Source organism: Arachis stenosperma, chromosome 6 (genome assembly GCF_014773155.1).
Source record: "Arachis stenosperma cultivar V10309 chromosome 6, arast.V10309.gnm1.PFL2, whole genome shotgun sequence".
NCBI lineage: Eukaryota > Viridiplantae > Streptophyta > Magnoliopsida > Fabales > Fabaceae > Arachis > Arachis stenosperma.
Genome location: NC_080382.1, coordinates 115,946,318 through 116,090,496, shown reverse-complemented (window position 1 = coordinate 116,090,496; position 144,179 = coordinate 115,946,318). Strand labels below are relative to the sequence as shown.

Below are 144,179 nucleotides of genomic sequence, written 5' to 3'. Positions count from 1 at the left end.
ATTCTCACCTATGAACGTGTGCCTGACAACCACCTCCGTTCTACCTTAGATTGAGTGGATATCTCTTGGATCCCTTAATCGGAATCTTCGTGGTATAAGCTAGAATTGATGGCGGCATTCAAGAGAATCCGGAAGGTCTAAACCTTGTCTGTGGTATTCTGAGTAGGAATCAATGATTGAATGACTGTGACGAGCTTCAAACTCCTGAAGGCTGGGCATTAGTGACAGACGCAAAAGAATCAATGGATTCTATTCCAACCTGATTGAGAACCGACAGATGATTAGCCGTGCTGTGACAGAGCGCGTTGAACATTTTCACTGAGAGGACGGGACTGTAGCCATTGACAACAGTGATGCCTAACATACAACTTGCCATGGAAAGGAGTAAGAAGGATTGGATGAAGACAGTAGGAAAGCAGAGAGACGAAAGGGACAAAGCATCTCCATACGCTTATCTGAAATTCTCACCAATGAATTACATAAGTATCTCTATCTTTATTTTATGCTTTATTCATAAATCATCCATAACCATTTGAATCTGCCTGAATGAGATCTACAAGGTGACCATAGCTTGCTTCATACCAACAATCTCCGTGGGATCGACCCTTACTCGCGTAAGGTTTATTACTTGGACGACCCAGTGCACTTGCTGGTTAGTTGTGCGAAGTTGTGATAAAGAGTTGAGATTGCAATTGAGCGTACCATGTTGATGGCGCCATTGATGATCACAATTTCGTGCACCAAGTTTTTGACGCCGTTGCCGGGGATTGTTTGAGTTTGGATAACTGACGGTTCGTCTTGTTGCTTAGCTTAGGTATTTTTTTTCAGAGTTCTTAAGAATGAATTCTAGTGTTTCAATGTGATATTCTTATCATCACCAAAGCTGATTGATTCTCATCAATTTAGCTCTTGAATGCAATGTCCTGCTGAAGCTTAGCTAGCCATGTCTAATTCCTTTAGACTAAAGCTTTAGACTAACATTGCATGATTCCTGGAATTCTCATTAAGAATTTTGATATCATTATTTTCTTTTCCACTCAATTTTTGAAAAAAACCAAAAAAAAATTACAAAATAATAAAAACCAAAAATATTTTATGTTTCTTGTTGAGTCTAGTGTCTCATTTTAGGGTATGGTGTCAATTGCATATTTCTATTCTTCTTGCATTTTTCGAATTCATTCATGTGTCTTCATTAATCTTCAAGTTGTTCTTGATGATTTCCTTGTTCTGATCTTTAAATTCTCTTGTCTTGAGTGTTTTGTTGTTTCTCATATGCATTCTCAATTTGTTAGTGTCAGTAGTATACAAACTTCCAAGTTTGGTGTCTTGCATGCATTGTCTATTTGATTTTAGTTGCATTTTTATTATTCCTCATTACTAAAAATCCAAAAAAAAATTTTAATTTGTGTCTTTTCAAGTCAATAATACAGAGAATTGAAGATTCAGAACATACAGCAGAGGAATTACACAGAAAAAGCTGGGCATTCAAAACACCCAGTGAGGAAGGAAAACTGGCGTTTAAACGCCAGCCAGGGTGCCTGGCTGGGCGTTTAACGCCCAAAAGGGTAGTGTTTTGGGCGTTAAACGCCAGAATGGATACCATTTTGGGCGTTTAACGCCAGGATGGCACCAGAGGGAAGATTTTGTTTTTAATTCAATGTTTTTTCAAGTTTTCAAAATTTTTCAAAAGCAAATCTTTTTAAATTGTTTTTCAAATCATATCTTCTCAATCACATCTTTTTAAAAACCACATCTTTTAAATCATATCTTTTTAATCACATCTTTTTCAAAATAGTTTTCAATCATATCTTTTTAATTTCTAATTTCAAAATCTTTTTCAAAAATCACTTGATTTTTTTTCCACTCTTAGTTTTCGAAAATCAATTAGTATTTTTTTCAAAATGTTTTTAAAATCTTTTTAATTTATTTTCGAAAATTTCTTCCCCTCTTCTCACATCCTTCTATTTATGGACTAACACTCCTCCTCAATGCACAATTCGAACTCTATCTTTCTTGATAAGTTCGAATTCTTCTACCTCTCCCTTCTATTTTTCTTTTTCTCTGACACCTCAAGGAATCGCTATACTGTGACATAGAGGATTCCATATTTTCTTGTTCTCTTCTCTTTCATATGAGCAGGAACAAAGACAAAAGTATTCTTGTTGAGGCTGACCCTGAACCTGAAAGGACCTTGAAGCGAAAGCTAAGAGAAGCTAAGGCACAACTCTCTGTAGAGGACCTAATAGAAATCTTCAAACAAAAAGAAGACATGGCAGCCGAAAACAACAACAATGCCAACAATGCAAGGAAGGTGCTGGGTGACTTTACTGCACCTACTCCCGACTTCTATGGGAGAAGCATCTCTATCCCTGCCATTGGAGCAAACAACTTTGAGCTTAAGCCTCAATTAGTTTCTCTAATGCAACAGAATTACAAGTTCCATGGACTTCCATTGGAAGATCCTCATCAGTTTTTAGCTGAGTTCTTGCAAATCTGTGACACTGTCAAGACTAATGGGGTTGACCCTGAGGTCTACAGACTTATGCTATTCCCTTTTGCTGTAAGAGACAGAGCTAGGATATGGTTGGACTTACAACCTAAAGAAAGCCTGAACTATTGGGAAAAGCTAGTCAATGCCTTCTTGGAAAAGATCTTTCCACCTCAAAAATTGAGTAAGCTTAGAGTGGAAGTCCAAACCTTCAGACAGAAGGAAGGTGAATCCCTCTATAAAGCTTGGGAAAGATACAAACAATTAATCAGAAAGTGTCCCTCTGACATGCTTTCTGAATGGAGCATCATAGGTATCTTCTATGATGGTCTGTCTGAACTGTCCAAGATATCATTGGACAGCTCTGCTGGAGGATCTCTTCATCTGAAGAAGACGCCTGCGGAAGCTCAAGAACTCATTGAAATGGTTGCAAATAACCAATTCATGTACACTTCTGAAAGGAATCCTGTGAACAATGGGACGAATCAGAAGAAAGGAGTTCTTGAGATTGATACTCTGAATGCCATATTGGCTCAGAACAAAATATTGACTCAGCAAGTCAATATGATCTCTCAAAGTCTGTCTGGAATGCAAGCTGTACCAGGCAGTACTAAGGATGCTTCATCTGAAGAAGAAGCCTATGATCCTGAGAACCCTTCAATGGAAGAGGTAAATTACATGGGAGAACCTTATGGAAATACCTATAATTCTTCATGGAGAAATCATCCAAATTTCTCATGGAAGGATCAACAGAGACCTCAACAAGGTTTCAACAACAATAATGGTGGAAGAAACAGGTTTAGCAATGGCAAGCCTTTTCCATCATCTTCTCAGCAACAGACAGAGAATTCTAAGCAGAGCCACTCTGACTTAGCAACCATGATCTCTGATCTAATCAAAACCACTCAAAGTTTCATGACTGAAACAAGGTCCTCCATTAGGAATTTGGAGGCACAAGTGGGACAGCTGAGCAAGAAAATTACTGAACTCCCTCCTAGTACTCTTCCAAGCAATACAGAAGAGAATCCAAAAGGAGAATGCAAGGCCATTAACATGACCCACATGGCCGAACTTGGAGAGGAGGAAGAGGCAGTGATCACCACTGAGGAATACCTCAATGGACGTCCACTGGCCTCCAATGAGTTCTCCAATGAGGAACCATGGGAATCTGAGGCTCATAATGAGGCCATAGAGATTCCATTGGATTTACTTCTGCCATTCATGAGCTCTGATGAGTATTCTTCCTCTGAAGAGGATGAAGATTTCACTGAAGAGCAAGTTGCCAAGTACCTTGGAGCAATCATGAAGCTAAATGACAAGTTATTTGGTAATGAGACTTGGGAGGATGAACCCCCTTTGCTCACCAAAGAACTGGATGACTTGTCTAGGCAGAAATTACCTCAAAAGAGGCAGGACCCTGGAAAGTTCTCAATACCTTGTACCATAGTCACCATGACCTTTAAGAAGGCTCTGTGTGACTTAGGGTCAAGCATAAACCTCATGCCTCTCTCTGTAATGGAGAAGCTAGGGATCTTTGAGGTACAAGCTGCAAGAATCTCACTAGAGATGGTAGACAATTCAAGAAAACAAGCTTATAGACTTGTAGAGGATGTTTTGGTGAAGGTTGAAGACCATTACATTCCTGCTGATTTCATAGTCCTAGAGACTGGGAAGTGCATAGATGAATCCATCATCCTTGGCAGACCCTTCCTAGCCACAACAAAGGCTGTGATTGATGTTGACAGAGGAGAATTGATCATTCAAGTGAATGAAGAATCCTTTGTGTTCAAGGCTCAAGGATATCCCTCTGTTACCATGAAGAGGAAGCATGAAGAGCTTCTCTCAAAACAGAGTCAAACAAAGCCCCCACAGTCAAACTCTAAGTTTGGTGTTGGGAGGCCACAACCAACTTCTAAGTTTGGTGTTGAACCCCCACATTCAAACTCCAAGTTTGGTGTTGGGAGGTTCCAACATTTCTCTGAGTATCTGTGAGGCTCCATGAGAGCCCACTGTCAAGCTACTGACATTAAAGAAGCGCTTGTTGGGAGGCAACCCAATGTTATATTTATCTAATTTCCTTTGTTATTTTATGTTTTCTATAGGTTGATGATCATGGGAAGTCACAAAATCAATTGAAAAAATAAAAATAGAATGAAAAACAGAAAAAAAAAACAGCACACCCTAGAGGAAAACCTTGCTGGCGTTTAAACGCCAGTAAGGGCAGCAAATGGGAGTTTAACGCCCAGTCTGGCACCATTCTGGGCGTTTAACGCCAGAAAGGGGCACCAGACTGGCGTTTAACGCCAGGAATGGGCATCAAGCTGGCGTTAAACGCCAGAAATAGGCACCAGCCCGGCGTTTAACGCCCGGATTGGCAGAAAGAGCAATTTTGCTCGCCACTTGGTGCAGGGATGAATTATCCTTGACACCTCAGGATCTGTGGACCCCACAGGATCCCCACCTACCCCACCACTCTCTCTTCTTCACCCATTCACCAATCACCTCAACACCTCTTCCCCAAAAACCCCTCACCTATCAAATCTTACCATTCTCTTCACCACTCACATCTATCATTCATAAAACCCCACCTACCTCACCATTCAAATTCAAAACACTTTCCTTCCCAAACCCACCCATACATGACCGAACCCTACCCCTCTTTCCACCCCTATATAAACCCATCTTCACCACCTCATTTTCACACAACCTACACACTACTTCTTCCCCTTGGCCGAAAATCAAAGCCACCTCCATCTCCTCTATTTCTTTTTCTTCTACTCTCTTCTTTCTTTTTTTGCTCGAGGACGAGCAAACCTTCTAAGTTTGGTGTGGTAAAAGCATTACTTTTTATTTTTCCATAACCATTTATGGCACCTAAGGCCGGAGAAACCTCTAGAAAGAGGAAAGGGAAGGCAAAAGCTTCCACCTCCGAGTCATGGGAGATGGAAAGATTCATCTCAAGGGTGCATCAAGACCACTTCTATGAAGTTGTGGCCATGAAGAAGGTGATCCCCGAGGTCCCTTTCAAACTCAAAAAGAGTGAATATCCGGAGATCCGACATGAGATCCGAAGAAGAGGTTGGGAAGTTCTTACCAACCCCATTCAACAAGTCGGAATCTTAATGGTTCAAGAGTTCTATGCCAATGCATGAATCACCAAGAACCATGATCAAAGTGTGAACCCAGACCCAAAGAATTGGCTTACAATGGTTCGGGGGAAATGCTTAGATTTTAGTCCAGAAAATGTAAGGTTGGCATTCAACTTGCCCATGATGCAAGGAGATGAACACCCTTACACTAGAAGGGTCAACTTTGTTCAAAGGTTGAACCAAGTCCTCATAGACATTTGTGAAGAGGGCGCTCAATGGAAGAGAGATTCAAGAGGGAAGCCGGTTCAATTGAGAAGGCATGACCTCAAGCCCGTGGCTAGGGGATGGTTGGAGTTTATCCAACGCTCAATCATTCCCACTAGCAACCGGTCCGAAGTTACTATAGACCGGGCCATCATGATTCATAGCATCATGATTGGAGAGGAAGTAGAAGTTCATGAGGTTATAGCCCAAGAACTTTATAAGGTGGCGGACAAGTCCTCTACCTTGGCAAGGTTAGCACTTTCCTCATCTCATTTGTCACCTCTGTTATTCAGTTGGAATTGACATAGAGGGAGACATCCTCATTGATGAGGACAAGCCCATCACTAAGAAAAGGATGGAGCAAACAAGAGATTCCACTCATCATGAAATCCCTGAGATGCCTCAAGGGATGCATTTTCCTCCACAAAACTATTGGGAGCAAATCAACACCTCCCTAGGAGAATTGAGTTCCAACATGGGACAACTAAGGGTGGAGCACCAAGAACATTCCATCCTCCTCCATGAAATTAGAGAAGATCAAAGAATCATGAGAGAGGAGCAACAAAGGCAAGGAACAGACATTGAGGAGCTCAAACACTCCATAAGATCTTCAAGAGGAAGAACAAGCCGCCATCACTAAGGTGGACCCGTTCTTTAATTTTCTTGTTCCTTATTTTCCTGTTTTTCGAATTTTATGCTTATGTTTAGCTATATTTGTGTCTTATTACATGATCATTAGTGTCTTAGTGTCTATGCCTTAAAGTTATGAATGTCCTATGAATCCATCACCTTTCTTAAATGAAAAATGTTCTTAATTGAAAAAGAGAAGAATTGCATGAATTCTGAATTTTATAACAGATTAATTATTTTGATGTGGTGGCAATACTTTGACTTCTAAATGTATGCTTGAACAGTGCATATGTCCTTTGAATTTGTTGTTCATGAATGTTGGCTCTTGAAAGAATGACGAAAAAGGAGACATGTTACTGAGGATCTAAAAAATCATAAAAATGATTCTTGAAGCAAAAAAAAAGCAGTGAATATTAAAAAAAACGAAAAAAAGAAAAGGGAAAAAGAAAAAGAAAAAAAATTAATAAAGTCGTGATTCAAGGCAAAAAGAGTGTGCTTAAGAACCCTGGACACCTCTAATTGGGGACTCTAGCAAAGCTGAGTCACAATCTGAAAAGGTTCACCCAATTATGTGTCTGTGGCATGTATGTATCTGGTGGTAATACTAGAAGACAGAGTGCTTTGGGCCACGGCCTAGACTTATAAAGTAGCTGTGTTCAAGAATCATCATACTTAACTAGGAGAATCAATAACACTATCTGGATTCTGAGTTCCCATAGAAGCCAATCATTCTGAATTTCAAAGGATAGAGTGAGATGCCAAAACTGTTCAGAGGCAAAAAGCTAAAAGCCCGGCTTATCTAATTAATACTGATCTTCATAGATATTTTTGGAATTCATTGCATATTCTCTTCTCTTTATCTTATTTGATTTTCAGTTGCTTGGGGACAAGCAACAATTTAAGTTTGGTGTTGTGATGAGCGGATAATTTATACGCTTTTTGGCATTGTTTTTAGTATGTTTTTAGTATATTTTAGTTAGTTTTCATTGTATTTTTATTAGTTTTTAGTTAAAATTCACTTTTTTGGACTTTACTATGAGTTTGTGTGTTTTTCTGTGATTTCAGGTATTTTCTGGCTGAAATTGAGGGATCTGAGCAAAAATCTGATTCAGATGCTGAAAAGGACTGCAGATGCTGTTGGATTCTGACCTCCCTGCACTCGAAGCGGATTTTCTGGAGCTACAGAAGCCCAATTGGCGCTCTCTCAATTGCGTTGGAAAGTAGACATCCTGGGCTTTCCAGAAATGTATAATAGTCCATACTTTTCCCGAGATTTGATGGCCCAAACCGGCGTTCCAAATCAGCTCAAAACTGCCCGGCGTTAAACACCGGAACTGGCACAAGAATGGGAGTTAAACGCCCAAACTGGCACAAAAGCTGGCGTTTAACTCCAAGAAAAGTCTCTACATGAAAATGCTTCAATTCTCAGCCCAAGCACACACCAAGTGGGCCCGAAAGTGGATTTTTATGTCATTTACTCATCTTTGTAAACCCTAGGCTACTAGTTCTCTACATATAGGACCTTTTACTATTGTATTCTTATCTTGGTAGCTATCTTTGAGTAGTCTTATGCTATCTTAGATCATGGGGCTGGCCTCACGGCCATGCCTAGACCTTGTTCTTATGCATTTTCAACGGTGGAGTTTCTACACACCATAGATTAAGGTGTGGAGCTCTGCTGTACCTCGAGTATTAATGCAAGTACTATTGTTCTTCTATTCAATTCAGCTTATTCTTGTTCTAAGATATCACTTGTTCCTCAACTTGATGAATGTGATGATCCGTGACACTCATTATCATTCTCACCTATGAACGTGTGCCTGACAACCACCTCCGTTCTACCTTAGATTGAGTGGATATCTCTTGGATCCCTTAATCGGAATCTTCGCGGTATAAGCTAGAATTGATGGCGGCATTTGATGAGCGGATAATTTATACGCTTTTTGGCATTGTTTTTAGGTAGTTTTTAGTAAGTTCAAGCTACTTTTAGGGATGTCTTCCTTAGTTTTTATGTTAAATTCACATTTCTTGACTTTACTATGAGTTTGTATGTTTTTCTGTGATTTCAGGTAAATTCTGACTGAAATTGAGGGATTTGAGCAAAACTCTGAAAAAGGCTGACAAAAGGACTGCTGATGCTGTTGGATTCTGACCTCCCTGCATTCGAAATGGATTTTCTGGAGCTACAGAACTCCAATTGGTGCGCTCTCAACGGCGTTGGAAAGTAGACATCCAGGGCTTTCCAGCAATATATAATAGTCCATACTTTCTTCCAAGAATGACGACGTAACTTGGCGTTGAACGCCAAGTATATGCTGCTGTCTGGAGTTAATTAAACGCCAGAAAAACGTCATGATCCGGAGTTGAACGCCCAAAACACGTCATAACTCGGAGTTCAACTCCAAAAGAAGCCTCAGCTCATGGATTGATCAAGCTCAGCCCAAGCATACACCAAGTGGGCCCCAGAAGTGGATTTATGCATCAATTACTTACTCATGTAAACCCTAGGAGCTAGTTTATTATAAATAGAACATTTAACTATTGTATTAGACGTCTTTGATCATTCGGTCTTGTGACCACATGGGGGCTGGCCATTCGGCCATGCCTGGACCTTTCGCTTATGTATTTTCAACGGTGGAGTTTCTGCACACCATAGATTAAGGGTGTGGAGCTCTGCTGTACCTCAAGTATTAATGAAGTTCTATTTTCTTTTATTCAAATCTCTCTTATTCTTATTCCAAGATATTCATTCGCACCCAAGAACATGATGAATATGATGAGTCAATAACCCTCATTATCATTCTCACTTATGAATGCGCGTGATTGACAACCACTTCCGTTCTACATGCAACAGAGCTTGAATGTGTATCTCTTAGATTCCCCAACAGAATCTTCGTGGTATAAGCTAGATAGATGGCGGCATTTATGAGGATCCGGAAAGTCTCACCTTGTCTGTGGTATTCCGAGTAGGATCCTGGAAATCCGGAAAGTCTAACCTTGTCTGTGGTATTCCGAGTAGGATTCCGGTAATGAATGACTGTGATGTGCTTCAGACTTGCAAGTGCTGGGCGTTAGTGACAAACGCAAAAGAATCAAGGGATTCTATTCCAGTAGGCGCAGGAACCAACCAGTGATTAGCCGTGCTGTGACAGAGTGCGTGAGCGTAGTTTTCACTGCGAGGATGGGATGTAGCCATCAACCATGGGTGATGCCTCCAGACGATTAGCCATGCGAGTGACAGCCGCAGAGGACCATTTTCCCGAGAGGATTGAAAGTAGCCACCGCTGATGGTGAACCCCTATACACAGCTTGCCATGGAAAGGAGTAAGAAGGATTGAGTAGAAGCAGGAGAATAGCAGGCGTCCTTGAGCCATACAGCATCTTCATATACTTAACTGAAATTCCTACCAATGAATTTGCATAAGTCTTCTATCCCTTTTATTATATATCATCTATTTTCTTATTATTAATTTTCGAACCCATAAACAATTTTACTCTGCCTAACTGAGATTTACAAGGTGACCATAGCTTGCTTCATACCAACAATCTCTGTGGATTCGACCCTTACTCACGTAAGGTTTATTACTTGGACGACCCAGTACACTTGCTGGTTAGTTGAACAGAGTTGTGAATTCAGCTGGTGCCCCTTAGAAGCCTTCATCTCAAAATAATTAGAACATGGATCACAATTTCGTCCACCAAGTTTTTGGTGCCGTTGCCGGGGATTGTTCGAGTATGGACAACTGACGGTTCACCTTGTTGCTCAGATTAGGTAATTTTCTTTTCAAAATCTTTTTCAAAATTTTTCTTTTCTTTTTCGTTTTTCTAAAAATATTTTCGAAAAGAAAATATAATAAAAATACAAAAAATCATAAAATCATAAAAACCAAAAATATTTTGTGTTCTTGTTTGAGTCTTGAGTCAATTTTTAAGTTTGGTGTCAATTGCATGCTTGAAAAATTTTTCTTGCATTTTTTCGAAAAATCCATGCATTCATAGTGTTCTTCATGATCTTCAAGTTGTTCTTGATAAGTCCTCTTGTTTGATCTTGATGATTTCTTGTTTTGTGTTGTTTGTTGTTTTTCATGTGCATTTTTGCATTCATATTTTCCATGCATTAAAGATTTCTAAGTTTGGTGTCTTGCATGTTTCCTGTGCATCAAAAATTTTTCAAAATTATGTTCTTGATGTTCACCATGATCTTCAAAGTGTTCTTGGTGTTCATCTTGACATTCATAGCATTCTTGCATGCATTCATTGTTTTGATCTAAAAATTTCATGCATTAAATATTTTTGTTGTTTTTCTCTCTCATAATTAAAAATTCAAAAATCAAAAAAATATCTTTTCCTTATTTCCCTCCAAATTTTCGAAATTTTGGGTTGACTTGGTCAAAAATTTTCAAAATTAGTTGTTTCTTACAAGTCCAAGTCAAAATTTCAATTTTAAAAATCTTATCTTTTCAAAATCTTTTTCAAAAATCATATCTTTTTCATTTTTTTTCTATTTTTTGAAAATTTCAAAAATCTTTTTCAAATTATTTTCAAAATCTTTTTCTTATCTTTATATGTAATTTTCGAAAATTCACCAATAATTAATGTGATTGGTTCAAAAATTTGAAGTTTGTTACTTTCTTGTTAAGAAAGGTTCAATCTTTAAGTTCTAGAATCTTATCTTGTAGTTTCTTGTTAGTGAAGTAAATAATTTCAAAATTTTTGAATCAAATCTTTTTTTTATCTTTTATTTGATCTTTTTCAAAAAATTTTATCTTTTTCAAAATTTGATTTCAAAATATCTTATCTAACTTACTATCTTCTTATCTTTTCCAAATTTGATTTCAAATCTTTTTTCAATCAACTAACTAACTTCTTGTTTGTTTCTTATCTTTTTCAAAACCACTTAACTACTTCTCCCTCTTCTATTTTTGAAAATATCTCTCTCTTTTTCAAAAGTTCTTTTTAATTAATTAATTGTTTCATGTATTAAATTTTAATTACAATTTATCTCTAATTTTCGAAAATCACTAACTCTTTTTTTCAAAATTATTTTCGAATTTTCTCTTCTCTTTTCTTCTTCTATTTGATTATTTAATTACTAACACTTCTCTTCACCTCTCTTCATCCAAAATCCGAATCCCCCTCTCCATTCTTCTACCCCCTTCTTTTTCTACTAACATAAAGGAATCTCTATACTGTGACATAGAGGATTCCTCTCTCTTTTCTTGTTTTCTTCTCTTTCATATGAGCAGGAACAAGGATAAAGGCACTCTTGTTGAAATTGATCCAGAACCTGAAAGGACTCTGAAGAGAAAATTAAGAGAAGCTAAATTAAATTATTCTAAAGGTAACCTTTCAGAAACATTAGAACAAGAGAAGGAGATGGCCGAAAATAATAATAATGCAAGGAGAATGCTTGGTGACTTCACAAAGCCAACGTCCAAGTTTGATGGAAGAAGCATCTCCATTCCTGCCATTGGAGCCAATAACTTTGAGCTTAAGCCTCAACTAGTTGCTTTAATGCAACAAAACTGCAAGTTTTATGGACTTCCATCTGAAGATCCTTATCAGTTTTTAACTGAGTTTTTGCAGATCTGTGAGACTGTAAAGACGAATGGAGTTGATCTTGAAGTCTACAGACTCATGCTTTTCCCTTTTGCTGTAAGAGACAGAGCTAGAGTATGGTTGGATTCACAACCCAAGGATAGCCTGGACTCGTGGGATAAGCTTGTCACTGCATTCTTAGATAATTTCTTTCCTCCTCAAAAGCTGAGCAAGCTGAGAGTGGATGTTCAAACCTTCAAACAAAAAGATGGTGAATCCCTCTATGAAGCTTGGGAAAGATATAAGCAGCTGACCAAAAGATGTCCATCTGACATGTTTTCAGAATGGACCATATTAGATATATTCTATTATGGTCTCTCTGAATTTTCGAAAATGTCATTGGACCATTCTGCAGGTGGATCTATTCACCTAAAGAAAACGCCTGAAGAGGCTCAAGAACTCATTGACATGGTTGCAAACAACCAGTTTATGTACACCTCTGAGAGGAATTCCGTGAATAATGGGGTACCTCAGAAGAAAGGAGTTCTTGAAATTGATGCTCTGAATGCCATATTGGCTCAGAACAAAATGTTGACTCAACAAGTCAACATGATCTCTCAAAATCTGAATGGACTGCAACATGCATCCAACAGTACTAGAGAGGCAGCTTCTGAAGAAGCTTATGATCCTGAGAACCCTACCATGGCAGAGGTTAATTACATGGGTGAACCTTATGGAAACACCTATAACTCATCATGGAGAAATCATCCAAATTTCTCATGGAAGGATCAACAAAAACCTCAACAAGGTTTTAACAATGGTGGACGCAATAGGTTGGGCAATAGCAAGCCATATCCATCATCTTCTCAGCAACAGACAGAGAATTCTGAACAAAACAATTCTAATTTAGCCAATATAGTCTCTGATCTGTCAAAGGCCACTTTTAGTTTCATGAATGAAACAAGATCCTCCATTAGAAATCTGGAGGCACAAGTGGGCCAGCTGAGTAAGAAAGTTATTGAAACTCCTCCCAGTATTCTCCCAAGCAATACAGAAGAGAATCCAAAAGGAGAGTGCAAGGCCATTGACATAGTCAATATGGCCGAATGCACAAGGGAGGAGAAGGACGAATATCCCAGTGAGGAAGACCTCCTGGGGCGTCCCTCAAGCAAGAAGGAAGTTCCTATTAAGGATCCAAAGGAATCTGAGGCTCATATAGAGACCATAGAGATCCCATTGAATCTCCTTCTGCCATTCATGAGCTCTGAAGACTATTCATCCTCTGCAGAGGATGAAGATGTAACTAGAGAGCAAGTTGCTCAATATTTAGGAGCTATCATGAAGCTGAATGCCAAGTTATTTGGTAATGAGACTTGGGAAAGTGAACCTCCCTTGCTCATTAATGAACTGGATACTTGGATTCAGAAAGCTCTACCTCAAAAGAAACAAGATCCTGGCAAGTTTCTAATACCTTGTACCATAGGCACCATGAGCTTTGAAAAAGCTCTATGTGATCTGGGGTCAGGGATAAATCTAATGCCACTCTCTGTAATGGAGAAGCTGGGGATCATTGAGGTACAACCTGCCTTGTTCTCATTACAATTGGCAGACAAGTCAATGAGACAAGCTTATGGAATAGTAGAGGACGTGCTAGTAAAGGTTGAAGGCCTTTACATCCCTGCTGATTTCATAATCCTAGACACTAGGAAGGAAGATGATGAATGCATCATCCTAGGAAGACCTTTCCTAGCCACAGCAGGAGCTGTGATAGATGTCAACAGAGGTGAGTTAGTCCTTCAATTGAATGGGGAATACCTTGTGTTTAAGGCACATGGCCATCCCTCTGTGACAGAAGAGAGTAAGCATGAAGAGCTTCTCTCAGTGCAGGGTCAAGAAGAGCCCCCACAGTCAAACTCTAAGTTTGGTGTTGTGAGGCCACAACCAAACTCTAAGTTTGGTGTTAAGATCCCATATCCAAACTCTAAGTTTGGTGTTGGGACCACACTAAAATTGACCTGATCACCTTGTGGCTCCATGAGAGCCACCGTCAAGCTATTGACATTAAAGAAGCGCTTGTTGGGAGGCAACCCAATTTTATTTATCTAATTTTATTTTATTTTGTTTCTTTGTTATTTTTGTGTTTGATTAGGTACATGATCATGAGGAGTCACGAAAAAAATCAAAAAAATTAAAAACAGAGTCAAAAACAGAAGAAAAAAATTTTTCACCCTGAAGGTAGCGCAGACTGGCGTTCAACGCCAGTAAGGTGCATCTGGCTGGCGTTCAACGCCAGAACAGAGCACCATTCTGGCGCTGAACGCCAGAAACAAGCAACAACCTGGCGTTAAACGCCAGGAACGTGCACAGAGAGGACAAACTGGCGTTGAACGCCAGAAACAAGCATGAAACTGGCGTTCAACGCCAGAAACATGCATTACATGGGCGTTGAACGCCCAGAACATGCACCAATGGGCGTTTGAACGCCAGAATGATGCATAAAGGCATGTTACATGCCTATATGGTGAAGGAATGGTATTTGTTTTCACCTCAGGATCTGTGGACCCCACAGGATCCCCACCTTAGGATCTGTGGACCCCACAGGATCCCCACCTACCATATTCCCACCTTACCTTTTAATCCTAATCACACTCTCCTACTCCAAATCTCATTTCACTCTTCCCCATATCACACTTCCCAAAAACCCTTCACCAATCACCTCAATTCCTCTTCCCAATTACCCCATTCACCATTCACATCAACCTCCTCTTCCCCATAAACCCCACCTACCCTCATAAAATTCAAATTCAATTTCCCACCCATTCCCACCCAAATGGCCGAACTCCCACCCTCCCTCTCCCTATAAATAACCTTCCATTTTTCTTCATTTTCACACAACACAAACCCCTTCTTCTCCCATATAGCCGAACCTACTCTCTCCCTCTCTACTATATTCTCTTCTTCTTCTTCTACTATTCTTTTCTTTCTTGCTCGAGGACGAGCAAATTTTAAGTTTGGTGTGGTAAAAGCATAAGCTTTTTTTTGTTTTCCATTACCAATGGCACCTAAGGCCGGAGTTTCCTCAAGAAAAGGGAAAGGGAAAGCAAAAGCTTCCACCTCCGAGTCATGGGAGATGGAAAGATTCATCTCCAAGAGCCATCAAGACCACTTCTATGATGTTGTGGCAAAGAAGAAAGTGATCCCTGAGGTCCCTTTCAAGCTCAAGAAGAATGAGTATCCGGAGATCCGACATGAAGTTCAAAGAAGAGGTTGGGAAGTCTTAACCAACCCCATGCAACAAGTTGGAATATTAATGGTTCAAGAGTTCTATGCCAATGCATGGATCACTAGGAACCATGACCAAGGTATGAACCCAAGTCCAAAGAATTATCTCACAATGGTTAGGGGGAAATACTTGGATTTCAGTCCGGAAAATGTGAGGTTGGCGTTTCACTTACCCATGATGCAAGGTGATGAACGCCCCTACACAAGAAGGGTCAACTTTAATCAAAGGTTGGACCAAGTCCTAATGGACATATGTGTGGAAGGCGCCCAATGGAGAATAGACTCCAAAGGCAAACCGGTCCAACTAAGAAGACTGGACCTCAAGCCTGTAGCTAGAGGATGGTTGGAGTTCATCCAAAGATCCATCATCCCTACAAGCAACCGATCTGAAGTTACTGTGGATCGGGCCATCATGATCCATAGCATCATGATTGGAGAGGAAGTAGAAGTTCATGAGGTCATCTCCAATGAACTCTACAAAATAGCCGACAAGTCCTCACCCATGGCACGGCTAGCCTTCCCTCACCTTATTTGCCATCTATGTTACTCAGCTGGAGTTATCATAGAGGGAGATGTCTCCATTGAAGAAGACAAGCCCATCACCAAGAAGAGGATGGAGCAAGCAAGAGAAGCTCCTCACGGCCCTCAAGAGATGCATGAGGGAGCTCATCATCAACAATTCCCTGAGATGCCTCAAGGAATGCACTTTCCTCCCAACAACTATTGGGAGCAACTCAACACCTCCTTAGAAGATCTGAGCCATAATGTGGAACAATTAAGGGTGGAACATCATGAGCACTCCATCATTCTCCAAAAAATAAGAGAAGATCAAAGAGTAATGAGGGAGGAGCAACAAAAGCAAGGAAGGGACATAGAAGAGTTGAAGAACATCATTGGTCCTTCAAGAAGAAGACGCCACTAGAGGTGGATTCATTCCTTGTTCTTTATTTCTTTCTGTTTTCGGTTTTTTAGTATTGTGTTTACCTATGTTTTTGTGTCTCTACTTCATGATCATTAGTGTGTAACCATGCCTTAAAGCTATAAATAAAATCCATTAGTCCTTCACCTCTCTTAAATGAAAAATGTTTTAATTCAAAAGAACAAGAAGTACATAAATTTCGAATTTATTATTGAATTTAATTTAATTATATTGATGTGGTGACAATACTTTTTGTTTTCTGAATGAATGATTGAACAGTGCATATGTCTTTTGATATTGTTGTTTAAGAGTGTTAAAATTATTGGCTCTTGAAAGAATGATGAACAAAGAGAAATGTTATTGATGATCTGAAAAATCATGAAATTGATTCTTGAAGCAAGAAAAAGCAGTGAGAAAGAAGAAGCATTCGAAAAAAAAATGGCTAAAAAGAGTATATAGAAAAAGAAGGAGCAGTAGAAAAAGCTAATAGCCCTTAAAACCAAAAGGCAAGGGTAAAAAGGATCCAAGGCTTTGAGCATCAATGGATAGGAGGGCCCAAGGAAATAAAATCCAGGCCTAAGCGGCTAAATCAAGCTGTCCCTAACCATATGCTTGTGTCATGAAGGTCCAAGTGAAAAGCTTGAGACTGAGTGGTTAAAGTCATGATCCAAGGCAAAAGAGTGTGCTTAAGAGCTCTGGACACCACTAACTGGGGACTTTAGCAAAGCTAAGTCACAATCTGAAAAGGTTCACCCAGTTATGTGTCTGTGGCATTTATGTATCCGGTGGTAATACTGGAAAACAAAGTGCTTAGGGCCACGGCCAAGACTCATTAGTAGCTGTGTTCAAGAATCAACATGCTTAACTAAGAAAGTCAATAACACTATCCAAAATTCTAAGTTCCTAGAGAAGCCAATCATTCTAAACTTCAAAGGAAAAAGTGAGATGCCTAAACTGTTCAGAAGCAAAAAGCTACAAGTCCCGCTCATTTAATTATAATTAATATTTCATTGATATTTTGGAATTTATAGTATATTCTCTTCTTTTTATCCTACTTGATTTTTAGTTGCTTGGGGACAAGCAACAATTTAAGTTTGGTGTTGTGATGAGCGGATAATTTATACGCTTTTTGGCATTGTTTTTAGGTAGTTTTTAGTAAGTTCAAGCTACTTTTAGGGATGTCTTCCTTAGTTTTTATGTTAAATTCACATTTCTTGACTTTACTATGAGTTTGTATGTTTTTCTGTGATTTCAGGTAAATTCTGACTGAAATTGAGGAATTTGAGCAAAACTCTGAAAAAGGCTGACAAAAGGACTGCTGATGCTGTTGGATTCTGACCTCCCTGCATTCGAAATGCATTTTCTGGAGCTACAGAACTCCAATTGGTGCGCTCTCAATGGCGTTGGAAAGTAGACATCCAGGGCTTTCCAGCAATATATAATAGTCCATACTTTATTCGAAGAATGATGACGTAACTTGGCGTTGAACGCCAAGTACATGCTGCTGTCTAGAGTTAATTAAACGCCAGAAAAACGTCATGATCCGGAGTTGAACGCCCAAAACACGTCATAACTCGGAGTTCAACTCCAAGAGAAGCCTCAGCTCATGGATTGATCAAGCTCAGCCCAAGCATACACCAAGTGGGCCCCAGAAGTGGATTTATGCATCAATTACTTACTCATGTAAACCCTAGGAGCTAGTTTATTATAAATAGAACATTTAACTATTGTATTAGACGTCTTTGATCATTCGGTCTTGTGACCACATGGGGGCTGGCCATTCGGCCATGCCTGGACCTTTCGCTTATGTATTTTCAACGGTGGAGTTTCTGCACACCATAGATTAAGGGTGTGGAGCTCTGCTGTACCTCAAGTATTAATGAAGTTCTATTTTCTTTTATTCAAATCTCTCTTATTCTTATTCCAAGATATTCATTCGCACCCAAGAACATGATGAATATGATGAGTCAATAACCCTCATTATCATTCTCACTTATGAATGCGCGTGATTGACAACCACTTCCGTTCTACATGCAACAGAGCTTGAATGTGTATCTCTTAGATTCCCCAACAGAATCTTCGTGGTATAAGCTAGATAGATGGCGGCATTTATGAGGATCCGGAAAGTCTCACCTTGTCTGTGGTATTCCGAGTAGGATCCTGAAAATCCGGAAAGTCTAACCTTGTCTGTGGTATTCCGAGTAGGATTCCGGTAATGAATGACTGTGATGTGCTTCAGACTTGCAAGTGCTGGGCGTTAGTGACAAACGCAAAAGAATCAAGGGATTCTCCAGTAGGCGCAGGAACCAACCAGTGATTAGCCGTGCTGTGACAGAGTGCGTGAGCGTAGTTTTCACTGCGAGGATGGGATGTAGCCATCAACCATGGGTGATGCCTCCAGACGATTAGCCATGCGAGTGACAGCCGCAGAGGACCATTTTCCCGAGAGGATTGAAAGTAGCCACCGCTGATGGTGAACCCCTATACACAGCTTGCCATGGAAAGGAGTAAGAAGGATTGAGTAGAAGCAGGAGAATAGCAGGCGTCCTTGAGCCATACAGCATCTTCATATACTTAACTAAAATTCCTACCAATGAATTTGCATAAGTCTTCTATCCCTTTTATTATATATCATCTATTTTCTTATTATTAATTTTCGAACCCATAAACAATTTTACTCTGCCTAACTGAGATTTACAAGGTGACCATAGCTTGCTTCATACCAACAATCTCTGTGGATTCGACCCTTACTCACGTAAGGTTTATTACTTGGACGACCCAGTACACTTGCTGGTTAGTTGAACGGAGTTGTGAATTCAGCTGGTGCCCCTTAGAAGCCTTCATCTCAAAATAATTAGAACATGGATCACAATTTCATCCACCAGCATTCAAGAGAATCCGGAAGGTCTAAACCTTGTCTGTGGTATTCTGAGTAGGATTTAATGATTGAATGACTGTGACGAGCTTCAAACTCCTGAAGGCTGGGCGTTAGTGACAGACGCAAAAGAATCAATAGATTCTATTCCAACCTGATTGAGAACCGACAGATGATTAGCCGTGCTGTGACAGAGCGCGTTGAACATTTTCACTGAGAGGACGGGACTGTAGCCATTGACAACGGTGATGCCCAACATACAGCTTGCCATGGAAAGGAGTAAGAAGGATTGGATGAAGACAGTAGGAAAGCAGAGAGACGGAAGGGACAAAGCATCTCCATACGCTTATCTGAAATTCTCACCAATGAATTACATAAGTATCTCTATCTTTATTTTATGCTTTATTCATAAATCATCCATAACCATTTGAATCTGCCTGAATGAGATCTACAAGGTAACCATAGCTTGCTTCATACCAACAATCTCCGTGGGATCGACCCTTACTCGCGTAAGGTTTATTACTTGGACGACCCAGTGCACTTGCTGGTTAGTTGTGCGAAGTTGTGATAAAGAGTTGAGATTGCAATTGAGCGTACCATGTTAATGGCGCCATTGATGATCACAATTTCGTGCACCACCAACCTAGACATTCCTCTCCATCTCCCTTTTTTGAATTGGAAAGTTGAAAAGAGGAACCATTAACGACGTCTCAAATGATGATAAAAGCTTGATGTCTTTCTATCGCTGTCATAAGTGATGATGAAGATCGGGGTGATGAGGTTAACCCATTGCCGAATAAGCATGATACTATACTTGACTGAACCTCCTTACGCCGGTTCAAATCACATAAGGGCAATAAGAAAGAGCGGAGCCACCCATTAATGGTAATGGAACTCTGCGCAAAGTTTCCTCCTGTGATATGAGTAACTACCCCTTGATCGCTTATAGTACCCCAAACATCTGACTGCATTTTCCAACTGAAATGGAATATGACTACTGAAATTGCATTGTACATCCAGAATAGCCCCAAGAAGACATGATCCCAAGCGGATACTTGGCATGTCCCTCCTCTTCCAGGTCTATCACAAGGGAAACGAAAACCGAGATTTGCTTTATCCGGTATTAATCGTGAGCTATGAGCAAATAGAACACCCTTTAGGAGTATCAATACCGTTATATGAATTGTAAATGCATGAATGTGATGGACCAAAAAATCTACAGTTCCTAATGGAATAGGTAAGAAAGCAACCTTGTCCCCCACTGCCACTAAACCACCACCGCCCCAAGTCAAACTGGTGCTTGTTGTTGCACCAGAAGCCGTTGTGTTTGGTGCTAAAGCGTGGGTATTTTGTATCCATTGAGTAAAGACGGGTTGTAATTGTATAGTGGTATCTGAAAACATATATTGGGGGCGCCTTAAAACGTTCATACTAATTATGATTTTATAACATTGAGGATGATTTTAATGAGAAAAAAAGGTCGAAGATAATTTTGATTTTGACTCGAGAACTTAGGAATAAAAAATATTTAATCCTATTATCTACCATGTATAATTCATTCAATATAATTTATATAAACTATTTTATCATTTTTAAGATTTGAATCTAATACTTTGTAATTAAAAGTTAAAATAGTTATCACTTTAATTAATCTCGTATTTATACATATTTATAGAAAATTATATTGATAATTATGTTTTTTTTTTCCGGTGTACAGATCGATAATTATGTGTCTTTCTTATACACTAGTTTTTAAAAACTTGTTTGGCCCGTTTGGGTTTGGTGAGCCGGTTTTTGAAAACCGGACGAATAAAAAATTAATTATTTTCTAGAAAAACCTCCCACTATTACGTCGTTTTAGTTTAAAAAAACATAAACCCTAATCTGCCAATGGCAAACCGAAGGCCCCAAGCGTCCTAAAGCTCACTCTCTCGGTCTCTCCCAAGAAGCACAGATTATTTACTCACTCTTGCCCAAGGTTCTGAAAACCGGTTCGAATCGGCCGGTCGAACCGTAAATCGATGCTAAAAACTATTCAGATAGATGCCAAAACCGGGGATTTAAAACGGCAAACACGCGCACCACTCCCATCAGGCCATCACCCTTCCTCTCATCATCATTGAGCTCCTCCTTCACTTCCGTCCCGCCGCCATCGCAACTTGGAGCTTTGAAGCCTCTGTCGCAAAGTCGTTATCCTCCATCGTGTGCAGCCATGCTTGAGCTTCGAAACCACCGTCGCCGGCCTCGCCTCCTGCCTCCGTTGCGCAGCCACTGTCTCGCCGACGCCAGTTCTAGCATTTAGTTCTAGGTATTACATTTTTTTAAACTATAATTATTGAATAATTGATGTTACTTGTTAGTTAGTCTGTGAACCTTGTTGTTGTTACTGGCTTGAATAATTGCTGAATAATTGTTGTTAGTTAATCCGTGGACTTGTTACTGAATTGAATAATTGTTGAATAATTTTGACTGTTGAGACTTGAGCAAGGTTGCGAAAACTGGACCGGTCAATGAACCGGTGAGGTCACTGGTTTAATGGTTCACTGGTTCGACCGGGGTTCAACCGGTTTAATTAAATATTAAATAAAATTATTAAAACTTAAAATATCTTAGTATATAAATTCATAATTTCTAACTTAATAAATTTAATATTTTCACATAATAAATTATCCTTACTTAATATTAGAGGTTCACAAACAACTTCAAACATTAAAGTTTATAACTAACAAAAAATAAACGTACATAATGACAACCCTAATATTCTACATTCAAAAGATACAATTACTACAAGTTTTCAACTAATCAAAGATGCACTCATCAAAATCATAATTATCATTAAGTGTTCCAACATCTCCATCATAAACAGGTATCCAAGCCACCATCATCAGAGGTACCACCAAAAGAAGCTGTATTTGAAGAATCAGCAACATTAGGAAATCCATATCAAGTTCCACATCTCCTCCATCTAATAAAATAAAATAGAAAACCAAGAAAAAATTAAAGTTAGAACTATATCAGATATGAGAGGAAATGACAAGTTTTGCTATTTCATAACCTGTAGGATATGAAGGCATAGCATTATCCGTATAGATTAAATTTTCAATGCCTCAATGTGGATCATATTGTCTTCTTCTTCTTCTTGCGATGCATTCTAGATTGAAGGCGTAGATTATAAGTGACATAAACAATGTCACTTAGCCTTTGATGCTCTAATCGGTTCCTCCTCTTTGAATGGATTTGTTCAAAGAGGCTCCAGTTCCTCTCGCAGCCGGATGATGAGATGTTGATGAAGAAGACGAATTGCCATTTTTGCAAGTTAGGAGCACTCCCACCGTGTAGCCTCCACCATTCACCTACCAGAATATGAAATTCAACTATCAATTCTCATTCAATATTTAAAAAACATTCAAAGTAAATTGAACATAGAAATATAAATACTTACCAGGTTCAAGTCTCTTAATTGCTTTCAATGCACTTTCCCTTCCAAAACTTCCTTTTCGATCTCGATACAACTGTATCTCTTGCATTGCGGCAACCGAGTCATCGCAAAGAGTTTCAATATCAAATAAATCAAGCAAAGACCTCAAGATATTTGCCTTCTCAACAAACCCCTCACTATAGAAGTAATCTGGATTCAAAAAGTATGCTGCTGCATGGAGGTCACGCTTCAAATGCTTATCCCACCGCATTTTCAAGATACTTGTATAAGGTGTGTATGCAGATTTCCTATTTCTAAACATTGTCTTGATATTAATTTTGGCTCTTTGCATGCCCGCATACACGATACCCAGAGAAGGTTTCTCATCAGCATCAACAAGCCTCAATAACTTAATTAGAGGACCAACAAGCATAACAGTAGTAAAACAATCCTCCAAAAACTTACTATCCAAGATAATTGAACTAACCATCTTCCCATTGACACTCTTGGATAATTTATGAGAAGTGAAATATTTGTCAATCACCAATGCTTGCAAGTCTTGTTTATGATCATATATACTTTTCAAAGTAATGAAAACAGTAGCAAAACGTGTTACACCTGGTCGAACAATTTCTTTCCACTCTTTTCTTTTTCTAAGCCATGACAAGAAAATCATATGATTGTAAACAAAGACAGTCACTTTTGAAGCACGAGAGGCAAGGTCAGCTATGTGAGGAAGACTTGCTATGTCTTTTAAGATAAGATTGATGCAATGAGCAGCACAAGGAGACCAAAAAATGTTTGGATACTTTTCATGAATGAGTTTTCCAGCAGATACATAATTCGCAGCATTATCAGTAACCACATGCACAATGTTACTAGACCCAACCCACTCAATAACCTCAGCAAACAATTTAAACAAGGTATCGGCAGTTTTTATCATATCAGAAGCATCAACAGACTTAACAAATGACATACCAGCAGGACAATAAACTAGAAAATTAATTAACGTACGCTGCCTTTGATCAGTCCAGCCATCTGCCATCAGTGTACAACCAGTCCTTTTCCACGAGCTCCTATAACCTTCAACAAGTAACTGACACTCCTTCTTAAGATCGGCCAGCAAATGAACTCTCATTTCGTCATACGACGGTCCCTTGAAACCAGGTCCAATTGCAGCAACGCCGTCCAAGGCAGGTTGAAAGTAAGGCGATTGAATTGCATTGAATGGAATCCGTGCATCAATGATCCATCTTGCAAGCCCCAACTTAACCTTGTGTTTAACTTGTTTACTGGCCAAGACACTTTTCAAAGCTGGTTGAGAGCCTAGCGTAGTCCTTTCCTTAAAATAACTTCCAATTGGAGTAGCAGCAATCGCTCTTCTCTTTCCTTTGTCTCCCATTGTTGCAGGAGCCGGAGGTTGTACAGGATTAGGCGCTTCACCCTCTTCTTCCGCTTCTCTTTCACTTTCCACATCATAACACTCAGATGTAAATTTTCTTTTTTCTGCCTTATTTTTTTGTTTTCCTCTAAAAGCCTTTTGAATTGAAGCTCAACATCTTCAGTTACTTTGTTACAGACTTTAATTTGTCCAGGGATTTTTGCAAGATGATATTTCATTCTATATATCCTCCCTCCATTATAAGTATTCAAGCAGAAAATACATGTATATTGAGCCTTGTTATTTTTGTCATACCTCACTGTAAAATACTGCCAAGCTGGATCAGATTTACCTCTAGATGAACCAGTTTGAGAATTTTGAACAGCATTATCTTGTAGCTATGAGTTACTTTGTGATTGTTCCATCTAAAACAATCAGAAACAGAACAGGCAGCATAGAGAATTAAAAACTATTTCCAGATTCCAGCAAACAGAACAGGCAGCATAGAGAATCAAAAACTATTTCCAGCAAACAGAACAGGCAGCATAGAGAATCAAAAACTATTTCTAGATTCCAGCAAACAGAACAGGCAGCATAGATCAACTTCATGCAGCTTGACAGTCACAGAAATCAACTGATTCAGGTAAAATAAAAATGTAAAACCATTTCCATTCAGAAGCAACAAAAAGCAGAAGCAAACAGAATGGTCGAGCATAGAGCAAACAGAAGCATAAAGCATATTCATGAACCAGCAAACAGAATCAGCAAACAGAACAGGCAGCATAGATCAACTTCATGCAGCTTGACAGTCACAGAAATCAACTGATTCAGGTAAAATAAAAATGTAAAACCATTTCCATTCAGAAGCAACAAAAAGTAGAAGCAAACAGAATGGTCGAGCATAGAGCATATTCATGAACCACCAAACAGAATCAGCAAACAGAACAGGTAGCATAGAGAATCAAAAACAAAAATTAAGATCAGCATGTTATCCATGAACCAGCAAACAGAATCAGATGCCCTGTTATTTTTTTTTCAAACAGAACAGGCGAGCTAGAAGGAAGCATGTTCAAAATCAAGAAGACAAGCAAAATCAGTCTTACCGGCGAATGCGAGGCGGGCTCGGCGAGCTCGTCGAGGTTCGGCGACGAGGAGGCGGGCTACGTGGTGGTGGTCGCGGCTGCTGAAGAGCGCTGCTGGGTGGCGAATGAGGAGCGATGCTGGACAGCTGGGTCGCGAATGAGGAGCGCTGCTGTAAGCTGGAGCTTCGTGGGCGGTGGCAATGGTGGCCTTGGTGGATGAGGGGGGAAGAAAGGGGAGGAGGCTGAGAGCTTCGGGGGTTTGGTGGGTGGCTGACCTGATTGATTAGGGTTAGGCTCGTTAAGGTTAACGCGTACGCCAGTTTTTTTTTTTTTTTGTAAATAGCCAAAACAACGTCGTTTGGCTTTTGAATTTCGAAACCACTGAACCGTCAAAAAACCGGACGGTTCTTCCGGTTCGCCGGTTAACCGCCGGTTCGACTGGTTTTTTCACCGGTTTTTTGCCACTCGGTTTTTGAGGTTACCCGGACCGGCCAGGTAACCGGTTCCCAGTTTTTCCGGTTGAACCGGCCGGTCCGGTCCGGTTTTCAGAACCATGGACTTGAGATTACTGGGTTGGAGTGAGTTGCTGTGGGGTACTGTGATATTGTAATTGGATTGATGGTGATTTTTAGGTATGGATGAGAGTCTCAACTAAGAAACACCTAAGGCTATTGGATTGTTGTGATATTGTATTGTTATTGTATTTTTTTCTTTTTGGTTAGTTTTTCAAAAAAGATGTTTAATCTTTGTTAAAATTGTGCTGAAATTTTTCTAAAATTGTGATTAGCTGAAAATCTTGTTAATCTTTATTGAAATTATGCTGAAAATTTTGTTAAAAGTTTGTTAGAATTTCTATTTGTTCATTATGAGTAGAAGGAGGGGTTTAGAATAGTTCTTCTGCAAGGAGAAAGGGATCATTATCTTTTTCTATTGATAACTTCAAATATACATTCAAGTAGTTGACTTATTGGGAGAGAAAAGAGCTATGAGAATGGATCTTACACAACAAGGATTTAAGGTAGAGAATGCAACGGCTAGGCCTTTATGGTCTGCACTTTTTGACTATGCTGTTTTCATTTCTTCTGTCTCACAATAAGTATGCTTTGTTCCATCGAGCATCGGATGATACATTTTAAATTTTTAATATCACTGTCTAATAATAATTGATACTTCTACTTTATATCATACTTAGGTTAAATAGATGGATACTGGAATTTATTGATTTAGGAGGTGAAATGAGGAGACATGTTTGGCATGTTTTGATAAGTTAAATTATAGCTTTACACAAGTTCATAAATGAATATGGACCTTGATTATGACCAATCTTTTGTTATAGAAAAAATAATTTTTTTTATTTTTGTTTTTAATGAAAAAATAGATGAATTGAATTAACTAGATAAGTAGAAGATTGAATATTTATTATTGGTTTGGTTAATTTAATAATTTTTTTTTTATTTTTCGTGATTATCTTAAATTTCATATAATATTATAAATTTTATATGTATATAAATTTTGACCTTTGATATGTTTTTTTATATTTGACTCATGTATTGTATTTAAATGTGATTATGAGATTTTAATTGAAATTATACTTTTAATTTGTATATATTTAAGATTTATATCAGAATATATTTATATTTTTGTATATTTATTTAAAATTTGATATGTTATTTTATTATAATTCAGTTATTTCGGATGAACCACAGTTGAACCGGTTGAATCTCTAAACCGATGAACCAGTAGCTCAAGCGGTTTGATGACCGGTTCGGTTTCAGAACCTCACCTCTCACCGCAGTTCCGTACGGTCACTCGTCACTCCCCTCGCCGGCCGCTAGTGTCTGCTCGCCTCTTCCTTCTCCGTCTGTATTGTCCCGGCTGCCTTATTTCCGCCGTGCCTCGCCTGTCTCTGCCTCCGCTTCCACCTCGTGCCTCGTCTGCCTCTGCTTCCTCCGTCGTCATTGTGTTGGTTCCTCTGCAGGCTCTGTTCTGCTCCTCTTTGAAGCTCTGCAACAGCCCCAAGTTGAAAAATCGTCCGTGACTCTGTTTCTGACTTTCTGCTTCTGCTGTGTGGTGTAGGTGAGCCTTTTTTTTTAGTTGTTCTTATTAATTTTTTATACTGGATTTTTTATGTTTTAATTTATTGATGCTAACTGTATTTGAATGTAAAACTGATTGATTTAATTTGTATTAGGTTTAGATGAATTGTATTTGTATGTAAAACTAATTGATTTAATTTGTTGTTCTCTTTATTCTTTTTCCTTTTTGAGACTTGTATACTAAAGTTGGAGAAACTGAGAGAGATAATAGAGTAGAAGACATTTTCATTAACACTACAAAATTTGGCTCCTAGCTTGATAGTCAAATGATGAAGATTCAATAAAAGAGTCTTTCTTCTGTGTTGTGTGGCACTTTTTAATTTTTTCAGTGGATTAATCACTTTACAACGGTTTGATTTGGAGGTCAGTGGTAATAAATAAGAGTTTATTTTTAAAAAGAGAGAAAATGGAAAGATTTCAAGATGGAATTTTCATTTGAGTTGAAGTTTTTTTTGTTATATTTTTCTTGTTTTGCATTCAGGAAGGGGTCTTCTATGTTCTGTTCTTTAGCGCTTCTGTTTTTCCTTGCATGTTTAGAACAAAGTTGCTAAAAGGTGCAAAAAGAGAGTGACTGTATGGAAAACTAGAAACAAGAAAATATTCAACAATTAATCTGTGAATGTGGAGGAGATGAAAAGGTTGATTTGGTTTTATAAGGAGTCTTGGAAACGAGGAAGGGAAGACAGGATAATTGATCATTGAAGCTGTTTTGTTTTGTGCCAGTAGCCAGTGGATTTTATGTTAGGAGTGATTACTAGTTACTTTGTTTTGTGTTGATTGATCTGCATTTTGTATTTGTATTTTGGTTGTATCTTTTCGTCCTGTTGTTGCTGGTTTTTGTAGTTGTTTTACTCCTGACCACTCTCTTTAGGTTTTTGGATGTGACTTAGGCTTTTCTAGAGTAATGTTCATCTTCATTAAAAAAGAAATTGGAATGCTGCTATATTAGTTTATTTTCCAACGAAATATATTTCCTTGAGAAAAAAAGTCATAATTTCAGCCTTTGCATTATAACTTTAATTTTCAGGGTGTTTTCTTTTTTTTTTTTATTAATCTCTGGATAATTGATTATTTAAGTGAGACCGAATCAACTAGTTTAAGTAGTAATTCAGTAGTTTGATCGATTTAATTATCGGTTCAGTTTTAATAACTATGGCCACAATCACCTGCTGTTAATTATTAGGGAAATGCTACCGTGCTTACAAACGTTTTCAGCATAGTATGCTGATTTTGCGTCGCAATATGAAAGATTGACACGTGGAGGTGGAAATGGTTGTGAGGCAGAGCAAAAGAAGCATCCCATTCTGCAAGAGTAAAAAATTATACGTGGTAGTTAGTTTTATAATTAGTTGATAAGATAATTTAAAAATTAAGAATAAAAAATATTTAAAAATAAATATAAAAATTTTATTAATTATTTAAATTTTAGAATGTATAAAGTTTATAAATTTAAACTAAATAAAATATAAAAAAAATATTTAATTATTCTGTTAGTCTTTATAGTTTCGTAAAACTTTTAATTATGTTTCTATATTTTTTTTCTTTTTAATTAAGTCCCTGCACCAATTTTTTTTTAATTAAATATCTTTTAGCAGTAATTGGCTTAATTTTATAGGGACCCAACTAAAAAACAAATTGATACAGAGACTCAAATAAAAAGAAAAAAAAAGTGTAGGGATCCAATTAAAAAAAATTGGTCCAAGGATTCGATTAAAAAGAAAAAAAGTATAGGAACCTAATTAAATATCGATAAAACATTAATATAATAAAACATGAATTAGATATCGAATCGAGACCATTAGATATCAAACCACATTCAATTTGCTAAAAATCGATAAAACATGAATATAATAAAAGTATAAATTAATAATTTTAAAAAGTAATAAAATTAAAGATAATTTAATAAATTGAATATAAAATTTAAAATTATGCATGAAGATAAAAAAATACTTTGAATATAATGTTTATCTTTGCTTCAAATTAAATACTGTTAAAAAAATAAATGAATACACTTATATAATGTTTATGTTAAGATGGGTAACCAGAGATTAATGGGTTGGACTCGTTGGGTTGGCCCAATCGGCTGAAGGAGAGAGCCCTTTGACTTGGTTCGCCCGTCTAACTTGTGTGCGCGCGAGAGAATAGGGGGTGGTACCTGCAAAGACACTCTGATGCCTAAGTCAGCAAGAGTCTAAGCAAGTTTGGAGAATATTAGAACTTATGGATACCTGAGGGGTGTCAGTGTATTTATATGGTGAACCAATAACTACCGTTGAAATAGTTCCATCTTTTAAAGAGGATAACTGTCCCTTTATCATAGGGAAGTTGAGATATGGCTCCTGAAAGTGGGTTGAGAGATTTTAAAGGTAGTTACTTATGTGAATAAGTATTATTTTGCCAGCTAACCCTTGTTCCCGACTTCCTCAGGGTGGAGCTTATATCGAATCCGACCTCTTGTGAGGAGGTCGATTATGGGGGAGGTCAATCTATGGATTGGGCCTTTTTATCTTATTTGGTTCTAGGCCTTAGTGTTGGGTCAGGGTATGAACAATTTATAAATAATTATTTTATAAATGTTTATTTTAATTTTGTTACACATAATAATAATATAATAAAATTTTTTAGGTTTAATTACTTTGTTGGCCCTATAGTTTCGTGAAATTTTTAATTAGGTCTTTGTATTTTTTTCCTTTTAATCGAGTCCTTGCACCAATTTTTTTTTAATTGGGTCCCTACACTTTTTTTTATTTGGGTCCTTATACCAATTTTTTTTGTCCTATAAAATTAAGCTAATTACTACTAGAAGAGATCTAATTGAAAAAAAAATTGGTATAAAAACCTAATTAAAAATTTTGTAAAACTATAAGGACTAATAAAATAATTAAACTTTTTTAATATTTTATTTCATTTAAATTTATAAATTTTATATATTCTAGAATTTAATTAACTTATAAAATTTTTATATTTATTTTTAAATATTTTTTATTTTTTATTTTTAAATTATTTTATCAACTACTTATAAAACTAACTACCACGCATAATTATTCTTGTAAAACGGGATGCTACTTATGCTTCGTCTCACAACCATTCTCTCCCTCACGTGTCGATCTTCTATATTGCCACGCAAAATCAGCATAATATGGTGAAAACGTTTATAAGTACGGTAGAATTTTCCTAATTATTAATCAATCACCACTTTTTGAAACACAGGGAGAAAAGGGGAAAAAAAAATTCTATTCACTCTCTCATATTGAGTCGCAATGCCTCAAACAGAGGCTGAGAAATCGCGGCGAGAACGGAGGAAAGAATCCCGTTTGGCAAAGAATGCATCCAAACACCAATCATGGCTTCACCACCAGGTACCTTTCTATTCTCATTCCTCTACTCTTCCTTCTTTTTTCTTTTCTAAAAAATAAACCAATATTTATGCCTTGTTTCTCACTTGAACAATGTAACTTTTTTTTCACGATTATTGTTTGTTTATAGAAATGTCGAGCTATCAAAAGAAGTAAAGATGATTCGGATAGGAAAACTAAGACAAACTTTGAGCAACCAATTAGTACTAGTTTTGAGGAAAAAGAGGGTTTAGGGTTTGATTCGGATTCTGAGAAACATGTGACAGCTGAAGAGAATGTTGTATCAGTGGCAATTTGTGGCTCTGATACTAGGAAAATGAAGAAGTTGAAGAAGAGTTCTAAGGGAAGTTCCAAGAAGAAGAGTGGCAAAGAGTTTTTTGGGCTGGATGCTGATATAGCTGCGAAGAAGGATCTTGAGTTGGAAAGGAAGCTTTCCAAGAAGCTTAAGGTGAAGGAAGGAAAATTGAGGGGTTTGGATGATGGGCTGAACATATTGCTCGAAGGAATGTTGCCTGCTATGGATTTATTTGGAGAAGAGGATACTCATGGTGCTAGTGAATTGCCGAAGAAAAGGTTGAAGAAGAGCTTGTTGAGTAAGAAGCGTAAGGAGGAAATACTGCCAAATGAAGGGATGGAAGCAGAGACAATAACTGGAGTATTTGAGCTCATGAGAACTTCTGATCAAGATGGAGCATTAGGTGATGTTGCTGATTGTGGAACTGTTAGGAAGAAGCATAAGAAGAGAAAGTTGTTGAGACAAGAGCAAGAAGATAATGTGGTGGATGATGATGTGTGCATATCGAATACTGTAGAATCCGTGGCAATGGAGGTGACATCAGAGCATGTTTCTGCTGAAGTTCCAGCAAAGAAAGAAAAGGGAAAATATATTGCACCTCACTTGAGAGCTGGTGCTGGAAATGAACCTGAAGAGCATACTCAGATACGAAGACGTATACGAGGTATGGAGGACAGGATTTAGTTTTGACTTCACATGTCTAACTGTATACCATGTATTGATTTTCTTCTAAATTGAGCTCTTTTGTAGGACTTCTTAATAGGCTTTCTGAATCTAATGTTGAATCAATTACCGGAGAATTGTCAGCGATCTTTCAGGTTCACTGCACCATTAGTTGTATTGAAAATGAATGCTTATCTGTCTCATAAACTTTGTTATGTCATTTTGAAATGGGAAACCAAAGAGTTGCAAAGAGAGGGAACTTGGGTAGACACTAGGAAATCTTACCAATTATCTCTTTTTTAAAAAAGAGAAAAAAATCTTACTGCATTTTTAAGATGAAGATTCAATAATTAATCTCGAAGAGCAATACAATGTACTTGTTCTTTTCAAATTTGGAATATTGAAAGGTAAAGGGTCAAAAGACCTTCTGCTAACTCTAGCTTGAAGGTTGAAATTCTGGTAAAAAAAATATTCCTTATAAGTAGAATATGTTGTTGCTGCTTCTGTTGGCTTTTTAAAAAAAAAAAAAACAAAGGTCTTAATGATTTTCTCTATGTAAAGAATGGATGTCCACTGTCAAAGCATCTGAACTGCTCCGTTGTCCCTTGTGTATGCTTCAAATTACACCATATTATACTAATGCACAGTGTAGTTGCTACCCCAATCATTTAACTTGTTTATGTAGTTTTTGTTTGCTTGACAAGTTGTTTCTATGAAATATAACCACGTAAGAAGTTGTACTATTCTATAATCTATACCATAACAGTTTTGATGCAATTCTCTTCCAGTCTGTTGCACGTAGTGTTGCTTCACACATTATGATTGAGGAGGCTTTAGCATCATGCTCAGGTGGGCCACGGGGCAATGAACAGTTAAGCATTTGAGCCTTTCTATTATAGTTACCTTCCCTGTTGAATTGCTATTTGGTGGATTTGTTGTTTCTGTATTTAAAATAATTTGATTGGGAAGCATTGTATTATCGATGAAAAATTTTCAAATAATAATGATGATAATAATAATAAATGAAGATCCTGAACCAAATTCAGTTTTAGCCTTAAATGAAGAGATAAATATTATTAAGCCATTAAATTTACTCAAATTTAGTTATAGCCTTACTGCTAGAGTACCCAGCACAGAAGTGGGAAAAAGGCAGATAATGTTTTTTGTAGAGCTTAGAAGAAATATATGATTGAAAGGAAAAGGTTGTGCACAAATCGGTGTTGGTTTAGGACATTATTTTCATATTTTGAGTTTAGAATCATATATTTTTCTACTTTAAATATTATAATACTAATTCATAATGTCGTGTTCAGTCCTTGAGTATGTCAGATCCCTCCTCTTTGATCTTACATTGAATACTGAACAATGTTGCTTTTAGTTTAATTGACATCCCTCTCCCCTTCTTCCTCTTTTGGTGAAGGTACGCTGCTGTTTTTGCTGCATTTGTTGCAGGGATGGCCTGTTTAGTTGGTGTTGACTTCAGTGCAAAGTTTATGGCATCCTTTGCCAAATGCTTTGAGGTAATGCTTGAAAAAGAAGTCCAACATGCTGATTTTATATATATATATATATATATATATATATATATATATATATATATATATATATATATATATATATATATATTCTTTTTTAGTTTTAGTTTCTTCATCAGATCACCCTTGTTGCTCTCATTGTATTGTGCAGACTGACTGTAGTTTATAATCTTCCCATATTTCATTCCAGGATGAGTACCTTAAAGAGGATAATCTCTCTCTGCGGAATCTTACACTTCTCTTATCCTATTTATGCATATTTGGGGTCTGTTCTAGGTGGGTATACTGCACCAAGCATTTTGAAGTATTAAGTGATTTTTAACTGTACCCTGACAGATATCTTCTTTAATGCTTTAGTGATTTAATATATGACTTTCTAGTCATGTTGAGCAAGCGTTTGACCGAGATAGATGTCTCTATCATATTGGCAGTCCTACAGTGTAAGATTTCTGTTTTTCCCTTGGGTGTTTTTCTAGTTTGTAATGTTCCCCCTCTGCAGTTTGTTTGTTGTTTCGTGGGGAGGTGGGACAATTTGACATTAAGGTTGCGTTTGTTTCTGAGAATAGGACAAGACAAGACACTGAGAACAAGACACAAAGGATAGAGACACAATTTTGTGTTCTTGTATTCTGTATGGTGATAAATTAGAACAAATTATGAAAATCCAATTTATTCTCATTTTTTTAATCCAAAAAATTTGAGATGAAAAATAAAATAATAAAAAATATAATTATGAAAAATTAACAATAATAATGAAAGAAAAAATAAAAATAAATTGTGTCTCTTGTTAGTGTTTCTGTCAGGATGGATACAAAATACATTAATTCAGTGTCTCTGGACCCAATGTCTTTGTCCATGTCTCATCTGTCAAACACGATTTTGTGTCTCTGTGTTCTGCCCTAGTAAACAAACGCAGCCTAAGGGACTGAATGCTATCAATTTTCAGATTTTAAAGTCAAAATTTAAGCTTTTTCACTCTTCAGAAGCATTTTTGACACATTTGACCAACTTTTTATTGTACAAGCCATACATGCATGTTATGAAATATTCCATAGGTGTATTGAGCACTTGGAGTTTTCTTATCTAATTTCTCTCTCTTGTATTTGTTTTAATTTGTTTGTGGTGGTTGACTTGTTGTATCTTTGGTAAATTGCGCTCACATCCTTTAAGATTTATCAAAACTACTTGACCATTCTTCTATTTGACCAGTATACATTCTCGTCCCTTGTATTATGCCAACTGCACGCCTAAACAGTACACTTAGATCCTCTGGTGTTAATGTAATTAACAGATTCTTATACATGTGTGTGTCACCTGTGTACTAATAAGAAAAATACCCTTAAATAACAATGTTAAAAGAACAAGAATCTTTATAGTTATTATTCTATCTTTATGTGTTCTCTATGCATAATGAGATTGTGGGGGGTGTTAAAACTGACCTTTTTTCACCTAGTTTTAACACATTCAGTTTAATGACATAATAGAGGAGAGGTGAGTGTATACTGGTCAAATAGAGGGATGGTATGTGTAATTTTGATAACCTAATGTAATTTTACCATTGTCTGTTTATTCTCTTCGGTCTTTGGGGTTGGTCTTATATTTCCTTATTTTAATCCTTTTATCTCCTTTGCTTATGTGAATTTATAATTGTTACTAATGTACTTCTCTAGATATTTTTATAAAAAATTCCCAATGGATGAACCATATCTAACTTTTATCTTTATTCCATTTGTCTTAATAGGTTGTGGAATGAAAATTAGGGCTGATGATCCAATTTCCATGAAAAATTTTATCATTAGTGTTCAGAAAACGACAAATGACCTGAAGGCTTCCTCCAGAGATAATCATGAAAAGAGAAATAGTAAAAGAGTGAGCATGCTATATTTTATTATCAGAGAAGTTCTCTGGTTTTTCTGCACATAGTTCAGCACTGATTACTTGGTAACACTTGTAGATGGAGTTCATGCTTGAAACCATATGTGACATCAAGAACAACAAGAAAAGACAAAAGGAGGACCCTGCACACCACACTCGGATTAAGAAGTGGTTGCAGAAGGTTGCATTCTTATGTGGCATTATTTATTATTCAATCACCTTTCTCTGTAGATATTACTTGTAAAAGATAATTACTTTTTTGGTGTGGGGGGAACGAATTTATTTTAAGACTTTTATTTTTAAAAGATGTGAAGAAAAGAAAAGTGTTCCTGGTGACTATTCTTTTCTTCATTCCCAGTGACTTCTGTTTCATTTGTGTTATTTCCAGTTAAGAGTGGATGACATTTTACTTAGAGGTCTTAAATGGAGCAAGTTACTTGATCCTGATAAGAAGGGTCAGTGGTGGTTAACTGGGGATTTGGCTTCTGCAACAGATAATGTTGAAGAAGTTGCTAACAGAATAGACAAAGATGTTCTTGAAACACAACGAATGCTTCAGCTTGCTGCTGCACAAAAGATGAACACAGATGCCAGAAGAGCAATCTTCTGTATAGTAATGAGTGGTGAGGACTATATTGATGCATTTGAGAAGCTTCTTCGATTGGAATTACCTGGGAAGCAGGTCAGCCTTTTTTTAATGTTTACTAAACTGTGTTCTTTCAATTATGAGACCCTCCATGTTGACGTATCTATTTTCTTAATGCTACAGGACAGAGATATAATGCGGGTTCTTCTCGAGTGTTGCTTGCAAGAGAAAGTTTTTAACAAGTATTATACGGTGCTGGCGACGAAGTTGTGCGAGCATGACAAAAATCACAAGTTTACCCTGCAGGTAATGTTCCTCTTGTTATAAAACTGGTATGAATGCTAATTTGAAACAGAACTATATATTGCTTTTGTGTATGGAAAATATGACAAGAGGTAGGTGATTATGAGAAACTATTGGACTGTGATCAATAGTTGCACCAATGTGGGTGCTTGCACAGTTGTGACAAAATAGTGCTGAGGAATTCTCAAATGCTTTGGATATCGAATTTGAATTGCATTATTTTGCTTGATTTATGTTATCATAACAGCACTTCATATTAATTTATGACTCATTTTTACCCTACCGTTTTTGCAGTTTTGCATTTGGGACCACTTTAAGGAACTTGATTCAATGCAGCTTATGAGGTCAATGCACCTTGCCAAATTTGTGGCTGAAATGGTTTCCTCTTTCACCCTCTCCCTTGCAGTGTTGAAGACTGTGGAGCTCAGTGATCTCAACCTGTTATCCCCCAGAAGAGTTATGCATTTCCGCATGCTGTTTGAGGCCATCTTCGAGTACCCCGATAGCACTGTCTGGAATGTATTTACACGTGTGGCCGTGGCCCCTGAACTCGAGGGTCTTCGACAAGGCATTGAATTCTTCGGTAAAGAGTACATTGTCAAATCCAACAAAGATCTAAATCAGAAGTTTAAGTTGGTAAAAAGAGCCCTTAATAATGTGGAAGGAGTTTTGATGTGAATGAAGTGTTGAATTATATTCCCAATTTTGTAGTCATGCTAATTTTATTTAAATAATTCTTACATATCTTTCTAAATCGACATGTTCTGGTCTTCCCGGGACCGGAGGTAAAACTATGTAAGAGATTTCGTCAAGCATTATTATTAAAATCCTATTTCTAAGCTTGAAAATTTTCTAAAATGAGATAAATTTATTATTTGAAATTAAGATACTATGCTGATGAGTGCATGTAAAACTATGTTTATGTAACTAAGAAATGAGGTTCCATTTGTGGCGCACCTTCCGAAATAGGTGTGCTTACCGTAAAAATCGGACCGGTCATCGAATCGTTTTAGTCATTGGTTTATTGATTTATTAGTTCAATCGTGGTCTAACCGTTTAATAATAAAATAATAAATAATTTATAAATAAACGCCTAACACATACTTGTAGTCTAATAAAACTTAGTCATTCCATAAGAAAATCACCATCTATAACAATGCAATTCCAATCACTGAATACCAATGTTTTGAAAATCGGACCGGATTGGTCGGTTGAACTGGTTCGACCGTGAACTGGCAGGGCAAATGGTTCGGTTTACTAATAGAACACTATTTTAAAAATCTGATACGAACTGTTGACCGGTTAAGAACCGGCCGGTCAGACCGGACTGAAACCCGGCCGGTTTATAAGAAACGACGCTGTTTCCTTCCTTCGTTGAAAGAAAAGGAATTGCACGCGTTTGTCCCCCCACCCCCATTTCTTTCTCCAACTCTTTCCTTCAGCAAATGCCCTAGCTCCACCAAAGAAAGCAAACCCTAGCCTTCACCAATCTTGTCGCCAATCTTGTCGCCGTCTGTCGGAGTGAGAAACTGCTGCTGCCGCCTCCGTTGCACTCAAGAACTTCCGTCTTCGTGCTATCGGCGTTCGCTACTTCGATCTCACCAACCCCTGTTCGCTCTCCATCCCCTGTTCGCTCTCACGAATCGCCTGGTTGCCGTCGTCCGCGCGCTCAACAGCTCTCCGTCGTCCGTCGAAGGTCAATGCTCACTGCTAGTGGCTTGTTCTTCGTGTATTTTTTATTGTCTGTTCAGAAATCAAACCCTCTTCGTGCTTGTTCTTCGATGGTCAGTGATAGTCGTTTCTAGTGTTTTTGTTTTCAATGCTTGATGATTATTGATTAAGTGATGCGTTGCTGTTTTCTTTTTTTACTTTGTGCTTGAGATTGGATGCTCTGTCAGTGCTTAGTACTTGTTCTTAGTTGATTGGCTTTGCTCACTACTCTGGCTTGTTCTGGCCTGCTCTTGATTGATTAACTCTGTTACTGGCTTATTGATTGATGATAAATTGCTACTGATAAGTTGTTACTGTTTTGTTAGGGATAAATTGTTACTGTTATTGATAAATTGTTAGGGATTACTTGTTACTGTTTTGTTATGTTTGTTGCTTAATGCTAAAATGGAAATCAAATCAAATGCTGTTTGTTGCTGAATGATAATTTTTGTTGCTGAATGATAATTTTTGTTGCTGAATGCTGTTGGTAGTATTAATTTTGTGCTGCTATTAATTTTCTGGCGGTGCTGCTGCTGTTTTTAATTTTGTGAATGATTTATTAATTTCAGTTATGGATGATAGTATTAACCTGCTGTTTTATGCTATTAATTTCAATGAAAAATTTGCCAGAGATGTTGAGGGACTCTTAAGCTTATATGAAGCTTCACATCTTAGGATTCATGGAGAAGACATATTAGATGAAGCTCTTCGATTCACCTTAAATCCATAACTCTTGTGAACGTTATTTTGTTTTATTTTATTTTTGAATTTGATGATATCTTTGATCTTTGTTGCCTATGTTAGTTGGTGTTTGTTGATGGCCTGGAGTTTTGAGCTGTTTGTTAGATGAGTTTAATTGTGATAAATTTTGATAATTGTTATGTTTTGAGAAGGTTTGGTCAGTAATTAGGTTGAGCTCGAGTTTAGATTGTGATAAATTTTAATAATTGTTATGTTTTGAGAAGGTTTGGTTCGGTGATTAGGTTGAGCTTAATTGTAGAAGAGGTCTTGCTGCTCAGTTATAAGATTGTACGGTATTAACTTATTAAATGATTAGAATTGCATTTTGTTTGAACAGTGTTGACCTATTGAATAGTATTCAGCAATGTTCTGAAAACTGGACCAGACCGGCCGGTCCGATCATTTCAACCTCGAACCGGAGACGTAAACCGGAAATTATAAAACCGGATGTGAATCATTGAACCGGGCAGAAACCGGCCGGTTTGGATAAAACATCACAGTTTTGCGCTTTATGGGGAGAAACAAAACGCGCTTCTCCATCTCCTTCCTTATTCCTTCGAGCAGAACACGCCCTGCCTCAACCCGGGGAAAACCCTAGCCGCCACCACCGCCGCAGGGAGAAGCCGTGTTTGCCGCCGTCCGTCGCAGTCAGGGGCTTGTCTCCTCGAGTCTTCGTGCGTCACAGTCAGGGGAGTTCTCCAAGTCTTCGACCTGTTCGCAGTCACCAGTCGCAGGCGCACCGCTTCTTCCTCCAGCTCGGCGGCCGTTGTGTTGTCGCCGTTGTTTGTCGCCATCTGTTGCAGTCAGGGATTTGTCTGAAATGTTTGTTTTACGGTTTTAAATGGCAAAGTGATGCGAAAATTGGGTGTGGAGGTTGTGGGGTTGGGAGCCCTAAGGTTCACTGGATTCCTTAGAGAACAATGCAACAGAATAACATGAGTTTTGAATCAATGTACATTGTTCGAATGCTGAAACAGGTACTAAACTACTAAAACCATTCCTTTTTGTTTTTGCTTGAATTTTAGAAGAAAGAGCAATGTAATGTATTCCTTTTTATGATTCCATAAGACCAAGGTTAAATTAACAATTCAGGTGGAGTTGAGTTTTGTTTATGAGTAATTAAATGCACGAAACAGGAATAGGATTGCTAATTTCTTTTGCGACTTTCATTGTTCTTTTCCCCTTGTTGTGCTGCTGTTGTTGTTATGCTGCTGTTTTGTTATGGCACTGTGATTTTGCGATCACTGATCAGTGTTTTGAATTTGGAATTTCTGTTAAGCGACTTGTTAAGCGACTTGTTAAGCTGCTGTTCTTGTTATGCTGCTGTTTTGTTATGGCACTGTTGTTGTTATGCTGCTGTTTTGTAATGGTTGTTGCTGAATGCTAAAAATGGAAATCAAATCAAATGTTGGTTGTTGCTGAATGAGTAGGGTAGCTACCTGCCAATGCCATATATAAATAAACTGATAAATGATGATGATGGTAGTGGAAGGAGAGTCAAAGTGTATAGGTAGTTGGCTTTATATGTGCTTGATTGCAAGACAATTATCTGAAGCTTTCTATTGATTGCTTCTAAATATAGGTCACTTGTTGCCAACTTAGCAGCTGCTAATTGCTACAAGTCTGAGCATTTGAAAAGACCAGAAAATTGGGCATTAGGTACCCAGTTTATTTGTTTGGACCCCTTTATATCTCTGTATCTGAATAGTTCTGATGACTGACATTTGTTATTGTTCATGTTTTGTGTGTAAACAGTTGAAAAAGCCAAGTATTACTACATTGCTGGCTTTTTCCTAACTTTATCTCCAGATTCCATTCAATTAGTTGTTGAACATGCTGTTGCAAATAACAAGGTATGATATGGATAGAATGTGGTATTTCCTTTTGATTAATGATATAAGCCTCTGAATGTTGTGCTTAAAACTTCTAATTCAAAAATTTCACTTGCCATAGCATGAATTGTAATTTACACCATATCTAAGGACCACCGAATAGATGAGTGAGATTTTATATTGGGAGGATTCTTTTGCGCACTAGTTAGGAGAATTTATCATTGATCATTCCATTTTTTTTTTGTTGTATGCAGGCCTTCACCATGAACCTTTCAGCCCCCTCAACTTGGAAACAACACTAGATCCCGTTTATGGCTTGTTCAGCAAGAAGAATCTGTTGCTAAGAGAGCTCGATCTCTTACAACAGATGAACGCAACTCTGCCTAAGATTAAACCGAAAAGGTCATCTTGCAAGGTTCAGGTGCATGTTCAGTTAGCATAATACCATAGAATGATCAACATTTTCTCACTGAACTAGCTCAACATTCTTTTGAAATTGATAATCATTTATCTCCTGACATTTCTAAATTAGAATCTAAGGTGTTAAATGATCCTATTAACCCTCAAAGTCAAAATTTAATATTTAGATATTTCTTTTTACTATTTAACTTTTGAGTTTGTATTTTGATAAGATCATATGAATTTGGTTAATGATTTTTTGTGTAGTGTTTTAAATTTGGAAGATATTTTAGGATGTTTATTTATAATTTATTTATTATTTTTTTCTAAAACGATTTTTTTGGTTGAACTACCGGTTGAACCGGTTGGATCAATAAACCAATAAACCAGTGACTAAAACGGTTTGATGACTGGTCCGGTTTTTAAAATCTTGGTTATTAGTTTAACGGTGGTCACTCGTTTACATGATTGATTTAATTATAATTAAATAAAAATATAAAATTATAAAAAAATTAAAATAAAAAATTAAAATATATGTTTTCACAGATATATTAATAACAATCAAGTATTAATTTATAGATATAAATCACAACTAATGATGCAAACATATATAATAAACTAGTAATTAGTATAAAACATTTTCTTAATTTAAATGAACAAAAGAACAAAATATAGCATAATAAGTAAATTAATGTTTAACAAACTAATCAAAAACATACTTCAACTAATTTATAAATAAATCCATAAATATGATTATATAAATAGTCTAATATTGTCCGTGTTTGTTAATACTCAATATTAAATCGACTCTTAATATTACAAGTAAATTCTAAGAATAAGACTATGAGTCTCTACCCAGAAAATAATCTCAAAAAAAATCTCAAGTAATGATTTTCAGCAACAAATCCACCTCAGAAAGAGGAAAAGAAAAGAGAAAAAAAGAAAATAATGAATGGTATATAAGATATGGTATAGGAAGAAATTAATAATACTACGTGTACATTAAAATCAATCACTAAAATCAACTATTAGTATAAAATATATATTGGAATATAAATTTAAATTAAAAATAAATTAAATTATATATATTTATATATAAATATATTAATGGCTGATTTTAGTATACAAATAATATTTTTTTAAAAAAATTGATCTACACCATAGAATAAATAAAAATTTTCACAACTTACTCCGGATTTGAAATTTTTTTGAACAACAGGATTTTTTCCGGTTGAAGTATAATATAACTACATTAGTTTTTTAGTTTGGGACAAGAATTTGGGCCGAGCTACGATGCAAACAAGACAATAAAAACAAGTTGGGCCTAGTTATTGGGTTTATGTGTCTACAAGGGTAAGGCACAGCGCAATATATAGCCTAAGATCATTGATAAAAGCAAAGGAAGTCGAATTAGGGTTTTGTGGGAGGAGAAGTAAGCGTTGCAGTTGAGTGAAGAACTCTAGCAATGGCGCCGAAGCAGAGAGCAGCAAGGAAGGTCGGCAGGAACCCTGAACTGGTGCGGGGGATCGGGAAGTACTCTCGGTCTCAGATGTACCACAAGAGGGGTTTGTGGGCCATAAAGGCTAAGAACGGTGGCAAGTTCCCCGTCCATGAACCCAAGCCTAAGCCCCAGGCCCTTGCTCAAAAGCCTCCTAAGTTCTATCCTGCTGAAGATGTCAAGACTCCTCTTGTCAACAAGCACAAACCCAAACCCACCAAACTCAGGTCTGTTCTTTTTTTCTAATTTTCGATATCAAATGTGATAAACAAAATTCTTGATCTGAAATGAGAATTTAGATTGGGATGGTGGCATTCTTGGCTATTTAATTTTACTATTTTTGTACATTGATTGACCTATCTTAGGGTTAGATTATTGATCCAATTGATCTTATATGTTTCATTTTCTTTTTGTCACGTTTTCAGGGCTAGCATTACTCCTGGGACAGTGCTGATTCTTCTTGCTGGAAGATTCAAGGGGAAGAGAGTTGTGTTCCTCAAGCAGCTTCCTTCTGGGCTGCTTCTTGTGTCTGGTAACTCTTGCTCATTATCCTCAATGAAGTTTCTGTTTATGTTATTGTCTCGGACTTATAGTGAAAAATAGTGTTTTAAATCATATTGAACATTGGCTTTCTGTTTATTCGGATTTTGCTTGATAAGCTTTCTTTTTTTTTAATATGTGGGTGATGCTTCATTTCTCCCCTATGTCACTTAATTGAATGCGGGATTATAAGTGCTATCACATTAGTTCTTGAATTAAGTTGTCCATTGCAGTTTCAAGCTTCGGATTTCAACGCATAGACAACGTTTTCTCTTTTGATATTGCTTTCCATTGTGTTGTGTATAACTTGTGTCCGAATAAGCTAGCGGATTAATGAAGTTTTTCTTTCCTCTGGTCTTATGTATCTTGTTTCCTTAGGACCCTTCAAGATTAATGGAGTTCCGTTGAGACGTGTGAATCAGTCGTATGTTATTGCCACATCAACCAAAGTAGATGTGTCTGCTTGTAACGTGGAGAAATTCGATGACAAATACTTTTCAAAGGAAGTCCAGAAAAAGAAAAAGAAGGGAGAAGGCGAGTTCTTTGAGTCCGAGAAAGAGGTTAGTTTGTATAAATTTCTTGTTTTATTTGTCTTTCTGGCACTTGCAGTTTTTATCAGCATTTGCTTATGTGCTATCTTGCTTCAAATGTAGGAGAAGAAGACCCTCCCTCAAGACAAGAAGGATGACCAGAAGACTGTTGATTCTGCTTTGATAAAAGCCATAGAGAGTGTTCCAGACTTGAAGTTTTACCTTGGTGCTAGGTTTTCTTTGAAGCAAGGCCAGAAGCCTCATGAATTAGTCTTCTAGAGGAAGGCAGAGTCTTAGAATTTCTTTTTGATATTCTGTTTTGTGTTAAGACTTGGATCTAATTGTTGTCTTTTGATAATAGACATTTGCGAATGTGTTTTTTTATGTTGTTAGTTATCAACAGATTGGTCCAGTGATTTTGTCTTCAATTTTGCATTTGTGCGAATTCGTTTGATGAATTTTAGGCTTCAAAGTTGGCATAGTAAAAGGAAGCATAGAAGATCTTCTCATTGGTTTTGAAAATTATTCGTTTTCATTTTATAGTATTGGCCTAGTGACAAAGAAAACATAGGACTTGACTTGTTGCAACAATAACGTCCTTAAGTTTAATGGAGTTTTCTTCGGTGGGGAAAGAATAATTTGGACCCTTGAAGGACCAGGTTATAAATTCAAATAATAAAAAATATATGGGTTGGTTCACAAATAAAGCAGAGTAACGGTTGAGAAAATTTGGAGGGAAGATGGGTTGGGGTCACTGGAAAGCTTCCTTTGGAACCCATAGAAGGATTGGTGCACTCTGCATATTTGTTCTACAGTTCTAGCATCTTCTTCCTTTTTTTCCCCAGCTTAAGAGCCAACACGACACATCACAACACAAAAGAGTAACCATTAATCATCCCTGTATACTTGAAGAGGATTCATCTGAAACTATTTTCTTCTCTTCCTCTGAGCTCATCCTTCAACAATGGTGACCGTGATGCAGAAAATAAAGGATATCGAAGATGAGGTACCCTATGCGTTGTCTCTAATGCTTCCTTCCTTCCTTCCATTGTATTCTCAACGGAACTTGGTTGCACGCCTCGATTCGTATCCGTGAAAGTATAACATTTTTGGACTACAAACTAATCCATAAGTTGTTTTCCTCTGCAGTAGTAGGGTTACTAGCGTTTGATTACGAATTACAAAATTTTAAAGCCATATCCTAGGATCCAGTTTTAAGGTGTTATTAATACAAATGATTTATACTTAATATGATTCTTAAGAAGCTCTATGCATTTCTAGAGTTGGAATAGAAGCTGTGCTTAATTGTGATTAATGTTCCTTAATCGGAATTATTCTCGCCAGAAACTCCTATATTCTATTTTCGTTGGAGTTCATATTTCAGTACATATTGCAACTTCGTCTGATTAGTGATTACGTTCAATAATATTTAAGCATCAAGTAAGATGGGATTGTAATAAATTCCTTGTTACTCAGAATAAGTGAAGTTTTTATGTTTAGGCTAAAACTAAAACAACTAATACTGCAGATACCTCTAAGTTGTAATTCTGGTTGAATATGTATAGATTGAGTTTGAGAGATTGACAGCTACAATAAGGTTTCATATTATTTCTGTGCATGTGCTTTGTTTCCTTTACTCCCTGCATATGGTAATCAAGAACTGAGGAACTGTATTGATTGTTCAAAGCAGCAGCTGTATTTCCATTGTAGTTATTATTTCAAGTATGATCATTGTCATTTTTATGCCGCAGATGGAAAGAACGCAAAAGAACAAGGCTACTGCTCATCATTTGGGCTTGCTGAAGGTAAACATGTTTCTGCATTGTGTGCTTCATCGTTAGATGGGATATGGGAAAGAACGTGATCAATTTCATCCAAGCACTGGAATGATGGGGTCATGTTGAATGAGTTGGTAGAATTTTGTAAGAGTAATTGCTCTAGAGATTGCATTTGGACGTGCTTCTGGTTCATGACTCATGACTCAAACCCTTTCCCTGAAATTCAATTGGAAGTTGTATTATTAGGCTAAGCTCATTCTGCTCTTGGAATAGGCCTTCTTGTTTCCACTTTCTAGCTGTTGCTGGATACAAGATTCCTACTGATTTACATATTGATTTATTTATAATTTTGGGTGCATGTAGCTCGTACGCGTATCCGGATTTGGATAAAACATTAAAATATAAGTTGAGAATATTTGAATTGTTTTTTCATCAGCCTTGGGCTCCTATTGTTAACTTGGATACTCTGTTTGAAAGTTTTCTGATATATGATATTGAAGGCTACATGGGTGTTTTCACTTTTGCTTCTATTTGGATTTTGGAATCAACCACCAATAAGATTATTTTTTATTAGAATTATTTTCCTTGTTATCTTTTACTTTTGTATTTCTGTGATTCTATTCTTGCTGCTAGTTGATTTAATATTGTTAAGCATATGGCCACTCTGGTACTAGGCTAAACTGGCAAAGCTGCGGAGGGAACTCCTTACTCCTTCATCAAAAGGTGCTGGAGGTGCTGGTGAAGGTTTTGATGTTACTAAAAGTGGTGATTCAAGAGTTGGTCTTGTGGGTTTCCCTTCAGTTGGCAAATCTACTCTACTGAACAAATTGACTGGGACATTTTCAGAGGTAGGAATGTATTTCTATGAGTCTTATATACTGCCATCTTCACTATTTAATTTATTTATATCGCAGTGTTTCACTTCTATGAGTTCTACGATGTTTTTGAAATATTGCAAGTGATGTTTCTTTTTCTCTTTCTGAAAAATAAAATAAAATTGCATGGGATAGGTGCATGTCATATCTAGGGTAAGGTTGTTGGCCTATGATATTGAGATCAAGGTTTTTTATCTGGAATCAACCCCTCTGCTTACAGGGTAAGGCTGAGTACATCTACCCTTAGGAGATCTTAATCCGTGGGGACCTTCTGGAGTGGCCACCATTTATATCTCGAGTTCATTCTATTTTTTTTTATCATCTGATCTGATTAATTATAAAATGGTATAAATGAGCTGTTACTTATTTTAACTTCTACATTTTGCTATCATTCATGATGTTTGTCAACTATTCTTAAGTAGATTTTAGTATAATATATGTCAACAAAATTTCAATGTTGATTAGCCAAATCACGTCTTTTGTAAGTAATTAACTATGTAATCAAAGGTCCTTGTGAAACTTGTAAAAATTTTTCCGTTGATCTTCTGCTGAATGCTGTGGTGATATCAATGGAAAACATTTGAGTGTCTAGAGAACCTGTGGTTTTATATTTGGTCATATGGCAGAATTGTTTTTCAAAGATTCTTGATTCTTAATGGCAGTATTTAGAGAACTGTGTATAATTGTAAGCTATGTTTTTGTCTTTTTCTCCACTGGCAGAAACTGTCTTCAGCACCATACATGATTGTTACATATTTAGGAAGATTGATTCAGATTTCGCAAACTTCATTCCATCAAGTTTCTGCACGAGCATTGATTCTTGTATTTAAAAATATTTAATACTTAGTAGTTGTTCAACTAATATAAGTATATTCATATAGATTTGCAATTAATAACTAATTAACTATGATCCGCCATGCAACTTGGCACATTCACACTTCGGGAAGCGGCAAAGACACATTTTTATTTTATATATTGCTTGGCAAATGCAGGTTATCAGTACTGCAAGGACTTGCAATTGTATTTTAATTGTTCTTGATGCCATAAAGCCAATAACTCATAAGCGGCTTATAGAAAAAGAGCTGGAGGGATTTGGTATAAGGTAACCAATTGTATTTGAATTGCTCGTGTCATGTATGCAAGTTTCCACTTGTCTTAACCCCCCCCCCCCCCCCCCTTCCCCTGCGGGAAGAAGCTTATTTGCTTTGTTTCTCTTTGATTAACTTGTTTACTGATTGACTGTAGGTTAAATAAAGAGCCACCAAATCTGACTTTTAGGAAGAAAGATAAAGGTGGAATCAACCTCACTTCAACGGTTACCAACACACATTTGGATCTTACACTGTGAAGGCTATATGTAGTGAGTACAAAATTCACAATGCAGATATTACTCTCAGATATGATGCTACTGCCGATGACCTTATAGATATTTTCGAGGGAAGTAGAGTATACATGCCTTGCATCTATGTTGTGAACAAGATTGATCAGATCACACTTGAGGAATTAGAGATATTGGATAAGCTACCTCATAACTGCCCAATCAGGTAATTCTTCATTCAAATCATTGGTCTTGTATGCTAAATATCTCAAACCTTTTTCCCCTAGGAAGCATTTTTTTTTAATGATCGTTATTTCTTCCATTTCCATAGTTGCCTTAACTTATAGATCGTTTATTTATAAAAGTTATATGTTTTTCTGACTATTCTTTAGTGCACACCTGGAGTGGAACCTCGATGGTCTTCTGGAGAAAATTTGGGAATATCTCAATTTAACTCGTATTTATACTAAACCTAAAGGGATGAATCCTGACTAGGAGGACCCGGTAATATTGTCATCTAAAAGAAGAACAGTTGAGGACTTCTGCAATCGCATTCACAAGGATATGCTTAAACAGTTTAAGTAGTAAGCATCCTTTCCCAATCTTGAAGCTTTATTTATTCATGAAGTCTTGTGACTTTTCCATGTATGCGTTAAAAGCTACTACATGTTCTGAATCATGGTCACCTAAATTTGCATCATAAAACAGAACGATGAACATGCCCCCTCTCCCTATCACCACACTCCCATTCCGATCCCCTTGCCTTCATTTTTTTTTCTTTTTCTTTTTTCCTCCTCCCTCGCCTGTATCTTTCATTCACCCAATGCTTATATGTTTGCTGAATGATGCAGTGCTCTGGTCTGGGGTTCAAGTGCGAAGCATAAGCCTCAAAGAGTTGGCAAGGTAACCTACTCAATTTACTCCACTTATTTGCTCCCCCCGCAAAAGTTGTATTTCTACTTTTGTTCTTCCTTATTAGTAAATGTTAATACTAAGTGTAATACGCTGTTACATACCAGGAGCATGAACTTGAAGATGAAGACGTGGTTCAGATTATCAAGAAGGTATAAGAAGTTATAAGTGTTGTTGCAAGATCTTCAAGATGATATCTTATAGAAACATAACAGGGGCATGAGTTGGAACTGAGACTTACAAGCAGTGATTGAAGATCTCTTCGTGATTTCCCCGTGGTTAAATCACACTCAAATTACTTTACTTTTTCAGCTGGGAGTTGAGTTGAGTATTTCAAGTCCGGAGATGTAATTAAAAAAGGACAATTTACGTATTTAAATAAAATGTATGAATTCTTTATCCAAATGTGCAAAACAGATAGTTGTTACGTATTTGTGCAAATTTCGTTATTATGTAAACCGTGGGAGCCAACCACAGTTTCTCATTTGTACATAAATCGTGGCTGGTAGGTACGGTTTACGTGTTGGATGAAAATGAGCATAAACCGTGGGAGCCTACCACGGTTTATGATTGCATGTAAATTTTCATAAAACCTTGCTACCAGCAACTGTTTATGAAGGAGTGGGAATTGACATAAACCCTTGTAGCTTATAACGGTTTATGAGGAGTAAACATCTATATATATGTGGGTGAGATTCAAGCTGCATGAGAGAGATCATTATCATAATGGCAAGTGAGGAGGAGAGTGTTTTTGTCCTATTGCTAAATTTTAATTTTTTACTTTAAATAAAAAAATTAAATTTTATAATTTAAGAAAGTAAAAATTAAAAAAATAAAAATTAATCTTTTAAAATTTTTAATTTTTTTAAAAATATTTTTTATCTTTTATTCACCGGATAATAATACACCCGAACTGTTGACTTTTTTTTGTTGCTGGACTTGTTCACAAATTAAGAATAAATTACTTTTAAAATTTTAAAATTTTTTATTTTTTATTTATTAAATATTATTGTTATTTTTTATTTTTTAACTGTTAGAATTAATTTTTTTTAGATTCAATATAAAAAAATGAATTTACAAATTTAAGTAATATCTAGTAAACAATAAATTTGTAAATTCATTTTTTTATATTGAATCTAAAAAAAATTAATTCTAACAATTAAAAAAAAAACAATAATATCTAATAAATAAAAAATAAAAAAATTTTAAATTTTTAAAATTAATTTATTCTTAATTTGTGAACAAGTCCAGCAACAAAAAAAGTCAATAGGCCGGGTATAACATTATCCGGTGAATAAAAAATCAGAAAAATATTTTCAGAAAAATTTAAAATTTTAAAAAATTAAATTTTTTATTTTTTATTTTTTAATTATAAAATTAAATATTTTTATTTAAAATAAAAAAATAAAATAAAATTCAATAATATCTAGTAAACAACAAATTTGTAAATTTTTTTTATATTTAATCTAAAAAAAATTAATTCTAACAGTTAAAAAATAAAAAATTCCAATAATATCTAATAAACAAAAAATAAAAAAATTTTAAAATTTTAAAATTAATTTATTCTTAATTTGTGAACAAGTCCAGCAACAAAAACAAGTCAACAGTCCGGGTGTATTATTATCCAGTGAATAAAAAATAAAAAATATTTTTAGAAAAATTAAAAATTTTAAAAGATTAATTTTTATTTTTTTAATTTTTACTTTCTTAAATTATAAAATTTAATTTTTTTATTTAAATTAGAAAATTAAAATTTAGCAATAGGACAAGAACACTCTCCTCCTCACTTGCCATTATGATAATGATCTCTCTCATGCAGCTTGAATCTCACCCACATATATATAGACGTTTACTCCTCATAAACCGTTGTAAGCTACAAGGGTTTATGTCAATTCCCACTCCTTCATAAACCGTTGCTGGTAGCAAGGTTTTATGAAGATTTACATGCAATCATAAACCGTGGTAGGCTCCCACGGTTTATGCTCATTTTCATCCAACACGTAAACCGTCTCTATTAGCCACGGTTTATGTACAAATGAAAAATCGTGGTTGGCTCCCACGGTTTACATAATAACGAAATTTGCACAAATACGTAATAACTATCTGTTTTGCACATTTGGGTAAAGGATTCATACATTTTATTTAAATACGTAAATTACCCATTAAAAAACTCTAGTTTGTGATGTCTCTTTTTGACTATGCCGATACAAATGGTGGATATTTGGGGCTGCTCTTGTAACATGTTAATTGTTTAGATAGATGATTCAGGTGGATATGTTGGTATGTTTTTTGCCGGACATTCTGAACAAGATACAGACAAACTTTATCCATGTCAAATAGTACGACTGATATTGATATAGCTTTTGGAAAGAAAACTAGTACTTTAGCTCGTAATAATATTAAAAGAATTATAATTTTTTAAAAATTTCGTCAATTTAGTTCGGCCTTGGGATTTTTTTTAAATAAATAAAATAAATATTTTATTTACCGAAATAGATAATTTGTAGTATTTTTATTAAAATGTATTTTTTTTATCTTATTTTATTTAATACTACAGTGTAAATGAGATACGAAAATAATTATAATTAGAATGAGACCCGCGCGATGCGTGGGACAGTAAATTAATGATAGTATATAATAAATATTAAAAATTGTTATGTTTTGTAGAAATAAATTAAATATGTATAAATTGAAGTTAAATTTAAAAGGTGTTTTATTTTAAATAATTTGTAATATAAAAGATTTGGATGTTGGAGTTGTACAAAGTGGCATTTTTATTTGGTGGTTTAATTTTTGCATTTGTTTTAGTTGATGGACTTAGTCATCTTATGTGGCATTCATCCTTTTTTTTTGTTAGTTGTTAGAGTTGCTGCTTTCTTCTTTTTGTCGTAAGTTCTTGTGAAGACATGTTCTTTATAAATTGTTGAGTTTGATACACTTTCTATTGTGTTATTTGGTTCTATCTTTGTATGTATGTTCTTCTTCCGAAGATGTGTCTTGAATTTGTATGATTTTCTTTCTCCTTAATCTCTTGATGGGGTGGTGCTTCAATGTCATTATTTTTCTGAAACATCATTAGATTTGAAACAGTTGTACCCAATAAGTTTTTTGCATCGCCATCAAATAGTACAAAAGTTGTTGTAACACTTTAATCTGAAATCTTTAATTAAATTCTGAACCTAAAATAAGTATTGGGTTAGCAACTAATAATTTGATAGATGAGATTATGAAAAGTATATAGAGTTACCTTATTGTTGAATATTGTGGTGTTTGATTACATGTGCCACAAATGTAGTTGTTTCTTTTTTTATATGTTTTTTTCTGACACTTTTTACATTTAACATAGTTCCATTTTAATTTGTCATCAATTTCGTTTATAGTTGCTAAAATTGTGAAGATCTTTTCCTATTCCAATATTTAATTTATGTTATCATTAGGTATATGGTATTTGAGTAAGTATGAATGTATGATGCATGTTTGTGATTTTTTTGTCATACCTGATCATTATATTCTCATTGCATGGCCATTAAATCTTGGATGGTTATTCGATTTCTAATCGTTCTGCTCTGAAAGAATGATGCTCAATTGAGCAAGTTTGAGATGTACAGTTCGAAAATAATTTTTTTTGTGCTAAATTTGATGTTATGTGAAGGAATAGTGACAAGAGACTTATATATGTAGTTTAAATGGTATGGAATTTGAATACTTATAATATAAAATTTATTATGATTAATAATATTATGACATTTGTAATATGGATGTTTATTAGCTTTAGTGAGTTATTTATAAAAATTAATAAATTAATTGTTGCGGTTATAAATTTATTGTATTGTTTATAACGATAAGATATAATAAATATAGGAATATGAATTCAATGTATTTGTAGGTTACAAATTATTGCATTCTATTTTTTAGTTTTTATTTGTATATTTTATTTTTTTGTTAATTTGAAAATAATAGTTGATTTGACAAGAATTGAGTGGTTGATTCTAAAGTTGTGCCAAGTAAGCAATATTACTGACATGGATGTATCTACTTTTATATATTAAGAATAGATGCGTATAGTGTAAATGAGATATTTAAAATAACATGTAACTCTTTGTATTCGTTACCGAACATTTCACTATTTCTTTTCTACTTTTTTCTTTCAAAAATAAACCAAAATATTTAGTAGTAGTAGATATTTGGTTGTGTGTATTTCAGCTGTTATATGAGAAACCATCATAATGAGGTGATATTTGAGTGTAAGAATTTTATTCTGTTACGTACTCGGTGAGCTGAAGAGTCTATATTGAGTAATCTCGGTGGTAGCGAAAAAAAAATCGGAAGGGTGTGATATAGGATGCTAGTACCGATAGAAAACAGAACTTTTCGGTTTTGTCTATTTTGTCTCCATGACGACGAGCATGTGCACCTAATATTTAACATGGCGAAATAAGTGATGGAATTTTCTGGTAATGTCGACAGCGGTGGATCTGAGTAGTCGGACTTTGTGCAGGATAACCCACCTTTCACACCTCCACGAATACATGTGGCTAATCCAGTGGAAGACATGGACGTTGATGGTGAGGACTTATACAATGACTATATTGCAGATAGTAACGAGAGCGGTTCTTCTAAAGATGATAACGAGAAAGACTTTGTAGTGGAATCCAGAGACTCCAGTCGAGCTATCATGTCGGTATCTTCTGTTGCACCGCACTCAATTTCGGCCTTATCATCTGTCCCCAGTCACTATCATACATTAGATCTGTACACAATACAAGAGAAAAATTCATTTTTTAAATTAATTTAAATTATAAGTCAACTAATTTAACAAATAATTACATGCATCTACATTGTAAATTCATTTAAATAAAAACATTTATTTAAGTAATGAAAAATTAAATTATTAAACTCTCTATTTAATTTAATTTAAATAAAGATATCTAAATAAAAAATTCATAACCAAATTATTAGACGTGTATATAAATTTAATGTAAATAAAATTAATTAGTTAAATAATTAATAACAATATTCATTTCTCATCTCATTTATAAGTTAGATTATATAAAAACATTTATTTAAATAACTAACAACAAATACACCATTAACTTAATAATTTAATTTAAGTCTTAACAAATTTAAATTGAAAAATCAATTACTTAAATGTTGACTAAATAGAAACATTCACATCTTATGTAATTAAGTTCACGAAAAAATTTTAATAACTGATAAACCACTATTTTATGGTTTATCTTGTGTTAAATATAATGGATTTTATCAATTTTTTATACACTTATTCATATGAAATGCATGGTTTTATATTTTTCTTCCTAAATTGATGCTATGATTGACAACATGCTTCTTTGGCCTTAAATTCACTATTTTTAATCCTCTCTTATTCCCATTCGATGCCGTGATATGTGTGTTAAGTGTTTTCAGAGATTATAGGATAGGAATGGCTTAAAGGATAGAAAAGAAGCATGCAAAAGATGAAGGAACACAAGAAATTAAAGATTTGTTAAGCAAGCAGCGACGCGCACGCGTGACTAGGAGAATGCACATCGACGCGTACGCGTGGGCTACGCGTACGCGTGACAGGCTGTCACGTGCTACATATCAGAATTCATCGAGGGCAATTTCTGGGCCCCTTTTTGACCCAGATTCAGGCCCGAATGCATGGGTGTAGCTGAGACTTAGACACACTTTCATTCTCACTTAGTTTTAGTTTTAGCTTTGAATTCTAAAGAGAAAACATTACCTCTTCTAGGGTTCTAGCATTTTTCATAGTTTTCGCTTTTGGATTGAATTTAAAGAGAGCTGCTACTACCTTCGGTTGAAGTTGTCACCATTTAGTTTGCTTTTCTATTACCTTACTCTTTTATTTTCCATTAGTTGTTCCAACTCATGTTTGAATTTTCTTAATTTTGAATTTATTAATGCAATGAACCATTTTTATATTTAATCCCATTAGTCAGTTTAATTTTCTTCAAGTCATTTCTCAATACAAATTTTAGTTTTATTAATTTAGTTTTAATTACCATGTCTCTTTTCTACTCCCTTTACATGTTTGTGAAAATGACATTCATGTTAATGGAGTAGAGCTTTCAACTTGGCTTTGGAGTTAATTAATTGGAATCCCTTGAGTTGAAAAACTCAAGTAATTTGAACTTTGAAATTGTTGTCTAACTCCATTTTTACTAACTCTAGCCCTTCCCTAGGAAGGGGCTAGGACTTGTGAATCAGAGTTAGTATACCCAATTAACCTTCCTTTGCAACTACAAGAGGATAACTAATTGGAAGCAACAACTTTTACTTTACTACTTGGAAATTTCAACAAGGATAGAAACTCTAATTAATTTTCTCCTAGCCAAGGTCTTTAATTTCAATCACATAACACCTCCAGTTATTATTTCTTGCTTTAATTTTCAGTTATTTATTTTTCTAATTTCAACATTAAAAATTTCTCAGAAAAATTCCTGATCAATAATTCGCACCTTGTTTCAACTCGTTGGGAAACAACCTGGGAATTCTATTCCCAGTATTTTATCCTGAATTGTGACATCCTTTTTAAATTGATAAGTGGAATTTTCACCGGTTAAGAATTGTACTTGCGACGCTATTTTTATTATAAATTCTTAATCGGCAATTTTTCGCCCGTCAATTTTTGGCGCCGTCGCCGGGGAGTTGCAACAGTGTGCTAAATTATTGATTGGTGTAAATAATATTATTTTATTTAAATAATTACATTTTTCTTTTTATATTTTATTACCATGAGCTATATGTTTCTTTCATTGAATGACACGATCATTACCGGATCCGAGCTTAGCCGCATTTGATTCTGAGATCGAAAGAACTATCTCACGTATTAGGCGAGCTCGGCATCGGTTATTCTTCGAGGGTATTGAAGGGGTTTTACCCAATTCACCAGCCTTGTTTGAAGATGGGTCTAACGAGTCATTCGAGGAAGAAACTAGTTCCTTTTTGGTTAATTTTATTGACGCCTCTTCTGTTGATTTGAGTGCAGGTACTATGGCAGAGCTTAGGAGAATCACGCTGAAGGAAGCGGGAGCTCCAGATTTTACACTGCAACCATATCAAGCGCTTCATCCAAACTTGAGTGCAGAGTTCGAACTAAAGACTGCTCTAATCAATCTACTGCCCAAGTTCCATGGCTTACCTGCTCAAGAGCCTATCAAGCACCTCAGAGATTTTCAGACAGTTTGCTCAACTACTAGATGGCATGATGCTGATGTGACTATCATCTGGCTATACGCCTTCTCATTTTCTCTTGAGGGAAAGACAAATGAGTGGTTCTACACTCAACCGGGAGTTGTAGTTACTAATTAGGATTTTCTCAGAAGGGAATTCCTGGACAAGTTCTTTCTAGCAGAGGTTACAGATAGATTGAGGAAAGAGATTTCCTGTATCATTCAAGGTGAATCAGAGACCCTCTACGAATATTGGGAGCGCTTCAGGAATCTCCTAGACTCATGTCCCCACCACAAGATTGAACAGTTGGTGTTGATTAGCTATTTCAGCCAAGGCATGAAGCCTGGAGACAAGAGCTTATTAAATGCTGCAAGTAATGGCTCTTTGACAAAGTACAAGACGGCGACAGAAGCGTGGCAACTGATCACTGATCTAGTTGAGTCTACCCGAAATGCATATCAAAGGAATCATCACCCCAGGGCTATGCAGAAGCTTCCTCTAGTGGTGAGACCGCTGCCCTCACCAAGACTTTGGGAGAGATGACCAGTATACTAAAGCAGCTCCAACTGAATCAACAACAACCTCTGCCTCTGCCACAGCAGTAGTGTCAACAAATAGTCCCTCAGAGAGTGTGTGGAATATGCGCTTGCTATTCTCACTACACTAATGAATGTCCTCAACTTCAACAAGAAGACAAAACCTTGGCGGCTACCCATAATTTCTATGACCGTCCGAATCAAGGGTACTCTCAACAAGGCGGTAATTTTAACCAAGGTGGTCACTACAATCAAGGTTGGAGAGATAATTCTAACCAAGGATGGTGGGACAATTACAACCAAGGAGGTAGAGACAACGGTGGAAATCAAAGGTGAAATAACAATAACTATCAGCAGAACTGGAATCAACATAATCTTTCATACAGAGCATCTCACCAAAGACAAGCTCAAGCACCTCAATTCAACCAACCACAAGCCCCTTAAATCACCTACCCTTCCCCTTCTTCTAACTAAGATGAAACACTCCATTCCATCCATCAAGGACAAAAAGAGCTTTAGAATTCACTTACCTCTAGCCTTACCAGTCTTACCTCTACTCTACAAGCTCTTATATCCCGAATGGAACCACCATCTACCCCCAACAACCAACCTTCAAGTTCTAGTGCTCTTCCCTTTCAACCTTTACCCAACCTCAAGGGTGGAATCAATGCCATCACTTTGAGGTCCGAAACTAAACTGCAAGAGAGGAGTTCAGAGGAGCCGAGCTCAAAAGAAGATGTTCAAGTTGAAAATGCTGTTGAGGTAGAAAAGGTAGAGAAAGAGAATGAGGTACAAGATGCGGTTGAAGACGAAGCTGCTCAACCAAGGAATGGAGTACCTAAGAAAGATAGTGCTGTGCAAGATGCCATCCCCATCCCTTTCCCACACCTTGCTAGGAGGACTAAGAAGCAAGTTGAACTGGACCCCAAAATGGTAGAAATATTCAAAAAAGTTGAAGTAACTATTCCCATTTTTGATGCTATTCAACAAGTTCCTAAATATGCTAAGTTTCTAAAAGATCTGTTCATGCATAAGGATAAAATTAATGATTTAGAAACTATTTCCGTAGGTAGCTCTATTTCTGCTTTAATGGGTTCTATACCAGAAAAATGTGGGGATCCGGGTCCATGCATGGTTACTTGCATTATAGGGGGTGTACAATTTATTGACTGCATGTGTGATTTAGGTGCATGTGTTAGTATTATGTCATTATCTGTATATGATGCCTTGAGGCTCCCACCCTTGAAAAGGTCGGCATCACGTTTTGTTTTGGTAGATAAAAGCATAATCTCAGTGGTTAGCATCGTGGAGGATGTCCTGGTGAGCATCAAGAGGCTGACATTTTCTATTGATTTTTACATTCTAGAGATGCCCCCTAGTGACTCCAGAAGACCTTCATCCATCTTGCTCGGAAGACCATTTCTGAAGACTTCGAGGTTCAAGCTGGATGCCTTCTCGGGAACCTATTCCTTCGAGATAGATGGCAGAGCAGTGAGCTTCAACCTTGATGAAGCCATGAAGCACCCACCGGAAGATCACTCCATCTTCTAGTGTGACATTATTGATGAGATTGTAGCTGAAGTTCACCAAGAGACAGTGGAAGAAGAAACCACAGAGCAAGGTGTAAGTGTGGGGAAGCCCACTGAGTGTACTAAAGACGCCTTGCCACCTGCAGTGTTCCAGATGATCAAGTGCCCAACCATGAGCTGAAAATGGAGTTGAAGCCCCTTCCACCCCACCTCAAGTACGCTTATCTTGAGGACAATCAAAAGCTCACAGTTATTATTGTGAGGGAAGTCACTTCCCAACAAGAGGAGTAGCTGCTTAGTGTGCTGAGAAAACACAAGAAAGCAATTGGGTGGAGCTTGGTGGATATAGTAGGTATAAGCCCTGAGGTCTGTGAGCACCAGATATTTCTAGAGGAGGGAGCAAGGCCTATCCATCAACTTCAAAGGCGACTGAATCCAACCATTCTAGAAGTGGTGAAGAAGGAAGTGACCAGACTGTTAGAAGCTGACATCATGTATCCAATCTCAGATAGTGAATGGGTCAGCCCCGTACAGGTGGTTCCAAAGAAGTCTGGCGTTACCACGGTAAAGAATGAACATGGGAAACTCATGGTCACCAGAGTATAGAATTCCTAGAGGGTGTGCATTGACTACAGGCATCTGAACCAGGCCACTCGTAAGGATCACTATCTGCTGCCTTTCATCGATCAAATGCTTGATCATCTGTCAGGTAAATCGCACTATTGTTTTCTAGATGGTTATACAGGATATTTTCAAATTCATATAGCTCCTGAAGATCAAGAGAAAACAACTTTTACATGCCCCTTTGGAACGTACGCATATAAGAGAATGCCTTTTGGCTTATGTAATGCACAGGCTACGTTTCAAACATGCATGATGAGTATTTTCTCAGATTTTTTGGAGACTTGTATGGAAGTTTTTATGGATAACTTTAGTGTCTATGGTGATTCATTTGACCTTTCCTTGGGTAGTTTAGCTAGAGTATTAGAACGGTATACTAGTTCAAACCTTGTACTTAATTTTGAAAAATGTCATTTTATGGTGAAACAAGGTATTGTTCTAGGCCATGTTGTTTCTAATACTGGTATATCTGTAGATCCAGCAAAGGTAGATATTATTTCTGGTTTACCTTATCCCTCCTTTGTGAGGGAAATCCGCTCATTTCTTGGTCATGCAGGTTTCTACCGAAGATTTATCAAGGACTTCAGTAAGGTAGCGTTGCCTTTATCCCGGTTGCTACAGAAGGATGTAGAGTTCGAGTTGAGTGAAGATTGCATGGATGCGTTTGATAAGCTGAAGGTTGCTTTGACCTAAGCTCCTATTGTGAGAGAGCCTGACTGGAGTAGGCCGTTCGAGATCATGTGCGACGTGTCAAACTATGGTAGGAGCGGCGCTGGCTCAATGCGAGGGTAAGGACCCTTATATTATTGCTTATGCCTCTAAGACTTTAGACGGTGCTCAGTCTAATTATACTACCACTGAAAAAGAGCTATTGGCTATTGTTTTTGTTCTGGATAAATTCAAAGCATATTTACTTGGAACTAAAGTGGTAGTATATTCAGACCATGCGGCCTTAAGGTATTTGTAAGCTAAGAAAGAGTCCAAACCAAAGTTAATCCGTTGGATATTGCTACTGCAAGAATTTGATTTAGAAATCAGATATAGGAGTGGTTCTCAAAACTTAGTGGCGGACCACTTGAGTCGCCTTGAACATATTAAAAATGATTCCACTCCTATCAATGATGCGTTTCTAATTGACAGCTTGCAAGCAATATCTGAGGTGGTTCCTTGGTATGCACCTGTAGCTAATTATTTGGTTAGTCGTACCTTCCCTCCTAATTTTACTAAGCATCAAAAGGACAAGCTTAAAAGCGAATCCAAATATTATATATGGGATGATCCATATTTATGGAGATGTGGAGTTGACCAGATAATTAGAAGGTGTGTGCCACAATCAGAATTCCAGTCAATTTTAGAGGCCTGCCACTCTTCTGAGAGTGGTGGACACTTTGGTCCATAGAGAACTGCTAGAAAAATTTTAGATTGTGAATTCTGGTGGCCCACACTTTTTAGGGATGCTAGCAACTTTTGTGACTCTTGCTCCCAATGCTAAATGTTTGGGAATATATCCAAGAAGGATGAGATGCCCCAACAACTTATGTTGTTCTGTGAAATTTTTTATGTTTGGGGTATTGACTTCATGGGTCCATTTCTAAATTCCAATGGTTTCTTATACATTTTGTTAGCTGTCGAATATGTTTCTAAATAGGTGGAAGCAATTCCTACCGTACTGATGATGCTAACGTTGTTGTCTCATATTGTTTGAAATAATATTATCTGTCGCTTTGGATCACCACGAGCAATCGTGAGTGATCAAGGCACTCACTTTTGTAACAGGAGAATGATAGGTCTGCTGAAGAAACAAGGCATCATTCACAAGGTGGCGACAGCTTACTATCCCCAGACCAATGGGCAAGCCGAGGTGTCAAATATGGAGATCAAGCACATATTAGAGAAGATCGTGAAGCCTCACAGGAAGGACTGGAGTGCTCGACTGGCAGATGCGCTTTGGGCTTATAGGACTGCATACAAGACACCTATCAGAATGAGTCCATTCTGCCTCATCTACGCAAAGGCTTATCACCTTCCAGTGGAGGTGGAACACAAGGCATACTGGGCGGTGAAGGAATGCAACTTCGGATTGGGGGGAGCCGGCATTGAAAGGAAGCTGCAACTACAGGAATTAGAGTGCCTTTGATTGGAAGTGTATGAGAACTCAAGGCTCTACAAGAAAAACGGTGAAGGTAGTGCATGACAGGAATATCAAGAGAAGAGAGTTTAGAGCTGGGGATCTGGTCCTCCTCTATAACTCAAGGCTAAGACTCATGCCAAGAAAGTTGAGATTAAGGTGGGAAGGACCCTACAGGATGAAAAAGGTTGAGCCTTATGGAGTCTTCCACCTGAGCCATCCTTCAAGCCCCAACTTCTTCAAGGTCAATGGCCACCGGTTGAAACTATATCATGGTGAGAAGATGAAGAGCAACAAGGAGCTGGAGATCTTCCTATCAAAGGATCCGACACAAGCAGAGGACTAAGCTCATCGACCATCCAACTTAAGGACGTTAAAGAAAAGTGCTAGGTGAGAGACAACCCACCATGGTATGATCCTCCCTTTTTATTAGTTTCATTTCATTCATATAAGTATTATTTCTCAGTTTTGTATATTTACTTCTATTTTTATTTAAAAAAAAAAGAAAAGAGCGCACCCACGCGTGAGCGTCGATGACGCGTACGCATCGTATGCAGGTGCGCGAAAAGAAGAAAATAAGCAGAGAGTTACGCTGGAATTGCACAGTAACGGTACTTCACGCATGAGCCAACCCACGCGTATGTGTGGATGACGCGTGTGCGTGGGGAGAAAAACGGCGTCAATGGGTGTCTTGGCCGAGAGTTGTGCTGCCTGGGTGCTGGCACTGTGCGTTTACCATGACCAGTAGTCACGCGTATGCGTGACCGATGCTTACGCGTCGCCTGTAACTTCCATAACACACGTGTACGCGTGACATACTGATGAGCGGATAATTTATACGCTTTTTGGCATTGTTTTTAGTATGTTTTTAGTATGATTTAGTTAGTTTTTAGTATATTTTTATTAGTTTTTAATTAAAATTCACTTTTCTGGACTTTACTATGAGTTTGTGTGTTTTTCTGTGATTTCAGGTATTTTCTGGCTGAAATTGAGGGTCCTGAGCAAAAATCTAATCCAGAGACCAAAAAGGACTGCAGATGCTGTTGGATTCTGACCTCCCTGCACTCGAAGTGGATTTTCTGGAGCTACAGAAGCCCAATTGGCGCGCTCTCAACGGCATTGGAAAGTAGACATCCTGGGCTTTCCAGCAATATATGATAGTCCATACTTTGCCCAAGATTTGATGGCCCAAACCGGCGTAGCAATTCGGCCTCAGAAATTCCAGCGTTAAACGCCGGAACTGGCATAAAACTTGGAGTTAAACGCCCAAACTGGCATGAAAGCTGGCGTTTAACTCCAGAAAAGGTCTCTACACGAAAATGCTTCATTGCTCAGCCCAAGCACACACCAAGTGGGCCCGGAAGTGGATTTTTCTGTCATTTACTCATTTCTGTAAACCTTAGGATACTAGTTTACTATTAATAGGACCTTTTGACATTGTTCCTGAACCTCACGACATTTTTACACGTTTCATTGTATACTTTCCACGGCATGAGTCTCTAAACCCCATGGTTGGGGGTGAGGAGCTCTGCTGTGTCTTGATGGATTAATGCAATTACTACTGTTTCTTATTCAATCATGCTTGCTTCCATTCTAAGATATCACTTGTTCTTAACCCGGATGAATGTGATGATCTGTGACACTCATCATATTCTCAACTATGAACGTGTGCCTGACAACCACCTCCGTTCTACCTTAGATTGAGTAGATATCTCTTGGATTCCTTAACCAGAATCTTCGTGGTATAAGCTAGAACTGATGGCGGCATTCAAGAGAATCCGGAAGGTCTAAACCTTGTCTGTGGTATTCTGAGTAGGATTCAATGACTGAATGACTGTGACGTGCTTCAAACTCCTGAAGGCGGGGCGTTAGTGACAGACGCAAAAGAATCACTGGATTCTATTCCGGCCTGATTGAGAACCGACAGATGGATAGTCGTGCCGTGACAGGGTACGTTGAACATTTCCAATGAGAGGATGAGAGGTAGCCACTGACAACGGTGAAACCCTACATACAGCTTGCCATGGAAGGAGCCTTGCGTGTTTGATGAAGAAGACAATAGGAAAGCAGAGATTCAGAAGATGGAGCATCTCCAAAACCTCAACCTATTCTCTATTACTGCATAACAAGTACTTATTTCGTGTTCTTTTGCTTTCTACAATCAATCTTGATAATTTCTGATATCCTGACTAAGATTTACAAGATAACCATAGCTTGCTTCAAGCCGACAATCTCCGTGGGATCGACCCTTGCTCACGCAAGGTATTACTTGGACGACCCAGTGCACTTGCTGGTTAGTTGTGCGGAATTGCAAAAGTGTGATTGCAATTTCGTGCACCAAGTTTTTGGCGCCGTTGCCGGGGATTGTTCGAGTTTGGACAACTGACGGCTTATCTTGTTGCTTAGATTAGGACTGTTTTATTTTGTTGGTTTAGAGTCTTTTAGTTGAGTCTAGTTTCATATTTTAAGTTTGGTGTCAATTGCATGCTTTTGTTTTTCTTTTGATTTTCGAATTTTGCATGTTCTTAGTCCCTTTTTGATTCATAAAAATTCTAAGTTTGGTGTCCTCTTTGTGTTTTTCCTTTCAAAATTTTCGAAAAAATTAGTATTTGATTTTCTAAAATTTTAAGTTTGGTGTCTTTTTGTTGTTTTTCTCTTTCCTCTTTTCAAAAATCAAATCTTTCTCATAAAAATTTTTTCAATCATATCTTTTAATTGCTGTTTTCAAAACCTTTTTAATTAGCTAATTGATTCAGTTCTCAATTTGTTTTGATCTTATTTTCTTTTTGATTTTCGAAATTTTATTTTATTTGCCTTTTGTTTTATTTTATTTTTTCGGTTAATTCAAAAAAAAAAAACAAAAACAAAATTCATCCATTTGCAATTATTATCATTTCCCTCTTGTCCATTATGGACTTAAGTGGGGTTAATCAGTCCAAAAGGACTCTGGGGTCATATGCTAACCCCATTACAGCTGCATATGGGAGTAGCATCTATACACCTCCCATCAAAGCAAGCAGCTTTGAGCTAAATCCTCAACTCATTATCATAGTGCAGCAAAATTGCCAGTATTCCGGTCTTCCACAGGAAGAACCTACTGAGTTTCTGGCACAGTTCTTACAAATTGCTGACACAGTACATGATAAAGAGGTAGATCAGGATGTCTACAGACTATTACTGTTTCCATTTGCTGTAAAGGATCAAGCTAAAAGGTGGTTGAATAACCAACCTACAGCAAGCATAAAGACATGGAAACAGTTGTCAGACAAATTCCTGAATCATTTTTACCCTCCAAAGAGGATGACACAGCTAAGGCTGGACATCCAAGGCTTTAAACAAGAGGATAATGAATCCCTTTATAATGCCTGGGAGAGGTATAGAGGTATGCTTAGAAAATGCCCCTCTGAAATGTTTTCAGAGTGGGTACAGTTAGACATCTTCTACTATGGGCTTACAGAAAAAGCTCAGATGTCTTTAGACCACTCAGCTGGTGGATCCATACACATGAGGAAGACAATTGAAGAAGCTCAAGAGCTTATAGACACTGTTGCTAGAAACCAATACTTATATTCTAGCAATGAGTTCGTTCCAAAGGAGGAAGTCATGACATTAGTCACTGATCCTAATCCTCAGGAACAGATGAATGAGCTTAATCAACAATTGCTCCTGATGACAGAACAGTTAGCAGAATTTAAAGAAATGCTCCATGATACTAAGGTTGCTAACAAGAGCATAGAACTGCAGTTGAATCAAGCAAAACAGCAAATATCTAAATAGATAACAGAGGAATGTCAAGCAGTTCAACTGAGGAGTGGGAAGACACTGAATACCTCTGTTCAAAAGAGCAAAAAGCCAAACAGGGAAAAATTGACAGATGATAACCAAACCACTGTTCAAAATCCCTCTGAGGACAGTCAGAGCCCAGAGAGGAATGCTATTGGCGTTCAAACGCCAGAAAGGGAAGGAAAGTTGGCATTAAACGGCCATTCCTTGCCCAGTTCTGGCGTTCAAACGCCAGAAAAGGGAGAGAAGTTGGCGTTTAACGCCCAAACTTCACCCATTCCTGGCGTTCATACGCCAAGGGGAGATCAGACACCTGAGAGTGCTGACAGTAATCCCTCTAACAAGGCTTCTTCAACCACTTCTGTAAGGAATAAACCTGCAGCATCTAAGGTTGAGGAATATCAAGCCAAGATGCCTTATCCTCAGAAACTCCGCAAAGCGGAACAGGATAAGCAATTTGCCCGCTTTGCAGACTATCTAAGGACTCTTGAAATAAAGATTCCGTTTGCAGAGGCACTTGAGCAAATACCTTCTTATGCTAAGTTCATGAAAGAAATCTTAAGTCATAAGAAGGATTGGAGAGAAACTGAAAAAGTGTTTCTCACTGAAGAATGCAGTGCAGTCATTCTGAAAAGCTTACCAGAAAAGCTTCAAGATCCTGGAAGCTTTATGATACCATGCACATTAGAGGGCGCTTGCACCAAGACAGCCCTATGTGATCTTGGAGCAAGCATCAATCTAATACCTGCATCCACTATCAGAAAGCTTGGGTTGGCTGGAGAAGTCAAACCAACCAGAATATGCCTCCAACTTGCTGATGGCTCCATTAAACACCCATCAGGCATAATAGAGGACATGATTGTCAAGGTTGGGCCATTTGCTTTTCCAACTGACTTTGTGGTGCTGGAAATGGAGGAGCACAAGAGTGCAACTCTCATTCTAGGAAGACCTTTCCTAGCAACTGGACGAACTCTCATTGATGTACAAAGAGGGGAAGTAACCCTCAGAGTCAATGAGGATGAGTTCAAGTTGAATGCTGTAAAAGCTATGCAGCATCCAGACACACCAGATGACTGCATGGGTGCTGACATTATTGACTCTCTGGTAGAAGAGATCAATATGGCTGAAAGCCTAGAATCAGAGCTTGAGGACATCTTCAAAGATGCTCAACCTGATCAAGAAGAACTAGAGGAAGCAAAGGAATTTTCGAAAATTCCTCAGGAGGAGGATAAACCTCCCAAACCTGAACTCAAACCTCTACCACCATCCCTGAAGTACGCATTTCTGGGAGAGGGTGACACTTTTCCAGTGATTATAAGCTCTGCTTTAAATCCACAGGAAGAGGAAGCACTGATTCAAGTGCTAAGGACACACAAGACAGCTCTTGGGTGGTCCATAAGTGATCTTAAGGGCATTAGCCCAGCTAGATGCATGCACAAGATCCTGTTGGAGGATAATGCCAAACCAGTGGTTCAACCATAGAGGAGGCTAAATCCAGCCATGAAGGAGGTGGTGCAGAAAGAGGTCACTAAATTACTAGAGGCTGGGATTATTTATCCTATTTCTGATAGCCCCTGGGTGAGCCCTGTCCAAGTTGTTCCCAAAAAGGGAGGCATGACAGTGGTTCATAATGAGAAAAATGAACTGGTTCCTACAAGAACAGTCACAGGGTGGCACATGTGTATTGACTACAGAAGGCTCAATACAGCCACCAGAAAGGATCATTTTCCTTTACCATTCATAGACCAAATGCTAGAAAGACTAACTGGTCATGATTACTACTGCTTTTTGGATGGCTATTCAGGCTACAACCAAATTGCAGTAGATCCTCAGGACCAAGAGAAGACAGCATTTACTTGCCCTTCTGGCGTGTTTGCCTACAGAAGGATGCCTTTTGGTCTGTGCAATGCACCTGCAACCTTTCAGAGGTGCATGCTCTCTATCTTCTCAGATATGGTAGAGAAATTTCTGGAAGTCTTCATGGATGACTTCTCAGTATATGGAGACTCATTCAACTCCTGTCTTAACCACCTATCACTTGTCCTGAAAAGGTGCCAAGAGACTAACCTGGTTTTAAACTGGGAGAAATGTCACTTTATGGTGACTGAAGGAATTGTCCTTGGGCATAAAATTTCAAGCAGGGGAATAGAGGTAGATAAGGCAAAGGTAGAGGTAATTGAAAAATTACCACCACTTGCCAATGTTAAGGCAATCAGAAGCTTTCTGGGGCATGCAGGATTCTACAGAAGGTTTATAAAGGATTTTTCGAAAATTGCAAAACCTCTGAGTAATCTGCTAGCTGCTGACACACCATTTGTGTTTGACACACAGTGTCTGCAGGCATTTGAGACCCTGAAAGCTAAACTGGTCACAGCACCAGTCATCTCTGCACCAGATTGGACATTACCATTTGAATTAATGTGTGATGCCAGTGACCATGCCATTGGTGCAGTGTTGGGACAGAGGCATAACAAACTTCTGCATGTCATTTATTATGCTAGCCGTGTTCTAAATGATGCACAGAAGAATTACACAACCACAGAAAAAGAATTACTTGCAGTGGTTTATGCCATTGACAAGTTTAGATCTTATCTAGTAGGATCCAAGGTGGTTGTGTACACTGACCATGCTGCTCTTAAATACTTACTCACAAAGCAGGATTCAAAACCCAGGCTTATCAGATGGGTGTTGCTTCTGCAAGAGTTTGATATAGAAATAAGAGACAGAAAAGGGACAGAGAACCAAGTAGCTGATCATCTGTCCCGAATAGAACCAGTAGATGGGGCGTCCCTCCCTTCTACTGAGATCTCTGAGACTTTCCCAGATGAGCAACTCTTTGCCATTCAGGAAGCTCCATGGTTCGCAGATATTGCAAACTATAAAGCTGTGAGGTTCATACCCAAGGAGTACAGCAGAGTGCAAAGAAAGAAATTAATTTCAGATGCCAAGTACTACCTCTGGGATGAACCATATCTCTTTAAGAGATGTGCTGACGGAGTGATCCGCAGATGTGTACCCAGAGAAGAAGCACAAAGGATCCTATGGCATTGCCATGGATCACAGTATGGAGGGCATTTTGGAAGTGAGCGAACAGCCACTAAAGTCCTCCAATGTGGCTTCTACTGGCCTACTCTCTATAAAGATTTCCGAGAGTTTGTGCGTAACTGTGACAGTTGCCAAAGAGCTGGTAACTTGCCTCACGGATATGCCATGCCTCAACAAGGGATATTAGAGATAGAATTGTTTGATGTATGGGGAATTGACTTCATGGGGCCATTCCCACCATCATACTCAAACACTTACATTCTAGTGGCAGTAGACTATGTATCTAAGTGGGTAGAATCAATTGCTACACCCACTAATGATACCAAGACTGTGCTAAAATTTCTCCAGAAACACATCTTCAGCAGGTTTGGTGTTCCCAGAGTACTAATCAGTGATGGGGGCACTCATTTCTGCAATAAACAGCTATACTCTGCTATGATTAGATATGGAATCAGCCATAAAGTGGCAACTGCGTATCATCCACAGACAAATGGGCAAGCTGAAGTCTCTAACAGAGAGCTAAAAAGAATCCTAGAACGGACTGTGATAGCCCGAAGAAAGGATTGGGCAAAGAGCTTGGATGATGCTCTGTGGGCATACAGAACAGCATTCAAGACTCCTATAGGAACTTCTCCATACCAACTGGTGTATGGGAAGGCCTGTCATTTGCCTGTGGAACTGGAACATAAAGCTTACTGGTGATGAGATTATTTTGGTGGAGACAAGAATCTCTCCCAAAACAACACCAATCTAACCGGCAAGTGCACCGGGTCGCATCAAGTAATAATAACTCACGTGAGTGAGGTCGATCCCACAGGGATTGATGGATCAAGCAACTTTAGTGGGTGATTAGTTTAGTCAAGCTAACATTGGTGAATTGTGTGAAGAGTGACCGACAGAAAGTAAATTGCAAGAATTAAAGGTGCAGAAGCTAAATTGGACAGAAACTTAAATGGACAGAAGCTTAAATGACAAGAAATGTAAATTGCAAGAATCTTAAATTGCAAGAATTATAAATTGCATGAAATTGTAAAGGGGATTGGGAATTGGATTTGCAGAATTTAGACAAGGAAAAGTAAATTGCAACAATTAGAAGATTGGAATATGACTTGATTGAATCGGATCAAAAAAACAGAAACGTAAATAAACATGAAAAGCATTAAACAGAGAATGAAAAATTAGAATTCAGATCTCAGGACCCAAGAGACTAGATAACCAAGTCTAGATCTCAATGCCTTCCTAGATCCAACAAGAGCAATTGCAAAGAAATTAGAGAAATGTAAAGTGCAGAAGGAGTAGATGAAGAAGCAATTAACCGAAACTGAAATTCAGGTGTGCAGTAAATAAAGCAGAGAGATCTTAGGATGAGATTGAAATAGAATTCCTTCAATTCTCCAACCCAAGACTCAAAAACAAATTAAAGAGAGAGCTCTCTACTACTACTCCTAGTGCTCCCTAGTGGAGCCAGCCTCCTTACAAATATGAAAATGATGCCTTATATAGGCTTTACAAAATGGAAATGAAAATGAAATTAAAAACAAATTACAATTAAATGAAATTCCTATTTTATCTATTTCTTGTGCCTTTGAGTGATGATCATGGGCCCTTGCTCTTGAGGGAATTGGGTTGATAGAGGCCTTGGTTGATTGCTCTTGGAGTTTGAGGAGGAACCGAAGTGAACTGGGTTTGAATTTGCAAAAGTTGGAGTAAAAGTTTGAGCCAAAGTTAGGGGTCTAACTTTGGCCCCAACTTTTCATAGCAGCTAGCATCATTTTGCTGCTACTCACGTTGGTGCCAACGTTAGGGGTCTAACTTTGACCCTAACGTTGGCCTTGCCTTGTGTGCTTGTGGCGCCAACTTTGTCCTCTTGTCATGTTGCCAATTTTATGCCCAATATAGACTATCATATATGGTTGGAAAGCTCTAAATGTCAGCTTTCTAACCCACTTGGAATCACTTCAATTGGACATCTACAACTCAAGTTATGATCATTTGAAGAGGGCATGGTTGCTGGCTTTGGTGTGCAGCGTTTGAGGTAAAGTTTGCCTCAAACGTTAGCGAAAACGCCAGTTCTGGAGGCCCAAACGTATTGTCCACCCCATACTATTATACATTGTTGGAAAGCCCTGAATGTCTACTTTCCATTGCCATTGGAAGCGCATCAATTGGAGCTCTACAGCTCGAGTTATACTCCGCTGAAGGTGCAGAGGTCATTTGGCCTCACTGCAGGTTGCCACCATGTTCGTTTATGCACATTGCAGGGCAGTTTTCTCCCTCAATTTTAGTGTCCACCATGCAGTGCCATATATGCTTAGAAAGCTCTTGATTCCTACTTTCCAATGCTTCTTGAATCACCTCATTTGGATCTCTGTAGCTCAAGTTATTCTTGTTGGAAGTATACCCCTTCAAGCTGTTGTGGTGTGTGGCGCCAACGTTAGCCTCCAAGTTAGGGGTCTAACGTTGGCGCAAACGTGAGTAGCCCCTGGGACAAATTTTTCATGCCAACGTTAGCCTCCAAGTTAGGGGGCTAACGTTGGCGCAAACGTGGAGTAGCCCTGGGTGATTTTCCAATTCTCACGTTAGCCTCAAAGTTAGGGGTCTAACTTTGAGGCTAACTTTTCACCCAAAACTTTTTGTCCTCTCTTCCTCCTTGTTTTGAGCCACGCTTTTCTTCCTTTGGGCCATGCTTTTCTTCCTTTGGGCCACGCTTTTCTTCCTTGATTTGGTCATGGGTCACGCTTTTTGAAGCGTGGCCTAAGCCTCCAAAGTGTGCTCCAATTTCAAAGTGTGCCCAAAATTCCTCTTTTCTTCTTTTTAGCTTATTTTGTGCTCTTTTTGCTTCTTTTTCTTCTTATTTCCTACAAAGTTTATCAAATCAAAAGATCAAAGAAATGTACCATTTAAGCACCAAAGAATGCAATATTTAAGCACTAATCATAAATTTCTTGTATGAAAAAGCATAGAAAAACATGACATGGTGACATGTCATCACAACACCAAACTTAAACCTTGCTTGTCCCCAAGCAAGAAAAGAATCATGCAATAAAGATTGACAATCCAAGGCAAGGAGAATAGCAACTCAATGTTCATGGTAAGCTAGTTTTCTACGCATGCTACAATCACAAAAGAAATGTAAATGATTGATGCTTCCATCTAGCTCAATTTATGAAATCTTTCTTTTATATTTCTTCCTTGAAGCAAGCTTTTGATTTTCTTATTAGCTTCTCCTTTTGGGTGCTTTGCCCCATGAGTTGATAACAAAGCTACGACTTCTAAATGCTTTGTTTTCAAGTATTACCACTTGATACATAAGCACCACAAGCATTTGATTAGAGGACTTCATTAAGCTCATTTTTCTTTTCTTTTCTTGACTCTCTAATCATTGATGCTCAGAGCCTTGAGCTTTGAGGGAGTGCTTTTGCACTTTGAGCCTAGCCTTGACTTCTAAGTGTTTTGTTTTCAAGCATTTGGCTTGATACATAAACACCACAAGCACTTAACAAATAAATTGCCATTGGTACTCAGAGCCTTCAGCTTTCTCATTCTTTCCCTTTTTCTTTTCTTGCTTTATTTTGCATTTGCTTTCAAGGTTTTCATGATTTTAAAAGATTTCACAAAATGTCCTAGATGAAAACTTCAATTAAATAAAATCCAATGCAATTAAGCAACAATCAAACATACTAGCTTTCCAATACTTTTATGCACATGCTAAAATCTTCTTTAATGCCTTGTTTGTTTATGATCATGATACTTTGTTGCTTTTGAATTCACAAAACTCAAGTTGGTAATCATAATGACATAGCACCATGTTGCAATTTAGAAATCAAACTATGCCTTTTCATACACACATGCATACAGAGAAGGTAAAGACAATCATGCAGTTTATAGTGCTTGAAACAAATGAGAGGAAAAGGAACTTTACAACCTTGTAGTTCATCTTCTCTATTGTTGTCGTTTTCCTCCCATTCTTCCTCTTTCCCTTGCCAACTCAAAATGCTTGCTCATCCTCAAGCAACAATTAGAACAACGGCTATGGGGCTAAGATGGATCATGAATGTCTTACACAATGAAAAGTTAGTAGTACATGTGTTCTAAGCAAGCAAAATTAAAGATAATAATCAAGGCACAAGAGACAGAGACATTTTGATTGCATAGATAAGAAGGTGTGCACAATACATTGCATAAAAGATAAGTGGCACACCAAACTTAGTGTGACACTTTCACTTGGAATTAATGCAAGTATCTTGTAAGAATTGGAACCAAATTTTGTTGCATAGCAACACCAAACTTAGAATGCAACCATATGTCACTTTATTTGAATTAAAACTAAGCAAGAGAAACTGTTATTTATTGAATACAATCACCAAGCCAAGATTTGCCATGAATAAAGCTCTCTTGGTAATGTATTAACAAACACAGTAACTAAGCAACTAAAATAAAAGCATTTAAAAACTAAAAAAAATGACTAAAGAAAGCAGAATGAAAAAGTGTCAAATTAAAAGAGACAAATAAAACTGCAGAGGCATTATGATTATGCAGACAAGTAGTGTTGCTTGAATAAATTGCATAGAAAATAAGTGGCACACCAAACTTAGAATCTTGGTGTGTCACTTTCATTTTTGATTTGATGCAATCATCCAAAAAGATTGAGAACAATTTGTTGCAGGGCAACACCAAACTTAGATTGTAACCATATGCCATTTTATTGAATTTAAACAAAGTAAAGAAAGAAAACAAAGCATAGAAGAGAAACGTTACCTACTGTTGGAATGTTGTTCTTTACTTTCTTCCTCTTCTTCCAGTTTGTTAAGAGGAATGACTCCAAGAGGGGAGAAGTTTCAGTTATTGTCCCCTGTCTTGGTCTTCTTTCAACAAGCTCCCTTGTGAAATTGGCTTGATTGATCTTGCTTGCTGGATCAGGGGGAGGATTGTTTGCAGTTGACCTTCTCATGAATGTTGTCCTTGGTATCTTGGTCACAATCCTCTTCTTGGTGCTTTTGTCAATTGCCTTCACTTCTTGGATGTCAAGACATGGTTGCTGTGTGATTATTGGAGTGATTTCTTCATTAAGGGCCTCTTGTATTGGTGGTTCCACGAGCCTTTCCTTCATGTGATTTTCTGCTTCACTTGAGTGTGAATTCTCTGAAATGACTTCCTCACTTTCATGCTCCTCCACTCCTTTCCTTGCACCCAACTTTTGTTTTAATAGCTCTATCATGGGGGAGGTTTGTCGATTTTCCCAACATTTCTTCATCTCCTCTTCAAACCTTTCAATCATGGAGTCAAGTGTTGAGGCGTTTTGGTCCAGGGGAGTTTGTGAGAGCTGTGAGTCTTCATGTTCTCTTGTTATCTCAAGTGCAGTTTCAGGTTCAACCACCTCATTCTTCCTTGAAAGTTCACTTGATGCAGTGGCCTCCTTATCTTGCTCTTCCACTTTATCCTTCACATCTGTCAATTGGTCTTTATTTCCCTTGCTTAGTAGTTCTAAGCGTTTATCTGTGTCCTCCAATTGCTTATCTATCTCTTGAGAAAGGATTTCTAGTTCCCTCCAAGATTGTTGACCTTCCTCCACCATCCTGTTAAACATGGACTCACGTTTTGAGAGTCTTTGGCTCGTGGAGGTTTGTGTTGAGGCATATTTAAGTGATGAAGAATTGTCAATTGAGAAACTGGGATGTGAGGGTGGATGCTCTTTCATTCTGTGGCGACACCCCCATCTACCATGAGGATAATAATATGAATTATTTTGTAGTGGTGGTTGGTATCCCATATGATTTTCTTGCTCATCTTGTGTTTCTGAAGCATAGCTCCATGAATTGGAGTGCCCAGAATTTGAAGTTCCTTGGTGATATTCCCAACCACCATTAGAGATTGGTGATGGTGGGTAATATCCCATAAAATTTGTTTGATCATAAGATGAGTTGAACTCCATTTGAATTTTGTAAAACACAACACCAAGGAAAATTGAAATTCATATCTCAGAGATGAATTTCTTAGTGAGGCAATAACTCAAACACCTTGGTTTCAACTTAGAACAGAGAACAAAAATAAAGAAAATGCTTGATCTAGACTTCTCACCCACTTAATCATTGTTGATCTAATCAATCCCCGGCAACGGCGCCAAAAACTTGATGAGATTATTTTGGTGGAGACAAGAATCTCTCCCAAAACAACACCAATCTAACCGGCAAGTGCACCGGGTCGCATCAAGTAATAATAACTCACGGGAGTGAGGTCGATCCCACAGGGATTGATGGATCAAGCAACTTTAGTGGGTGATTAGTTTAGTCAAGCTAACATTGGTGAATTGTGTGAAGAGTGACCGACAGAAAGTAAATTGCAAGAATTAAAGGTGCAGAAGCTAAATTGGACAGAAACTTAAATGGACAGAAGCTTAAATGACAAGAAATGTAAATTGCAAGAATCTTAAATTGCAAGAATTATAAATTGCATGAAATTGTAAAGGGGATTGGGAATTGGATTTGCAGAATTTAGACAAGGAAAAGTAAATTGCAACAATTAGAAGATTGGAATATGACTTGATTGAATCGGATCAAAAAAACAGAAACGTAAATAAACATGAAAAGCATTAAACAGAGAATGAAAAATTAGAATTCAGATCTCAGGACCCAAGAGACTAGATAACCAAGTCTAGATCTCAATGCCTTCCTAGATCCAACAAGAGCAATTGCAAAGAAATTAGAGAAATGTAAAGTGCAGAAGGAGTAGATGAAGAAGCAATTAACCGAAACTGAAATTTAAGTGTGCAGTAAATAAAGCAGAGAGATCTTAGAATGAGATTGAAACAGAATTCCTTCAATTCTCCAACCCAAGATTCAAAAACAAATTAAAGAGAGAGCTCTCTACTACTACTCCTAGTGCTCCCTAGTGGAGCCAGCCTCCTTACAAATATGAAAATGATGCCTTATATAGGCTTTACAAAATGGAAATGAAAATGAAATTAAAAACAAATTACAATTAAATGAAATTCCTATTTTATCTATTTCTTGTGCCTTTGAGTGATGATCATGGGCCCTTGCTCTTGAGGGAATTGGGTTGATAGAGGCCTTGGTTGATTGCTCTTGGAGTTTGAGGAGGAACCGAAGTGAACTGGGTTTGAATTTGAGCTCTACAGCTCGAGTTATACTCCGCTGAAGGTGCAGAGGTCATTTGGCCTCACTGCAGGTTGCCACCATGTTCGTTTATGCACATTGCGGGGCAGTTTTCTCCCTCAATTTTAGTGTCCACCATGCAGTGCCATATATGCTTGGAAAGCTCTTGATTCCTACTTTCCAATGCTTCTTGAATCACCTCATTTGGATCTCTGTAGCTCAAGTTATTCTTGTTGGAAGTATACCCCTTCAAGCTGTTGTGGTGTGTGGCGCCAACGTTAGCCTCCAAGTTAGGGGTCTAACGTTGGCGCAAACGTGAGTAGCCCCTGGGACAAATTTTTCATGCCAACGTTAGCCTCCAAGTTAGGGGGCTAACGTTGGCGCAAACGTGGAGTAGCCCTGGGTGATTTTCCAATTCTCACGTTAGCCTCAAAGTTAGGGGTCTAACTTTGAGGCTAACTTTTCACCCAAAACTTTTTGTCCTCTCTTCCTCCTTGTTTTGAGCCACGCTTTTCTTCCTTTGGGCCATGCTTTTCTTCCTTTGGGCCACGCTTTTCTTCCTTGATTTGGTCATGGGTCACGCTTTTTGAAGCGTGGCCTAAGCCTCCAAAGTGTGCTCCAATTTCAAAGTGTGCCCAAAATTCCTCTTTTCTTCTTTTTAGCTTATTTTGTGCTCTTTTTGCTTCTTTTTCTTCTTATTTCCTACAAAGTTTATCAAATCAAAAGATCAAAGAAATGTACCATTTAAGCACCAAAGAATGCAATATTTAAGCACTAATCATAAATTTCTTGTATGAAAAAGCATAGAAAAACATGACATGGTGACATGTCATCACAACACCAAACTTAAACCTTGCTTGTCCCCAAGCAAGAAAAGAATCATGCAATAAAGATTGACAATCCAAGGCAAGGAGAATAGCAACTCAATGTTCATGGTAAGCTAGTTTTCTACGCATGCTACAATCACAAAAGAAATGTAAATGATTGATGCTTCCATCTAGCTCAATTTATGAAATCTTTCTTTTATATTTCTTCCTTGAAGCAAGCTTTTGATTTTCTTATTAGCTTCTCCTTTTGGGTGCTTTGCCCCATGAGTTGATAACAAAGCTACGACTTCTAAATGCTTTGTTTTCAAGTATTACCACTTGATACATAAGCACCACAAGCATTTGATTAGAGGACTTCATTAAGCTCATTTTTCTTTTCTTTTCTTGACTCTCTAATCATTGATGCTCAGAGCCTTGAGCTTTGAGGGAGTGCTTTTGCACTTTGAGCCTAGCCTTGACTTCTAAGTGTTTTGTTTTCAAGCATTTGGCTTGATACATAAACACCACAAGCACTTAACAAATAAATTGCCATTGGTACTCAGAGCCTTCAGCTTTCTCATTCTTTCCCTTTTTCTTTTCTTGCTTTATTTTGCATTTGCTTTCAAGGTTTTCATGATTTTAAAAGATTTCACAAAATGTCCTAGATGAAAACTTCAATTAAATAAAATCCAATGCAATTAAGCAACAATCAAACATACTAGCTTTCCAATACTTTTATGCACATGCTAAAATCTTCTTTAATGCCTTGTTTGTTTATGATCATGATACTTTGTTGCTTTTGAATTCACAAAACTCAAGTTGGTAATCATAATGACATAGCACCATGTTGCAATTTAGAAATCAAACTATGCCTTTTCATACACACATGCATACAGAGAAGGTAAAGACAATCATGCAGTTTATAGTGCTTGAAACAAATGAGAGGAAAAGGAACTTTACAACCTTGTAGTTCATCTTCTCTATTGTTGTCGTTTTCCTCCCATTCTTCCTCTTTCCCTTGCCAACTCAAAATGCTTGCTCATCCTCAAGCAACAATTAGAACAACGGCTATGGGGCTAAGATGGATCATGAATGTCTTACACAATGAAAAGTTAGTAGTACATGTGTTCTAAGCAAGCAAAATTAAAGATAATAATCAAGGCGCAAGAGACAGAGACAATTTGATTGCATAGATAAGAAGGTGTGCACAATACATTGCATAAAAGATAAGTGGCACACCAAACTTAGTGTGACACTTTCACTTGGAATTAATGCAAGTATCTTGTAAGAATTGGAACCAAATTTTGTTGCATAGCAACACCAAACTTAGAATGCAATCCTATGTCCATTTATTTGAATTAAAACTAAGCAAGAGAGACTGTTATTTGTTGAATACAATCACCAAGCCAAGATTTGCCATGAATAAAGCTCTCTTGGTAATGTATTAACAAACACAGTAACTAAGCAAACTAAAATAAAAGCATTTAAAAACTAAAAAAATGACTAAACAAAGCAGAATGAAAAAGTGTCAAATTAAAAGAGACAAATAAAACTGCAGAGGCATTATGATTATGCAGACAAGTAGTGTTGCTTGAATAAATTGCATAGAAAATAAGTGGCACACCAAACTTAGAATCTTGGTGTGTCACTTTCATTTTTTGATTTGATGCACTCATCCAAAAAGATTGAGAACAATTTGTTGCAGGGCAACACCAAACTTAGATTGTAACCATATGCCATTTTATTGAAATTTAAACAAAGTAAAGAAAGAAAACAAAGCATAGAAGAGAAACGTTACCTACTGTTGGAATGTTGTTCTTTACTTTCTTCCTCTTCTTCCAGTTTGTTAAGAGGAATGACTCCAAGAGGGGAGAAGTTTCAGTTATTGTCCCCTGTCTTGGTCTTCTTTCAACAAGCTCCCTTGTGAAATTGGCTTGATTGATCTTGCTTGCTGGATCAGGGGGAGGATTGTTTGCAGTTGACCTTCTCATGAATGTTGTCCTTGGTATCTTGGTCACAATCCTCTTCTTGGTGCTTTTGTCAATTGCCTTCACTTCTTGGATGTCAAGACATGGTTGCTGTGTGATTATTGGAGTGATTTCTTCATTAAGGGCCTCTTGTATTGGTGGTTCCACGAGCCTTTCCTTCATGTGATTTTCTGCTTCACTTGAGTGTGAATTCTCTGAAATGACTTCCTCACTTTCATGCTCCTCCACTCCTTTCCTTGCACCCAACTTTTGTTTTAATAGCTCTATCATGGGGGAGGTTTGTCGATTTTCCCAACATTTCTTCATCTCCTCTTCAAACCTTTCAATCATGGAGTCAAGTGTTGAGGCGTTTTGGTCCAGGGGAGTTTGTGAGAGCTGTGAGTCTTCATGTTCTCTTGTTATCTCAAGTGCAGTTTCAGGTTCAACCACCTCATTCTTCCTTGAAAGTTCACTTGATGCAGTGGCCTCCTTATCTTGCTCTTCCACTTTATCCTTCACATCTGTCAATTGGTCTTTATTTCCCTTGCTTAGTAGTTCTAAGCGTTTATCTGTGTCCTCCAATTGCTTATCTATCTCTTGAGAAAGGATTTCTAGTTCCCTCCAAGATTGTTGACCTTCCTCCACCATCCTGTTAAACATGGACTCACGTTTTGAGAGTCTTTGGCTCGTGGAGGTTTGTGTTGAGGCATATTTAAGTGATGAAGAATTGTCAATTGAGAAACTGGGATGTGAGGGTGGATGCTCTTTCATTCTGTGGCGACACCCCCATCTACCATGAGGATAATAATATGAATTATTTTGTAGTGGTGGTTGGTATCCCATATGATTTTCTTGCTCATCTTGTGTTTCTGAAGCATAGCTCCATGAATTGGAGTGCCCAGAATTTGAAGTTCCTTGGTGATATTCCCAACCACCATTAGAGATTGGTGATGGTGGGTAATATCCCATAAAATTTGTTTGATCATAAGATGAGTTGAACTCCATTTGAATTTTGTAAAACACAACACCAAGGAAAATTGAAATTCATATCTCAGAGATGAATTTCTTAGTGAGGCAATAACTCAAACACCTTGGTTTCAACTTAGAACAGAGAACAAAAATAAAGAAAATGCTTGATCTAGACTTCTCACCCACTTAATCATTGTTGATCTAATCAATCCCCGGCAACGGCGCCAAAAACTTGATGAGATTATTTTGGTGGAGACAAGAATCTCTCCCAAAACAACACCAATCTAACCGGCAAGTGCACCGGGTCGCATCAAGTAATAATAACTCACGGGAGTGAGGTCGATCCCACAGGGATTGATGGATCAAGCAACTTTAGTGGGTGATTAGTTTAGTCAAGCTAACATTGGTGAATTGTGTGAAGAGTGACCGACAGAAAGTAAATTGCAAGAATTAAAGGTGCAGAAGCTAAATTGGACAGAAACTTAAATGGACAGAAGCTTAAATGACAAGAAATGTAAATTGCAAGAATCTTAAATTGCAAGAATTATAAATTGCATGAAATTGTAAAGGGGATTGGGAATTGGATTTGCAGAATTTAGACAAGGAAAAGTAAATTGCAACAATTAGAAGATTGGAATATGACTTGATTGAATCGGATCAAAAAAAACAGAAACGTAAATAAACATGAAAAGCATTAAACAGAGAATGAAAAATTAGAATTCAGATCTCAGGACCCAAGAGACTAGATAACCAAGTCTAGATCTCAATGCCTTCCTAGATCCAACAAGAGCAATTGCAAAGAAATTAGAGAAATGTAAAGTGCAGAAGGAGTAGATGAAGAAGCAATTAACCGAAACTGAAATTCAGGTGTGCAGTAAATAAAGCAGAGAGATCTTAGAATGAGATTGAAACAGAATTCCTTCAATTCTCCAACCCAAGACTCAAAAACAAATTAAAGAGAGAGCTCTCTACTACTACTCCTAGTGCTCCCTAGTGGAGCCAGCCTCCTTACAAATATGAAAATGATGCCTTATATAGGCTTTACAAAATGGAAATGAAAATGAAATTAAAAACAAATTACAATTAAATGAAATTCCTATTTTATCTATTTTCTTGTGCCTTTGAGTGATGATCATGGGCCCTTGCTCTTGAGGGAATTGGGTTGATAGAGGCCTTGGTTGATTGCTCTTGGAGTTTGAGGAGGAACCGAAGTGAACTGGGTTTGAATTTGAGCTCTACAGCTCGAGTTATACTCCGCTGAAGGTGCAGAGGTCATTTGGCCTCACTGCAGGTTGCCACCATGTTCGTTTATGCACATTGCGGGGCAGTTTTCTCCCTCAATTTTAGTGTCCACCATGCAGTGCCATATATGCTTGGAAAGCTCTTGATTCCTACTTTCCAATGCTTCTTGAATCACCTCATTTGGAGCTCTGTAGCTCAAGTTATTCTTGTTGGAAGTATACCCCTTCAAGCTGTTGTGGTGTGTGGCGCCAACGTTAGCCTCCAAGTTAGGGGTCTAACGTTGGCGCAAACGTGAGTAGCCCCTGGGACAAATTTTTCATGCCAACGTTAGCCTCCAAGTTAGGGGGCTAACGTTGGCGCAAACGTGGAGTAGCCCTGGGTGATTTTCCAATTCTCACGTTAGCCTCAAAGTTAGGGGTCTAACTTTGAGGCTAACTTTTCACCCAAAACTTTTTGTCCTCTCTTCCTCCTTGTTTTGAGCCACGCTTTTCTTCCTTTGGGCCACGCTTTTCTTCCTTTGGGCCACGCTTTTCTTCCTTGATTTGGTCATGGGTCACGCTTTTTGAAGCGTGGCCTAAGCCTCCAAAGTGTGCTCCAATTTCAAAGTGTGCCCAAAATTCCTCTTTTCTTCTTTTTAGCTTATTTTGTGCTCTTTTTGCTTCTTTTTCTTCTTATTTCCTACAAAGTTTATCAAATCAAAAGATCAAAGAAATGTACCATTTAAGCACCAAAGAATGCAATATTTAAGCACTAATCATAAATTTCTTGTATGAAAAAGCATAGAAAAACATGACATGGTGACATGTCATCAACTGGGCAACCAGATTCCTAAACATGGATGCACAGTTAGCTGGAGAAAAGAGATTACTTCAGCTAAATGAGCTAGAAGAGTTCAGACTCAATGCCTTTGAAAATGCAAAAATTTATAAGGAAAAGGCAAAGAAATGGCATGACAAGAAATTGTCAACCAGAGTCTTTGAGCCAGGACAAAAAGTTCTGCTCCTCAACTCCAGGCTCAAATTATTCCCAGGAAAACTCAAATCCCGGTGGAGGGGTCCGTATGTGATCACAGGAGTGTCACCATATGGATATGTTGAGCTTCAAGATATTGATTCTGACAAAAAGTTCATTGTTAATGGACAGAGAATCAAGCATTATCTTGAGAGCAATTTTGAGCAGGAATGCTCAAAACTGAGACTTGAGTGATTCTCAGTAAAGGTCCAGCTAAAGACAGTAAAGAAGCGCTTGCTGGGAGGCAACCCAGTCATTAGGAAGTTATATGATTAGTTCTTACAGAGGCAAGTATCAAAAATGAAGGAATTCACAGAGTTACAGAAGGATTCAGCTCAAAAAGCAGAGAAAATGAGCTTACTGGCGAAAAAACGCCAGTAAGGGACATTTTGGGCGTTAAACGCCAGAATGGGTACCATTCTGGGCGTTTAACGCCAGGAATGGTGCCATTTTGGGCGTTAAACGCCAGAATGGGCACCATTCTGGGCGTTTAACGCCAGGTGTGCAGCATCCTGGGCGTTCAGAAAAACGCCCAGTGATAAAGGATTTCTGGCGTTTAACGCCAACCAGGGCACCTGGCTGGGCGTTAAACGCCCAAAAGGGGCACCAAATGGGCGTTAAACGCCAGAATGGGTGCCATTCTGGGCGTTTAACGCCAGCAAGGTGGGGGGACCACAATTTTGTTTTCAAATCAAATTTTTTCAAACTTTCCTTTTCTCACCCATACTTTTCTACAAAATCACACTTCAATCATTCATCATTCACTTTCAAATCTTCAAAAATCAAAACCATTCTTCAAATTTATTTCAAATCAATTACAAACATTGTTCAAAAATTTCACCCTTCTCTCAATTTCTTTCCAAATCTTCTCAAATCTTCTTTCAAAAGTCTTTTTTTTTTTCGAAAACTCCCATCCCCACCTTATAAATACACGTTTGGCTCCCTCATTCCACCACACCATTCGAATTTTCTCTTCCTCCCCCTCTCTTCTCTCTTTTCTTTTGCTTGAGGACAAGCAAACTCTAAGTTTGGTGTGCTTTTCCGTAATCACTAAGCCAAGATTCATCAAGATCATGGCTCCTAAGGGAAAACAAACCAATTTAAGAGGAAAGAAAGAGACTAATCCAAAGAATCTTTGGAATCAAGAGAAGTTCTTAACTAAAGAACATGAAGACCATTATCACAAAATAATGGGTCTGAGGTCAGTGATCCCGGAAGTTAAATTTGATCTGAAAGAAGATGAATATCCGGGGATCCAAGAGCAAATTCGAAACAGAGGATGGGAAGTTCTAACCAATCCTGAGACAAAGGTTGGAAGGAACATGGTTCAGGAATTCTACTCAAATCTGTGGCTGACAGATAAGCAGAGAATGACTGGAACCGCTTACCATACCTACAGAACTATGGTCAGAGGGAAAGTTATGTACTTTCATCTGGACAAAATAAGAGAAATCTTCAAGTTACCTCAACTGCAAGATGATCCTGACTCCTTTAATAGGAGGATGGCGAGAGTAGATAAAGGGTTGGATCAAATTCTAGAGGACATATGCCTCCCTGGAACTAAGTGGATAACCAATTCAAAGGGTGTCCCAAACCAACTCAAGAGGGGAGACCTCAAGCCAATTGCAAGAGGTTGGCTAGACTTTATTGGGCATTCCATATTGCCCACTAGCAACCGTTCAGAGGTCACCATCAAGAGAGCAGTGATGATTCATTGCATCATGCTTGGAAGAGAAGTGGAGGTTCATCATGTGATTGCTTGTGAGATCTACACAATTGCAAATAAAAATTCCACTGAAGCCAAACTGGCTTACCCAAGCTTAATCTCCTTGCTCTGTAAAGAGGCTGGGGTGAAGATGGGAGTAGATGAATTCATACCCATTGAACATCCAATCACCAAGAAGTCAATGGAAGGACAAGTGCAAGACAACTCTATCAAAAGGAGGGCGCAGGAGTTCCTCCCTGAATTCCCTGAAATTGGCTACTGGGCCAGCCTAGAAGCATCTATCACCAAGTTGCAAGAAACTATGGAGCAACTGAAGGAAGAACAGCAGAATCAGAACTGCATGCTCTGCAAATTGCTGAAGGAACAAGAGAAGCAGGGGCGTGAACTCCAAGAGATGAAACGCCAAAAGCTCTCCTCTCAAGCTGAGGGAGCATCCACTTCTCAAAATCAAGGTTGTTGAGTCCTAACTCTGTGAAAACCTCTATCATTAGGAGCCTATTTTTCGTTTTTGTTCCTGTTTTTCTATTTCTAGTCTCATCTTATATCTATATTTGAGTCTTGTTCTTAATTAATAAAATTTAAAGTTTATGCCTTAAAAGCTATGAATGTCCTATGAATCCATCACCTCTCTTAAATGAAAAATGCTTTAATCACAAAAGAACAAGAAGTACAGGATTTCGAAATTTATCTCTGAAACTAGTTGAATTAGTTTGATGTGGTGACAATACTTTTTGTTTTCTGAATGAATGCTTGAACAGTGCATATGTCTTTTGAATTTGTTGTTTTAAGAATGTTAAAATTGTTGGCTCTTGAAAGAATGAGGAGAAAGAGAACTGTTATTGAGGATCTGAAAAATCATCAAATTGATTCTTGAAGCAAGAAAAAGCAGTGAAAAAAAAAATTTCGAAAAAAAAAGAGAAGAAAAAGAAAGAAATAAAGTTGTGAACCAAGGCAAAAAGAGTGTGCTTAAGAACCCTGGACACCTCTAATTGGGGACTCTAGCAAAGCTGAGTCACAATCTAAAAAGGTTCACCCAATTATGTGTCTGTGGCATGTATGTATCCGGTGGTAATACTGGAAGACAGAGTGCTTTGGGCCACAGCCAAGACTCATACACTAGCTATGTTCAAGAATCATTATACTTAACTAGGAGAATCAATAACACTATCTGAGTTCTGAGTTCTCATAGATGCCAATCATTCTGAACTTCAAAGGATAGAGTGAGATGCCAAAACTGTTCGGAGGCAAAAAGCTACTAGTCCCGCTCATCTAATTGGAACTATGTTTCTTTGATATTTTGGAGTCTATAGTATATTCTCTTCTTTTTATCCTATTTTGATTTTCAGTTGCTTGGGGACAAGCAACAATTTAAGTTTGGTGTTGTGATGAGCGGATAATTTATACGCTTTTTGGCATTGTTTTTAGTATGTTTTTAGTATGATTTAGTTAGTTTTTAGTATATTTTTATTAGTTTTTAATTAAAATTCACTTTTCTGGACTTTACTATGAGTTTGTGTGTTTTTCTATGATTTCAGGTATTTTCTGGCTGAAATTGAGGGTCCTGAGCAAAAATCTAATCCAGAGACCAAAAAGGACTGCAGATGCTGTTGGATTCTGACCTCCCTGCACGCGAAGTGGATTTTCTGGAGCTACAGAAGCCCAATTGGCGCGCTCTCAACGGCATTGGAAAGTAGACATCCTGGGCTTTCCAGCAATATATGATAGTCCATACTTTGCCCAAGATTTGATGGCCCAAACCGGCGTAGCAATTCGGCCTCAGAAATTCCAGCGTTAAACGCCGGAACTGGCATAAAACTTGGAGTTAAACGCCCAAACTGGCATGAAAGCTGGCGTTTAACTCCAGAAAAGGTCTCTACACGAAAATGCTTCATTGCTCAGCCCAAGCACACACCAAGTGGGCCCGGAAGTGGATTTTTCTATCATTTACTCATTTCTGTAAACCTTAGGATACTAGTTTACTATTAATAGGACCTTTTGACATTGTTCCTGAACCTCACGACATTTTTACACGTTTCATTGTATACTTTCCACGGCATGAGTCTCTAAACCCCATGGTTGGGGGTGAGGAGCTCTGCTGTGTCTTGATGGATTAATGCAATTACTACTGTTTCTTATTCAATCATGCTTGCTTCCATTCTAAGATATCACTTGTTCTTAACCCGGATGAATGTGATGATCTGTGACACTCATCATATTCTCAACTATGAACGTGTGCCTGACAACCACCTCCGTTCTACCTTAGATTGAGTAGATATCTCTTGGATTCCTTAACCAGAATCTTCGTGGTATAAGCTAGAACTGATGGCGGCATTCAAGAGAATCCGGAAGGTTTAAACCTTGTCTGTGGTATTCTGAGTAGGATTCAATGACTGAATGACTGTGACGTGCTTCAAACTCCTGAAGGCGGGGCGTTAGTGACAGACGCAAAAGAATCACTGGATTCTATTCCGGCCTGATTGAGAACCGACAGATGGATAGCCGTGCCGTGACAGGGTGCGTTGAACATTTCCAATGAGAGGATGGGAGGTAGCCACTGACAACGGTGAAACCCTACATACAGCTTGCCATGGAAGGAGCCTTGCGTGTTTGATGAAGAAGACAGTAGGAAAGCAGAGATTCAGAAGATGGAGCATCTCCAAAACCTCAACCTATTCTCTATTACTGCATAACAAGTACTTATTTCATGTTCTTTTGCTTTCTACAATCAATCTTGATAATTTTTGATATCCTGACTAAGATTTACAAGATAACCATAGCTTGCTTCAAGCCGACAATCTCCGTGGGATCGACCCTTGCTCACGCAAGGTATTACTTGGACGACCCAGTGCACTTGCTGGTTAGTTGTGCGGAATTGCAAAAGTGTGATTGCAATTTCGTGCACCACATACGCGTACACGTAGATGTGCAACACGGCGTAATTGAGAAATTGAACAGAAAGTTGTGCAGGAGTGAGGCTGGATACGCGCGTTTAGCACGGATCCTGGTCACGCGTACGCATGACTGACGCTTACGCGTCCCTCACCTTTAAGCTCACCCACGCGTACGCGTGGGTGACGCATGCGCGTCGTATGCGCCACGTCACTTATTCAATGTGCAGCCCTTTTCTCCGTTCTCTAAACCTCTTTTTCTTTTCTTTTCTTTTCAAATCCTAATTTTTTCTTCTTCTTCTTCTTACTCTCTTCTTTATTCTTCTTCTTCTCTCTTTCTTAATTTCTTCTTCTTTCATTCTTACTACTCTTCTCTCATTCTCACTCTCAATTACTTCCATATTTTCTTCTTCTTCTTCTTCTTCTTCTTCTTCTTCTTCTTCTTCTTCTTCTTTCCTTCTTCTTCTTTCCTTCTTCTTCTTTCTTTCTTCTACTCCCTATTTTTGCATTCTTATATTGGTGTTTAGAGATTTATTTCGGTGATTCTTTTGCTATGTCTTTACTTGTGGATATTAGGAGGAGTGATTTGACAATTGACATTTTATTCTAGGTCTCATACATGCTTGGATTAATTAACTTACTTTCAACTTTTAAAAGTGCATAACAAGTGTTTGTGAAAAAACTCTTATGGTATTGTGATTTTTTTTTTATTTTATTCTTATACTTTAATGCTTCTTTTTCACAAAACCTTGCAATTCATTGTGTATTGAGTATATTAGTCATTAATTGTCAACATAAATGTGCTCATTATTTTGTTACATGTGACAATTATTTTTGCTATTGATGCTTGAGCTTTGCTTCTCATGCTTGTTTCTTGCATGCTTTTAATCCTCTTGCATCTAGTTGTTATGATATGCCTTCATGATGTTACTTGATGTCCTACTTGCATGTTGTCGCAACCATGTATTTAAGACGCTATCTTCTCCTTTGGCATTGATTATTACTTGGACTTTCCTCCTCCCGGTTATTGCTATTTAAATTTGATATCCCTTTTCTTTCTTCCTTTTTCAGGATGGGCACCAAGAAGGGAAAAGAGAAAGCTTCTGACAAGACACCGGCGCGGAGAGGAACTAAAAGAGCACCGGCTAAGGAACAACCCTCTACAACAGTTAAGCCACCTACTAAGAGGGTGAAGAGGATTATCAGAGTGGATAAGGCGGAAAAGGCATTTCCCACCTGGGACTCTGCACGGTTCACCAACCATTACTGTGAGCAGATGTTCCCCAGCTTGGCGGAACAGAACTACAACAATGAGCACCTCCTAATTTTGCCGACACATTTTGTTGACTTTGTGGAACCTCGCATTGAAAGGAGACACTGGAGATTCTTAAGAAGGCAGTCGCAAGAGGTCAACTTATCTTGGGTAGTTGAATTCTACTCAAACTTTCACTCGCCCACCTTACAGTCTGTCTATGTTCGCCAAAAGCAAGTCCCTGTCTCCGAAGGTGCAATTCAAAGGGTGCTGGATCTTTCACCTAGCCCAGAGGGATTGGATGCTTATCAAGCAGCCCAGCTAGAATGCCAGGCATACCAGTTTGACTGAAAAAGCGTTATTGGCGTCATCGTCCAACCTGGCAGCAACTGGATCTATGGACAACACCGGGCTAAACCCAAGGGCATCTCCGCCTCTGCACTTACCTTCGAGGCCCGGGTGTGGGCTCAAATTCTATCTCATTATGTCCTTCCGAGCACCCACGAGTCAACCTTCACTACTGACATGGCAATCCTAATCTGGTGCATTCTGACAGAGCAACCACTGAACTTGCCTCACCTCATCCATGGAGCATGTACATATAGCGGGTAACTTACCCTTTCCTGCATTAGTCACAGATTTGATCTCTGCAGCGAGAGTTCCCCATCGGACTGGAAATACCAAGACCATGATTCCTAGAGATGATTAGTATGTCCCGAATGAGAAGTACATTAGGCCTCCAACACCTAGTGCAAGCTAGACTGAAGGCCCGGCCCACAACGCTCCGTCTTTCTCCACTCCACCATCATCCACACCGCAGGCACCTTCAACCAATCAGCTGCTCCTTCAGATTCTTGAGAGGTTGGACCGGCAAGACCGGCGGGCTAAGCGAATGAAGCGCCGTAACAAGTGCCGATATCACTACCTGAAGGAGTTGATTGTTGGCACTCACCAACCTAGAGAAGAGACAGACACCCCGGACCCCACATCGCCTCGTAGCATGGAGAGCCATGATGAGCCGGACGATGGAAGCGATGCTCCCAACACCACTCTTTTCATCACTGACGGTACGGAGGACCGTGCTAAACCTTAAGTGTGGGGAGGTCAGAATGACTTCCGAAGGTAACATATCTCTCTCTTTCAACACCAATATTTTATTTTTTATTTTGTTGCATAGAATAACTTGCATGACTAGTAGTAGTTGTTTGCATTTAGGTACTACTTGGTTGACTGATATATTCTTTCTCAAGACACTATTCTATAGTATTTCATTAATTCAAATTAAAAATTTTGTTAAACTTGTTTGAAGATTTTAATTTGGAACATAGTTTAGAGCTAAGAACACACAACCTGTGAGATTTTGAGCTTAATTATATAGTTACACTATTTAACCATAATTTTCTTCTTGTGTGTTTTCTCCTCTATGATTGCAATCTTTGATTTGTTCCATTCCATATGTTCATTGTTTAGTATATATTCATGCATACATGTGATTGAGGCCATCATTTGATATTAGCTCACTTATCCCAAATAGCCTACCATTTCATTTACCTTTGTTTGCCACCTTGAGACTCTTTAACCCCCAATTGTTCTTTATAATACCACATCACTAGCCTTAAGCGGAAAAATAATTAATCACCATATTTGAATCTTTGGTTAGCTTAAGATAGAGATTGTATGTCAACTAAGTGTAGAGAATTGTGGGAACTATGGTTGATGAGAATATATTTTTGCTCTTATTGACAAATATTGGGAATTTAGGTGCTCACTCGTATAAAATTAGAAAACCATATGCATTGATAAATTAAATTTTCTGGCGGTGCTGCTGCTGTTTTTAATTTTGTGAATGATTTATTAATTTCAGTTATGGATGATAGTATTAACCTGCTGTTTTATGCTATTAATTTCAATGAAAAATTTGCCAGAGATGTTGAAGGACTCTTAAGCTTATATGAAGCTTCACATCTTAGGATTCATGGAGAAGACATATTAGATGAAGCTCTTCGATTAACCTTAAATCCATAACTCTTGTGAAGGTTATTTTATTTTATTTTATTTTTCAATTTGATGATATCTTTGATCTTTGTTGCCTATGTTAGTTGGTGTTTGTTGATGGCCTGGAGTTTTGAGCTGTTTGTTAGATGAGTTTAGTTGTGATAAATTTTGATAATTGTTATGTTTTGAGAAGGTTTGGTCAGTAATTAGGTTGAGCTTGAGTTTAGATTGTGATAAATTTTGATAATTGTTATGTTTTGAGAAGGTTTGGTTCGGTGATTAGGTTGAGCTTAATTGTAGAAGAGGTCTTGCTACTCAGTTGTAAGATTGTACAGTATTAACTTATTAAATGATTAGAATTGGATTTTGTTTGTACAGTGTTGACCTATTGAATAGTATTCAGCAATGTTCTGAAAACCGGACCAGACCAGCCGGTCCAATCAGTTCAACCTCGAACCGGAGACATAAACGGTTTGGTCTGATGTCTAAAACCAGAAATTATAAAAGCGGATGTGAACCGTTGAACCGGGCAGAAACCGGTCGGTTTGGATAAAACGTCACAGTTTTGCGCTTTATGGGGAGAAACAAAACGCGCTTCTCCAGCTCCTTCCTTATTCCTTCGAGCAGAACACGCCCTGCCTCAACCCGGGAAAAACCCTAGCCGCCACCACCGCTGCAGGGAGGAGCCGTGTTTGCCGCCGTCCGTCGCAGTCAGGGGCTTGTCTCCTCGAGTGTTCGTGCGTCACAGTCAGGGGAGTTCTCCAAATCTTCAACCTGTTCGCAGTCACCAGTTGCAGGCGCACCGCTTCTTCCTCCAGCTCGGCGGCCGTCGTGTTGTCGCCGTTGTTTGTCGCCATCTGTTGCAGTCAGGGATTTGTCTGAAATGTTTGTTTTACGGTTTTAAATGGCAAAGTGATGCGAAAAGTGGGTGTGGAGGTTGTGGGGTTGGAAGCCCTAAGGTTCACTGGATTCCTTAGAGAACAATGCAACAGAATAACATGAGTTTTGAATCAATGTACATTGTTCGAATGCTGAAACAGGTACTAAACTACTAAAACCATTCCTTTTTGTTTTTGCTTGAATTTTAGAAGAAAGAGCAATGTAATGTATTCCTTTTTATGATTCCATAAGACCAAGGTTAAATTAACAATTCAGGTGGAGTTGAGTTTTGTTTATGAGTAATTAAATGCACGAAATAGGAATAGGATTACTAATTTCTTTTGTGACTTTCATTGTTCTTTTCCCTTTGTTGTGCTGCTGTTGTTGTTATGCTGTTGTTTTGTTATGGCACTGTGATTTTGCGATCACTGATCAGTGTTTTGAATTTGGAATTTCTGATTAGTGACTTGTTAAGCTGCTGTTCTTGTTATGCTGCTGTTTTGTTATGTCACTGTGTGATCACTGATAAGTGTTTGGAATTTGTGATTATTGACTTGTTAATCTGTTGTTGTTGTTATGCTGCTGTTTTGTTATTGCACTGTTGTTGTTATGCTGCTGTTTTGTAATGGTTGTTGCTGAATGCTAAAAATGGAAATCAAATCAAATGTTGGTTGTTGCTGAATGAGTAGGGTAGCTACCTGCCAATACCATATATAAATAAACTGATGAATGATGATGATGGTAGTGGAAGGAGAGTCAAAGTGTATAGGTAGTTGGCTTTATATGTGCTTGATTGCAAGACAATTATCTGAAGCTTTCTATTGATTGCTTCTAAATATAGGTCACTTGTTGCCAACTTAGCAGCTGTTAATTGCTACAAGTCTGAGCATTTGAAAAGACCAGAAAATTGGGCATTAGGTATCCAGTTTATTTGTTTGGACCCCTTTATATCTCTATATCTGAATAGTCCTGATGACTGACATTTGTTATTGTTCATGTTTTGTGTGTAAACAGTTGAAAAAGCCAAGTATTACTACATTGCTGGCTTTTTCCTAACTTTATCTCCAGATTCCATTCAATTAGTTGTTGAACATGCTGTTGCAAATAACAAGGTATGATATGGATAGAATGTGGTATTTCCTTTTGATTAATGATATAAGCCTCTGAATGTTGTGCTTAAAACTTCTAATTCAAAAATTTCATTTGCCATAGCATGAATTGTAATTTACACCATATCTAAGGACCACCGAATAGATGAGTGAGATTTTATATTGGGAGGATTCTTTTGCGCACTAGTTAGGAGAATTTATCATTGACCATTCCATTTTTTTTGTTGTTGCATGCAGGTCTTCACCATGAACCTTTCAGCCCCCTTAACTTGGAAACAACACTAGATCCCGTTTATGGCTTGCTCAGCAAGAAGAATCTGTTGGTAAGAGAGCTCGATCTCTTACAACAGATGAACGCAACTCTGCCTAAGATTAAACCGAAAAGGTCATCTTGCAAGGTTCAAGTTCATGTTCAGTTAGCATAATACCATAGAATGATCAACATTTTCTCACTGAACTAGCTCGACATTCTTTTGAAATTGATAATCCTTTATCTCCTGACATTTCTAAATTAGAATCTAAGGTGTTAAGTGATCCTATTAACCCTCAAAGTCAAAATTTAATATTTAAATATTTTTTTTACTATTTAACTTTTGAATTTGTATTTTGATAAGATCATATGAATTTGGTTGATGATTTTTGTGTAGTGTTTTAAATTTGGAAGATATTTTAGGATGTTTATTTATTATTTTATTCTAAAACGATTTTTTTTGGTTGAACCACCGGTTGAACCTGTTGGATCAATGAACCAATAAACCAGTGACTAGAATGGTTTGATGACCTGTTCGGTTTTCAAAACCTTGGTTATTAGTTTAACGGTGGTCAATCGTTTACCTGATTGATTTAATTATAATTAAATAAAAATATAAAAATATAAAATTATAAAAAAATTAAAATAAAAAATTAAAATATATGTTTTTACATATATATTAATAACAATCAAGTATTAATTTATAGATATAAATCACATAACTAATAATGCAAACATATATAATAAACTAGTAATTAATATAAAAGATTTTCTTAATTTAAATGAACAAAAGAACAAAATATAGCATAATAAGTAAATTAATGTTTAACAAACTAATCAAAAACATACTTCAACTAATTTATAAATAAATCCATAAATATGATTATATAAATAGTCTAATATTGTCCGTGTTTGTTAATACTCAATATTAAATCGACTCTTAATATTACAAGTAAATTCTAAGAATAAGACTATGAGTCTCTACCCAGAAAATAATCTCAAAAAAAATTTCAAGTAATGATTTTCAGCAACAAATTCACCTTAGAAAGAGGAAAAGAAAAGAGAAAAAAAGAAAATAATGAATGGTATATAAGATATGGTATAGGAAGAAATTAATAATACTACGTGTACATTAAAATCAATCACTAAAATCAACTACTAGTATAAAATATATATTGGAATACAAATTTAACTTAAAAATAAATTAAACTATATATATTTATATATAAATATATTAATGACTGATTTTAGTATACAAATAATATTTTTTTAAAAAAATTGATCTACACCATAGAATAAATAAAAATTTTCACAACTTACTCCGGATTTGAAATTTTTTTGAACAACAGGATTTTTTCCGGTTGAAGTATAATATAACTACATTAGTTTTTTAGTTTTGGACAAGAATTTGGGCCGAGCTACGATGCAAACAAGACAATAAAAACAAGTTGGGCCTAGTTATTGGGTTTATGTGTCTACAAGGGTAAGGCACAGCGCAATATATAGCCTAAGATCATTGATAAAAGCAAAGGAAGTAGAATTAGGGTTTTGTGGGAGGAGAAGTAAGCGTTGCAGTTGAGTGAAGAACTCTAGCAATGGCGCCGAAGCAGAGAGCAGCAAGGAAGGTCGGCAGGAACCCTGAACTGGTGCGGGGGATCGGGAAGTACTCTCGGTCTCAGATGTACCACAAGAGGGGTTTGTGGGCCATAAAGGCTAAGAATGGTGGCAAGTTCCCCGTCCATGAACCCAAGCCTAAGCCCCAGGCCCTTGCTCAAAAGCCTCCTAAGTTCTATCCTGCTGAAGATGTCAAGACTCCTCTTGTCAACAAGCACAAACCCAAACCCACCAAACTCAGGTCTGTTCTTTTTTTTCTAATTTTCGATGTCGAATGTGATAAACAAAATTCTTGATCTGAAATGAGAATTTAGATTGGGATGGTGGCATTCTTGGCTATTTAATTTTACTATTTTTATACATTAATTGACCTATCTTAGGGTTAGATTATTGATCCAATTGATCTTATATGTTTCATTTTTTTTGTCGCGTTTTCAGGGCTAGCATTACTCCTGGGACAGTGCTGATTCTTCTTGCTGGAAGATTCAAGGGGAAGAGAGTTGTGTTCCTCAAGCAGCTTCCTTCTGGGCTGCTTCTTGTGTCTGGTAACTCTTGCTCATTATCCTCAATGAAGTTTCTGTTTATGTTATTGTCTCGGACTTATAGTGAAAAATAGTGTTTTAAATCATATTGAACATTGGCTTTCTGTTTATTCGAATTTTGCTTGATAAGCTTTCTTTTTTTTTTAATATGTGGATGATGCTTCATTTCTCCCCTATGTCACTTAATTGAATGCGGGATTATAAGTGCTATCACATTAGTTCTTGAATTAAGTTGTCCATTGCAGTTTCAAGCTTCGGATTTCAACGCATAGACAACGTTTTCTCTTTTGATATTGCTTTCCATTGTGTTGTGTATAACTTGTGTCCGAATAAGCTAGCGGATTAATGAAGTTTTTCTTTCCTCTGGTCTTATGTATCTTGTTTCCTTAGGACCCTTCAAGATTAATGGAGTTCCGTTGAGACGTGTGAATCAGTCGTATGTTATTGCCACATCAACCAAAGTAGATGTGTCTGCTTGTAACGTGGAGAAATTCGATGACAAATACTTTTCAAAGGAAGTCCAGAAAAAGAAAAAGAAGGGAGAAGGCGAGTTCTTTGAGTCCGAGAAAGAGGTTAGTTTGTATAAATTTCTTGTTTTATTTGTCTTTCTGGCACTTGCAGTTTTTATCAGCATTTGCTTATGTGCTATCTTGCTTCAAATGTAGGAGAAGAAGACCCTCCCTCAAGACAAGAAGGATGACCAGAAGACTGTTGATTCTGCTTTGATAAAAGCCATAGAGAGTGTTCCAGACTTGAAGTTTTACCTTGGTGCTAGGTTTTCTTTGAAGCAAGGCCAGAAGCCTCATGAGTTAGTCTTCTAGAGGAAGGCAGAGTCTTAGAATTTCTTTTTGATATTCTGTTTTGTGTTAAGACTTGGATCTAATTGTTGTCTTTTGATAATAGACATTTGCGAATGTGTTTTTTTATGTTGTTAGTTATCAACAGATTGGTCCAGTGATTTTGTCTTCAATTTGCATTTGTGGGAATTCATTTGATGAATTTTAGGCTTCAAAGTTGGCATAGTAAAAGGAAGCATAGAAGATCTTCTCATTGGTTTTGAAAATTATTCTTTTTCATTTTTAAGGTGTTATTAATACAAATGATTTATACTTAATATGATTCTTAAGAAGCTCTATGCATTTCTAGAGTTGGAATAGAAGCTGTGCTTAATTGTGATTAATGTTCCTTAATCGGAATTATTCTCGCCAGAAACTCCTATATTCTATTTTCGTTGGAGTTCATATTTCAGTACATATTGCAACTTCGTCTGATTAGTGATTACGTTCAGTAATATTTAAGCATCAAGTAAGATGGGATTGTAATAAATTCCTTGTTACTCAGAATAAGTGAAGTTTTTATGTTTAGGCTAAAACTAAAACAACTAATACTGCAGATACCTCTAAGTTGTAATTCTGGTTGAATATGTATAGATTGAGTTTGAGAGATTGACAGCTACAATAAGGTTTCATATTATTTCTGTGCATGTGCTTTGTTTCCTTTACTCCCTGCATATGGTAATCAAGAACTGAGGAACTGTATTGATTGTTCAAAGCAGCAGCTGTATTTCCATTGTAGTTATTATTTCAAGTATGATCATTGTCATTTTTATGCCGCAGATGGAAAGAACGCAAAAGAACAAGGCTACTGCTCATCATTTGGGCTTGCTGAAGGTAAACATGTTTCTGCATTGTGTGCTTCATCGTTAGATGGGATATGGGAAAGAACGTGATCAATTTCATCCAAGCACTGGAATGATGGGGTCATGTTAAATGAGTTGGTAGATGGGATATGGGACAGAAAGTGATCAATTTCATCCAAGCACTGGAATGATTGGGTCATGTTGAATGAGTTGGTAGAATTTTGTAAGAATAATTGCTCTAGAGATTGCATTTAGACGTGCTTCTGGTTCATGACTCATGACTCAAACCCTTTCCCTGAAATTCAATTGGAAGTTGTATTATTAGGCTAAGCTCATTCTGCTCTTGGAATAGGCCTTCTTGTTTCCACTTTCTAGCTGTTGCTGGATACAAGATTCCTACTGATTTACATATTGATTTATTTATAATTTTGGGTGCATGTGTAGCTCGTACGCGTATCCGGATTTGGATAAAACATTAAAATATAAGTTGAGAATATTTGAATTGTTTTTTCATCAGCCTTGGGCTCCTATTGTTAACTTGGATACTCTGTTTGAAAGTTTTCTGATATATGATATTGAAGGCTACATGGGTGTTTTCACTTTTTGCTTCTATTTGGATTTTGGAATCAACCACCAATAAGATTATTTTTTATTAGAATTATTTTCCTTGTTATCTTTTACTTTTGTATTTCTGTGATTCTATTCTTGCTGCTAGTTGATTTAATATTGTTAAGCATATGGCCACTCTGGTACTAGGCTAAATTGGCAAAGCTGCGGAGGGAACTCCTTACTCCTTCATCAAAAGGTGCTGGAGGTGCTGGTGAAGGTTTTGATGTTACTAAAAGTGGTGATTCAAGAGTTGGTCTTGTGGGTTTCCCTTCAGTTGGCAAATCTACTCTACTGAACAAATTGACTGGGACATTTTCTGAGGTAGGAATGTATTTCTATGAGTCTTATATACTGCCATCTTCACTATTTAATTTATTTATATTGCAGTGTTTCACTTCTATGAGTTCTACCATGTTTTTGAAATATTGCAAGTGATGTTTCTTTGTCTCTTTCTGAAAAATAAAATAAAATTGCATGGGATAGGTGCATGTCATATCTAGGGTAAGGTTGTTGGCCTATGATATTGAGATCAAGGTTTTTTATCTGGAATCAACCCCTCTGCTTACAGGGTAAGGCTGAGTACATCTACCCTTAGGAGATCTTAATCCGTGGGGACCTTCTGGAGTGGCCCACCATTTATATCTCGAGTTCATTCTATTTTTTTTTTATCATCTGATCTGATTAATTATAAAATGGTATAAATGAGCTGTTACTTATTTTAACTTCTACATTTTGCTATCATTCATGATGTTTGTCAACTATTCTTTGCTTTGGACAGTATAATAGTGGTCATTGGCGTCTATTCACGTGTCAACCAGATGCTCCCTTTTTTATTTTAAAAGACAGCGGGCAGCATTACAATTATGAATTATCTAATATGCTTAATAGCTTATGTGAAAGAGTTTCCTGAAGACTTTTACTTGTTTTGGTTTGTGTAGGTTGCTTCCTACGAGTTTACAACCTTAACTTGCATTCCTGGCGTGATCACGTATCGTTGAGCTAAAATTCAGGTGCCACAATATTAGAAAGCTCAATGTTGATGATGTTTTCATCTTTGCTCTTGATGAAAAATCCCTCATAAGAGGGTTTTCTACTGTTATTGATATCATATGAATGCAACTAGGTTGCGGAGCGATAGTAAATAAAACCATATTTCTTTCTCTTAGGTTTCACTTATAATACTTATCAAGGTCAAGATATTCTACTTGTGGGCTTTAAAACTTGTGTTACTTAAAGCAAAATCTAGTTGCACTTGAACCTCTTGATTAATTAAGATCCCGTATCTTTATGATTGATTTTGTCTGCTTGCAACTTTATCATCCTACATTTTACTATTTTGATAAATTTTTAAGTACTTATTTAATTACATGTGACAGTTGCTGAATCTCCCTAGAATTATTGAGGGTGCTAAAGATGGAAAGGGTAGAGGAAGACAGGTAAAATAAAACTGTTCTAATCGCAAATTTAAGTAGATTTTAGTATAATATATGTCAACAAAATTTCAATGTTGATTAGCCAAATCACGTCTTTTGTAAGCAATTAACTATGTAATCAAAGGTCCTTGTGAAACTTGTAAAAAATTTTCCGTTGATCTTCTGCTGAATGCTGTGGTGATATCAATGAAAAACATTTCAGTGTCTAGAGAACCTGTGGTTTTATATTTGGTCATATGGCAGAATCGTTTTTCAAAGATTCTTGATTCTTAATGGCAGTATTTAGAGAACTGTGTATAATTGTAAGCTATGTTTTTGTCTTTTTCTCCACTGGCAGAAACTGTCTTCAGCACCATACATGATTGTTACATATTTAGGAAGATTGATTCAGATTTCGCAAACTTCATTCCATCAACTTTCTGCACGAGCATTGATTCTTGTATTTAAAAATATTTAATACTTAGTTGTTGTTCAACTAATATAAGTATATTCATATAGATTTGCAATTAATAACTATGATCCCCCATGCAACTTGGCACATTCACACTTCGGGAAGCGGCAAAGACACATTTTTATTTTATATATTGCTTGGCAAATGCAGGTTATCAGTACTGCAAGGACTTGCAATTGTATTTTAATTGTTCTTGATGCCATAAAGCTAATCATTTGGATCTTGACACTGTGAAGGCTATATGTAGTGAGTACAAAATTCACAATGCAGATATTACTCTCAGATATGATGCTACTGCCGATGACCTTATAGATGTTTTCGAGGGAAGTAGAGTATACATGCCTTGCATCTATGTTGTGAACAAGATTGATCAGATCACACTTGAGGAATTTAGAGATATTGGATAAGCTACCTCATTACTGCCCAATCAGGTAATTCTTCATTCAAACATGTGGCACGCATCAGTAACCGTGTAGCAACAAATTGAAACATGGTATCCTATCTAACAACCCATTCATTATATTCAAAAACATTTCTACCATATTCAAAACAATCGGAACAAGAAGAAGAAATTGTGAATGCTGGTAAATTTGACCTGTGAATATGAATTCAAGGCTCTTCTTTCTTGTAGAGCAAGAGAGAGAGAAGAAAGGTTAATGAAGCTCATTCTCATGGGAACAACGGACTTGAATATTGTGATAGCATCTGCCACCGTCATTCCAAGGAGGAAACACCACACAACATGCCTGCAAACTCGGAAGCCATTGCAAACTGCCATGTAGAGCAGATTCTTGTCTGAATCTTTCTCTCTTTTTTTTTTGGGCCGGGTATTAAAAACTGAATCTATTTTTTACGGTTTTTTTGGTGAACAAACTGAATCTATTTTTATTTTGACTCATTAGCGGACTACTTTGTTCAAAAACTATTGCAAATAAATGGGAGGGCCAAAGTGGATAAGGGCCACTGGACCTGGATTTAAGAATTTGCACTTTGAAAAACTTAAGAGAAAAAGAGAGAATTTGGATTTTATATTTTAGTGCCATAGTTATCAGAACCAAAAGCAATAATCAATCCAGTGATGCAGCCGAAGCTTGGTGCTAGTGGCAGGATCTGCCGCCTCGCAAGTAGCTGCACCTGGGTTCAAGTCTTATGAGAGAAAAAATAAACCCTTAAATAAACTCATATAGTGTGTGAGTGTGTAATACATGAGTAATGTCTAGGATTAGGGACTGTCTAATCCATCTGCCAAAAAAAAAAAAATCCAGTGATACGATCGGGTAATTGAGTCATTAGTTTAACCGGTGAGTCGTTGATTTTTCTGGTTGATCCGATCATAATTAAATAAAAATATAAAATAAAAAAAATTAAAACAAAAGTTGAAATGTATGTCTTTACAAACATATTATTAACAATCAAATATCAATTTGTAGATATAAATCACATAATTAGTAATTAGTGATGGACCCAAAAAAAATTTACGCAGTTCAATACAAAAAAATACGACATAATCAAAGAGATCTTAAATTCAAAGCTTATCAAACCTCCCTAGAAAGCCAGGATCTGAAGAATGTGGATAAGTCCAAATATTGCATCTTTCACCAAAAGCATAGGCATACTACTGACAAGTATGTGATAGCCAAAGACCTATTGGAGCACTTAGCTCGGCAAGGTCACTTAGACAAATACATCAGCGGCCACATACAAAAGCGCGCCACATCTTCTACCAACCACACATTTGTAGGGTACTACTCCAGAGATAAAGAGAAGATGACTCATAATCATCCTGACCAACCACGAGGAGTTATTAACTGTATTTCTAGAGATTTCGCAGGTGGAGAAGCAACTAGCTCAGCACAAAAGCGTATATACTGGGCTATGCTCTCGGTATAAGGCAATTCAAATGAAACTCAAACTACTCCATATTTTCCACAAATGACATTCCAAGAATCTTATTTCAATACAAACACAACAAATCCAGATGACCCGGTTATGATTTCCATCTAGCTAGGAGATCTTTTGGTTCACAAAGTGTTACTAGACCTGAGAAGCAGTGCAGACATTCTATTCTATTCAACATTCCAAAAAATAAAACTGAGCAATAACATACTCCAACCTTCCACTGGAGACCTGGTCGGATTCTCAAGTGAACGTTCCCCGGTATTGGGATCTGTGTGGTTACAAACCACACTGGGTAAGCATCCTTTATCTAAAACATCGAACGTATAATATTTAATTGTTGACTGCTTTAGTCCTTATAATTTAATACTCAGTCGACCTTTTTTAAATAAGTTTGGCACTATTGTCTCTACCATTCATCTCTATGTTAAGTTTCATGTGCAGGATGATCTTATCGCACTATTTACAGTGACCATCGTGAAGTTCAACAGTGTTACAACATCAGTCTCAAACTGCCAAACCGAGCTAAAGGAGCCTAAGTGAACAATGTCCATAATCCTGCTGAGCTCCCAACACTTGCAGACCTCGACCCGAGAGCCAAGCTCCTTGAGCGACCAACACTAGTGGAAGAGCTACAAAAAGTATATTTTACTAATAATTCTAACAAATTACTTATGTAGGCATAACTCTTGGCCCGGAGGAAAGAGGCTCAATTCAACAATTCGCATGGACCCCTGCTGATGTACCCAGGATTGATCCCTCAATCATTTCTCACAAGTCGGCACTCAATCCATCTGCTCAACCTGTAGCTCAGAAAAAAACGCAACCTTGGCCTTGAGAAAAAGCAAGCATCCTTAGAAGAAACCAAAAATCTCATCAATACTGGTTTTATACAGGAAATAAGGTTTACATCATGGATGCCTAATGTCATAATGGTGAAAAAACACAACAGTAAATGGTGCATGTGCGTTAATTTCACCGATCTCAACAAATTATGCTCAAAAGATGCTTATCCCTTACCATCTATTGATTCTTTAGTTGATAATGGTTTAGGCTATAAAACATTAAGCTTCATAGACGCATATTCTGGTTACAACCTGATTTTAATGCATCCTTTTGACCAAAATAAAACTGCCTTTATTACTGACTATGGTAACTATTGCTATAAGGTTATGCCTTTTGGACTTAAAAACGCAGGAGCAACATATCAGTGTCTTATGGACAAGGTATTCACTAATCAAATCGGCAAAAACATGGAGGTCTATGTCAATGATATGGTGGCCAAAACAAAGCTCGGCAAAGTTCACGTAGATGACCTTATGGAGATCTTCACTTAAATTAGACGTAACAATATGCGACTCAACCCCAAAAAATGTGCCTTCGGAGTACAAGTAGGCAAATTTCTAGGTTTTTTTCTTACAAACAAAGGAATAGAAGCCAATTCCGAAAAATGCAGAGATGTGCTCGACATGACAAGCCCAAAGACAATAAAAAAAGTCCAACGGTTAACAGGGAGACTTGCTGCCTTATCTAGATTTTTGCCATGCTTAGCATTTAAATCTTCTTGTTTTTTCCAAAGGTTAAAAAAAACCATTTTACATGCAATGACGACTGTGAAAAAGCTTTTTCAGATCTAAAGAATGTTCTTTCAGATCTAAAGAATGTTCTTTCAGGAGGAAGAGTTTTATCTTTACCTCTCAGTTATTGACTGGGCTATAAGTTCTGTTATTGTTAGAGAAAGAGGAAGAACACAGCAACCAATTTATTTCATAAGCAAATCATTACAGAATGCTGAACTTTCCTATTCGAAAATAGAGAAGCTCGCACTTGCTCAAATATTCTCGACCAGATGTCTCCGACCATATTTTCAAAGCCACGTCATCAATGTGAGAACTGACCAACCACTTCGGCAAGTCCTCCAGAAACCAGAACTAGCTAGCCGACATTAGATACCAAAGCCAAGGACCGATCAAGTCGCAGTACTTAGAAAATTTTGTGGCTGAGTTTACAATCCTAACATCAGACGAGCATTCGATGCAATGGACGCTTTCTGTGGATGGATAATCAAATCCTCAAGGATGTGGCACTAGAGTCCTCATCGAAGATAGTAACGGGTTTGTACTTGAACATTCTTTACATCTTTCCTTCAAGGCAAGCAACAACCAGACAAAGTATGAAGCTCTGATTGCCGGTCTACAATTAACAATGAACCTACAAGTCTCAAAACTAAAGGTATATTGCGACTCTCTACTAGTCGTACAACAGGTAAATGACCTATTCCAAGTGAAAGACCCTTTATTGGCAAAATACTTAGCTATTGTTAAGTCTCTAATATCTATTTTTTTAAAATTTAAAATTTATCACATACCTCGAGAAGAAAATCACCGAGCTAATATTTTATCAAAACTTGCAAGCACACAATCACATACTTCTTCACTTCATCAATCTACTTAGCTTAAACCAAGTATTGATTTAACTGAGGTCTTAAGTGTCATTCAGGAAGACGACTGACGGAAGCCTTATATAGAGTACCTCAGGACTGGGAACATTCCTCACAGTGTCAATAATATTGGGAATTCTGACGTCAAGCATCTTTCTTCACCATTTTCAATAACATTCTATATAGACGAGGTTTTTCTCATCCATTATTGAAATGTCTCTCCAGGTCAGAAGCTGACATAGCTATAACAGAGGCACACAAAGGCATTTGTGGAACTCATGTTGGAGCCTGAAGCCCATCCTCTAACATAATTTGTGAAGAATTCTTCTAGCCAACTTTAAATCAAGATTGCATTGACAAAGTCAAAGCTTGATCTAATTGTCAAAAGCACTCCCCGATCATCCATATACCAGCCAAGGAGTTACATCACTCAGAAGTAAGTTGACCTTTCAATCAATGGGGGCTTGATATACTCGGTCCATTCCCATTGGCACTGGGATAGGTAAAATTTTTAATCGTTGCCATTGATTATTTTTCAAAATGGATTGAGGCTCAATCCTTGGCAAAAATCACCTCTCAACAAATGATATTCTTTGTCTGGAAGCATATTATCTGTAGATTTGGTATAACTCGGCACATCATCACTGACAATGGTTGCCAGTTTGCCGATTAAAATCTTACTTTTATTTTGCAGAATTTAAAAATAGCACAACACTTTTTTCCGTGGAACACCCATAAACAAACGGCTTAGCAGAAGCAGCAAATAAGGTCATCTTACATGTCTTAAGGAAAAAATTCGACGATGTCAAAGGACTCTGGACCGAACTAATACCAGAAATCATATGGGAATATAACAGCACCACACATTCAACAAGAAAAGAAACACCCTTCATATTAATGTATGGATCTGAAGCCTGATAGCAGCGTTAATCAAGCTTAATTAACCAAAATCAACTAATTAACCAACTAACAGGGGCTATAATCAACTAACAGCAACTAATCTAACTAAGCTAATTAATCAAAATTAACAAATTAACCAAAATTAATAAAAATAAAAAGAAAAATGGACAAAAACTTGAAAGCAGAGAACTAGAACAGGGCTACTACTTGTTCTGCTTGTGCTGAAACTGCTTGTTTTAGTTCAGTTTCACGAACTTTGTTGTGTTCCTGGGTGGAAAAACAAAATCTGCAATGCAATCAATTGTAAAATCAGACACGACAACCCAAAATTCCTCTAGAAGAAGAACGAGCAGAGGTAATGGTACTAACGATGTGACCCAGTGGCAAGAAGCACGAGTAGAGGCGAATGGAAAGTCCACACCTATGACGGCAAGTCGGCGAGACGGAGACGGTGAAACCAAAGAATGACAACGGCGAATGAGAAGGAGAAGACCGAAGGAGAAGCGTCGAAGGAGAAGACACCACAGTTGAAGGAGAAGCGCGTTTGTGCGTAGTGTGAACTGTGAACTGGTTCACCGAATTAGGGTTTTTCCAAATTTAGATCCTAATTCGGATTTGGATACGGATCTAGATTTAAGTTGGTTAATTGGTTTGGATTAAAAAACTAAACCATAAAATTGATACAATTTGATTTAGATTTCTTTTTAAAAAATTAATTTTTTTTAAAGTGGTTTAGTTTGGAGTGGATTTAAAATTTAAAATTAGGATTTTTTTTTGCCCAACCCTAACTATAATGTACGGATTAAAAATTAATTAAAACTTTTAGATTTGACCACTTTAGTGATTAATAAATCCGACATAAAATAATTACAATTCATAAAATCTGAAGAAAAATATAATACCAAAGCAAAGTGTGAATGATGTAGCAAGTAGCAACATATACGATTATATTTATATACAATAAGACATTAACTTTTTTTATGTAGCAAAACAATGACATATATACTAGCGGAACATTTTCAGTTTAATTTTAATCTAAAAAATTTGATGACACAAAGCCACGAAAAACAAAATCTCAGATGCATAGCATATATGATGAAATTCATATACCACTACGTCATACATATTTCGCAAAAGCAAAATCACTAATTCTTTTATTATTCATCATCATGTAGTGTGTATATATGCAATAACGTATTGACACATACTATCTTGCTTCCACGGTACGGTCATGTTTAGTTAATTTTGCATTCGAACTATTATTATGATTATATATACAATTATCATTCATGGAAAATCATATTTCTCATAACATAACCTACCCTCTGATACCACTAGGGGGCAAACGGGCCGAAACTTATGGGCCGGCCTGCATAACCCGTCAAAAAAGGCAGGGGTTGGGTTGGAAATTTGAAACCGTCAAACTTAAAAAAGTCCACCTAATTCGCATCGATTAATTCGTGGACTTTAGCGGACTTTGGCGAGGCGGATTTTTTCGTCGGCCAAACGTTTTTTTGGTCAGTGTCTTTTTTTATAAATTTCTATAATATTATTGATTTACAAGAGGATGAAGAAGATAATTGAAGATGTTCTAAGTTATATTTTAGATTATTTTTATGTTTGATGATGGATTATGAGCTTGAATATGTTTAAGTATATGTTTTAAAAATGTTTATTTTGCTTGGACAATATTGATTTTATTTTGTTTCAAAAAACTTAGTTTATAATTATGTTTATCACATATTTATAATTATAAAGACTTTAATGTCTATAAATTTAGAAATTGTAATTTTTTTTGTCTTTAGAAATTATAAATTTATTGAAATAGTTGTGAAATTACATATATTGTTTAATATTTAATAATTTATAAAAATAGATTTAGCGGACCTAGCCCGCCAACCCGCCGTTAGGCGGGACGGGAGAGGAATCAGAACCACTTGGAGCGGGCTTTTGGTGGGACAGAACGGACGGTCTTTTCCATTTATCACCGCTATAAATTTAATATAATTTTTCGTGTATATTATAAAACTGCTGTTCATGTTCATGTTACAAAAATCTTGACATTCGTGTTTTTCACAAATAGAACTGGGGGGGAATTTTTTTTGGTTTGCCCAAACGGTATCCCCCAACTCGACAGATTAAGAACTAATCCATTGCGGATCTGACCTCCATTTAAGGGTCTGCCGCTGGCCAATGAGTTGCTGCATGCATAAGGCGGGGTTCAAACTCCCGACACTTACTTAAGCGGACGAGTGAGCTGACCACTCGCCCAACCCAAGTTGGTTAACTGGGGAGAGTTATTAACCATAGTTCATGAGTAAGTGTAAAAATGGGCCCATCACTAATATGGGAGAATTCATGTCTATTTGTGTCTTCTTTTGTTCTTTTTCCAACTCTTAGTGATGAATAGAGAAAAAAGAACTTCATGGCAAAAAGTGAGAAGACTGAATTTTTTTCATTAGAAACTAACTTTTCATCACTTGATTACTTGTATAATAATTAACTTATTTCTGTTCCCAAGGGTGCCCTTCGTTGGGAGGTTAGTTACTAGTTACTAATCATAACTCAGGTGGCGATTAATGTACACATCTACAATTTCCAAATCTTTGTAATATTCATTTCAGACAAGAAGTGGTTGTACCAACTAACAACTTTCTTTTGCTCCAATAACTGTTAGGAGCGGTTGCATGTGCAGAGTTTATCACGGTTGCCTGATTTTTTGCAATGTGCTATTGTATCACTAGGATTGAGGACTCGGACATTAAACTCTATATATAAACTAGTGCACACCGACAAATCAAATACTCGTACGGTCAATAGATTTAGATGCTCTTGGTTATTTGCTTATTTGCAAAAGCAAAACTTGTAAAAATTGCATTAATAAACGTTGGGGGCAGAGCCCGAAGATACAAAAACACCGTGAGAAACATATAATATTGGGGGAAAGGAGGAGAAAGAAAATTAATGGCTCATAGAGCATGCTAAACACCTAAATATTCCACACAGAGTTATTGTTGAAAAAAACAACACAGAAAATTTTCCCTTTTCTTGTATAAAACCCGGAATTCCGGTCTTCCATTTATGGAATTCACTTGGCAAGCTCGTTGCGGATAAGTTTGGCAGCAGCAACCATGTTGGTGAGGGCTGGCTTCACCTCAGTGTACTTACGGGTCTTGAGACCACAGTCAGGGTTGACCCACAAGATGTTCTTCTCCAGCACTGCAAGCATCTTGTTGATCCTGTCGGCAATCTCCTCGGTTGGTGGAATCCTTGGGGAGTGGATGTCATACACACCTGGGCCAATACCGGCACCATACTTAACTCCTTCACGGAACACTGAAAGAAGCTTCTCATCAGAACGAGAGTTCTCAATGGTGATAACATCAGCATCCATGTCAATGATGGAGTGAATAATATCGTTGAAGTTGGAGTAGCACATGTGGGTGTGGATCTGTTTATACCAAAGTATGTGAATATTCATATTCTTGGAAAAACTGAAAAAGTAACAGTGACTCTGTAAATCAAGTTATTTACCTGGGTGGTATCCTGAACACCGACGTTGGTGATTCTGAAGGCGTGGACGGCCCAGTCCAAGTAATGAGCTTGCTCTGACTTCCTCAATGGGAGACCCTCACGCAAAGCAGCCTCATCAATTTGGATAACATTAATGCCAGCCTTCTCAAGGTCTTCGACTTCATCCTTGATGGCCAAAGCAATCTGGTAGGTGGTCTCCGATCTGCATATAGATAGATTCATTCATTCACATTAGAAACCAAGCTATAACGAAATATCGATCTTGTTTTCTTCTTAAAAAAGAGCAACACTACATATAGGGTCTTGACTCTTGAGTTTATAGATTTTTACCTTGGCTGGTCGTTTCTGACAAAGGACCAGTTGAGAATGGTGACTGGGCCAGTAAGCATTCCCTTCATTGGGCGTTTGGTCATGCTCTGAGCAGCGGATGACCAGAAGACTGTCATTGGCTTGGGGCGGCTCACATCACCATAAATGATTGGTGGCTTCACACAGCGAGATCCATAGGATTGCACCCACCCGTTAACAGTGAAGGCAAAACCTGACAACTGCTCTCCAAAGTACTCAACCATATCATTCCTCTGCAATGCAAAGCATCCAAAATTAGTTCATAGTGCAATTTTAGCATAGGTAATCAAATGTTTGCTGGCAATAAATCTGGTAAGATGTCAAGAATGACCTATAAAAAAGAAAGAGATAGAAAAATGTGGGATTACTAGATATGAATACCAATATGATTTACCTCAGGCTCTCCATGGACCAAGACATCAATATCAAGCTCTTCTTGGAGTTCAACAACTTTGCGGATTTCCTCCTTGATTGATGTAACATATTCTTCCTCAGAGATCCTAATGAGAAACAATAGTCAAGTTATATAATGTGGATTACCACAACACAAAGCATATATCAGGAGTATCACTTACTTTCCAGCCTTGAATTCACGGCGCACCCTCCTCAACTCGGGGGTCTGAGGGAAGGATCCAATGGTGGTAGTTGGGAGGATTGGAAGGTTAAGCTTCTTTTGTTGAGCATCCAATCTGGCACTAATGTTAGTGGCACGGCGATGGTCAGAACCCTTCAATGCAGCAGCCTGAGAGAAAAACAATGAAAGCAATGAGTACAATCATAATGATGTATACACCATATCGAATTAAACGTAGTGAGCAATGAACATAATCAATAAAAGGCCAAACACTTACAGCCTTCTGAACAGCTTCATTGGTCACTCTTGGGGATGACTTTCTTGAAGCTTGGGCGGCAGCGTTGGCAGAGAAGAAGGCCTGAACATGAGACCACAAAACAGTTAATGCATTTTCTAAATTGTAATTTTTCCTGGAGTACTACTTTCTCCTTTTCCCCATTTACCATTTTGCCTTTTTAATATAATTAATTCACCATTTAATTCTTTTATTTTATTTCATTTTTTTAATATCATATATGAAAGTACCCAAAAAATATTAATCCATTAGTAGAATTTTGTCAGAATCCATTAACATACTAAATTTCTTACCGTTAAACATTGGAAAATTTAATCAAACTTTGGAAAATCTTGAATGAGATGGAGATTACCTCGTTCTTGTGACCAGCCAATGCATGAGCTAAAGCATTTACTTCAACAACTTTTTGGGCTGCAAAAGCTAGCCATGACTTGATCTCATCATCCAACTTGGTCTCATTAACAAGATCAACAGCAGTGTGAAGAAGTGAGCAGGAGGTGGATACAACAAGCTTATCTGCATACAGTTAGGAAATTAGAAATAATAAATTGCTATATTAGAAGCAAAAGCCTCCCAAAATTTCATATAGAATGTGCATCAATGACCACCTTTGCCGACAATGCCTTCAAGAGCATGCAGTGTGCTGAGAGAACCAGCAAGATCATTAGCCCAAATGTTCCTTCCATCAACAACTCCAGCAAAGAGGTATTTTCCACTGGGGAATCCACCCTTGATCAAATCAATAGTCTGAGTTCCACGGACCAAATCAAATCCATATGCAGTGACACCATTCAGAGATGTAAGGGTCTTGTATGTCTCAGAAGGGATGTCAGCAAAGTAGGTCTCAATAAGAACATTCAAGCCAGAGAGAACAGGTGCAAGTTCTGCATATGCATCAGTAAATGCTTGCAACTTGTGAGCATCAAGGTCCAACACAAGGGTAGGCTCATCAAATTGGATCCATGTAGCTCCAGCTGCCTTAAGGTCAGCAATGACTTCCCTGATTTTACAAATATGAGCAAGTTAGAGATATGGCACACATAATCACAAAAGCAAGCAACAGTCACGGTACAAAAGTTAAAGTTCTTACTTGTAGACAGCGAGGACCTTGGGAAGAAGTGAGAGGAGAGAGAAGGTCTTCTCAACACCCTTGGCAGGCTTGGAGAGCAACAAGTATGAAACTGGGCCAATGAGGACTGGGACAGTTTCAACTCCAAGCTGTGCAAAAGAAAAAAGATACTCAATGACAATGTTTGGCTAAGAATTGTGTCTTGAACATAATGATTCACCCAAGTGGCAGGACAATGTGAGATACAAGAATCAAGAAAAGAACACTCCCTAGCCAGGTACTTGCTTGATAACAATAAATAACATATGGACACAATAATCAAATTGAACCCTGGTGCATGCATAATAATAACATAACAATACTTCTCAACGACAAATGCAAACCGCTTTGATAATAATTTAATGGCACAAAAATAGACACATACCGCCTTGGCCTCCTTGTACTCTTCAACTGCCTTGTGGGAGGCATATGTGAACTTCACTTCGGGGCCCAACTCAGGGACAATGAAGTGGCTGCACCAAAACATGCACAATCGGATAGGTTACCATCACACACACCAAAAAAAAAAAAGAATTACATTAACTGTCAAACCAAAGCAGAATCACCGAGTGCATCACTTACTAGTTGGTGTCGAACCACTTGGTCATCTCCATTGCAGGGACGGTGGCGTTACCCCTGGCCATAGAAAAGTAGGTGTCAAACCCGATCTCACCGCCGGTCCAGCCATAACGGGGAGGGACGGCACCAAGGGTGGCAGTGGCATCCAGAACCTGGTCGTAGTAAGAGAAAGTATTGCTGGGGATGTACTTGATCCCGGCATCTGCCATCTGTTTCCAGATGGATGCCCTGAGATCAGCAGCAACCTTCTTCAAATCCTCGGCGCTGCTCTTGCCATCCCAGAAGGACTCAAGAGCGAACTTGAGCTCTCTCTTGGGGCCCATGCGAGGGTATCCAACAATATGCGAAGCCATTGTTCTGTGTTCCAAAAACCACAACAAATAACAAATCAATTCTCAATGCATCTAAAACTAGACTACTAGAGTATGTTTAAAGTAAGTCATAGCATTTTTACCATGATTTAGATATAGATTTAGCTATAGCATTTCATGAATAATATGTTTTAAGTTCTAATACAAATAGATTTAGATTTTAATTGTTTGAATTATTTATCTGTAAACATAATTTATAACGGAACACTATAAAGTACGTCAAATCCACGAAATTGACTGCTCCTAATAGAACAAATCTTAGTTATTGGTTGTTATTATTGCATGTCATGTTCAAAACGGCTTATAATTAAAATCAACTTCATAAATAAATAAAACGATAAATAACTTGAAAATCAAATCATACTAGCGAATTAAAGCTCCTAAAAATAACACTGATCATAAGAATATTGGTGAGTTCGATTTACTAAACACCTATGTAGTAAAATTCACGTTTAAATATTATTTCTATAAGCTATACGAGAAGCAACTTCAAGTCAAACTAACTAGAGCAAAACACAGTGAGCAACTTCGGAATCTCTACACTAAGAAAGAAGCACGATCTCGTATGAACTAGAAGCAAAATTCACGAAGAAAATACTTCGATCCGTTTCAAACACTTCGAAATCAAGAAATCAAAGTTCCGATTCACTAGATCTAAGTACTAGAGCAAGTAAACAGTCCAGATCTAAAAGCTTAAGCAAACACCGGAATCAGAAGTTATGTTTGACGTAGATCTCTAGTGAGAAGGAAGTGAAAGCGTTGAGAAAGAGAGAGAATAATAGCGGTTACAGAAAATGAGAGCAGCGGTTGCACAGCAGTTAGAGAAGGAAAGTGTAAGAAAAAAGGCAGAAACAGAGTACCGGTAGTGTGAGAGAGTGAGAGTGAGAGAGAGAGAAAGAATGGGTCTCATACCTTTCGGGTAGCGTTAAGATAAGAGACCAGTTCTCTGTGTAGCTTCAACTCTGAAATGAGAGAGCGTGAATTGAAGCAGAGAACAGAGTGCGAGTTTTGTGAGAGCGGGTTTCGCCTTATTTATAGCCACCACCCAGATCTGAGATTCACTTACCCCGTATTTTCTTTTTCTTTTATAAGAAAATGGAAAATTAGTAATATTTATAATTATTTTTTAGTTGTTTTTACTTTTTGGTTTATGAAATTAATTAACGCAATGTGAAGGATTTGGTAATGGATTTTCTTGAATAGAAAATTTAAAGATATTTTTTGTGGTTGGAACACTTATGGGGGGTAATTTACATGCTGTACTCTGCTGGGATCAAAATTGCAGGTGATAGACACGTGGATCAACTAATACGCGGCATCGATATTTTTTTGTTTCCCAGGTAAAAATTAAGAAAATATTAGACCATCCAAAATCAATATCCTACTTAAAAACTTTTTTACCACAAAAATAAATTTATGTTTACTACAAAATATAGGAAAGAATAGTTACTTCTATCGTACTCTTAATACATAAATAATCCAGAAAAAAATAGTACTAGAAAATACTTTTAAGTTTTTCCAAAATTTAATAAGGATAAAACATTTAAATAAATCAAAGTCATTCAAATATTATATAGATGATCCAAAGTAAAAAATCTTACGTAAATATCTCCATATGTATTATTATATAATATGTATTATTATATAATTACAATTACAATAGTAAATCGAAATAATAAATTGAAATGAGGTGATTCAATTTACATAGAAACGTTATTTTCACTATAAATCAAATGGAGCATATTCGAATTAGAAAAATTCATAGTAAGTCGAATCAAACCTATTCGATTTATATGGTGCAAGAATAAAACAAACTATACAAATTTAATTTACATGTAAATCGAATCGACCATTGTTGATTTATTATGCATTGACCTATATGTATAAATTGAATTTGACAAATTCGATTTAGTATGAGACCAACATATATAAATAGAAGGTGAACGTGAAATCCTGATAATAGCGTAAGTCACAATAGTTAGTGAGGATAGTTTTTTAGTTTTGATGCACTATAGAGGATTGATTAAGAAAAAAACGCGTTCCAAAATTAAATTTACTGATAAGTATCCGTTTAGTGTTTTCCTCAAAACTTCAATGAGTTTCATCGAGTTTCGAAATACTATAATCCAAAAACTAGAGATGCAAGGCGTGAAAACGGGTAGCGAAGTTATTCTATAAAATTCCGATTTTCCTGTTGTAAGATGATGTGAAGTGCAATTCCTTCGTCATAGGCAGCGATGAAGATTTGCAAGTTCTGTTCTATTGTCGTCAGCAATTTTTCGAGATGAGGACCCTTGAACTATTGGCCAAGTTTGTGGATGTGGTCTCTAATTTAGGAAGTTCAAACTAGAATCCTCAGCCTTCATCCACGGTAGCCTGCTTTAGTTCGATGCATGTTGGTGCCTCTTCATTTGTGCCCGTGATTGAGCTTGAGGCAGTTTTGGTTGCCTCCCCATCCTTCGCTACTGATCTAAACTGTACTCGTGACGGAGAAATAGATGATACTGGACCCTTCGGTGATGTTGCGATTGCAATGACTGCTACTCCTGAAGTGGTACTGGATTCCCGACAAGGTGGAGCACCAAATGGTGTGGAAGATGTACTGCAGGATGATGATCATGATGATGATGTAGAGTCCGCTACGATTGTCGATGATAACGATGATGACATAGCGAGGAGTACTCCAGCTGGGGATGGTGGAGCGGCTAGTTCAGGAATGCAGTAGTATCCTCCACATTTTTTAATTTTGGACTTGGATGCCATGAGACAGCAGGGGACACCTGGCGTGCCTGTCAGATTTGGGGCCATAGACACATAAGATACAGGAGGACTAGATGAGTTCCAAGCCGGTTAGCAATTTCAGGATAAAGAGGAGGTCGTGCTAAGCGTGAAGACTTGTAGCATTCGACATGGGGTTGAGTATAAAGTATTGGAATCCGATTATCGCAAGTATCATGGGAAGTGTAAGAATTCGGAAACGGGTGCACATGGTTTATTCGTATCAGTCTCCGCCAGCGTAGAGGTATTTGGGAGATAAAACGGTACAATAGACCACATACTTGTCTGGCCACTTCGATATCTAGTGATCACAGGAGGCTTGATTACTATGTGATCTCGGTCTTCATACTGCCTATGATTAGAGTCGTTGCTGCCGTGTAGATCAAGGTACTGCTAAATGCTACAAAGGCCTATTTGGTTTTAGACCAACTTACAGGAGGGTTCGGTTGGCTAAGCAGAAGGTCATAGCTCAGATTTACGGAGACTGAGAAGAGTCATATAATGAGTTGTTGCGATGGGTGCTAGGTTTGCAGATGACGATGTTGGGTAGTGTTACAGTGTTGAGGACGAGTCCTGTGCGAGTGGCTGGGCAAGTTGATGAATCGCATGGATATCCCACCGTGTATCGAGGCCTTCGGACATTGCAAGCTGTTAGTTAGTGTTGACGGGACCCAATTGTTCGGCAAACACAATGGTACACTGCTCGTTGCGATTGCTCATGATGGCAATTCCAATATCATTCCTGTTGCATTCACACTTGTGGAGGGTGAGAATGCAGAATCGTGATAATTCTTCTTATCCCACCTTCGACAACACGTAACGCCTCAACTGAGTATTCTCGTCATATCAGATAGGAACAACAGGATCAAGGCTGCACTAGAGGCTCCTGATGGGGTTGGCTTCCGCCTAATACATGCTGGGCATTTTGTATTCGACACGTGGTGACGAATTTTGCCCTGAGTTTTAAGGGCAAGGATGCTAAGAGATTTCTAGTGAATGCTGCTTATGCAAAAACTGAGGTCGAGTTTGACTACTGGTTTGACATCCTTCGCTCTGAAGACCCTGCAATATGTGACTAGGATAATTAGATTGGCTATGCGAAGTAGATTCAGTATCGAGATGAAAGTTGGAGGTTCGGCCATATGACTACGAACATCTCCGAGTGTGTAAACTCGATACTGAAGGGTGTAAGGAACCTTCTAGTTTGTTCATTGGTGAAGTCCACTTATGGAAGATTAGCAAAGCTATTTGTTCACAAAGAAAGAGAGACAGATGCACAATTAGAAACCGGACATCAGTTTGTCAGCATCTGATGAAGACAATTAAGGCTAATCTGAAGGCCTCAATGTGCTTCACGGTGACTGTGTATGACAGGAATAATTATGAGTTCACTGTGGCTAAGACCATGCCGATAAGGAGATTCTCACTTAGCTTTTACAGAGTGTCCCTTAGGGACCACACCTGTGACTGCGAATATTTCCAGAAAATTGCCAGAAGATCCATGACTGGAGGAGTTATAGTGGACCTACCAACTTAACCATGTGGTCGTTGGCCACAAGGCATAGGCACTTGTAGAACCACAACAAAGCAACAGATCCCCAGCCATATCTACCCATGTCCTCTAACCTCACTATATACGGCAGCCATCTGATATGCATGCGAGTACCAGATTTGTCATCGAAGATCTGCATCGATAATAACATCATGATGTATGCTCTCGCATATCTCCTGACTGTCTCTTTGTCTGTGCCCTCGGGAAGGTCACTGAATATCTCCTGCATCCAAGTGCTCTTCACAATGAACTTGTCGATGCATTCCGGTGGCGACAATACACCCAACAACTCTTCGAACCAAACCGATGCCAGACGGCCGCCATCGATGTACCGCTCAAAGTCTGTCAGATATCCACTGACGTACTATCTGTCGATCAGGAGCCCTAACTGGTAGGCTACATCCTGTAGCGTAATCGTGCACTTAAAGAATGGCAGGTAAAATGTATGCATCTCCATACGTTATCTCTCCACAAATGACTCATCCAACCTAAACCAGTGGTTATTGAGTCTCGCAAGATGGGCCAGGCCAGGTCAGCCATCTGCATGTACGGCATGATCCTATTGTCTAACGGCATACCATGTTGCCTCCTCATGCTCGTGATACAGGGGTAGAACTGCGTGACATTAAAAAGTTCTCTTAGAATCACAACACTTTAGAAAACAACAATCACCTAAAATGAATAATTTTAATCGAAAAATACTTTAACCAGAATTAAATTAAATTCTAAGGGAACATAGTTAATATACTACTTACAGCACACAGCTAAACACTTTAATATATAACTAACATTGTAGTGTCTTGTTAATCTAACATTTGATAATTCAATTTTTCAAATAAATTAAATAATTCTAGAATTTTATTAATGTTCTGCTGCCTACATAATCCAAAGCTTGAAATCAGATTAACTTAAGTTAAATTAAATTAAACCCCACAAAATTTCTAACATTATTAAACTTGTAACAATAAAAAACTACAAACTCTAACCAAACCTGTTAAATCTACTCGTCATTATACTTAGTTATCCCTTATCCAACATGCATTTGTGATTTCAATTTTCTAACACACTACTATTCCTATATCAATACTCTAACTACTATTCGAGGTTTAAAGATTCTAATAATTATAATATTCAAGTTCTAGATGGTTTAATATTACTACTAATCTTTTAATACACTACTACCCCTAAATGAATAATACTTTAATTACTACTTGAAGTTTAAATATTCTAATAATTCTAATAATCAAGTTCTAATCGATTTAATATCACTAATAATTATTAATTTCTTAAAAAAATAAAAAAAATTTAAATTTCGTTTACTAACCTCTTCATGTACGCTGCAAAGCAATATGGACAATACTGTCCAACCGATAGATTTGATTTGGATCGTCTTCCATTTTCACAGTATCAATCTTATAGTATAACTTGCCTTACTTTCTTTGGATTTTCGACTTTGGTGGGGTATGGTGTGGTGAAAAATAATTTGAATCAAGTGAATTCGAATGTTATGTATAAAAGTTTGTGTGTAAATAAAATGAGGGTGAGTCAATTTACATTAAAACACGTATAATATATATATCGAATTAAGGTTCATAGAATTACATGAGAAGCACGTAAATATATAAATCGAATTATCATGTGTCGATTTATTCTAAGTAATTCGAATTTACCCAATTGGATTTATCATGTACAAAAACTATGGGCTAAATCGATATAGCTTGTATCAATTAACTATAAGTGATCTAAAACAATGTGCTTCCTTAGTAAATCAAAACTACTTACATCGATTTTTCCTAAGCCCTACTAAATCGATATAGGGTAATTTGATTTACTATTATAATTCATAATTCGACAATAACAAATTCGATTTATATAGTAACATAAATAGGACATTCACATAACGTTTTTGGCTATATATATATATATATATATATATATATATATGTTACGGCCTGGCCCAAAATCCGCACGGGTCGACCCGACCCAAGCAATACCCGACCCGGACACGTGCCCTCCATCCTACCCGGGCACGCGTCCTGTACGGCTCACACGCGGCTACAGGACAGCGTCCTTAGGAATATGGGCCTGTCCTCCCGTGGGGCCCACCACTGACATGTATATAAGGGGAAGATTGGCTCTTCCCCCCAGGTACGACACATCCTTTCACCCAATTATTCTACCCGCCTGCACATTGCTGACTTGAGCGTCGGAGTGTCTTTGCAGGTGGCACCCCCCCTCATCACCTTTCCACAACCAAGTGCCCCAGTGCTCGGCTGCTCAACTCACCCGCAACCAGCGCGACCCAGGCCAAGGCGTCCTCGCACCCTCACTTGCATCCCCGACCTGTCCGGAACCCGACTACCGAACATTGGCGCCGTCTGTGGGGAAACGTCTAAATGGAAGTCGTACTGGGTCCCGGCGACCACGCTCGGGCAGCCGGAGTGGAGGGGGCAGCCTCCGTCGCCTCGCAAGAGGGGCGGCGGAGGTCCCCCCATCGACACACGAGGACACGACCATTCGGAGGAACGGGCGGCGATAGCGCCATAATAATGCAAGAGCTACGCCACAGAGTTCAGAACCTAGAATGGCAGCTCGCCGACCGGGAGCGGGATGGACGGTCTACCGACCCGAGCTACACCCCGTCTCCCGGGAGCGAGGAGGAAGACTCTCACCGAAGCCGCCCGCGGACGGAAGCGGAGAGCTCGCGGGAGGAGTCACCCATAATGAGGAGACGAAATGACACGATCATCTACTCCCGCGGCAGACCGACCCGTCGAGCGACAAGAGGTCGCGAAGACGGAAGAACACGACAACCTGTGATAATGGGCGTCACCCCGTTCCACCGATCTATCCTCGAGGTCCGGCTGCCGACACACTTCGACAAGCCAACGGACATGAGGTACGACGGAACTCAAGACCCTCTAGAACACCTCACGGCCTTTGAGGCCAGGATGAATCTAGAAGGAGTAGGAGACGAAGTAAGATGCCGTGCCTTCCCGGTAACCCTAGCAGGACCAGCGATCAGATGGTTTAACGGCCTCCCTCAAGGTTCCATCTACAACTTCTCGGACATCAGCCGTGCATTCCTGGCCCAATTTACAACACGAATAGCAAAGGCCAAGCATCCTATCAACCTTCTAGGGGTAACCCAGAGACAAGGAGAGCCAACCAGGAGATACCTAGATCGGTTCAACGATGAATGCTTGGAAATCGACGGCTTAACCGACTCGGTGGCCAGTCTCTGCCTGACAAACGGCCTCCTCAACGAGAACTTCCGAAAACACCTCACCACGAAGCCGGTTTGGACAATGCACGAAATCCAGACGGTGGCTAAGGAGTACATAAACGACGAGGAAGTCAGCCGAGTCGTGGCTGCCAATAAGCGGCAGTCCGGTTACGGCCAGGCTCGGCAGTCCGGTGGCGACGGTGAGAGAGCAAAAGAAAAGGTCAGGGAGGAGGCATCAAACAAAGCACCTAGGTCGTTCCCTCGAGTCGGAAAATTTACTAACTACACTCCACTCACCCTCCCCATCGTGGAAGTTTATCAACAAATAGCTGAGAAAGGAATTCTTCCGAAGCCTCGACCACTTAAGGACCATACGGGAGGAAACAAGAACCTTTATTGTGATTACCATAAGGGATACGGCCATCAAACACAAGACTGTTTCGACCTGAAGGATGCACTAGAACAGGCGATAAGGGAAGGAAAGCTAGCGGCGTTCTCCCATCTCATCAGGGAGCCGAGAAGGCGTTATCGCGACCAAGACGAGGAAGGCAAGACACGTTCGGCCAAGCGGCGACAGGAACCCGAAGACAGAGACCATGGCCTCACTGTGATAAACGTGGTAACGGCAAAAAACGCTGCGCCAAAATCCCGGTCGGCACACAAGAAAGACGCCAAGGTTCTGGCGATCTCATCCCCGCCAGTGCAAAGCTCCAAAAAACCTCCATCCATTTCTTTCGGCCCGGAAGACCAATGGTTCAGCAACGCCCCGGAAAACCCCCCCATGGTCATAACGGCCAGAGTGGGAACCGGCCTCGTCAAACGGATCCTTGTCGATACAGGAGCTGATTCAAATATCATGTTCCGCAACGTTTTCGACGCACTAGGGCTAAAGGATGCCGACCTGACGACTCACCAGCACGGGGTTATCGGGCTAGGCGACCACTTCATCAAACCGGACGGAGTCATTTCCCTACCAATCTCGGTGGGGCAGATCCAAGGTCGAAGATCGGCGATGGCCGAGTTCGTAATTCTCCGAGATTCCACAGCCTACAACATCATCTTGGGAAGAAAAACGATCAATGATTTTGAAGCCATAATCAACACCAAGCTACTAGTTATGAAGTTCGTCACCGATGATGGATCCATAGGGACCGTAAGAGGAGACCTCGAGACGGCGGTCGCTTGTGACAACGCCAGCCTTTCCCTCAGGAAGAAGTCCAAGGAAGCATCCGGCGTGTTCCTAGCCGACCTTGACGCCAGAGTAGAGGACAAGCCGAGGCCAGAACCAGAAGGGGACCTCGAGAAGTTTAGAATCGGTGACGAAGAGGAAAAGTTTACATTCGTTAACAAGAACCTCCCACGTGAGCTGAAGGAGCCTTTGATTGAAATGATAAGGGACAACAGGGACTTGTTCGCCTGGACACCAGCCGACATGCCAGGCATAGATCCAAAAATCATCTTGCATCACTTAGCCGTCAAAGCGGAAGCGCGCCCAGTGGCTCAACGAAGAAGAAAGATGTCGGCGGAAAGAGCAGAGGAGGTAGCCAAGCAAACGGCCTAGATCACACTGGTGGTATTGGTGAGAAAGCACAACGGCAGGTGGAGAATGTGCGTGGACTACTCAGACCTTAACAAAGCATGCCCCAAAGATTGCTTCCCCCTTCCTAATATAGATGCACTCGTCGACGCCGCGGCGGGATACCAGTATCTGAGTTTCATGGACGCCTACTCCGGTTACAATCAGATACCGATGCACCGTCCCGACGAAGACAAGACGGCGTTTATAACGCCAGGAGGGACTTTTTGCTATAAGGTGATGCCGTTTGGCTTGAAAAATGCGGGGGCAACATATCAAAGGCTGATGAACAGAATATTCCACGACCTCATAGGGAAAACGGTTGAAGTTTACGTGGACGACATCCTAGCAAAAACAACACGACCTGACGACCTCCTGAACGACCTGGCAAGTGTATTTGCGTCTCTCCGTCAACACGGTATGAGGCTGAACCCCCTCAAGTGCGCCTTTGCCATGGAGGCCGGCAAGTTCCTGGGATTCATGATAACTCAGAGAGGGGTAGAAGCTAACCCGGAGAAATGCCAGGCAATACTCCAGATGAAGAGCCCTGGTTGCATCAAGGACGTCCAGAGGTTGGCAGGACGGTTAACCTCACTATCTCGATTTCTCGGGGCTTCGGCGACAAAGGCCCTGCCATTTTTCAACCTCATGAAGAAAGGGGTGGCGTTTGAGTGGACACCCGCATGTGAAGAAGCCTTTCAACACTTCAAGGAAATCCTGGCGGCACCTCCCGTTCTCGGGAAGCCAAAGGACGGGGAACCACTATACCTATACCTCGCTATAACAAGCGAAGCCCTGGCCGCAGTTCTGGTACAAGAGGACGGGAAAGCTCAACAGCCAGTCTATTTCATAAGCAGGGCCCTGCAAGGGGCAGAATTAAGATATAGCAAGCTAGAGAAGCTAGCCTTAGCACTCCTAACTTCCTCGAGAAGGTTAAAACAATACTTCCAAAGTCACCAAGTTGTCGTCAGAACGGACCAAGGGATCCGGCAAATTCTCCAAAAACCCGATCTGGCGGGAAGAATGATGACTTGGTCCATCGAACTCTCCCAATATGACATACGGTACGAACCCCGGCAAGCCATCAAGGCGCAAGCCATGGCGGATTTTTTAGTTGAAGTAACGGGAGACCCAGGCGAAGACATGGGAACACGGTGGAAGCTCCATGTGGACGGAGCCTCCAACCAGACCTTCGGAGGTGCCGGAATCATCCTGGAAAGCCCGATTGGGGTCGTATACGAACAGTCGGTTAGGTTCGAGTTTCCCATCTCGAACAACCAAGCAGAATACGAAGCCCTCATAGGAGGCTTAGCCCTAGCGGCAGAGGTCGGCGCGAGAAGGCTGGATATATGCAGCGATTCCCAAGTCGTCACTTCCCAAGTAAACGGTAGCTACCAGGCCAAAGACCCCTTGCTACAAAAGTACTTGGAAAAGGTTAAAAGCTTGAGTCAAAAGTTCGAAGAGATCACGGTCCATCACGTACCCAGAGAAAGAAACACAAGGGCAGACCTCCTATCAAAGTTGGCCAGCACAAAGCCAGGGGAGGGGAACCGGTCTCTCATCCAAGGCATGACAAGAGAACCAGCAATCACACTGCACGTAACAAGCCTAGGTCCTTCATGGCTAGACCCCATCATCAACTTCCTAGAACACGGCCAAGTCCCTGGTGATGAAAAGGATGCGGCGAAGTTAAGGAGAGAAGCGGCCAAATACGCCGTCATCCAAGGACAGCTATTCAAGAAAGGGCTCAGCCAACCCCTACTGAAGTGCCTACGCCCCGACCAGACGGACTACGTCCTCAGGGAAGTCCATGAGGGCTGCTGTGGGCACCACATCGGAGGCAAAGCCCTAGCAAGAAAATTAATCCGAGCTGGATACTACTGGCCGTCGATGATGGCAGATTCCAAAGAGTTTGTCAAAAAGTGTGTAAAGTGCCAACAGAACGCCAACTTTGCCAAGGCGCCGGCCTCAGAGTTAAGCTTGCTAATGACCTCCCGGCCATTCGCTCAGTGGGGAGTCGACCTCTTAGGACCCTTCCCGGTCGGCCCTGGGCAGGCCAAATATCTCATAGTGGCAATTGATTACTATACCAAATGGATAGAAGCCGAGCCACTGGCTAGCATATCCTCGGCCAATTGCAGGAAATTCATGTGGAGGCAGGTGATAACACGATTCGGGATACCGGAAGTCGTCATCTCGGACAATGGTACACAGTTTACTGACAAAAAGTTCACAGAATTTCTCAACGGCCTGGGTATAAGGCAAAGGTTCTCTTCGGTAGAACACCTTCAGACGAACGGACAGGTAGAGTCCGCCAACAAGGTTATCCTTTCAGGGCTGAAAAAGAGGTTGGACAATAAAAAGGGCGCGTGGGCCGATGAACTAGCAACGGTTCTCTGGTCCTACCGGACAACCGAGCAATCCTCCACCAAGGAAACTCCTTTCCGACTAACGTACGGGGTGGATGCAGTAATACCCGTAGAGATCGGTGAACCGAGTCCGCGGTTGCTTTTGAAAGGAGTGGAGGAAACCGTGGAAAAGGACCTGATAGATGAAGCTCGGGCAATGGCCCATTTGACAGAAACGGCGCTGAAGCAAAGAACGGCTCTGCGCTACAACACCAAAGTGCTCAAAAGGGAGTTCGAGCCAAACGACCTCGTCTTAAGGCGAAATGATATCGGCCTGCCGACCCCCGGAGAGGGCAAGCTAGCGGCAAACTGGGAAGGCCCCTACAGAGTCAAAAAGGTGATGGGAAAAGGGGCCTTTAAGTTAGAAAAGCTTGATGGCAAGGAGGTCCCGAGGACATGGAACGCGGACAACCTTAGAAGATTCTACTCCTAGAGGACGGAACGACATGCCGGCTAATCTAGCTAAGTAGTTAATTTGTCGTTTGAACTTTATAATAGCTTTCAAATTCTTTATGTGGTTACCGAATAAGATATACTTGTGCAAATTCTCCACCCTATTTTATCTCCACTTTTCAGATAAACCATCTCGTCATAACTGACGACGACCTGCGACCCGGGACTGATCACCCCGGGAGATCACCAACTACTGTTGTAACAAATAACTACACGAAAGAACACAATCCGACGAATAAACGACAAACTATAAACCAAAACGGTTAGAAACGATAACGCGATCAGACGAATAAGAAAAAGTTTATCGCGATAACACGAGCAAGCGACCAAAAAAGGTCATTGTTCACAAGCCAAAATAAAAACGGCAAACATCAAATTGTCCACAAGCCAAAACGGCTAAAATCAAGATTATTTACAAGCCAAAACAAGACGGCTAAACAAGAACTTTAAAACGAAGGATTCATTTCTTGGGAACATCGACGACTTGGCCATCCTTAATGATTTTGCGAACGCCGATTGCCGATGTGTCGAACTCGGGAGCAATGACTTTGACCTGAGCCTTAAGGGCCTCTTCGGTCGCCAGGATCGCACCTTTCCCCTGCTTCAGGACATCTTTATACTTAGCTTTCCACGTCGCCAATTCGGCCTCCACGGCCTGCTTTTCCCACTCCATTTCGGCCACCCGTTTCTGTGCCGCGCCGACCTGACTCTCCAAAGTCATCTCGCGCTCGACAAGACGAGAAACCGTGTCGCCGGACTCTTTCAACTTCTCTTCAGCCGTGGCGGCTTTCTTCTCGGCAGCAGTAGCCTTTTTCTCTGCGGCGTCGAGTTTCTCATTTGATTGGGTCAGCTGCTCCCGGAGAGTGTCAACTTCACTTTTTAATTCATTATTCGCTTTCCCAGCAGTTTCCAACCTCCTGCGGAGGGACTCCATCCCGGATAGCTCAAACTCCGCCTTCCGGGCTATCACGGCACCGCGCAAGAGGGTACGGTACATCCACCTCGCTTGCCCGGTGATGAGCGGATAATTTGTATGTTTTTTGGCATTGTTTTTAGTATGCTTTTAGTATCTTTTAGTTAGTTTTTAGTATATTTTTATTAGTTTTTAATTAAAATTCACTTTTCTGGACTTTACTATGAGTTTGTGTGTTTTTCTGTGATTTCAGGTATTTTCTGACTGAAATTGAGGGTCCTGAGCAAAAATCTGATCCAGAGACCAAAAAGGACTGCAGATGCTATTGGATTCTGACCTCCCTGCACTCGAAGTGGATTTTCTGGAGCTACAGAAGCCCAATTGGCGCGCTCTCAACGGCATTGGAAAGTAGATATCCTGGGCTTTCCAGCAATATATAATAGTCCATACTTTGCCCAAGATTTGATGGCCCAAACTGGCGCTCAAAGTCACCTACAGAAATCCCAGCGTTAAACGCCGGAACTGGCATAAAACTTGGAGTTAAACGCCCAAACTGGCATGAAAGCTGGCGTTTAACTCCAGAAAAGGTCTCTACACGAAATTCCTTCATTGCTCAGCCCAAGCACACACCAAGTGGGCCCGGAAGTGGATTTTTCTGTCATTTACTCATTTCTGTAAACCTTAGGACACTAGTTTACTATTAATAGGATCTTTTGACATTGTATCTGTACCTGATGACCTCATAACATTTTTACACGTTTCTTTCCACAGTATGAGCCTCTAAACCCCATGGTTGGGGGTGAGGAGCTCTGCTGTGTCTTGATGAATTAATGCAATTACTACTGTTTCTTATTCAATCATGCTTGCTTCGATTCTAAGATAACACTTGTTCTTAATCCGGATGAATGTGATGATCCGTGACAATCATCATCATTCTCAACTATGAACATGTGCCTGACAACCACCTCTATTCTATCTTAGATTGAGTAGTTATCTCTTAGGTTCTTTAATCGGAATCTTCGTGGTATAAGCTAGAACTGATGGCGGCATTCAAGAGAATCCGGAAGGTCTAAACCTTGTCTGTGGTATTCTGAGTAGGATTCAATGACTGGATGACTGTGACGTGCTTCAAACTCCTGAGGGCGGGGCGTTAGTGACAGACGCAAAAGAATCACTGGATTCTATTCCGGCCTGATTGAGAACCGACAGATGATTAGCCTATGCTGTGACAGAGCATCAGGGACGTATTTTCACTGAGAGGATGGGAGGTAGCCACTGACAATGGTGAAACCCTACATACAGCTTGCCATGGAAGGAGCCTTGCGTGTTTGATGAAGAAGACAGTAGGAAAGCAGAGATTCAGAAGATGGAGCATCTCCAAACCCCAACCCATTCTCCATTACTGCAATACAAGTAACCATTTCATGTTCTTTTGCTTTTTACAATCAATCCTGATAATTTCTGATATCCTGACTAAGATTTACAAGATAACCATAGCTTGCTTCAAGCCGACAATCTCCGTGGGATCGACCCTTGCTCACGCAAGGTATTACTTGGACGACCCAGTGCACTTGCTGGTTAGTTGTGCGGGATTGCAAAAGTGTTATTGCAATTTCGTGCACCACCCGGCAAGGGAAGACTCTTGGAAGTGCTCCTCGGTACCGGGGATCAGCTGGGAATCAATAAAGTTCCCGGCGTCAAAGTTCCTCTCCATAACGGTAAGAGCCCCCTCGGGACTGGAGGACATCTTCCTCTTCCTCTTAAGCTTGGGGACCTCTTCCACCTCTTCATCATCGTCTGGATTAGGCACAGAGCCTCCAGTTTCAATCACCTCGCGGAAGGGGGAGGCGGGGACTGCTGTGCCGCCTTCAATCGCGGCACCCTGGGCCGAGGTGCCGATGTCGTCGGCAGCGGCCTTCTGCTCGGGAGCATCCTTGTCCTCCGGAGGAGCAGCAGACCCCTCAGGAGCGGGTTGCTCGTCACCCTCCTCGTCATCACCGCCTAAAAAGGTTTGAAACAAGTCGGGAAGACCCGTAACCGACGCAGACATATCCACTACAGGAAAGCAAAGAAGGTCGGTTAATCGCCACACAATATCAATAAAAGGAAAAAAGGTAAAGGGCAAAGTAAAAAGCTTCTCACAAATATAATTACGGCCGGACTCCCGGTCACCCATGAGGAGGTGGGGATTTACTGGGTTCTTCCCAAAAACCGCCATCAATACCTCGGCAATTTGCTTGTCCACCTTCGACATACTCCTATAAGCTACCTTAATAAAACTATTGGACCCCGCCCCGAAACTCCAATAAGTCGGGATGAGCCGTACCCCCTCCAAAGACAACCAAAAGGGATGACGACCTTTGACAGGGCGGACCTTAAAATATTTGTCCTTGAACCCATGGTAAGAATCTTCAAACAACCCGAAAATCTTCCGACCCTGGGCAGACCGGAAGGACATGAACCCTTTTTTGTGTTTCCCCTCCTTGGAAGGGTTTGTGAGGGTGAAGAAGAAGAGGTAAACATCCACGGACACCGGCAGGTCGAGATATTCACAGACCATCTTGAAACAGCGGATCGAGGCCCAACTGTTCGGATGCAACTGCGACGGTGACACGGAAATTCGATTCAAAAGCGCCATTTGAAAGGCTGAAAACGGTATACGAACTCCGACTTGAGTGAACATGGCTTTGTAGAACCAGATCCAGTCGGCGACCTGGCGGGGTTGGAAGTTGATTTCGTACAATCGCTCGTGAGGAGCCGGGACGAAGACATCATAATTAGCCTCCTCGTCAGTCCCTCCACATAAGTACCCGGCTTGTCGGAACTCGGTGAGCTCCTCCTCGCCCATTTGATTGGGTGATTCCTTCACGTCGGAAACAACCCAGGCATACGGATCATACGCCGCGGGGTTAACGGAAGCCCGGGAGACCGTGCGAGCCATACCTACACGGGGGGATCATCCAGTTAGTCTAAGAGATCGGTAGATCGGTTGCTCAGTTCAAGCACACCACTTCTCCCCAACTAAGGACAAAACACTAGACGTGGACAGGAAAAAGCCTACCCTGGAATGGCTCCCCCCCTAACACGTATGACCGCCATTGGAAGGCCACACAATAGCAACAGAACCAGGCAACAAGCATACTAAAATAATGCATAAAAGGGAGAGTATGATTCGAAAGTTACCTAAATTGATGAAAAGAGGATGAAGTTGCGAGTTTGGAAAATGCAAGAAGGACGAACAGAGGCACCACAGCAACACCTCGAAACCTTGCAACAGGGAGGAAGAAAGGAAAAGGTAGGGAGTGTGGAAAAGTACAGAAGCGCCGAAACCGATCGTTTAAAAACTGCTTCCCCAAAGCGCGAAACACCTGGGGGCACAATAGTCTTTTCAAACGGGGTTTTTCCATCCCATTATGAGCATTTAATGCTCGGCGCAAGAAACGAAGCGATGAAACGGTTGCTTGAGCAACCAAGGGACACGCGCGTCGGGGGCATGTCCCTCCCACGAGCGGCCGACCAGACGAGTTGCGAGACGACGCGCCATTGGTAGCCCCCACGACTACCATTGGCGCGTGGGGGCACTGTTACGGCCTGGCCCAAAATCCGCACGGGTCGACCCGACCCAAGCAATACCCGACCCGGACACGTGCCCTCCATCCGACCCGGGCACGCGTCCTGTACGGCTCACACGCGGCTACAGGACAGCGTCCTTGGGAATATGGGCCTGTCCTCCCGTGGGGCCCACCACTGACATGTATATAAGGGGAAGATTGGCTCTTCCCCCCAAGTACGACACATCCTTTCACCCAATTATTCTACCCGCCTGCACATTGCTGACTTGAGCGTCGGAGTGTCTTTGCAGGTGGCACCCCCCCTCATCACCTTTCCACAACCAAGTGCCCCAGTGCTCGGCTGCTCAACTCACCCGCAACCAGCGCGACCCAGGCCAAGGCGTCCTCGCACCCTCACTTGCATCCCCGACCTGTCCGGAACCCGACTACCGAACAATATATATATATATATATATATATATATATTTTAAAGCAGAACATTTAATTTTAAACGAATATAACGTTTACTTTTTATAATAATTAATTAATTATAGAATACTTAATGGATTAATTTATTATTTGTCTTAAATTGTATATAAAGATTCAATGATTTAATTGGAATAGAAAAAATAAACATATTAATTTTAAATTATTCATATCAATTTTGAATATTTATATTTCGCTTAATTTTTTATTCTCTTAGTAAAAAATAACTTAATTTTTATATCATATTTAAAATTAAAAGATATATCTGTTTTATACCCATTACATCTCAAATAAAAAAATAGTATCATAGTGAGAAGAGGAGAAATGATGTCAAAACAAAAAGAAAAAAAAGCATTGTAAAAAGAAGAGAAACAATATCGAAGCAAGAAGAAGAGAAGTAACACCATAGTTAGGGAGAAAGTAAATTTGAAGAGGATGGAAGAGAGAAAAAATTAACATTTATAGAGACAAAAAACACACAAAAAGAGAAAAAAAAATAGTTAACGAACGAGGCCACTAAGACTCTGAGACAATACTAATAAGAGATTAGAAAATTTTCACTTTTATATATATATATATATATATATATATATATATATATATATAATTTAATATATATATATATATATATATTAAATTATATATTTGGGACGAGTCGAGGACAAGACAACCATTACTCATATCACCCCATATTAGAAAGAAAAGCAAACGAATTTAATAAAAACTCATCATCAATTGTCACTACCAGAAATGCAGTGATTAATCACGGAAAAAATCATGGTTAAAACCAAGAAAATTCGTGGCGATTAAACGTTAACAACGAATCCATATCTTTGATTAACAAGGATGACACCTTTTCAATTAGCTACAATTTTTAGACTGTTAGCCACACTTTTGTGACCGTGGAGACATTTGAATAGTCACGATTTTTACATTATTGTCCACACTCTAAACCGTGGTTAAATGACAACAATATAACCAACAAGTATAATTTTGCCACAATTTTTTTCGTATCTAATATTGGCAGGCTGTACTTTTTTGTCACATTTTTCTGTGACTAAATATTGTTAGATTATTTAGTCATAGTTTTTTTTTCTGTGGCAAAAAAATATGTACAAAAAATATTTAGCAGGCCAGGTTTTTTTTCTACGCTTTTTTTCATGACCAATATTAATGGGCTATTTACCAACACATAAATCCGTAGCTAGTTTTTTTTAATTAAAAAAAAACTCTCAGCCATAATTACTAATTGAAATTTTTTTTTAAAATTGTTATGGTATATCTTTATTACTATATATATACTAACGTTAAAAATATTTTATAATAATAAAAATCATTAAAGCAACGATAATAACCATTAAAACAAAAAAATAGCAAACTAAGTAATAATGGTAAAGCATATGCATTGTTCATATATATAGTAAAGAAATAACAAAAATCAAATTCTATAATTCTGTACGACAAAAAATAAAAGTATCTCTAATAACAGTGTAAACAAGATATAAATTAAGAGTAAAATAAACATGACATGAGGTGTATCAATCTGACTGAATGTGTGGCACAGAATAAAAAAAAGGTAGGTATTTCATCACCGTACTTCTATTGTAGAAATCTGTGGAGAGTTGCCATTTGATCTTTAGCTTCTTGAAGTTGCCTCTCTAAATCTGCAACATGTTGTTGCGATGAACTGCTAGAATCTCTGCATATTACCCTTCCAAAGATGCGCTTTGACTCACCAAAACCACTGGGACATGCAACATTACTAAAACCACATACCATACCATTCTCAGGACCACAAACCTTTTCAATTGTATCATCTGGATGAGCCAAAACTTTTGAATGAATACCTTCAGTGGCAGGACGCTCTTGATCTTCAGGTAAATGCTCTGTTATTTTTTCTTACAAACAAATACACATCGCATTAGAGTAGAGTATTGACATAATTAAGGCATATAAAAAAATATACAGCCATGTAAAAAAAAAATCAGATACTCACAGCTAATCGTTGTCCTTTCTGCTTACATAACTCCCATCTTTCTTTAGTAAAGTTGATACAATTACCTCGATTCAACATACAGGCCTTCCCAATTTTTTCTCCTAATATAATAAATAGAATATTAAAGGTAATTACAAATTTAATTAAAATTGCTAATTTTATAGAAATAGTATAACAGTACTAGGCTCAATAATAAAAAAAATAATACCATTTGAGTTGCTCTTCTAGCATCACTTTTACTTCCACCGGCATGTGAAACTATAAGCTTTTTACGATTTCTGACGTTTTGCAAACATTGTTTCTATGATTTTCAAGAACAAGAAACTAGTAAATGAATGTTACCAGATATCCATAATAAATATTCAATAAAAAAACAAAAAAACATAGATTAAGTATTTACCTTTATTTTAGGTCTATATAATGATCCACAAAAGCAGTCCATTCAACAGACGGTATGTCTAAGGGATTCGCAGCCAGAATTTCTGCCTTCCATCTATCACCTAAGGTCTTCATAGCCCATTTGACGCCAACAGCATAATCAAACTCAAAATTTTTCTTGAATTATTTCACAGAGGAGATCAGTTATTAAATGACAATAAATCAATAAAAATGCACATCAAAGTGAAATAAACTTACTTTAATAAGTTTCCATTGTATTTTTATGTTATCTTCTGGCATCTTATCCCATATTTTGATTGATATGGGACAAAATATAATTCGACGAGCTACTTGACCAAGAAATTTCACAAACAGGTTCGAGCCGTTATCTCGACCTTGTCCATCTGCATCTAACTTCATCATAACTTTTTCACTTTTTCTCAAGGCCCAAACTTAAATTGTTGTCATCTTGCGAGTGATGATTTCTCCAGTAGAGGTGTCTGAATTAATGGAAGAACATCAAGTCAAACTAAACCAAAATTAAAAAAGAAAAACAAAATGGCATAGATGACAAACTTAAATTTATCAAATTAATTGTACACATATGTATCACTAATTAATTTAAATTGCATATTAATTTATTCTAAATTGCATACACATATCGGTACAAAACTAAATATAGTATTCGACAATAAAAACACGGCGGGTTGGTAAGAAATTGTCTCTAGAATCCTGAACTTACCAATTAAACAAGTGCAACTTTAATGAAATGGGAAATTAGATTATATGGTCCAAGGATTCGTTACACTAAAAGAGGTTACCAACAAAGTAAACATATATATTACTAGTCTGTCCATGCATGATTAATCAAGATAAAAGTAACATTATTAAAGCAAAGTGTATAACAACAAGAACCAATTCAAGGCCAATAATTCCGACCACAACGAGTTACATTTTTATCCCACATATAGCTTTTTCTTGATCAAGTATAAAATGTATACATACTACAAGCAAAAACACTATATAACAGTATTCGATAATTTTAAAATATATTTATAGTTACACAAATTCAAGAGAAGACAGGAAAAACACAAATATACTTTGTGTAGAGCAAACAGAGAAGGAACCAAAACTAAAGGGAACAAAAACTGAGTTGTGCAAAGTAAAAAACAGGATGAGAAAAAAAATCAGCTAGTACAAGTATAACTTGTAGAAAATAAAATCAACCATCACTGGGCTTTGTTTATAAACTCACTAGAGATTGGTAAAATTAAAAAATATCTACTAGAAGAACACATAAATCGGAAAAATAAATGGATCTAATTTGGCAAAGTGGTCACCTAATAAAAAACTAAATACTCTTAACTTATGGTGAACTAATTGGAGCAAATTAAAGGAGCACATGATTTCAGGACAGTGGACTGGAAAAATAAAGTAACTAGATTTAGTCACATGTTGTTATTTCGATAAAGCTAAACCAAAAAATGAAAATGAAAACTGAAAAGAACAATCTATCATTTAATGTTAAAAGACACTACTGCTCAAGCTATAGATCAAGACATAAACAACAACATTAGGGATTAGATAACCATTTCAGCTGAAATCAGTTCTGGACTCCAAGACGACAATGCCTCTTAATTTGCTTAAAAAGATATTAAAAAAAGCTACAGTGTAACATATGTATTTTATTTTATAGGAGCATTCAGATAATAAAATTTGACACCAATACTATTTCCTAGTTGCTTGAAAAGAGAAGTTAGAGTTTGAATAAACCTACCTTTGACCTTCACAAGCAGTGGCTCATTTTCATCTCTTTTATTCTTAGGTGCAGCAGGTTCTGGTAGATCAACACCACTTTGATTTAACATCTTCGTCTCTGAAAATTCATCCCCATCATCATTGAGACTTATTTGTTCCAGACCATCTTCCGAACTCAAGTTTATGTCTTCACTTTGTTTTCATAACTCTTCAAGGATTGATTGTCCGGAAATATTACGTTTATGCTTTATAGTATACTAAATGCCTGCGACACAAAGTCATAGACAATGTAAAAAGAATAAAAAAAAAGTCAAATAAAATAGTGAGATAAAATAGTTCATATAATTGAAACACAAGAAGTCAAACAACATAAAAAGAGTTTCATAAAAGCCTCTACATTTAACTAAATTAAACATTACTAAGCATAATACCAATACAACATATTTGGTGGACGAAATTGTGATTCCTATTTTGTGCCTTTTGGCATCATTGTAAAATTATTCCTTTTTAGAAATTGACCTTCCTTCACAACTCCGTTCAACTAACCAGCAAGTGTACTGGGTCGTCCAAGTAATAACCTTACGTGAGTAAGGGTCGAATCCACAGAGATTGTTGGTATGAAGCAAGCTATGGTCACCTTGCAAATCTCAGTTAGGCAGTTTAAATCTGTTTATGGTGAGTTCGAATATTAATAATAAAATAAATAGTAAAAGGATAGAAATACTTATGTAGATTCATTGGTAGGAATTTCAGATAAGCAGAATGGAGGTGCTGTAGAGCTCTCGGACGCCTGCTCTCCTATTGCTTCAATTCAATCCTGAGTTTACTCCTTTCCATGGCAAGCCTTGTATAGGGATTCACTATCAGCTGTGGCTACTTTCATTCCTCTCGGGGAAATAACCTGTGCGGCTGTCACTCGCACAGCTAACCAGTCTGGAGGCATCACCCATGGTTGATAGCTACATCCCATCCTCGCAGTGAAAGCTATGCACGCACTCTGTCACAGTACGGCCAATCACCGGTTGGTTCCCGCTCCTACTGGAATAGAATCCCTCTTTTGCGTTTGTCACTAACGCCCAGCAGGTTAAAGTTTGAAGCACGTCACAGTCATTCATGAACGGAATCCTACTCGGAATACCACAGACAAGGTGAGACCTTCCGGATTCCCAGGACCCTACTCGGAACACCACAGACAAGGTTGGACTTTCCGGATCCAGATAAATGCCGCCATCTATCTAGCTTATACCACGAAGATTCTGTTGGGGAATCTAAGAGATACACATTCAAGCTTTGTTGCATGTAGAACGGAAGTGGTTGTCAATCACGCGCGCTCATAAGTGAGAATGATGATGAGAGTTATTAGCTCATCACATTCATCATATTCTTGGGTACGAATGAATATCTTGGAATAAGAATAAGATAGAGAATTGAATAAAAGAAAATAGAACTTCATTAATCTCTGAGGTACAGCAGAGCTCCACACCCTTAATCTATGGTGTGCAGAAACTCCACCGTTGAAAATACATAAGCAAGAGGTTCAGGCATGGCCGAATGGCCAGCCCCCTAAACCGTGATCAATGATCTCCTTAGATGAAGAATAAAACAAGTCTGAGACCAAAGATGTCTAATACAATAGATAAATGTCCTATATATACCAGACTAGCTACTAGGGTTTACATGAGTAAGTAATTGATGCATAAATCCACTTCCGGGGCCCACTTGGTGTGTGTTTGGGCTGAGCTTGATCAATCCACGTGTAGAGGCATTTCTTGGCGTCAAACTTCAGGTTATGACGTGTTTTGGGCGTTTGACTCCGGATTATGACGTTTTTCTGGCGTTTTACTCCAGACAGCAGCATGAACTTGGCGTTTAACGCCAAGTTACGTCGTCAATCTTCGAATAAAGTATGGACTATTATATATTGCTGGAAAGCCCTGGATGTCTACTTTCCAACGCCGTTGAGAGCGCGCCATTTGGAGTTCTGTAGCTCCAGAAAATCCATTTCGAGTGCAGGGAGGTCAGAATCCAACAGCATCAGCAGTCCTTTTGTCAGCCTTTTTCAGAGTTTTGCTCAAATCCCTCAATTTCAGTCAGAATTTACCTGAAATCACAGAAAAACACACAAACTCATAGTAAAGTCCAGAAATGTGAATTTAACATAAAAACTAATGAAAACATCCCTAAAAGTAGCTCAAACTTACTAAAAACTATATAAAAACAATGCCAAAAAGCGTATAAATTATCCGCTCATCAATATTCAGTAAGTCAATCATAGAGCATATTTAACAAGTCAAAGCAATATACAAATTCAGAATATTTCTAAAGTTTCATCATTAATAATTGAAAGAAATCACTCAAGTCCAACTATACTAAATCAATTATTTTCTGCTTAGAAACTGGTAAATATATATTTGGTTCGGTTGGATAATCTTTCTCCGACTTCTATAATATCTTAAGTTTTAAACCCAAACATGAACATCAAGAATAACAAATCATATAACTAGATTTAGGAATATATGATCCATGAGGAATGCCGCAAGATAATGCCTATCTTATGAGAATGTGAATAAAGTTAACTATGTAAGTGCTACTGAAAAATACAATTTGTGCCCCATGAATGATAACTTATTTAAGGTCTTCTTGGTCAAGGTTTGAGTAGTTTGCCGTGATCATGCAAGAGAAGATAACAATAATATATAATAAAACCAAAGCTTAAATCAATAATTCGAGGGATGAAAGGAAATTTCTGTAATAAATACAAATTTCTGAAAATATGAACAACTATATCCACTTTCATAGTAACTAGTTTAATAGCAGTAAAATTTATACCATTTTTAGATTAGCATTCATTTTATATAAGTAAATTGAAAAGCCCAACATGAAAAAAATACCCGTCAATGTAGTAATGAGGACTACGATTCCATTATGTGTTAGTGATATCAATCTATTTGATCAAAACGTCACACATAAAATGCATTATGTTAGAGAGAAAATTACCGTATTAAGAATTCAAGTGCTAGGTTGCTGCTAGTCTTGTGCCGACCTTGGAGTTGCAATTGATACTCTGTACGAGGCAGGCAATAGAAGGATAATTCCTTACAACATCAAACCAAATAATACAAGTACATGCCCATTTTTAAATCCTCATCTAATCCCTTCTTTTTTTTCCTGAAATAGAGACATACCAAATAAAATAAAAATTTACAAAGGATCAAATTTGGAAAAAAACCTAGAGAAGTTGATGTTATTGACGACAACGGCATTGAGCAGTGTGACTGAGTAAGAGCTGCGACTTGTGAGCGCGAAGCACAGCTGTGAAGGTCACCTGAAGTGCGAGGTCGGAGGTTGTCGGAGGTGCGAGGTTTGAGATCGAAGGAGGCAGCCACAGGCAGAAGATAGAGTAGCGTCAGTGAGTGAGAGCTGTGACCTGTGCACGTGTATCACGAGAAGAATGGAGAAGCAAAAGCTATCTCCGGAGCAAACTTGATGCTTCCACAGCATTCAAGCAAGTCACGCTCTTCCATAGTAATCCAGGTTAAATCTTTCCTGCAAGGTCGTGCGATTGTCATTTTGTGTGACCTAAATAGTAACAAAGGTAAAGTATATTTTTGTCCCTGAAGTTTGGCAAAAGTTTCAAAAATACACCTAAGTTTTATTTTCTTTCAATTTTGTCCCAGAAGTTTTCGATTTGCATCAAATATACCCTCGATGGCTAAATTTTAAAAAAATTTAAAACCAATCTAACAATAATACATGAAAATTATGTTTGATTTGCTTGTGTTGAGGGTTATTTTTGTGAAATTGTTGTTGAATTGATCTTAAATTTTTTGAAAAAATAGCCGTTAGGGGTATATTTGATGCAAATCGAAAAATTTTAGGACAAAATTGAAACAAAATAAAACTTAGGGATATTTTTGAAACTTTTGTCAAACTTCAAGAACAAAAAATATACTTTACCCGAGTAACAAATACATCAAGATTAAAAAGCATAATTAGTCATATTTTTTATAATTAAGATAATTAATCAGATTCATATAAATAAATAAAAGATTGAAAAATCACTAGAATATACTAACAAAAAATTAGTTCTTATTCACTTCACACCCCAATTCAAATCATGCTCCCTATCAGAAGGAGTTAAACTATACTAACATACCATCATTGTAGATAGAAGTAGCAATCAAAACTAAGAGTTAAAAATGAAATTCAAAACAGAATTAAAACCTGACCGTGAACTTTTGTTTCTCAACGAATTAGTTTATAAATTGGTTTCTCAAGGCTTATGAAACGTAATTTAAATACGTACAATATATAGTTTTTTCTTTCTTCAACATTGAAATGAATTTAATTAATACTTAGTAATTAACTTAGTTATTATTCCAATTAATCAGAGTTAGTGGTTTCTAAAATTAGTTAGAGCTACTCCGTTAAACATAAACATAAGAATCACGAAAGATACTATACCCCTCTCTATCTCCCCCATCTAAAAACTCTTCACCTTATTAACATTATTATGCATCACAACTTTAATTTCATTCAGTCAAATAATAATTTTAATCTAAATATTATTATTAAATTCACTTACTTCCCTCATCCTCAATCTAATTTCGAATCAACTTATACTCCATCTGTAAGTTAATTATAAACATGTATTTATTTTTGAATAGTGGGTCATCGGAATAAAATAAATTTTGCATGTTCTTTATTATTTGTATTTCTTACCATTTTTTTTCTTTACTATTTATTTATGGTGGAGTTAAATTTTGATTCTGTTTGAGATGCATACTTAAGAATACAGAAACAAGAGTCATAATAATCAACTAATCATCATCAAACTAATGAGAGAATTCAATGCTATAATAATGATCCATCGTATATATGAAAAAAATATAACTGATATAAAAAGTGATTTTTAGTCGATAAGTAGTTTATAAAATTAGTTTCTTTTTGTACTCTTTTGTACTCTTCTTATAATTTTAACATATATAACATGCATCATTATTATTATACCGCTAATGAACAACATAACCACACTAAGAAATTACTATTTAATCAAGAAGCGAAAATTAACAACTTTAGCAGAAAGTGTGAAAATTGTAAATCATGAACCGCATCTAAAATTAGATAATTAACATACATTATTAATTTTCAGTGGCAACACTAGGAAGGAGGGAGAAGAAACCAACTATCGAAAAACTAAAAAAAATTTGCACCCTGATATTTATCTGAGGTTAAGGTTTAAATTTGAGAAAAATATGAACTGCATAAAAAAATATTTTAAAAGGATGGGAAGGAAACACCAAATTAAGGGCGGAATTGAAAGTGGATATCGTTTCATTTTGTCACGGTGATAATTGGGTCCGTGGCAAATGAGAAAAACTCATCTCATGTTGGCCACGGACAAACAAGAACATTTGAAAACCTCGCAAAATTTGGCCACAGAAATACAATGCATTGCAATTGGTTACCACAGTCATTGAGCTTTGTTACTGTTTATCATTTGTGGGTAGCTGCCCGTTGGTAACTCCTGTATTTCTGGTAGTGCGTTGAAAATCTCATTTTGTCTGAATTAAGTGTGGAATGGATTAATACAAGTTAGATCAAATTATCATAACTAATTTGCAGTCATTTGTTTGGATATGATTTTACATTTTACCATTTAAATTATTTTTTGGAATTTATTTTTTCATAAACAAATAAAAATTATAGAATTTATCTGTTTAAAGTTAACTAAATATTACTTTATTTTAAATACTTCTTACTTTATCTAACTTAATTGTAATTATCATTAGCAAAATCTGAATTGTAATGATATATCTTTTGTTAAAATGAGATGTTTTTTAATCTGAATTATTGTGAAAGGTAAATGTGGGTCTAGTTTATTTTAAAATGCTCGTTTAAGAGGTGATAAATATCTCACACTAATAAATATTTTAAAAATTTTATCCTTAAAAAAATAAAAAATTGTAATACACCCTCCCATACGCTGCTTAATCATGAACATCAAGAGTGTGAAATTTGTTAGCATGATCATTTTCGTGTGAATTGTTGAACATTTGAGAGATTTTTTTATAAATAAATAATTTAATTATTTTATTTACCGAAATATATAATTTGTAGCGTATTTACCAATTTACATCATATTGATTTATCTCATTTACAATATAAATAAAATAATTATGAATATATCTCGTTTACATTGTAAACGAAATATATAAAATTTGAAAAAATACACATATCTCGTTTACAGTGTAAACATGAACGAGATATTGTATTTTGTTATTAAAAAATTATAATTAAAATAATATAAATTTTCTTAAAAGCCAACTCATTTGAATTAGTACTCAAAAGAGTACATAGAAATTAGAGGCTCATTTTTTTCGATATGAAAGTTTCATGTGAGTTGTGCTTGGTTATGGAGGTTGGGTGTGTTAAACACAGACGTGACGGGTGGTTTTTAAATTTAACGCAAAAGTAATTTGACCATCCACTTTATTTGTTGATAAAAATAGGGACACAAATCGGACGGTCCAATTTGTGTGTTGTGAAAATTTTGAATTTGGCATGAAAATAATTGGACCTTCCGATTACAAGCAAATTAAATATTTTTTAATCGTTGATGCAGCAAATCGGACCATCCGATTTGCTTTAAAAAAATAATTTAAATTGGTGAACTGAAATCGAACCAATCGATTTCTTCACTTATATATGTATATTCAGCCCGTTACCTAGTTGTCGAGTTCTCTCTTCTTCTTTTTCTTCACTGATTCTTCTTTCCTCAGCCGCTGAGAGTTCTCTCCTCTTGTGGCTGGATTGTCATCTCAGTTTTAAAATATTATAGCTTTAGACTTTATTTTAAGGTGAGGAAAAAAATGGATGATAGAGTTGTATTGAAAGTGTATTATTTAGGTCAGATTTTATTACAAACATCTTAATGAGTGAAATTTGTATGTGAAAATCTGTTAGATATTGTTATTCTATTTACAATCTTATTTGAAGAACTAAAAGGTGTGATTTCTGAGAAGATATATTCTCAAATATTAAGAAGAGTGTCATGTATTTTACACAGGTATCCTATATCGGTATTTAGCAGATTCATTTAATTTTAAACCAAATATATAACTCATGAAGTGAGCATACAAGAGATGTTTTCAATGTATATTGAAAGTCACTCCCAGATGTCGTTCATTGAGTTGTATATTGAGTTCGAACAATCTGAAGCGGATCAAAATATTGAACAGGAAAATTACAATATTGATAGTGAAGAAGAGTTTGAAAGCAACTACGAGGTCGTTGGTCCAGATGGAGACAAAGATCAAGTTGATGGCACTATGGAGGCAGATGTGACAGAAGTGGCAAATGCACTAGCAAACCAACATCCGTTTGAGAAACCATCTTTCATGCGCGTATTGGATTTGAAGACTATGCATGCACCGGTGTTTTCTAAATATATGAATGCAGGTACGTGATTTGAATATTTGTATGTGAGATTAGAATTTTGTTATTATTATATTATTGATGGATTAATTAGTTATGTGACATGTGAAAATATAATCAATTAGTATTTGTTTATGTCTTTATTTAGTTAAATTTAGGATAAGATTATATTTTATTATTTATTTGATTAATATTAATTAGCATTTATTTATGTTTTTACGTATTTATTTCTTTGATGTTGAGATAATTAGATGATTCTAAATAAATATATGTATATGTTTAATATTTATTTATTAAATATTTATCGCATGGTATCGTTGTACCAAAATTCTCTGTTTTAATAGATGGTGAATTTACCGCGAGAATGAAATTTAGTTCCAGAAAAGTTGTCATTGTGGAGATGAAAGATTATACCATTTGCAAATGGGTAGACTATCGGGTGTATGAGTCAGAACCGTTGACATTTTATGCCAAGTGTACACAGTATAGGTCAAGTTGTGATTAGCTTATCAGGGTTAGCATGACCATCTTGCATTAGAGCATTCAGACATTGCAAACCAATTGTTAAGGTAGATGGGACACATTTGTATGAAAAGTATAAGGGTTGTCTGTTAGTTGCAGTTTCACAAGATGGTAACAACAACATCATAACTATTACATTTGCAATCGTGGAGGGAGAGACTTCTGACGCATGACATTTTTTTTTCAGTAACTTGCGACAACATGCGGTAACTCGGGATGGTGTCAGACTTTTCTCTAACCGACGTGACTCCATCAGCTCAGCTATTGCCCATAGTAACGGAGCTTGGTCCCCTGTTAGAATTTTTCACATGTTCTTCATCAGGCATATAGAGTCAAACTTCTTGAAGAAGTTCAAGGCACCGTACTTGCAAAAGCTCATCGTCAACATAGGTAAATATGAATATATTGAAGTTTGTTGTTGTTAGAGTTACAATTGTGATGAATCTCATTTACACGTGGTATTATATCACAGGATATTTGAGGACAGTGTTGGAATACAATATGCATTACCAGTGTTTATGAGGAAGGGGTGAGGCTTTCACCAACTAGTTAAACCGTATTCCACGTGAACAATATGCATTGGTATTCGATGGTGGTTACCGATGGAATCATATGACCACGAATCTAGTGGAATGCATTAATTCATTCTTGAAGGGACGCGCAATCCCCCTGTGACTGCATTACTAAGGGTAACTTTTTTATAGACTTAATGAGTTGTTTACCAGGAAAAAAGCCGAGGCTGAAGCTCGCATTAATGCTGGTCATATTTTTTTTGAGTTTGTGACCTCAAAATTGCATGCAAACCAACGTGCATCAGAGAATATCCAGATTAATTGTTTTGACAGGCAGAGCGAGGTATTTAAAGTGCGTGAGATACCTAGTGGGGTGGAGTACAGTATTGACTTCGGTCGTCAATGTTGTGACTGCGGCGAATGTAACGACCCACAATTTTAAAAATATAAATATAAATAAGTTATAATTCATTTCATAAATTGGAGTTTCTTATTTTAGAAATTATTTTATTATAAGTAATTAAATTACTTTTATAACTATTTGAGTTCAATTAAATTCAGATTCTTATATATTATTATTATTATGATAAAATATTTTACATAATTAAAACTATAATTTTATTAATTTATAAATAATAAAAATTATATATATTTTTAATTTAAGTCATTGATATTTTAATTTAAAAATAAAGTTTAGTTAATAATATTATTATCGAGTTCGATATTCGCCGATATGAGTAAATATGGGTACTTCTCGGTGAACATAGTTTTGATAATGCTTCACCGTATATCTTTTATTATTATGTTGCTAATGTCATTTATATTAGTAACTAATATATATTATTACTTGTGTTTTAATATATCTAGCTTTCATAATTATCCGTTTAAAATATTTATAACTTGAATCGCTGACTCAGCAACTTATAATCATGACACATACCCCCTAATGACACATGGCCCTTCATTAAAACATTTCATCATCATTAATCCTTCTTCTTCCTCATTTGGCCGAACACCACAAAGGAAAAGAAAGAAAGGCCATGAGAGAGAGAGAATGAGAAACCATAGAACCTCCAACCTTCGGCGTTCGATTTCTTGCGGTCCGTAACTTCAATAAAAAATCTAATTCAATAAAAGTATTCATATCTTCTTTCTCTTCACATTGACGTTACTTTTGTTCGGTAGAAGTTTACGGTGACATAGCTCCCCTTCCCCTTGAGTTCGACCAATTAGAGTTCTAAGAGGCACAAATGATTTCTGACGTTTTCTTCTTCAGTAGCTCGGTCAGAAAACTTTTCCGGAGCTTTCGTTGTTTTAATTTCATACGGAAGTAGGTTTTGATAATTTTATAATAATTAAATGTGAATTTGACGAGTGAATATTGATTTGATTGATTATTGTTTGGGTTTGATTAAGTTTATGTTGAAATTTTGTAGAATTATTGTTGTTGCTTGTGATTGTGGTTTGGCCAAGAAGAACAGCACAGCTGGGGTTATTTTGATGATTTTCGGGCTGTTGTGAACAAGAATTATTGATTAAACTTAATGAGATTTGATGGCCGAGAGATTAAATGAAAAGCAGTGAAAATACGGTAATAGTAAAGTCTAAAAATGGACTTAAAACTCAAGGTGAAAACTTGAAGAATTTTGGAAATGGGGTTCAATCTTTTGGTAAAGTTATAAGCAGGGAAATAAAATTTATATTTGAAATTGAAATAGTAATTTAATAAAAATTGAAGTTAATTTTGTAATTATATATGTTTTAAGATATTTTGGGTAATAAATAAAGTACAGGGACAAAATGGATATTTTATAAAAGTTCAGGGTTAATTTTATAAATACTGAGATAAGTGAGGTTTAAAATATAATTTTATAAAAATATTGGATTAAAAGTGAAGTATTTAAAAGTTTGAAGTTTAAAACATAGGTAATAAGAGTTTAGGACTAAAAGATTTACGAAGCTAAGTTTTTAAAAAAAGATATAAATATTATTTATTTACTATTTAAATTATTCTATTTATATTATTGTTAATATTTTATACGAATATTAATTAGTAGAGATATTATTAATATTATTATAAGTCAGAGAAGAGCAAATAGAGTGATCATAAAACTTTTAGAGAACGTAGACTTAATTAAAGTACTTTATAATTCTTTTCTATAAGACACTTAGGGAAAGGTGAGGGAATAATGCGAAGATAAATTACATTATGAAATGATAAGAAAAGAAAAGAAAAGAAAAGAAAAATATTAAAGAACCTCTGCGACAGGAGAGCAGAGAGTAAATATTAAAAGAATCTAAAGAACCTCTGTTACAGGAAAGCAGGGAGTAAATATTAAAAGAATCTAGAGAACCTCTGTCACAAGAGAGCCGAGAGCGGGAATAAAAGAATGTATTAACTAAAGGGATCTCTTCCATAGGAGAGCAGATGGCAAAATTAAAGAAAAAACTTTAAAAGGCTGTCTGCCACAGAAGAGCAGATGCAACCTTTTTTGGGTCTTAGTGCCAAATGTATAGTGGGGATACCCACACACTGAGAACTGTTCTCCAGATGTAAGCATATTGAAATACACTTAAAAGTCACACTATATGCGACCTGGCCATAAGACTTATATGCACACTGTATGCATCTAGAAAGCCATATCTAGAACTTGTGCTCAGGTAATGTCGGGAGTGGGTAGGCAACCGACACATGAGCTCGTGACCTGCGATAGGAATAGACATGCATCATGCTTGTTTGCGCATATTTGATTGTGAGTGTGTTTCTTGTGATTGTGGGTGTGCTAAATGGCTGTTTGAATTCTGTGTTCTATAATTGTCGAATTAGATTGTCCCTTGTTGACTGTTTTTGCTGACCAAGTATATATATAATAAACTAAACTTCTAACCCCGATTTTACTAAGAACTCCCCAGTTCTTACCCCCTATTTTTACCCCATCTCAGCTACAGGTGCGAATGTTTAGAGCAGAACTACAGGAGCATAGAAGATTATATTCACGAGTTGAGTTGTTAAATTTTATTTTCCCCTCGTCGTTTATTGTTTTTAGTTTTTAGAGGGGATAGATCTTGTATTTTGAGAACTTTGAGATAAGTTTATGTATATAATGCTATGTGAATATATATATTTTTGTGATTAAGTGATTAAAAGTAAAAGCTTTTTGTTTTCTTAATTAAGGATTTTGGTTCGTATTCACAAAACTTCAATATTAAATAAATATAGTAGAAAATTAAAGGAGTAGAGGTAGGTGACGCCTGGACTTTTAGTGCGATCATGAGGTGCTAATTTCAAGTGGACCAGATTCCATGTCGATATGTATTTGCATGTTGCGTGAATCAGCGGTGGTGCACGAAATTGTGATCACTACTTTTCACAACTCAAATAATCCCTAGTAATGGCCCCAAAGACTTGGTGCTCAATACCATGGCATAAACACAACTTCGCACAACTAACCAGCAAGTGCACTGGGTCGTCCAAGTAATAAACCTTATGTGAGTAAGGGTCGATCCCACGGAGATTGTTGGTATGAAGCAAGCTATGGTCACCTTGTAAATCTCAGTCAGGCAGACTCAAATGGTTATGGATGATATATGAATAAAACATAAAGATAAAGATAGAGATACTTATGTAATTCATTGGTGAGAACTTCAGATAAGCGAATGGAGATGCTTTGTCCCTTCCGTCTCTCTGCTTTCCTACTGTCTTCATCCAATCCTTCTTACTCCTTTCCATGGCAAGCTGTATGTTGGGCATCACCGTTGTCAATGGCTACAGTCCCGTCCTCTCAGTGGAAATGTTCAACGCACCCTGTCACGGCACGGCTATCCAGCTGTCGGTTCTCGATCATGTCGAAATAGAATCCAGTGATTCTTTTGCGTCTGTCACTAACGCCCCACAATCGCGAGTTTGAAGCTCGTCACAGTCATTCAATCATTGAATCCTACTCAGAATACCACAGACAAGGTTTAGACCTTCCGGGTTCTCTTGAATGCCGCCATCAATTCTAGCTTATACCACGAAGATTCTGATTAAGGAATCCAAGAGATAAACATTCAAGCCTTGTTTGCTTGTAGAACGGGAGTGGTTGTCAGGCACACGTTCATAAGTGAGAATGATGATGAGCGTCACATAATCATCACATTCATCATGTTCTTGGGTACGAATGAATATCTTGGAATAAGAACAAGCTGAATTGAATAGAAGAACAATAGTAATTGCATTAATACTCGAGGTACAGCAGAGCTCCACACCTTAATCTATGGTGTGTAGAAACTCCACCGTTGAAAATACATAAGAACAAGGTCTAGGCATGGCCGTGAGGCCAGCCCCCAGTGATCAAAAGATTCAAAGATCTCAAGATGATCTCCGATCCAAAGATGAAAATACAATAGCAAAAGGTCCTACTTATAGAGAACTAGTAGCTTAAGGTTTACAAAGATGAGTAAATGACATAAAAATCTACTTCTGGGCCCACTTGGTGTGTGTTTGGGCTGAGCATTGAAGCATTTTCGTGTAGAGACTCTTCTTGGAGTTAAACGCCAGCTTTTGTGCCAGTTCGGGCGTTTAACTCCCATTCTTGTGCCAGTTCCGGCGTTTAACGCCGGGCATTCTTGAGCTGATTTGGAACGCCAGTTTGGGCCATCAAATCTTGGGCAATGTATGGACTATTATACATTGCTGGAAAGCCCAGGATGTCTACTTTCCAACACCGTTCAGAGCGCGCCAATTGGGCTTCTGTAGCTCCAGAAAATCCACTTCGAGTGTAAGGAGGTCAGAATCCAACAGCATCTGCAGTCCTTTTCAGTCTCTGAATCAGATTTTTGCTCAGGTCCCTCAATTTCAGCCAGAAAATATCTGAAATCACAGAAAAACACACAAACTCATAGTAAAGTCTAGAAAAGTGAATTTTAACTAAAAACTAATAAAAATATACTGAAAACTAACTAAATCATACTAAAAACATACTAAAAACAATGCCAAAAAGCGTATAAATTATCCGCTCATCACAACACCAAACTTAAATTGTTGCTTGTCCCCAAGCAACTGAAAATCAAATAAGATAAAGATAAGAGAATATGCAATGAATTCCAAAAACATCTATGAAGATCAGTATTAATTAGATGAGCGGGGCTTTTAGCTTTTTGTCTCTGAACAGTTTTGGCATCTCACTTTATCCTTTGAAATTCAGAATGATTGGCTTCTTTAGGAACTCAGAATCCAGATAGTGTTATTGATTCTCCTAGTTAAGTATGATGATTCTTGAACACAGCTACTTTATGAGTCTTGGTCGTGGCCCAAAGCACTCTGTCTTCCAGTATTACCACCGGATACATACATGCCACAGACACATAATTGGGTGAACCTTTTTCAGATTGTGACTCAGCTTTGCTAGAGTCCCCAATTGGAGGTGTCCAGGGTTCTTAAGCACACTCTTTTTGCCTTGGATCACAACTTTATTTCTTTTTTCTCTTTCTTTTTCTCTTTCTTCCTTTTTTTTTCGTTTTTTTTTTGTATTCACTGCTTTTTCTTGCTTCAAGAATCATTTTTATGATTTTTCAAATCCTCAGTAACATGTCTCCTTTTTCATCATTCTTTCAAGAGCCAACCAATCATGAACAACAAATTCAAAAGACATATGCACTGTTTAAGCATACATTCAGAAAACAAAAGTATTGCCACCACATCAAAATAATTAATCTGTTATAAAATTCAAAATTCATGCAATTCTTCTCTTTTTCAATTAAGAACATTTTTTATTTAAGAAAGGTGATGGATTCATAGGACATTCATAACTTTAAGGCATAGACACTAAGACACTAATGATCACAAAACACAAACATAGATAAACATAAGCTTTAAATTTCGAAAAACAAGAAAAATAAAGAACAAGGAAATTAAAGAATGGGTCCACCTTAGTGATGGCGGCTTGTTCTTCCTCTTGAAGATCTTATGGAGTGCTTGAGCTCCTCAATGTCTCTTCCTTGCCTTTGTTGCTCCTCTCTCATGATTCTTTGATCTTCTCTAATTTCATGGAGGAGGATGGAATGTTCTTGGTGCTCCACCCTTAGTTGTCCCATGTTGGAACTCAATTCTCCTAGGGAGGTGTTGATTTGCTCCCAATAGTTTTGTGGAGGAAAGTGCATCCCTTCAGGCATCTCAGGAATTTCATGATGAGTGGGATCTCTTGTTTGCTCCATCCTTTTCTTAGTGATGGGCTTGTCCTCATCAATGGGGATATCTCCTTCTATGTGAACTCCAACTGAATAACAGAGGTGACAAATGAGATGAGAAAAAGCTAACATTGCCAAGGTAGAGGACTTGTCCGCCACCTTATAGAGTTCTTGGGCTATAACCTCATGAACTTCCACTTCCTCTCCAATCATGATACTATGAATCATGATGGCCCGGTCTATAGTAACTTCGGACCGGTTGCTAGTGGGAATGATTGAGCG

At 37.8% G+C, this 144,179-nt stretch overlaps 7 protein-coding genes, 1 long non-coding RNA gene, 1 other non-coding gene and 2 pseudogenes across 9 annotated transcripts; 8 read left to right on the top strand and 3 right to left on the bottom strand.

Annotated features, from left to right (window-relative positions):
* Positions 1–22,202: 22,202 nt before the first annotated feature.
* Positions 22,203–23,905, bottom strand: LOC130934458 (uncharacterized). Its single transcript, XM_057864025.1, has 2 exons — positions 22,528–23,905; positions 22,203–22,438 (listed from the first exon to the last, which is right to left on the bottom strand). The coding sequence occupies exons 1-2, from the start codon at positions 23,903–23,905 to the stop codon at positions 22,203–22,205; spliced, it is 1,614 nt and encodes a 537-aa protein (XP_057720008.1).
* A 6,350-nt stretch (positions 23,906–30,255) lies between these two features.
* Positions 30,256–36,526, top strand: LOC130935775 (uncharacterized). Its single transcript, XM_057865660.1, has 12 exons — positions 30,256–30,421; positions 30,549–31,377; positions 31,464–31,531; positions 32,165–32,247; positions 32,797–32,896; positions 33,102–33,187; positions 33,269–33,351; positions 34,653–34,780; positions 34,866–34,967; positions 35,175–35,468; positions 35,556–35,678; positions 35,970–36,526. Exons 1-12 carry the CDS (start codon positions 30,323–30,325, stop codon positions 36,351–36,353), a joined length of 2,379 nt encoding a protein of 792 aa, XP_057721643.1. The 5' UTR covers positions 30,256–30,322; the 3' UTR covers positions 36,354–36,526.
* Positions 36,527–37,086: 560 nt separating this feature from the next.
* Positions 37,087–41,525, top strand: LOC130933471 (uncharacterized). Its single transcript, XR_009067737.1, has 5 exons — positions 37,087–37,459; positions 38,464–39,103; positions 39,709–39,785; positions 39,882–39,979; positions 40,213–41,525. It is a non-coding gene; the product is annotated as an uncharacterized LOC130933471 (long non-coding RNA).
* Positions 41,526–41,741: 216 nt separating this feature from the next.
* LOC130933470 (60S ribosomal protein L6-1-like) lies at positions 41,742–43,309 on the top strand. Its single transcript, XM_057863104.1, has 4 exons — positions 41,742–42,082; positions 42,281–42,387; positions 42,774–42,955; positions 43,049–43,309. The coding sequence occupies exons 1-4, from the start codon at positions 41,823–41,825 to the stop codon at positions 43,202–43,204; spliced, it is 705 nt and encodes a 234-aa protein (XP_057719087.1). The 5' UTR covers positions 41,742–41,822; the 3' UTR covers positions 43,205–43,309.
* Positions 43,310–43,539: 230 nt separating this feature from the next.
* On the top strand, positions 43,540–48,147 carry LOC130934457 (developmentally-regulated G-protein 3-like; annotated as a pseudogene).
* Positions 48,148–55,194: 7,047 nt separating this feature from the next.
* Positions 55,195–55,301, bottom strand: LOC130937946 (small nucleolar RNA R71). Its single transcript, XR_009069135.1, has one exon. It is a non-coding gene; the product is annotated as a small nucleolar RNA R71 (small nucleolar RNA).
* A 2,675-nt stretch (positions 55,302–57,976) lies between these two features.
* Positions 57,977–58,381, top strand: LOC130934456 (uncharacterized mitochondrial protein AtMg00860-like). The gene has a single exon (XM_057864024.1). The coding sequence runs from the start codon at positions 57,977–57,979 to the stop codon at positions 58,379–58,381; it is 405 nt and encodes a 134-aa protein (XP_057720007.1).
* A 1,087-nt stretch (positions 58,382–59,468) lies between these two features.
* LOC130934455 (uncharacterized) lies at positions 59,469–59,825 on the top strand. Its single transcript, XM_057864023.1, has one exon. The coding sequence runs from the start codon at positions 59,469–59,471 to the stop codon at positions 59,823–59,825; it is 357 nt and encodes a 118-aa protein (XP_057720006.1).
* A 31,554-nt stretch (positions 59,826–91,379) lies between these two features.
* On the top strand, positions 91,380–92,976 carry LOC130934993 (60S ribosomal protein L6-1-like). Its single transcript, XM_057864525.1, has 4 exons — positions 91,380–91,705; positions 91,903–92,009; positions 92,397–92,578; positions 92,672–92,976. Exons 1-4 carry the CDS (start codon positions 91,446–91,448, stop codon positions 92,825–92,827), a joined length of 705 nt encoding a protein of 234 aa, XP_057720508.1. The 5' UTR covers positions 91,380–91,445; the 3' UTR covers positions 92,828–92,976.
* Positions 92,977–93,205: 229 nt separating this feature from the next.
* On the top strand, positions 93,206–97,464 carry LOC130934994 (developmentally-regulated G-protein 3-like; annotated as a pseudogene).
* A 6,742-nt stretch (positions 97,465–104,206) lies between these two features.
* On the bottom strand, positions 104,207–109,250 carry LOC130932777 (5-methyltetrahydropteroyltriglutamate--homocysteine methyltransferase). Its single transcript, XM_057862192.1, has 12 exons — positions 109,096–109,250; positions 107,816–108,169; positions 107,619–107,706; positions 107,216–107,343; positions 106,734–107,125; positions 106,478–106,641; positions 106,108–106,188; positions 105,832–105,998; positions 105,651–105,756; positions 105,239–105,489; positions 104,909–105,110; positions 104,207–104,825 (listed from the first exon to the last, which is right to left on the bottom strand). Exons 2-12 carry the CDS (start codon positions 108,163–108,165, stop codon positions 104,463–104,465), a joined length of 2,292 nt encoding a protein of 763 aa, XP_057718175.1. The 5' UTR covers positions 108,166–108,169; positions 109,096–109,250; the 3' UTR covers positions 104,207–104,462.
* Between the last annotated feature and the right edge of the window lie 34,929 nt (positions 109,251–144,179).

Bases quoted from the DNA above. Each gene is read 5' to 3' on its own strand.
- LOC130934458 (XM_057864025.1), bottom strand. From the start codon at position 23,905: ATGGGAGACAAAGGAAAGAGAAGAGCGATTGCTGCTACTCCAATTGGA. The intron at 22,439-22,527 runs GTAAGTATTTAT...ATATTCTGGTAG, and splicing joins AATTAAGAGACTTGAACCTG to GTGAATGGTGGAGGCTACAC.
- LOC130935775 (XM_057865660.1), top strand. From the start codon at position 30,323: ATGCCTCAAACAGAGGCTGAGAAATCGCGGCGAGAACGGAGGAAAGAA. The intron at 30,422-30,548 runs GTACCTTTCTAT...GTTTGTTTATAG, and splicing joins AATCATGGCTTCACCACCAG to AAATGTCGAGCTATCAAAAG. The intron at 35,679-35,969 runs GTAATGTTCCTC...CCGTTTTTGCAG, and splicing joins ATCACAAGTTTACCCTGCAG to TTTTGCATTTGGGACCACTT.
- LOC130933470 (XM_057863104.1), top strand. From the start codon at position 41,823: ATGGCGCCGAAGCAGAGAGCAGCAAGGAAGGTCGGCAGGAACCCTGAA. The intron at 42,083-42,280 runs GTCTGTTCTTTT...TCACGTTTTCAG, and splicing joins CCCAAACCCACCAAACTCAG to GGCTAGCATTACTCCTGGGA. The intron at 42,388-42,773 runs GTAACTCTTGCT...TTGTTTCCTTAG, and splicing joins TGGGCTGCTTCTTGTGTCTG to GACCCTTCAAGATTAATGGA.
- LOC130934456 (XM_057864024.1), top strand. From the start codon at position 57,977: ATGGAAGTTTTTATGGATAACTTTAGTGTCTATGGTGATTCATTTGAC.
- LOC130934455 (XM_057864023.1), top strand. From the start codon at position 59,469: ATGATAGGTCTGCTGAAGAAACAAGGCATCATTCACAAGGTGGCGACA.
- LOC130934993 (XM_057864525.1), top strand. From the start codon at position 91,446: ATGGCGCCGAAGCAGAGAGCAGCAAGGAAGGTCGGCAGGAACCCTGAA. The intron at 91,706-91,902 runs GTCTGTTCTTTT...TCGCGTTTTCAG, and splicing joins CCCAAACCCACCAAACTCAG to GGCTAGCATTACTCCTGGGA. The intron at 92,010-92,396 runs GTAACTCTTGCT...TTGTTTCCTTAG, and splicing joins TGGGCTGCTTCTTGTGTCTG to GACCCTTCAAGATTAATGGA.
- LOC130932777 (XM_057862192.1), bottom strand. From the start codon at position 108,165: ATGGCTTCGCATATTGTTGGATACCCTCGCATGGGCCCCAAGAGAGAG. The intron at 107,126-107,215 runs GTAAGAACTTTA...TTGTAAAATCAG, and splicing joins AAGGTCCTCGCTGTCTACAA to GGAAGTCATTGCTGACCTTA. The intron at 105,757-105,831 runs GTAAGTGATACT...GTTTCTCATTAG, and splicing joins CGTGAATTCAAGGCTGGAAA to GATCTCTGAGGAAGAATATG.